The 143,035-nt window shown below is 34.9% G+C and overlaps 15 protein-coding genes across 18 annotated transcripts; 6 read left to right on the top strand and 9 right to left on the bottom strand.

Annotated features, from left to right (window-relative positions):
* The first annotated feature begins 1,053 nt into the window (after positions 1 to 1,053).
* Positions 1,054 to 2,594, top strand: LOC110711770 (protein MIZU-KUSSEI 1-like). The gene has a single exon (XM_021890188.1). The coding sequence runs from the start codon at positions 1,328 to 1,330 to the stop codon at positions 2,126 to 2,128; it is 801 nt and encodes a 266-aa protein (XP_021745880.1). The 5' UTR covers positions 1,054 to 1,327; the 3' UTR covers positions 2,129 to 2,594.
* A 9,053-nt stretch (positions 2,595 to 11,647) lies between these two features.
* LOC110711513 (omega-6 fatty acid desaturase, chloroplastic) lies at positions 11,648 to 16,893 on the top strand. The gene is made up of 9 exons (XM_021889920.1): positions 11,648 to 11,881; positions 13,814 to 14,076; positions 14,158 to 14,301; positions 14,419 to 14,570; positions 14,890 to 15,012; positions 15,109 to 15,286; positions 15,452 to 15,570; positions 15,669 to 15,783; positions 16,409 to 16,893. Exons 1-9 carry the CDS (start codon positions 11,794 to 11,796, stop codon positions 16,568 to 16,570), a joined length of 1,344 nt encoding a protein of 447 aa, XP_021745612.1. The 5' UTR covers positions 11,648 to 11,793; the 3' UTR covers positions 16,571 to 16,893.
* A 726-nt stretch (positions 16,894 to 17,619) lies between these two features.
* Positions 17,620 to 36,053, bottom strand: LOC110711632 (protein PHOTOPERIOD-INDEPENDENT EARLY FLOWERING 1-like). Of its 4 annotated transcripts, none has more exons than XM_021890051.1 (22): positions 35,823 to 36,053; positions 35,141 to 35,228; positions 33,867 to 33,947; positions 33,627 to 33,734; positions 33,301 to 33,381; positions 33,115 to 33,203; positions 32,840 to 32,988; positions 32,676 to 32,755; positions 31,787 to 31,922; positions 31,613 to 31,642; positions 31,372 to 31,437; positions 31,166 to 31,239; positions 30,973 to 31,086; positions 29,981 to 30,019; positions 27,224 to 27,292; positions 27,029 to 27,091; positions 23,857 to 26,938; positions 22,133 to 22,197; positions 21,956 to 22,026; positions 21,039 to 21,831; positions 18,949 to 19,484; positions 17,620 to 18,618 (listed from the first exon to the last, which is right to left on the bottom strand). In XM_021890051.1, exons 2-22 carry the CDS (start codon positions 35,198 to 35,200, stop codon positions 18,183 to 18,185), a joined length of 6,222 nt encoding a protein of 2,073 aa, XP_021745743.1. In that variant the 5' UTR covers positions 35,201 to 35,228; positions 35,823 to 36,053; the 3' UTR covers positions 17,620 to 18,182. The 4 variants fall into 4 exon arrangements, with proteins under 4 accessions (XP_021745743.1, XP_021745742.1, XP_021745741.1 ...); XM_021890050.1 differs by having other exon boundaries at positions 31,613 to 31,675; XM_021890049.1 differs by having other exon boundaries at positions 31,613 to 31,684.
* A 654-nt stretch (positions 36,054 to 36,707) lies between these two features.
* Positions 36,708 to 39,724, bottom strand: LOC110711580. Its single transcript, XM_021889989.1, has 3 exons — positions 39,653 to 39,724; positions 37,090 to 39,430; positions 36,708 to 36,820 (listed from the first exon to the last, which is right to left on the bottom strand). Exons 1-3 carry the CDS (start codon positions 39,722 to 39,724, stop codon positions 36,708 to 36,710), a joined length of 2,526 nt encoding a protein of 841 aa, XP_021745681.1.
* A 2,082-nt stretch (positions 39,725 to 41,806) lies between these two features.
* Positions 41,807 to 44,185, top strand: LOC110711685 (oil body-associated protein 1A-like). Its single transcript, XM_021890100.1, has 3 exons — positions 41,807 to 42,034; positions 42,883 to 43,286; positions 43,735 to 44,185. Exons 1-3 carry the CDS (start codon positions 41,913 to 41,915, stop codon positions 43,917 to 43,919), a joined length of 711 nt encoding a protein of 236 aa, XP_021745792.1. The 5' UTR covers positions 41,807 to 41,912; the 3' UTR covers positions 43,920 to 44,185.
* A 3,914-nt stretch (positions 44,186 to 48,099) lies between these two features.
* LOC110711749 (dCTP pyrophosphatase 1-like) lies at positions 48,100 to 49,788 on the top strand. The gene is made up of 2 exons (XM_021890165.1): positions 48,100 to 48,364; positions 49,209 to 49,788. The coding sequence occupies exons 1-2, from the start codon at positions 48,242 to 48,244 to the stop codon at positions 49,524 to 49,526; spliced, it is 441 nt and encodes a 146-aa protein (XP_021745857.1). The 5' UTR covers positions 48,100 to 48,241; the 3' UTR covers positions 49,527 to 49,788.
* A 2,378-nt stretch (positions 49,789 to 52,166) lies between these two features.
* LOC110711658 (30S ribosomal protein S1 homolog A-like) lies at positions 52,167 to 57,782 on the bottom strand. The gene is made up of 10 exons (XM_021890076.1): positions 56,732 to 57,782; positions 55,884 to 56,043; positions 55,269 to 55,330; positions 54,804 to 54,963; positions 54,596 to 54,716; positions 54,038 to 54,119; positions 53,834 to 53,934; positions 53,019 to 53,097; positions 52,876 to 52,926; positions 52,167 to 52,632 (listed from the first exon to the last, which is right to left on the bottom strand). Exons 1-10 carry the CDS (start codon positions 57,038 to 57,040, stop codon positions 52,549 to 52,551), a joined length of 1,209 nt encoding a protein of 402 aa, XP_021745768.1. The 5' UTR covers positions 57,041 to 57,782; the 3' UTR covers positions 52,167 to 52,548.
* A 1,938-nt stretch (positions 57,783 to 59,720) lies between these two features.
* LOC110711681 (ras-related protein RABA5d-like) lies at positions 59,721 to 62,681 on the top strand. Its single transcript, XM_021890099.1, has 2 exons — positions 59,721 to 60,303; positions 62,153 to 62,681. The coding sequence occupies exons 1-2, from the start codon at positions 59,973 to 59,975 to the stop codon at positions 62,464 to 62,466; spliced, it is 645 nt and encodes a 214-aa protein (XP_021745791.1). The 5' UTR covers positions 59,721 to 59,972; the 3' UTR covers positions 62,467 to 62,681.
* A 1,837-nt stretch (positions 62,682 to 64,518) lies between these two features.
* On the bottom strand, positions 64,519 to 79,349 carry LOC110711530 (DNA topoisomerase 3-beta-like). Its single transcript, XM_021889940.1, is given in 14 exon segments — positions 64,519 to 65,314; positions 65,831 to 66,010; positions 66,715 to 67,113; positions 68,714 to 68,882; positions 69,074 to 69,352; positions 72,536 to 72,615; positions 73,428 to 73,547; positions 73,666 to 73,828; positions 74,851 to 75,094; positions 75,399 to 75,498; positions 76,602 to 76,695; positions 77,033 to 77,136; positions 78,711 to 78,767; positions 78,852 to 79,349. Coding segments are annotated over 14 exon segments (2,643 nt in total). The 5' UTR covers positions 78,873 to 79,349; the 3' UTR covers positions 64,519 to 64,681.
* A 9,239-nt stretch (positions 79,350 to 88,588) lies between these two features.
* LOC110711493 (transcription factor bHLH62-like) lies at positions 88,589 to 91,770 on the top strand. Its single transcript, XM_021889891.1, has 8 exons — positions 88,589 to 89,695; positions 89,873 to 90,067; positions 90,177 to 90,242; positions 90,366 to 90,434; positions 90,547 to 90,618; positions 90,713 to 90,943; positions 91,065 to 91,146; positions 91,260 to 91,770. Exons 1-8 carry the CDS (start codon positions 88,958 to 88,960, stop codon positions 91,295 to 91,297), a joined length of 1,491 nt encoding a protein of 496 aa, XP_021745583.1. The 5' UTR covers positions 88,589 to 88,957; the 3' UTR covers positions 91,298 to 91,770.
* Positions 91,771 to 102,405: 10,635 nt separating this feature from the next.
* Positions 102,406 to 110,123, bottom strand: LOC110711535 (kinesin-like protein KIN-12B). The gene is made up of 15 exons (XM_021889946.1): positions 109,394 to 110,123; positions 108,671 to 108,808; positions 108,503 to 108,586; positions 108,282 to 108,407; positions 108,133 to 108,192; positions 107,905 to 108,051; positions 106,996 to 107,091; positions 106,274 to 106,419; positions 105,824 to 105,973; positions 105,600 to 105,732; positions 104,427 to 105,515; positions 104,249 to 104,347; positions 104,011 to 104,163; positions 103,093 to 103,911; positions 102,406 to 102,995 (listed from the first exon to the last, which is right to left on the bottom strand). Exons 1-15 carry the CDS (start codon positions 109,721 to 109,723, stop codon positions 102,603 to 102,605), a joined length of 3,963 nt encoding a protein of 1,320 aa, XP_021745638.1. The 5' UTR covers positions 109,724 to 110,123; the 3' UTR covers positions 102,406 to 102,602.
* A 1,221-nt stretch (positions 110,124 to 111,344) lies between these two features.
* LOC110711581 lies at positions 111,345 to 113,579 on the bottom strand. Its single transcript, XM_021889990.1, has 5 exons — positions 113,352 to 113,579; positions 113,209 to 113,282; positions 112,509 to 113,049; positions 112,091 to 112,358; positions 111,345 to 111,973 (listed from the first exon to the last, which is right to left on the bottom strand). The coding sequence occupies exons 1-5, from the start codon at positions 113,577 to 113,579 to the stop codon at positions 111,345 to 111,347; spliced, it is 1,740 nt and encodes a 579-aa protein (XP_021745682.1).
* A 2,099-nt stretch (positions 113,580 to 115,678) lies between these two features.
* On the bottom strand, positions 115,679 to 125,190 carry LOC110711631 (probable acyl-activating enzyme 16, chloroplastic). Its single transcript, XM_021890048.1, has 18 exons — positions 124,797 to 125,190; positions 123,402 to 123,593; positions 123,034 to 123,148; positions 122,485 to 122,572; positions 121,822 to 122,033; positions 120,875 to 120,993; positions 120,053 to 120,202; positions 119,867 to 119,934; positions 119,058 to 119,163; positions 118,568 to 118,720; positions 118,208 to 118,261; positions 118,043 to 118,123; positions 117,785 to 117,922; positions 116,976 to 117,135; positions 116,527 to 116,606; positions 116,284 to 116,429; positions 116,149 to 116,206; positions 115,679 to 116,067 (listed from the first exon to the last, which is right to left on the bottom strand). Exons 1-18 carry the CDS (start codon positions 124,995 to 124,997, stop codon positions 115,975 to 115,977), a joined length of 2,214 nt encoding a protein of 737 aa, XP_021745740.1. The 5' UTR covers positions 124,998 to 125,190; the 3' UTR covers positions 115,679 to 115,974.
* A 1,189-nt stretch (positions 125,191 to 126,379) lies between these two features.
* On the bottom strand, positions 126,380 to 128,528 carry LOC110711694 (probable glucan endo-1,3-beta-glucosidase A6). The gene is made up of 3 exons (XM_021890110.1): positions 128,386 to 128,528; positions 126,986 to 128,284; positions 126,380 to 126,807 (listed from the first exon to the last, which is right to left on the bottom strand). Exons 1-3 carry the CDS (start codon positions 128,468 to 128,470, stop codon positions 126,770 to 126,772), a joined length of 1,422 nt encoding a protein of 473 aa, XP_021745802.1. The 5' UTR covers positions 128,471 to 128,528; the 3' UTR covers positions 126,380 to 126,769.
* An 11,195-nt stretch (positions 128,529 to 139,723) lies between these two features.
* On the bottom strand, positions 139,724 to 140,656 carry LOC110711582 (crocetin glucosyltransferase, chloroplastic-like). Its single transcript, XM_021889991.1, has one exon. The coding sequence runs from the start codon at positions 140,654 to 140,656 to the stop codon at positions 139,724 to 139,726; it is 933 nt and encodes a 310-aa protein (XP_021745683.1).
* Positions 140,657 to 143,035: the final 2,379 nt, after the last annotated feature.

The raw sequence follows: 143,035 nt of genomic DNA on the forward strand, positions 1-143,035 counted from the left end.
CACACCCCTTTACCTTTCCTCCTCCTTCTCCAGCCAACTCTCAATCCTCCCCCCACCCCTCACCCACCTACTCTGTTGTAGGTTAGGTGACCAATTTGGTCTAATAAAAAAAAGGGGTATAAAGCTTGGGTTATTGTATAATTATCAATAGGTTAAATTATTTGTATGCGCATGAATAAGATTATTCATGAAATTACGCTTAAAGTACATAAAACCTTACAACTTGAGCATTGAAATTTTGCAATTAAAAAACAATTATATTTCAGAGGGCACGTGCATCCTTGACATCAATTAATATGTTTAGTAATATCACTGCACATTTGGTTAAACTGATTAGGAGTTTAGGACATAAGACAAAGAACACATTAAAAAAAAATCATCAACTTAAGATGGACAATAGTACTTGAAACTGGAATATATCAAGTCTAAAAAGCTTACCAAATTGCAAATGAATGAATGTAGACGTTCAAAGAAGTTAACGTCCTTTGCCGAGGGATGGTCTTCAATAGTAATAGGGGCATACATTAATATATAAGTATATAACAAGTAAAATATGAAGGAATTGAAGGTCCCATAAAAATTAAAAGTGGTCACTACCTCTGATCTAAATACGCACTGAGGGCACATGCATGGTCTGTTAGTTGAGTCTTGACTCTTGAGTGTTATTAATTGTGCTTTCTCATATTTCCATAAGGTTAGTTGTTATTCCCTCTGTTTTTATTTACGTGTTCCATTTTAATTGAACATGTATGTCGATTGATATAAAATTTTGACCCATAACGTCCTTATAAGTATAAATTATAAGAATTGAATATCACTAAATAATATAATAAACTATTCATTAAGGTAATTTCAACAATTACCCACCAGACTTGTTATGATGATCGATTGATAAGAGGGTGTTTTATATGGTGCTCAAATATTTAATTTTATAATAATTTTCATTCACTTTCTATCTAGAATTAGATACTCTATGTGGCCTATGTCTCTATTACGTTAAAAAAATTCAACAACAAAAAAAGAAAAAAAAAAGAAGAAACATTGTATGGCCAACTTTCTAGTTTTAACATGAACTCTAATTCAAGGGGAGGGTCCTCTCATTATCCAACTACAAAAAAATAAAAAAATCTCAATTAATATAAATGCACCTTCAATTATATATCCTTGGCACCATACCTCCCCCTTCTCCTACAAACAAACTTATAAATCATAAATGATACACAAATCTTAAACTTCATTATAATTAACAATTAGATAAATTCCCAATATTTATATACTTATTATTGCTATTGTTCCTTCCTCCATCATCAAAAAATCCAAAAAAAAAATGCCATCCATTTATTCAATTCCATTCAAAAAACTCCAAAATCCATCTTCCTTAATTTCACTTCTACGTAACACAAACCCTAATTATGAAACTTCTTCCAAAAAATCAACCTCCAAACCCTCCTCCTCTAAAGGCGGTCTTTTAAAGATGTTCAAGTTGTTCCCACTCCTTACATCCGGGTGTAAGGTGGTGGCACTACTCGCGAAGTCCCACCACCTTCGCCGTCCCATGATAACCGATCATGCAACCATCATCACCCTCTTTGGCACGAGGCGAGGTCGTATAACCCTAGCCATCCAAGAAAACCCTCATAGCATACCTTTCTTTATGATTGAGCTACCTATCCTTAGTTCAACTTTTTACAAAGAAATGTCATGTGACATTTTAAGGGTTGCCCTAGAAAGTGAGACTAAAACACACAAAAAAAAAGTTATGGAAGAATTTGTATGGGCTATTTATTGTAATGGTAGGAAAGTAGGGTACTCCATTAGAAGGACTCAAATGTCCGACGATGAAGTCCATGTTATGCAAATGCTTCACGGTGTGTCAATGGGTGCCGGAGTTTTACCTCCTTCACCTAGTGACCATCATTATCATCAACAAAGTCGTCGTGATCATCGCAACGATGGTGGTGGTGATGAGAAGGTTGAGAAAGATGATGGTGATCAATTTACTTATTTGAGAGCAAGATTTGAAAGAGTTGTAGGGTCTAAGGATTCTGAGGCATTGTATATGATTAATCCTGATTATTCTGAAGGGCCAGAGTTGAGTATTTTTTTTGTAAGAGGTTCATTTAAGTAGATTTTTTGTTTTAATGTTTGTGTATTTAATTATTTCAAATCATATAAATGTGATATTTTTAATTATTTGGTCAAGATAAGTTCGTTGATAGAGAGAAAAGGTGCAAATCTACACGAATATGTTAGAGATATGAGATATCGGAAATATAACACATATATTTTCCGATATTTTCCGATATCTCATATCTCTAACAGAATATTACAATATTGCTATTGAAAAAATGCAAGGATTTTATTGTTATTTTTTTCATTTATTTTTTTGTATTATGTCCACTAAAAACACATTATTGTAAATTATTAGGAAGTAAATTAAACATGTGAAATTGGATGAAGATCTAATTGCTTATTTTAAGTCCCTAACGAACTTAGTAAACAATTTGTCCTAACTTAGGATGCAGTAGGCAAAACCTTTAGTTCCCAGCCATGTTTTGTTTATTGTACTTGTCATAATTATTGAATACATACCATGCACGAAGTATATATTTCTTGTCTTGTGAAAAAGCCCAATAATTATACCACGTATTTAATAGCCGACATATCATACTCGTATATTATTCGTATGTCTACTATAAAAGACTTTATATCAATTTTTGTCTATATCTCTATCTTTAGTAGCTTAATACTAATTTATTATCGATTAGGTCTATATATATTTTAACATTGTATTATAAAATTTGCCAATAAGCGAACTTATAAAAAAAAAATTATATTTCACTTTGAATTTTGGGATCGATTGTAAAAATTGAAGGTGGAAAACTCCTAATTGCTTACTTCTTTTGTAACTTTCCAAGCTTTTGATTATCAATTTGAGAGATGTACAGCAAGTAATAGGGATATGGAAGAGAAGAATAGAGAACCCATGGAGGACCCACCCACAACACCTAATTACTTATAAATAGTGTAATGAAAATACGAAGTTACGATTATCATTTTGTTTTAACTGATTCAATGATAGTAGTTTCACTTAGAAAATAAAGTACATAACCTTTAAGTAAAAAGAATTTAAAACTTACTCAAATGAGAAAAAAAAAATGGCAACTACCCTTTTTTTTTGGTTAAAAATAAACAACAATTGTCACATATTCACTGTCTTATTTATCCTTTATTATAAACTATAAAATGTATGACTTTTAAGTGTAAAGAGAATTTGTGTCACCAAATAATCAAATGATGTAGACAGAATTTATTACTATCAAATTAAAGATAGACGATGATGAGTTGATGAAATAATATATAATAATGAGTCATGACATGCAAATTAAGATAGCAATAACCAAGCAATTGGATTATGTATCTTTGTGATGAAAATAATTGATGAGAAAAATTCGATCATAATTATGTCTTAACTCAAAATATAAGGGTATATAGTGTGTATGTGCCCAATAATTGGTTTAGGTGTGGTTTGAGTCAGCTCATCACAAGAAAAAAGTTAAGTGAGCCAGAAAATTTGGTATGAGGCCAAATCAATATACCTTTCTCTATCAATGAGGGCTGGCTTTTAGAAGGTATGACATGTTTATGACTGTTGATGAGGGCAAGATTGATAAAATACCTAATTAAAAAGGCAAATTATATATGATGATGATTTGTGTTGGATTTTGAGTGTGTGTGTGTTTTTTTTGTTTCAATTTTAAATTAATGTATTTAAAGAAACGTATGTAATTTTTTTAAAAAAAGATTATGTATTCCGGTCCTAATTACGAGTAAGTAGTTAATTTTAGGGCGAATATAGACCATTTAGAATAAATGGCAACATTCTAGTGACATAAACTGATGCAAGTGTTATATGATTTTTTTTTTAAGTTAAAATATAACTAGAATGTATGTAAGCGATAATTTATAATCTAGAACTTACAGTTATTATAACCAATACAATATTAGGCTCAAGATTTCATCATATGGTGTTATGTAGCTTGTTCTTGACAAAAAATTTACACTTTTTTTTATTATTATTTTAAAACCATTTTAATAATAAATAAAACACGCAAAAATTTCAATGCTTAGCTTACATTTATTAAAACAACAAAGAACATGGTTAGTATGGGAGCTAGATTCGTGTCACATAATTGGTTGAAAAAAGCATAGATATACCTGGTGTAAGCACTATTTAAATTTCTCATTTCAAGTTTATTGTTTCCCTAAGGGTTCCACCAACTTTTTCATGTGTTTCTTCGTTCCTTTTTCTTTATTCAGTGGGTTGTTGTTTTCAAAGAAAAATAAAAAGGGTTAGATGATTCACGAAAATAAGGTGCAAGGTATGTGTTTGGAATAACTAAAACTAACAAATGAACTCAGTGTTTGTTTTAAAATAACTTTGATTTGTAAACCTATACCTCTAACCATAAAGTTAAGGTTACAATAATAAACTCAAGGAGGGGATAGCTCATACCAAACCTGGGACCTGCCAAATTAAAGACAGTACTTATTTTTTAACAAAATCAAACACATGGCATTAAGAGTCAAGTTTAACAATTATATCAGCTCAATTTCATTCCTAATTCCAAAACTCATACCATCTTATCTTATAGATTAGCACAAGCGAATTTCAAACTGCTTTTCAATAATAAGCGAAGATCAAACATGGGGCCTTACTTAGAATAAGTGGTAATGTCAAGATAAGATCATATGAACAAGCATAAATATATAATAAAGGTATACATATGAAGTGGGAAAGGAGGAAATAATGAATTGAAAGGTCCTTAAAAAAAGATGGGATTAAAAGTGAACTGTTAATGTTGGGGAATTGCATGTGCTTCTCTGATCATCACATTGCATATCAACATCTCTTTGCTTTTTTTACACTTTACAATCCCATCATCTCTAAACCAAAACAAGAAAATGTGTGTTACTTCTTTGCATTTAGACTTGAGAGGTGATTTTGATGGAGGTCATTGTATCTTTTGTTATATATGGGCCATGACAAACTAATAAGTTGTGGTAGGACTTGTGTTTTAAGTTGTGGTTCCTTTTATATGAATGTGTTTATCGTAGTTTTGGACAACATATGTATATTTGGGCAACGCGTGTATAAGTAGGAATGTGTTAATATTAGGTACACTTGGGAGTAGAACATAATGATTTAGTTTCTTTATTGTAGTAAAAATAAATTAAAAAAAAAAAAAAAAAAAAAAAAAAAAAATTGATTATATAGATTTGATGCTCGGAGTTGAAGGGTTTTCATTTTACGATTTTACTTCCTTAACTCTATGGCCTCTAGCTAATATGAATACTATACGATTGATTATAAATTAGGATAATTATAGATTTCTTTGAAAGATTTTATGCATGATTTAATAATGAAAAAAAATAAATTAAAAGATTTGACTTTAATTTTTATATTTATTATCTGAACTTGTAATATGACAATTAAATATTAAAATAATATTTTAATAAGTTGATTCCTTAAAAAGAAAAAGTTATCAAAATCACATATAAAAGACATTGAATCTAGTTGCTCTTTTTTTTATTATTATTATTTATATATTAAATAAAAAGGAGATGTTAATAATCAATGTCATTCTCCACTTTTCCACCTTAGAAAAAGACCAGCCTTTTTGGCTTTTTTAAGGAGTGGTTAAAACATTGGAATAAAAAACATAAAGGTTTGAGAAAACTTTAGAATAGGAAACAATACATTTTATAAAACATTAGTGGACTAAAATACGAAAATAAATATAAAAATTATATATAATCACGACACGTCGTTGATGTGAATTTTCCCCCTCCACATCGCCCTATCCAACACCATATTTTCCTCAAGTCTCCAAAACACTAATGTCACTCTCAATCACCCTCTTCCAAGTTTTCTTAGGTCTTCCCCTATTGTTCGCAATCCCAACACTTTGCAATTCTTCAAGCCTCCTTATCAAAGCGTCACTTGATCTCGTTCTTACATAGCTAAACCACCTTAAGCTATTCTCCCTCATCTTAAACTCAATCGATGTAACCCCTACTTTCTTCCTTATTATCTCATTCCTCAACCAATCCTTTCTTGTGTGGCCACACATCCATTGCAACATACACATCTCCACCACATTCATCTCCGACCCTTTCATATATAGGTACTTTTTTAAGGAAAAATACACTTTAATAATCCCAACTATTGTTGACTTACTTCTAATATCCCAACTAAGGTTTATTTTTTAATAATCCTAACTATGCCCTAACTTTGCTAGCATATCTTAACTAAACCTTTTGCATGGGCTCGCCATGCACTTTTCTAGTCTGGAGAGACTTATTTGTCTTATTGATTAGGGGATTTTTTCCCCACCAATCACCATCTGACAAGTGGACCAATCAGGTTCCGCCATGTGTCCGTCACATGGGCCAATAGGAGTCTGCCACGTGTCAAGCAATGATCCGTCCACTATGGACCAATTACGACACGACACGTGTCCTTCCCATGACACTTGGGATAACCGGTCACCTAGGCCCAACTTCCGAGGGAAGCCCAATCAGCCCAAGGTTAACCTAAACCTAGATTGGCACGTTTCCCGAGGTTATAAATACCTCCCTTAATCCCCATTAAGGGAAAGAACACGCTAAAAACGCAGATTACACACATTAAACACTCTCACCTAGAGAGACCCAATCACTTTAATTTCCGCATTAATTACTCCTTAATCAAGTACTAACTTGACTGTCGGAGGCGGAGCTCCCACCACCAGGAGTCTCCGTTGTTTTGCAGGTACAGGCGTCCGGTTCCAGTCTCGGAATTGTAACTCTCCCGCATGACATCAGAAAACCCCGAAACACTTATAGTTTGGGTGCTTTATCTATCTTTGGTTTCATTGCTTGTTGCTTTGTCTGGTTTAATAATACTGCTTATCCTAATGAGTTTTACAAACCTACTAGACCAGAAGCTTCTCAAGCTCAAGCATATACCTTTTTAGTTAGAGATCAATGTCTCGAGGCTAAAGTAGGATCCGCTCAAGGACCTACAGGTTAAGGTAAAAATCTAATGCGTTCTCCGACTCATCTCCAGCCGCCACCATTCGGCCCCTCAAAAACCCCAATTTCACCTCGATATCATCGCGGGCTCGATGAGGCTGTGTGTGTTTTGGGGGTTGAGAGGGCTGGCTAGCCATTTTTGGGGGGTTAGGGAGGTGGCCAGTCAGTTTTCGGTTGGCTGTGGGTTGGCAGGGATTTCACGATTGGCTCCTGGATCGGTTTTTTTTTTTTTTTTAATATTAGGCCAATCATGTGCTGACATGTGGCGTTTAAAAAATAATAATTTACCCTTTCAGCAGGTAACATGTTTTTGGGACCATTGAAGGCAAAGTCAGGACATAGTTAGGATTTTTTTTTAAAAATAAACCTTAGTTGGGATTATTAGAAGTGAATTGGCAATACTTGGGATTATTAAAGTATATTTTTCCGTCCTATTTTTATAAAGAGGTTCAAATTTTTTTAAACTTATACAACCCAAAAAAGGGATATTATTTACGTTGTTGATATTATTAACGTTTCAATATTGCGTAATACTTTTACTTTTTGATTCATATTTAGTCTGTAAGTCTACATACATCCTCCGTTCATTTACAATGCAATATGGCCTGGTGGTAATTACGCTTCTCAATTCACAATTTAAGCCTTTTTTTAGAAATATCATAATTATATAAGTTAAACCTCTAGTTTTTATTTTTTAAGGAAATTAACTTTTCGGAATGGGAGAGCAAAAGCTAGATTATGAAATACATTTTTTTTTACTTACCTTGAATTTCATACATTTTTGCAAAAAGGATGCAAGTGCTCCCCTTCATAGCCCATATATATCCACCCATGCATACAGATTGCCTTTTCCTAGAAAAAAATATTAGTTGGGGGTCTGGTTTTAATTTTTAGTTTTGATTTTAGCCTTTGTATTTTGGATATAGGATAATCAATATTTAAATCCGCATCCAATATCCGCTTTTTCGGATCGGTTGTCTTATTCGGAATAAAAACTCGGATCGGATACCCAAAAATTCGGATTAGTTGCGGATCGGATTTTCGGATTCTTGAATAGTTTTGTATAGGCCTTGGTAGGCGGAGGCAAACCCGAATGGAGTCTCTATTCCCGGAGAGGAACTCTGTTCCTAACCGGAAACCTTTCTTTCATACTTTACGGGCTATACATACCTCTTGAGTCAGGGTCGTTGTTCCCAAGGAACCGATGCTGATGATTTTTGGGTATATTGGCAACAAATAATGTATAAAATAAACAGTTTTTTCACCAAATACCTCTGAGTAATTCGTTTTTTCACCATATACCCATGAAACTTTCCAAATACAACATATACTCCCGAGTTTAATAACAATGTCACCAAATGCCCAAATGACTAACGGACGTCAACTTCGTTAGTCATTAAGGGTTATATGTGCCACGTGGCAATTTCTAATTGTTTTCTTTTAAATTATGGAATTAATTAGAAAAGTTTTTAAAAAAAAATTAAAATAACCACCACCCCTTAGCCAAGCCACTTCCGGCCCTGCCCCCACAACCCCCTTCCCCCACGTCGCCACCACCGCCTACCGAAAATCACCCCCTCCCTTAGTGCCAACAAACCCTTCCCCCCCTTATGTCGCAGCGTCGCCCCTCCCCCCCCCCCCCCCTTCTCTATCCACCATACCCCCACCCTGACCTCCTACAAAACCCCCCACAAAAAACCCAAACTCCATCCATGAAACCTCCAAATTGCCCCTCCCTCAACCTCTCCCAAACCCCCTCCCCTACGTTGGCGAACTCATCGCCCCTTCCCCCGAAACAACACTTTGAAACCCTTTGGATCTTCAATTAGAGTCCAGTTTTAAGGTTGTTTAATACCAAATTACTCGAATGGAGCCCGGAATCGATGAAATTGATGGCAAATTGGTGTTTGGTAAATCGAAATAAGCTGCTACTCCTTATTGTTCTTAAAAACGCGGCATGCATGGCAGGGGAAAAGCTGGAGTGGCTAATTTATACGGTGGTGTGTGAGGTGGTTATTGGAGTTGGTTGTCGTGGAATTGGAAGATGCGTGGTGGTGTGTGATGTTTTTGTTTGTTGTTGTAGCAGGTTGGTAGCTGATTGGTTGCATGGGTAAATGCGGTGCGTGAAGTAAGGGGCAATAGGGCTGGTGCTGGTCACGGCGGAGCTGACGCTAGAAAACCTACTCCCCCGGCGCTGGTGCCGGCAGGCGGGGGGCCTTGGCTGGGTGGTGGGATTTTTTTAATAATTTATATAAAAAAATCTATTAATTAATTAATTAAATAATTTAAAAGAGCACCAATAACATGTTGCCACGCGGCATAATTAGCCAATGACTAACAGTGACAAACGGAGAGGTTAACGCCGTTAGTCATTAAGGGTATTTGGTGATATTTAGATAAACTCCGGCGTATATGGTGAATTTAATTAGAAAGTTTCATGGGTATATTGTGAATTAACGAATTACTCAAGTATATACGGTAAAAAAACCGTAAAATAAAATAATATAAAGTTAAAATAGCTGTGACACACGAGTCTCCGAGGAGTATGAAAAAGAGCTCGAAGATTCTCCGTTGATTGATAGTCAGCAAACCACTCACAAGGCACAACCTTGAGAACATTATTGGGTGGCTTCTCTTGATGCAAAACTGCAAGCAAGTAATATAAACACGGGTAATAAATTCTTTGTGTAATAGGGAGAGATAGATAAATACAAGGGGCAAACAAAACTAAGATGAAACTAATAAAATTCCATATTAGCCTCAAGCATCAACTTTCAAGAAACTTAAATCCCTAGTATCATTCATGCCTTGTTGAAACTTATGAAATTAAAGCCCTTTTAGTATATACAAGATAAAAAGGGAGAAATAAATAAATAAAAAAGGAGCATAATTAACTGATAATAATAGTTAAGCAAAAGAAGAAGCAATATAATTGTAGAGATAGGATTGTACTGGCTAAAATTCAGTATATAAGGAATTGCTTACATAATATTTTAAAACATGGACTTACATTGTTAAAAAAATAAAAATAAATAAATAAATAATAATAATAATAGTAATAGTAATAGTAATAGTAATAGTAATAGTAATAGTAATGTGAGTTGTTACTACTTCGTGCGTGTAATGGGTTTCAAAACTCTACTTTTCTATGCGCACTTGTCCTCCTCATCTTTTTGAAACGGCCCAGATTTCTTTTGATATGGCCCTTTAAGCTTCTTTGGAGCGCGTTATAACTGCTTCAGGGCCTGGTTTTGGTGATAGGCAATGGCGACTTGCCACCTTACCTTTTTCTTATGGTGGATTCAGTGTTTATTCAGCGGGTGATGTTCGGCATTATGCTTTCCTTGCGTCGCGTTTGTAGTCTTCTGGTCTTCGGGCTACACTTCTTCGCAATTCTGGTATTGTTAATCCAGAACTAGCCTTCGATGGTGCTCTTAGTCTTTTTAATAGGACTGTGGAAACTGACCTTATGCGTAACCCTAGTGAGATCGCTGCCCCCAAACTCATGAAGAAATTGGCAGATATATATTTCACGAAGGTCACTGCATCTGTAGAATCCACTTTCTCCTTATCTCCGCGTCAGGTTGCCTTATGGAAATCCCTGCAGGGGGATCACACTTCTGCCTGGTTGCGAGCGGTCCCAATATCAGGTTTGGGTCAGACTATGAATGGTAAGACTTACCGTTGTGTTCTTTGCTACCGGTTGGGTGTTCCCTTGTTCTCCATTTCGGCCCTGTGTTCTTCTTGCTCAAGGGTTTTTGTTAGGGATATTTATAGGGATCATGCGGTGTCTTATGCTGGGATGGTGGGTATTAAACATCGGCACAACGTTGTTCGTGATACCCTTGTTGATGTTTGTTTTCGCTTTGGGATTTCTGCAAGAAAGGAGGTTAACGTTGGGTTGACTGGAGGGAACGACGGGGCTCTTCGACCAGCAGATGTGTTGCTTTATTCCTGGGATAGAGGCCTTGATGTATGTGTTGACTTGATGGGGTCTTCTCCTTTGACGCAATCTGGGTTGTCTGACTTCGTTCCTAGTCGTGTTGTGTCGGTTGCGACTCAGCGGAAGTGAGACAAGTATGGGGCGCGTTGCAGGGATATTGGCTATGGTTTTCTTCCTTTCTCCTTTTCTTCAATAGGGGAATTAGAGAAGGATGATGTAGCGTTCCTGAAGCGACTTTAGGCGTTCGCAAGGACTTAAGATATAGGTGCTCGTGCTGCTGCTCACATCTTCAGCAGGATCGGGTTTGCTATAGCTAGAGGAGTGGGGGCCCATATTGTGTCTCGACTCCCTATTAATTTCTTGTAAATTGTTTGACTTTGTAGGTTTTTGATAATAATAATAATAATAATAATAATAATAATAATAATAATAATAATAATAATAATAATAACTCTGTTGTCGAAATCTGATCTATCTGCTCTGCTTTGTCCAAAAGCTCAAAGGAACGGGGCCTTAAGTCCAACTCCAAAATCCAAATCTTCCTTTTACAAGGACAGCCAAATTGACATTCTTGTGGCTATAATTCAGAATTTGAGAACCACTTGAATTGAATTGCTACAACTTGGATTTGGTTTGAGTCAGGGCCGCCACCAACCAAATAAAACAAAGTATTCACATTTTCCTCCTTTCGTTGTTCTCCCCTTCATCTCTCTTCTCACTCCTTAACATTTTAAGGTGAGAGAAGAGAGAATAACAGAGGAAGAAGAACAAGAATGGAGTCTGCAATTATTACCAGCAATCACATTTCTCTCGCGTTATCTATCTCCAGAAACCCCAGTTTATCGACTAAAAATGCTGCTGGTAACTCATTTCTTATCAATTTCTTTTTGGGTATTTTTTAAAAAATTTGTTCTTTTTTATAATTTGCTGCATTGTAAGGAAGTTGTATACTATATGAATTGAGTTGTAGGGTGTATAAATATATGAATTGGGATTAATTAAAGTTATGAACTTTGATGGTAGAATTGTGATTGTTGCTGTTTTGGAGTTAATTGAAGTGATTACTTTTAATATTGAATTGTTAATAATTATTATTGTTATTATTGTTGTGGGGTTGTAGAATTGATTGAAAACAAATATTTCTGGTAATTGATAGATAAGTAACATGATATTTCAACAGGAAATGTCATTTAGCTTCCTTTGAGAGACCCTAAGTAGATGGGTCAACTTCTATGGAAAGAATGTAAGTAAAATGCCTACAAATAATTTCCCTTTTAAGAAATCTAATAAAACCAAAAGTATGCCACCAAATTCGCCGTATAGGCCTGTATCATATTATGGATGGAGGAAGGTTAGGCATCTTTCTTGAATGGGAACAATTTGTTTAACTTTGTAAGGATAGCACATGAAAGGAACAATTTCTTGGATAGTTAGGTTCTTTGTTCATTTCGATTGCTTGTAACCCTCATCACCACACTAAGGTTGTTTATGCTGTTATTAGACTTCTAATGATTATCCACCAGTTATATCTCTATCTAGAAATACATTGCCCCGTTAAGGCGTTAACTGTTTGTACAGTGCTTTAATGGCTTGGTCGTGATGGAGTTGAAGTGTAGTTCTTGAGTAATGGGTAATATGGAGGCAATTAGACAATTAGGTGTTAAATGCTAAGACCATTGACATTATCACAGTAGAAGACACCTGCTGGAAAGTTATATACTTCATGTATGTTTTGGACTAAGAGAGTATATGATTTGGAACATGTTTTCATGAGAACGCCCTAGTCACTTATTTTTCATTCTTATTCTGAGAACAAAAGTTAAACCATTTTAATTTTGGTTTTTGATTTTTTATTGTTAGATAAAGGGATAGTCTTCTGGCTTATTGTTCTTGTGAATCTTATATATGAAATTATTAACGTTTATTGCTCTTACCATGATACTGGGTATCATAAATTGAATTTTATGTGTTTATGTTATGATTAGTACAACCAGTTTTATAATCCTAGGCAAGGAATATTGTGGATATGATTTCATCAAATATGAATTTCAGAATGCTGGGGGCAATTGTAGTGACATATTCAGTAGTTGGTTATGAATCGAAACTTGTTAATTGTTGAATGTAATGTTCTACAAATTATTCGAAAAAATATGTCCTAACCATAAATTGAAGATCTTGGATGCCCCAGACCGAATCATTTTAGAAAATACTCCCTCCGTTTTTAAATACTTGCTCCATTTCCTTGTTTGGAAAGCTTTTACGATATTTAATTCATTTCTCTCAACTAGTAGACCCAACATAAATCATATATTATTAATTTCATATTCTCTCTCCTCCAATTCTCTCAACTACTTTTGCTTTTTACAATTTTTTTTATTCTTTCACCTACCCCACTACCTCCATATTTATTACTTTCTCCAAAATCTCCTAAAACTCCATGCATGGAGAAATGGAGCAAGGTTTTAAGAACGGAGGGAGTACACGTGCAAGTTGTGTCCAGTGTTTGTAAAAGAGCGCTGAGATGCAGTACGTTAGGGGTCATTCGCCTTTTGTGATCTAGGCTTAGAGATTTCATTGAAGCGCAGCTGAGATGCACCTTAAAGCATATTGAGGCATACCAACAAATATTTTTATTGCTTATTATATGTACCTTACTTCAAAGAGGCACACTGGGCCACTAGCACTGGAGACTCCAAGCTGCCTTGATGCATCTTGAGCTTTTTTATACATTGGTTGTGTCACATGCCGGTGGAATAAAATTTGATTAATCCATGCTGCTCACTTTATTGGCAGGCATATCTTGCATAAAATGGCAGAAACCATGCCTAAGAAAGTTAAGCCATGTGAGACTCAACCAACAATGGAAGGGTACGAGAAGAAAGTCAGCCTTGGTGCAGGCTGTTGCTGTCCCTGTTGCACCACCCTCAGAACTTCCCCCTACCGATAACACGGAACACCTCAAACAGCTAGCAGAGAGCTATGGTTTCCAGCAAATTGGTGAACCACTTCCTGATGATGTGACTATGAGGGACATAATTACCTCCCTTCCTAAGAAGGTAAAGCTATTATTTGCTTCTGCAGTTTAAATCAAAGTTTCAACATGTAGACTCATTCCAGGGAATCCAATTTCTGCTTAGGTGTTTGAGATTAATGACATGAAAGCATGGGGAACAGTTCTAATAAGTGTGACTTCATATGCTTTGGGTATATATATGATTGCTAAAGCCCCTTGGTACTTGCTTCCTCTTGCCTGGGCGTGGACAGGCACTGCTATTACAGGGGTATGTTCCTTTTATTCAAGATCAGTATAAATTATCTTTCCATCTACAAACTCCTGCATTACTTTGCCAATTGTTTGCTCTTTTGACTTTGAATCCCTTTTTTCTTTTTGATTTCAGTTCTTTGTGATTGGACATGATTGTGCTCACAAATCCTTTTCAAAAAATAAGCTACTTGAAGATATTGTTGGGACTCTTGCATTTATGCCGCTTATATATCCTTATGAACCATGGCGCTTCAAGCATGATCAGCATCATGCCAAAACTAATATGTAAGCAGTCAACAGTAATCACTTAGCTTTGTATAGAGTGTTCCTCTAGAGTCTAGATCCCCCCCCCCCAACAGTATAGTTTACTGCAGTTGTTCCTTTCCTAATACTTGCATTATTTTCCGCTTCCTCTTAAGATTTCCGTTGGTGGTTCAATACTTATTAAATTATTACATGTATGCTTTAAGCAAGCCTTACAATCTGATAATGTAGGCCAGCTTAATGCTTCAGCATAGAGCTTAGACAAGCATGATGCCACTTGAGACATTAGCTTCTCATGTTTCACAAAGGGATTGACAGCCCATTCGGCTCTTTTAACCAGGTTGCGTGAAGATACAGCCTGGCTTCCTATCATGAAAGAAGATATAGAGGAATCCCCTGCCTTGCGTAAAGCTCTAATTTTAGGTTATGGCCCCCTTCGAACTTGGATGTCAGTAGCTCACTGGTATGACCTTAAAAAATTAATCAGCATCTGCTTTCCAAAGATCTTGTTCAAATCACTTGATGTTAATTCTATAGGTACGTCACTTCATGTGAGCAGGTTAAGGTTTCACTTTGATTTAAAGAAGTTCAGAAAGAGTGAAGTAAAGCGTGCCACAATAAGCATAGCTGCTGTTTCCGCATTTATGGTTATAGCTTGGCCCCTGATTATATATAAGACCGGAATAGTGGGATGGATCAAGTTCTGGCTAATGCCATGGTTGGGCTACCATTTTTGGGTAACAGAGCTCTTTCATTTTTTTTAACAACACTAAATTTTTGAGTGATGAGTATCATGTCTTTTGCATCATTAAACTGTCTTATAGTTTGCTGGATCTTCTTGAAGTTCTTTGCCTTCACTTCTATGTGGGCTCATTGTTATTCTCTTGTTCTTTGATTTATAGATGAGTACTTTCACAATAGTCCATCATACAGCGCCGCACATACCTTTTAAGGATTCAAAGGAGTGGAATGCAGCACAGGCCCAGCTTAATGGAACTGTACACTGTGACTATCCCCGTTGGTATTGTAATTTGTACCCATCTTTGCATTGAAAACTATATCTTGATTTGTAATAGTTCTAAACTTCTAATTGCTAACATCTTCCATTTTTACATCCAGGATAGAGGTCTTGTGCCATGATATCAATGTGCATATTCCTCATCATATCTCTCCTAAAATTCCAAGCTACAATTTGCGAGCAGCTAATCAATCCCTAAATGAGAACTGGGGAAAGGTATGTTTTCTCGTGTTTAATTTGTATGTATGGGAGTCCTTGTGTTTAATTAGTGTATTTGTCCTGGAGCTTTTGCAATGCAAAGAGTTGATTTATTTATTAAATTTTTTAATTTATTTTGGGGAATGGCCAGTTAGTCTCATAATTCTAATATGTTGGTCAGTTTTTCATTTAAAATTTGCTGATCGAGTTACATAAAGCTTCCAACTCGTAATATCTGTAGTTTATACATTATATTTTTGGATAGAATTAATAGTTGAAACTTAGTTAAAAGTTATTTTGAGCTTTAATAGCTTTGTTGGTATTTGTCGAAGACGGTTGATTAATGCCGTAAGTAAATATGTCTCACTTTTGCTAATCATGTTCATAACTCAAAATAATCCCATGCATTGTCTGAGTTTTATCAGGCTTGTTTATGCTGGGTTCCCTTTTCATCTAGTACTTATGAATCAGGACTTTGAGGGTCTTTAGCTGCCTCTGTGCTTTGCTAGGAGTAAAATTGCGTAAAATATATAATTTCAAAGGGTAGAGTATTTATATTATTTTACTTCTGGAGTTGGTCCTTTTGGTTGTTATGGCTGTGGTAGCTGTTATGAGTTATGACATTTTCCTTTGCTTATGGCAGTACCTAAACAAGGCTGTATGGAATTGGCGTTTGATGAGAACGATTATGACAACATGTCATATCTATGATAAAGAAGAAAATTATGTCTCATTTGAGAAAGCTGTTCCTGAAGAATCACAGCCGATTTCATTCCTTAAAAGAGTGATGCCTGATTATGCTTGATACATTGCACAAATATTGATTCGCAGCATGCTGGGTAAAAGTAGCATTATGCAATGAAATTTTTACTTTACTTGCCCATTGTAAATTGATGGGGTTACTGCCAGGGCCTCCATCATACTGTACTAGCAAGTGTAAGCTAGCACGACAAAACTATCATGTCCATGGAAGGAACCTGGCTGCGCTCTGCAGAACGTAGCATTAGCTATACAGATTAGATATTTGTATGAAACCTGAAAGTTTCTTACGATTTTTTTCTCCTTTCAGAATATATATATCTTCTTCTGGGTTGCTATCACAGGCCCGGCATTTAGCTTTTTCTTAAATCGTGTCTTCTTTATCTGTGGTGATCTCGTATGATTGGTAAAAAAAAAAAAAAAAGATAGATGGTTCACCTCATTCAACAAATGGAAATGAGCAGCTTTCTTTTTTTTGTCTGCTGAACTCAGAGAAGATAATAGAAGCTGGAAGTGCAACATACTAACATTGAATACTGTTGGGTTCTGTTCGTCCAATTATACCTTTATACGGAGTATTTGAAAATGGCATATGTACAAGTATTTGGCCTTTGAATGATGATACACTTTAAGATGGTAATATAGAGATACAATGTAACTATTTGCTCGCGTGCACACACACTAACACAAATATAAGCACTTGTAGGCACATAAATGTCCATATGAATGCACCCACACAAGCAAATTGATACACTTGGGAGTTAAGACCTAAGAACATGGGTATTATTAGAAAAAAATAGAGGCTGGAGTAAGCTCTTCCAGCTTCCAAGACTATCATAGCCCTTGCGGATATATTGAGTACCCGATAATCAGTCCAAAGCTAAGTTACAAAGTACAAAAGTCGAATGATAAAACAGTATGTGTATTAAATTTTGCACAATTCATAAACGTGAAAATCAAAGTGCTGTAACGTAAACCAAACAACTGAAGTATCTAAATCCTCTTGGAGACGGAGACCCTGCATGAGAAATAGTGAGTATATGTGCTGAGTTGCTCATTTAGCTTTGCAGACGGAATATACGCTTACTAGTGTTAAAAAAGCAACTAGTAATTAAATAAATAATTAAATTAAATTAGAAAAAGAGAGGTAGTACGCATTTTGAGTCTAAGTGACCATTGATTACACACTATAATCGAATTAGTATATTATATATACAAGAAGAGCTACATCTATTCATCAGGACTACTGATGCCTAACTACTTTACAAAATGGTGTACTCTGGAAGTTGTAGTCTCCAAAGAATGCTGCCGCTGAGCTAGTTTGCATACCTAAGCCTCATCAGGAAAAATGTGTCACCGACACAAAGCTCTTGTACTTTGCATATTCAGTGGCCTTCTAAAATTTGTCCGTGTGCACCACGATTCTCTGGAAGCTAGCCTTTAGGCCCTTGTGTTATCCTGTGTAACTGAGGGAAAATGCAGCTACCACAGCATGAAAGGGCAAGAACTGTGCAATTCAATAGTGTACCCGAACGCACAATCAGCTAGTCGCAAAACTGCCAGAGTGCCAGCATGGTAATTCTTCATGCTGGGGCTCAACTGCCAAGCTTAGCTAAAAACTAACCCAAATTCAACATATAACAAAGTTGGTTCCTAATTCACCCAATATCCGTATAGTCGGTCAATGAACAATCCTCAAGACCTGAAATGAAGCTGGGATTATAGCAATGGGGTATTATCTCAACATTCTCTGTACATGAAGGAATTTCTTCTGCAATGTAAGGAGGGTCAATTAAATGATCCTCTAAAGAACTATCTGAGATTCCGAAAGGATGCGAAACAGAAAGAGTACTTGGAGGGTTAGATATGGTGGGCAATAACTGGAGCAATGGTTCTGCGAATGGAATATGAGCCTCAGCAGCTTCTGCAACTTTTCTGACCTTTGATTTGGAAGGTCTACTGGTTTCAGCAGAAGCCAGCTTGTGCTTCCCTGATGAAGATGATTTTAGTGACGAGCGGTTACGAGATTCAATTATTGGAAAAGCAGAGGATGCCCAACCAAAAAAGCCATGAAGACATGCACTTGAAGAGGCCCTGCAAAAACAAATTTTGAATGAAATTTGTATTAAAATACAAGTGTTGTGTGGTTTGAAAAATATATCTTTTCTGACATTACCATAATCAGTCCATCCCTTGGGATCCAAAAATTAGTAATAATAAAGCACAAAGAACTATAGATAAACATTCTAAAGCTCGGTTTCCTCATCTCTTAAGTTTTAAGAAAATCCATTCAGTATGAAAATATGCTACAGAAACAAGTCGTATTACTATGTTTAATATGTTTCTTAACTCAACTAGAAGGTTGCCAAGGAGGCCACAAACCTACTGCTTTCAGCAACCAATTCCATGGAATAGAACACATACCTGAAACGACTCTCAGCCAGTTGTTGAGTTGACCTAAGTTGATTTTCTTTTGAAGGTGAGTTAACAGGTGGTAATGAATCCAAGCCAGGTATTGACAATGAAACCACAGACGGAAAACCAACAGTGGAGTCACCTATCTCATCTCTCTCTCTTCTGAACTCCACTGTGACATCTAACTTCTCCATAGTGGCCGGGTCCTCTTCCATCTGGCTGGATTGGGAGGTTTTGTCATTCCAGCTTACACTCTCCGCATCAAGCAGTGCTGCATGTATAAGTTTTCCACACTGACCCAAATCAAACTTTTTCTTAGATATCCCTTTGGTTGAATTTTGAGCATTTGGATTGACAGATGTACCAAACAACCTTATGCTTTGACTTGGATACAGGCTATTATGGGTATTTGAATGGCTTCTTTGCTGATCACGTGAGGATGTCATCCTCCATACCGAAGTGAGCACAGCAGTGAAATGCCTTTGAAGAAGTAACTCGGAATCTGGTTGTTCCATAGCAGCATCTAGCAGGACCCGAATGTGATCCTGCCAAAAAAATATAATCTGAGCAGTTGCAACAAGATGCAATGGTTGTTAAGAATCATAACTTAATTTAGGAAGGGAAGTTCAATCCCCAGTAAACTCTGAATGCCTTAGTTGGCCGTAAATTGTGACTACTGCAGCTGAGGTTGTCCCTACTTTTATGGTAAATCTATTTTTCTTATTAGAGTCAGTAGCCAGATCTCTTCTTTTGTCTTCTAGCAATCCTATTTTACTTTGCTAATATAGATCTTGACAAAACTGCCAAGGGAAGTAATAAGAAACACTCAATTGGTGGACTGATTCCACTTTTAGTCCATTTAGTCACAAATTTCGAAGTGGACTTAAAGACAGCTCTGTAGTCGGTACATCCAATACTCAATGAGAGGAATTACCATAGTGTAGCTTTGCAGAAAAACAGTTTCTTTAGAAAAAGATGGAATGTTGAAAAATAATTTGACAGCTTGTTTAAATCTGGATGTGTTCTCAAATTCAAATATAGGAACTAGAATCTGTTATAATGCAAGGCTAAGTGATTTATTAGGGATAAAAATTTCTGAATCTCTAATAGAGAGACTAAACTCTATAGCTAAATTCACTCTGGCATCAGGATCTCAAAGCTTAAGCTTCACTGGGTGTGTTCTCAAAATCGAATTTAAAAACTTAGAATCTGATATATGGTGAATGAGTTTCCTGCATCAGGATCTCAAAGCTTAATCTTAAAGCTAAACACACAAGATTAATCAACAATGTCCAACCCGCTAGTTAGGACATGAAGCTCTATATAATTATATATAGACTCAACTCAGGGTGCTTCCTACTCCAATGAAGATCAGAATACCTCTCCACAAGGTATTACTCTATATTCACTAAAGATTTAAACAGACAAGAACCATACATCCCATATGGCCATAATACAAAGTAATGAAGCTAACTGTTGAATTTAGTTAACATATTCAGCCGATGTGTACAGCCCACACTATTTGAAGGAAAACACCACAAATTCCAGCAGACCAGGATAAGATGGGGATTAGATAGACTGAAGTTTGAACATAACTGACCCAGGCTTAAGTTATAGTCTCACAAATAGCATAGAAGCCACCCCAAATCACATCTTAACATATACACCAAACATATAGAAATCTTTAAACACCAAAATTGAACATTATTTTTCCACACGTAACACTTTAAATATTCCACATGAATTACGATCCAGCAGTATAAAATCTCAAAATGGAAATCTGAAATAGAAACACCCCCACCTTCCACATGTCAGAAATTCTACATAATATTGTAGTCCATGGATCATAAATCAAAACACTGAAAAGGACAGCAGTTGCCAGATTTTTGCACTAGTTCCAGACAGTGAACATGTATGTGTGTGTGTGTGTGTGTGTGTGGAACTGTGAACATTAAATACATGAATAGAAAGTTGCCAGATTATTTGCACTAGTTCCAGACAGTGGACGTGTAAGTGCGGTGTGTATGTGTGTGTGTGTGCTGGGGATTTGGGGAAGGGGGTGGGGGGATTTGATGCAACTTCTTGTAAGAAATTATTACCTCAGTAACTCTCAGTAACCCCTTTGCAGGTCCAGCAGTGCTCGATTTTTCATTATTGAGAGAATCTGCGACACCATAAACATATTTTTGGACAAGTTCCCTGAATCTTTCACAACACAAAGTCGGATGTCGAAATCTTCCCCTGTAAAAACCACCAGCTGACATTCCATAGAGAGTGTCACTAACCAAGCTCCAATTTGGGCCATACTCATGTACAAGAGCACATAACACTGCATCCTCTTGTGGCAACCAAGAATCAGGAGAAGGGAAACAGTCACTTGACCACAAGTTCCCCTTTTTCTTCAACTTTTCGGGCTTTATAGTATATATCCTCTTCATTGGCATAGTTGTAATTGAAATTCTCCCTCCCATTTTACCCCTGCTAGCAGGCTTCAGCTCTAAATCAAGAGTACAATCCTCACATGATTTTGAGTCTTTTGATTCTTCATTGAACATGCTTAACAAGTTTGGTTCCATCGATGGCAATGTGGGTACTAGAGCAGTCTTCTTGGCCTTTTTGGGCTTGATCTTTGTGGATGTCTCTTCTTCAGTAGCAGCAGTTTTGTTCTTTTTTCGTTTCTTTTTTAACATGATAAAAGTTGGGCTTACATCTGCACAATCAACTGCTTCATGAGAATTATCTTCATAATCAGATGACAGATGTTCTACTACGTCATCCTCTTTAAGAGCTTTGGATGTGGAGGACAGAGAGTGCTTCTTCAGAGATTTGAACTTTGCTTTCTTTGGTTTCTTTTTCTTTGGCTTAGATTTACCACCACCAGATGCTTCGTTCCTGCGTCCCAAGTATTTTGACAAAACAGGATTATAACCAAAGTAAATAAATTCATAATTTTCATTGCATGACTGAAAGTTTTGCATTTAAGGAAAGACAGGTAAACGTCAGAGTGCTCTCGTACTTGATGAAATCACCATTCATATCCTCGCCGTTTTCCTTCTCCTTGGTCTTGCTTTCTAGTTCTTCCATCAACTACAGTAAAGGTATAATGTTAAATCAGCAACAGGACAAAATATTACGAGCAAATAACTTTAGACCTTTCAGCCACTTTGTTTCTAATATGAAGTTGAGCACTGACCTGATGTTGAGCTAAAGCCTCAACTTGCTGGTGATAAGCTTGGGTAGCAAATTCAGCGTCCCATTCTGATAAAAAGGAGTTCAAATAAAAAAGTTTAAAATGAAAGATGAAAGCTGGAGCCCAAATCAAAGTAAATATTAACTGTTCATAGACTATGTAAACTACCAGATGTAACAAATGCACTTCAGGCCACTACAGGGCCTATCGCACAATAAAGCACAGAAGTATACCAGATCCATGAAAATTTTGATTTAACAAGAATTAACATGCAAAGGCCAGCAATCATATTGTATTTTCAGCTTTTAGTGTCAAATTCTTGCCTTAATATCTATTGGTCTATGTCCTAATTCCTTTTCAAAACCATGCAGCCTCTTTCTAAAACATGGGAAACAAAGATGAAACACGAATAATAAATAATTAAATGCCATCTTTATCCATTTTTGGGGGTGATGGGCACCATGAAAACATTCAAATAATTTCCCTATTTGATTTTTCATATCAAAGCTTATACTTCCTCAGTTCCTTTTTAATTGCAACGTAAATCTTTTTGGTAATTCGTAAAATAAGTGCAACTTTATTCGGACAATGATTCTCACTATCTCTCCACATGAATCTTCTGCTTTTTACTCTCTATCTCTCTCCTCTCTTGTAAAATAACTGCAACTTTATTTGGACAATAGAGGAAGTACTAATTACAAATTTCACTTTATTTGGCAACTAACATAACAAATATTTAACGTAGTGCATAACTAAACAAAGGACTAAAATCTGAGAGAATAATCTTTCAAAAAAAGCTGAGAGAATAAGTGCACTCCTCAGGTCCTGATTTGTACTAATGGCTCTGATCTTAGAGACAGAGCATACAGTGAAATTCATAGAACACACTAAACAAAATTAGGCTACCTCTTTCCTAGATACATTATCCACGTTCTAGTCAGGTATGTCTAACTTTGTTGTTTTCTTAGGTTGACAAATGTATATTCATCCAAGCAACTTTCTCTATCCCCAATAAACTAAAATACAACTTCTGCACCCCTAATTGTTTGTCCCATTGTATAAATTGGGGTCAAACTTTAGAAACTTTTACCACATAATCTCACTAATCAATAAGAAATTGTAAAGTCAAGTGGGATCTTGTTAGATGTGTGTACTTTAAGAATATCAAATTTTTATAATTTTTCTACTCACAGAATTAAAGATTTTCATGTTTCAAGGCATATCTCGGATACCGTGAAAAGTCAAATGGAGCAAACAATTAGGGATAGAGGGAGTATAAGATAATAATAATTACTCATTAGTTGTTTCCCTACTGATTGCAATATGGAAAAGGTCATATGTGCAATTTCATTTGGAAGAATCACTAGAAAAGAGAGTTTTTAATCTTTGATCTATTGATTTAGTAACTTTCCAATATTGGATAACATGTAAGAGATTTATCGAGAACCCAGTATACAATCAAGTTTAACACACCATTTGAATAAGTTATTCCCAGCAAAGTCTAAGGAGTAAAAAATTGATCCTACTTTTAATTATAACAATAAATGTAAATTTTTTTGCCAATATGAAGTCGGCCAGGAGTCATTCTTTCCTTCAAATTAGTTAATTAGTAACCAAGCTCAGCAAATTCTATTACTTCTAAAGAAAAATGCAGAGATCAGTGGACAAAATATGATGGAAAAGAGCAGAAAACTGCTTAAAACTCATTATGATTTGGAAAAACTTACTCTCATACACAAGAGGCTCATCATCATCATCAAGCTCTGCTTCCATATCCTCCTTTAACTTCTCGATACGCTCCAGCTCCCACTCCTTTTCCTCTAACTGAACTTGATAATTTATTGCATCCTTATTTATTATGGGATCCCAAACCTCCAGGAAACGCATTGCATACCTATCAATAGGACGTAATTGATTTTCAAAGGATAAAACTTCTTGTCCAGCAGCTGCAGCTGCAGCTGCCATTTGTTTGACATCAGCGATCATGTCAACATCATCTTCATTGCATGCTAAAGTGAGAGCATTCTCCCCACTCAAATCATTCCCATTTGCAACAGCAATGTCCTCTACATTTGAAACAGTAACCAATGCATTCTGGTCTGCAGCTTCATCAGCTTTAATAACATCCTCATTTCCCAGGTCCTCATCTTCCAACTTCCCAATTGCTTCCTCAGTAAATTCCTGGTTATCTACAGCCTCTTCCTCTTCAACCTTCTTCAGTGCCATGTAATCTGCCTCATCTTCAGCATTTTTCAAAGCAGCCTCTATGTCAGCACTAGAAACAGGAACCTCAACCCCATTATCCGAATTATTCTCTTTTCCTATTCCTTTAATGGGAACTATTCTGTGACCTGAGAACAACTCCATTGGGTCAAGCTTCTTGAAAAACTCAGTATTGTAGCCACCGCTTTGTATTACTAGGTTATCAAGAGCTCGTTTCTGATTTGCTTTCTTTAAGATGTTCTCTTCAATGGTGCTCTCGCTTATTAAACGGTAGATGTTGACTTCACGGGTCTGTCCAATGCGATGACAACGATCTTGAGCTTGTTGATCCATAGCAGGGTTCCAATCACTGTCGTAAAATATCACCGTATCTGCTCCAACAAGATTTATTCCGACACCTCCACTGCGTGTTGACAAGATAAACAAAAATATCTTGGGATTTGTATTAAATCTCTGCATCAAAGTTTGCCTCTCCTCCGGTTGAGTTGATCCATCCAAACGCATGTAAGTATATCCATACAAATTTATAAAAGCTTCCAAGATATCAAGCATTTTTGTCATTTGAGTGAAGATTAATGCTCTATGACCCTCTGTTTTCAATCTCCTTAACAAAGTAGCAAGCTGCTGGAGCTTTCCACAATCAAATTGTATCAAACGCCTGTCGGGGAAATACAACTGCCTTCGAACAAGAGCAGGACGTATTGGAGTCAAAAGGGGCAGCAATTTTTGAGAGCATTTTTCCTTGTAGCTTGGATCAATAAAAACAGATGTCTCAGATTTATTGCACCAACAAACAGGTGGCGGAGCTCGTGCAGCTGGAATAACAAACATGAAAGATTCAACCTGATCTATCATCTTCTGGAATCGCTCCACAGGTGACAAAACAATGTCTGCAAGCATTGAGGAATAGTCATGAGATACAGGGTTTGCCTTGTGGCACTGTATGTCGTAGACAGGATGCTTTATTGTCAAAAGCTCACGTAGAGTTGTTGAGTATACAGGCTTCCTCTGACACCTTAATGAATTCCACCATGCAATGGCAGCAGCCCGCTGTTCTGCTTCTTTTAATCTTACATTAAGAATTTCCTTTTGAATCTTTTCAAAAATGTTAGTCCCACAACCTTTCTTCCCGTATTTAAATCTAGGCCTAACAATTTCTAGATTACTATAACTAACACGATGCTTAATCAAACTAGGAGGAGTAGCAATAGATTGAACTTCATCAAACTCCCAAGATGTCATTCCGAAATCTAGATGTGTAAATAAGAGCCCCAAGCCAGAAAGATTTGTGGAAGAAAATAGACCAGGTGAAAGCATTGAGCAAACAGTTGAGCTCAATTGCATCTCAATCCCCTCCATGTCAAAAGAACTTGTAATAGAGCGGCCCTCAAATAAATCAGGATGATTGCAAACTTTACGTAGCTGCATTATAACATTTAGCATACCAATGAAGTTGGCACTAGCCAGAGTGCTTTGGGTTTCTGAACTAGCAATGAAATCTTCATACAAATTCCTCTGCCTCTTCGAGAGTCTGCAGTATATGACATGCTCATGTTTCATAGGTAGCTGCTTTTCAACATCTCTTTTCAAACGACGCAGAATAAATGGCCGCAATACATTATGAAGACGATCGATCACTTCTTTGTTCACCTTTTCTTGTCCTTCCACCATGCCTGAAATAGGATTGCAAAACCAGTCCTTAAATTCCTGGTGAGATTGAAAGATATGGGGCATCAAAAAATGCATTAGAGACCACAACTCCATCAGATCATTCTGCAATGGTGTACCCGTCAACAAGATGCGTCGCTTTGAATTGAAGTTTAAAAGAGTTTGCCAACGCTGAGATTTCCAATTCTTTATCAAATGAGCTTCATCTAAAATCAAATACTTCCACTTCTTGCGTTTGAAAATTTTTGAATCTTGGATAACAAGTCTGTAAGTAGTGATGCACACATGAAAAGAGTTGGGTTTCATCCAACCTTGCCTCTTATATTTGCGCTCTTTTGCACTCCCAAAGTAAGTTAAGATCTTAAATGCAGGGCACCACTTCATAAATTCAGTTTCCCAGTTAAGCATGACACTGGTTGGTACCACAATGAGATGAGGCCCCCATATCCCCTTCTCACAAGCCAGGTGGGCAAGCAATGCAATCGTCATAATTGTCTTTCCTAGACCCATCTCATCAGCAAGAATACCATTGAGTCTTTTCTCATACATGGTAACAAGCCAGTCAAGCCCAATATGCTGATACTCACGAAGAGGGTGTTTAATAAGAAAGGGGAACTTTGTCAGTACACTAGTTGTGGAGAAAGTATTTCCTGTTGGTTGTGCAGACCTGGCAGCGGCGGCTGCATCAGCAATTCTAGCTTCTCTTTGACTCTCCTCTTCAGAATTCATCACATGACCAGCAACAACTTCTTCATCAGGGACAGGTGAAATTGTTTTAATCTCCCCAGAGTCATCTTCAGCTACAGATATATCTTGGGCTTCCTTGTCAGACACTTCCACAGCTGGATGACTATCTATGTCAGAGTGAGCAGAACAATAATCCGATTCACTGTCAGCAGAGCCAGCCTCGGACGAATTCTGATAGACGAAGCACAATGATTCAAAGATAAATATAACATGTGTACCATGTCACTGGAGTGAGAAAAGCACATAGGATATCTAACCAACCATTTTATATCTTGCAAACAATTCTTCCAAGGAAATCTCGCTTTCTTTCTGCAATAATGCAATCTGCCCAACACCAACACACACACCAAGAAAACATTAACATAAAAAAGCTTCATAGACAACAATTACAAAAAAAAAAAAAAAAAAAAAAAAAAAAAAAAAAAAAAACCTAAGCTTGCAATCAATTGGGCATACCTCATCTTCAGGCGTTTTAAGCTCTGCTTTTGCCAACTCCTCCTCCTCAACCAAGGTTGTCTCATCATCCTAGCAATACAAATCAGTATTATAGCCACATACAAGCAGAAGAACTGCATAATATCTAAGGTTATTTATAACACGTGGCAACCAGGACAAGAGCATAGATATAGAAGTGATATCTCTTGAGGAATATGCCATAAGACATCAAAACTTAAATAGACAAGCTATGTCGGAGACTTAAGGGGTACCTTGATCAAGGGATGGAGGAGCAAAATAATCAAAGGAGTAAGAAACTCTGGAAATATTTAAGGGTGGATTGACCAATTGAGGGTAATAAATTGAACAAACAGGTGATCTACTCCCCCACATATAAGGATAATCAATATTTTCTAAGTATTTTAACAGCCCCATCCCCAAGGATCTCCTTACCACCCCCTCCTTGCCGCAATTTCAACCATTGATAACATCAACTTAATAGCTCAAGTCATTTTCCAACACCTACATAAGGCTCATTGTCCCTAAGACACCGGTAACCACCCCATTTCCTCTTCCTTTCCCTCACCCTAAACAGGGCTTCTATTAGAGCTAGTCACTCAAATCTATTTTCAGCATAAAAATAAGAGGTCAGTGATGCAAGCAATCACCATGGACAATAAGCAATGACAGCTTAAGGAAAGTTATGGAGGTGATCTGCAAACTTTAGGGTGGTGGCAGCTGGGTGAACCTACAGGTGAGAGTATGTCAGATCTGTCTACCTATCTCATTCCTCTCTTTCCCCATTATCCAATTACCACATCCAGAGAGGACATGTGAATCAATGATACCTTCACTGGCCATTATAAGTGGGAAGATACATAGAATGGATAAATATGATCAATTCCAAACCCACCAAAAAGAATAATAGATACACTAGGAACATTTACCCCTTTACATGTAACTCCCTAAATTTTTCAATAAGTCCATCACTTCCTACGTAAATGCATTGGATATCATTACAATAAAATTTGTCATTTTGTTGTTTCGAGGCTACCAGTAACGTGAACCATAACAATACATGAACACTATGCCATTTTGATGATATTCTTCATCACCAGCAGCTATTTAAGGCAGTGGCTTTAATATAGGTGTGTTATTGAACAAATTATAGCACATCCATTTTTCTCTATTCACACCACACTAACCACTTATATAGCAGTCCTTTACTCCTGTCATATGTAGACAAGTCTCCTCAGAAAACTAGAAGAGAAGCTAGTAAAGTCGATCCAAAAACTTTAGATTAGATCAATAAGCATAGTCACAAATCACAAAAGGACAGGGTAATCCTATTTGAACAACACTAAACCAATATACAGATGACACCCATATATAAACAGTAATAACAACTTAGTTAAGAGAGAAATCCATAACTACCATCAAACTAAAGCACCGTAATCTAAAAGATAAAAGAGCCACTGCATTTTACGAATTAAAATTGAAACAAATCAATTCACCCCCTACCCCCCACAATAAAAAAAAAATAAAAAAAAAACAAACACACCTCCTTCTCCCTCTACCAGCTGTACCCCACCCCACCCCCCCACCCCCCCTTTTTTATTCTCTTGTCTCCAAAGAAAACGGCAGAAGTGAGTTTCTCCAACAAATTATCATCTCCTCCATCCTCAATCAAACAAAAAGCACACAGCAGCAGACATGTCTTCATTATAACCTTTCTAATTATGAAAAGGAGATATATCCAAAACATACCAGCAGGGTGTCACCCATTTACAAAAGGAAGGTTAACAACTTAGAAAACTTACGCCCTTGACCTATCTGTTTATCAAGAAGTAATTAGGTACAAATCAAGATACATCAATATCGCCCAGAACTTAATACCTTGACCTATCTGTCTATCAAGAAATAAATCAAGTAATTACAACCTAAAAAACCTTTAAGTTCTTCCTTTCAAAGGGTACCACCAAATCCTCCCTAATCATCATCTTGTGGTTATACACATCCTAGCCTCCCTATACTTGTAACTTTGTAAGCAGGAGTGGTCAGATCCTTGGCAATTATTATGGTTGCAACTGACAAAATAGATGGATATAGTAGCTCTTAACTCATTTCTTTAAGTTTATTTCCTCATCAAATTCATCAAATTGGTAATTTGGTAACTTTCAGCTATTAAATATGAATTAAATTTTTCACTGCCCCAATTCAAAAATCACTCCCTCTACTTTCCTGATTTAGACTCTTTCCATTCCATTCTCTCTTCAACAATCAAAAATCACCACAATTCATGGAAACTGCAACCAAGTTCCTTTGTTGAAGCATACAATCAAAACTTGTCTAAAAGATTCTACCAGAAAAATGACAACCCAAAGATTTACTCATTCATTCATTTTAGACTAGAACCTATCACGCCAGAGCCAGTCCAGATTGTTTTACATGTATGCAAATCAAAATACTGAATTAGAGCCAAAAATGAATTTAAAAAGGGGGGTAAAAAAAAATAAAGCTGATTAGGGATTTAGAAATAAAGTACATTATGAGATCAGTGAAAGAGCATTGAGTATTGGAACATAGTTTTCCATATTACTTGTAAATAACTTTTGTTGCATATGAAGACGGTGCAAACTAATCCATGTTCAATCGCAAAGATTCCAACATAAAACTAAATAGCATATTTCCAGTTGACAAAGCCAAATGTGAAGTAAACATGGACCAGCTTACAACGCCTTACTTGTCACACATTAGCAAAGTTACATAGAGCAATACCTTCTCTTCTCCAGTGGCAATGATAAACTCGTCATCTGCCTGGACAGTGCAGAACACATCAGCAAAGCTTCATGAACAAGGGAAATAAGGTAAAAGAAAGCAGCAGAATATATGCAAACAAACATTAAGCATCTGATCTAAACCACCAATATGAGTAGTTTATCCGACAAAAACTACCCAAACACTCAAAGTCAATCAGAAGACGCGCAATAGATGCAGCTATCTTCAGACTACAAAAGCCCCATTTCACATGACTTCTTACATCATAGAGGCAACTGGACAAGGCTTCGTACATCCGGAGTTCATTATACTCTACTTCTCCTGGACTACTTGACACTGGGTGGTTGTTATTCTTTTGTATGGCATAGTACATTTTTCACATTATTCTAAGCTAACTAAATTCAGAATTTTAACAAGATAGGCATTCAATCTATTTTTCAATCTTTCCCTTTTTTGTTTATTTATGGGAGAGGATTCTTATACTTCCTGCTCCAGTTCCATAAGCTACTGGTCAATACTCCCACCCCTAAACCCTTGTTAATATATCTAGCCTGCAACTTCTGTCTATTGTTCAGCTCGATCTTGTGAATCATTAAAACATACATCAGCTTTCCTGGACAAACACAATTCGATGTAAATTCAATCAGTCTTATAATTCCTGATCCATCTCCACAAGCCTATTGGCTGGCACTCTAACCCCTAATCCTTTGCAAATTCAACCAGCCTGCAAATTCCCATCTCTCTTTCAGCTCCACCTGGTGAGTCTTTAAAACATACAACTTTCCTGGCCAACTAGCACAATACTAATGTAAGTGTGTCCCTTAGATGAATACATGTTTCTTATTTTGTTAATACAAACAACATATATTGAGCAAATATTCAAACCAACAAGATTGGAACATAGAACAAAATCAACTATGTAAGTCGCCAATTTCACTCATCCAAAGGAATAAAAGAAGATACAAGTCAACTACATCTAAGAATCTACATACCAGGTCATCATCAGAATCATACTCCCTATCTACAAAATCAGAAGTAGTTGTGCCATCAGGTGAATTTTTGGGCGAACAGACCTCAACTTCAGATACATGGCCATTGCGTTTTTCCTGGAAACAAAAATTTTGGATCACACAGGTCTCTAAACCTTCATAACAAAAGAACAACATAAAAACACATACAACTTACACAACGACAACTAGTGAACTCTGATGAGCAGTCAGCATCTACCTTAGCTTCAGCAAGAAAATCAGTTCCATCACCTGTAGCAAGTCAAAAACCAAATATCAAAGGCTTTACAGATTACTCATAAACTCCAAGAGCTTTCTCTTGTTGAGAATTAGTAACATCCAAAACTAAGAGAAACATGGTCAGTTCACGGATCACACTCTTACCTGGACCAGCCTCGTCAGGGCTTTCAACAGAAACTTGACGTCCATCTGGATAATGTTCTCCATTGACTAAAATCAAGCAAACCATGGAAGATGCACAAACAAACAAAATAAAAGAAATTAATGATGTAGGTAACTGGGGGGGAAAAAGTGATAGAAATGAAGGGAGCCTAAACATAAATATTTTTTAAGGAAAATTCAGTATTTTAGTATGAAATGCATACAAGACGAGATGTTAACTTACCCTGAGCAGGGCCAACCTCATCATTGTTCCCTGTTACAATAGGAGAGACCTCAGCACTACTTTCTTCATTAGCTAAAACAAGGGATAGCATCAACAATAGTTCACTCTAATAATGCAGACACAACAAAATTGAGAATGCCCAAACAAGACATCACAACTTTTACAGTAGATTACCTTCACTCACTGAATAGCGTTTGAGTAGCTCCTCAAGTGGCAAGTCTACTTCATTCTGTAGGGCAACCAACTCTTCTAATCTCTCTTCCTCGGTTATCAGAGCTTCATCTTCCTCAATAGTCTGCTCGTCATCTTCCTAGATCACATCATGGAAGATAAGTACATGACCACAAACAAGGGAGAGGCATTGCTTGAAAAAATTTGAAGATACGAGTACAATGGACATGCCATCAACATGGGGATAATTCATAATTAAAGTAAATAGCCAAGTGGGATCAGACCACCTCTGTGACTATGGAAATAGATTAGGCCCTAGGCCCAAAAGACTGAGAGGAAGGAGGAATATCAGAAGCAAGCTGAAGGCTAGCAAAAAACCGAAGGATCTAGTCACGCACATAATTAATCACATTAATTAAGATAAGAGCAAGTGTTGCACAGGATTAAATCTAATAAGAACAAAATTCAGCTGAACAACTCACAATAAAGTTTTGGAGCTACATTCACTTTCCTAACTGAAACACAAGAGCTTATTTTTCCTTCTGGTCCGCTAAGCCTGCTCAATTTTGAGATTAAGTTTTACCACTCAATTCTAAACTACATACACTATTTCATCTTGTTACACATCTAACATTCAATAGCAATAAAAAGCGTCTAATCCAGGTTAAGTCACTACCAAGTGCATAAACTCTACTTATTATGTAGCACAGGGAGCAAGACCTCTTAGGGCTCTTACTAATAAAGATACCCTCTCGAAGAACATTAAATTTCCAACTAAGATTGATAACAGCACATTGATTCTCATCAATTCAATTTTGATGACAGGATCTCCAAAACAATGAAAACCTTAAGAAAACTATATCAGGCAACAGTCGAAGAGTTGTAAACTCACCGCTTCATCCTCAGATGACACATCATAATCATCATCAGCATCCATTGCATCCACTTTAATCTCTGTATCTGATTTAGCCTCTGAAGAAAATGAATCATCACCAATATATTAAGGCATTCTTCTTTGCAAGTAAAACAAGCAAAATATGCCACATTGCCACTTACCAGCAAGCAATTCCATAGATCCTTCATCCACTTTTTCTTCATCATTCTCTTTCTGCTGAGAGTAACTAGTATTCTCCTGAATTGATGTCTGTCCTGAAGGACAGGTGTTTGACGTGCCCAAGAGATTCTCTGCCAGCATAGTTGAATACCTGTGAATTCCACCAAGTTGTTCATTCCTCATCATTCCACATGCTCAACTGTAACACCATATAATCTTTACATATGGAGACCAAAAAAAGACAACAAAGGTCATGCAAAGGTCATTTCGAGACCACCTTTCAGTCTGATCTAAAAGATACTCCAACTGCTTGTCAAGTGCCGCCTTCTTTTTACAATCTAGCTCTAACTGATGCTTATAGTGCACCTGCACAAGTGATTTTCAGAGCAGATGTGAATTTAGAGAGCTTCATACATCAACTATCCCAAGAGAAAATACCAATTCAACATATTTTATAACTTGCCAGCTTCTCTATTTTAGTCCAGAATTTTTTGACATCCTTTGATATATTGAGTGCAACTTTTCTCATTCGCTGCTCTTCTTCCTGTTTCAGTAACAATGACCAGCATAAAAGAGAAAATCAAGAAAGAAAATAAATAAAGAATATTGGCAGATATGTACAACAGAATGCGCCAACAGGAAAGATCGTCTTAATTGGCATAAGGTAGTAGAGTAAATTGTTTCACTTAGTGTCACGCAACAACAAATATATTCAAACAATTTACATTCGTGCTTGTGCATGTGGATAATAATCTTTTGTCAACTACATAGAAAGTTGATGAGCTAAACCTTCATTCTCTTTTCTTCCCTTGTAACCGGATCCAGCATGCCCCTGCTTGCTCGTAAAGCTACTTTTTTTGCCTGTGCTAACTTCCATTTCCGCTCTGCCTCAAAGTCCTGCCATAATGGTATCAATAAAAAGCAGTCATCATTAAATTTGGGTTGGCTTGACACACTGTCTCTAAATTTTCAAAGCTGAAGAACACTTCAAAACAAAAGCAATTACAGCACACAAAGACAGCTGCTGACCTTTGATAGCCAAATCATCTCCTCCAAAACATGATCCCAATGTGTTTTTGGGCGGCGAGGTTCTCTAGGTGCTTCAAGTGCCTGCACGAAATAGTAGCAGCATAGCAAGTAATGTTACAAAGCATATTATAGCAGAAGATTAAAGGTAATGCCATATATTGATGAGTCTGGAACTAGTTTTATCCGATGGCAAGGCACACTTAAGCAACAAAATCACACATAACCCATGGTTTAGCTGACATTTAGCATGGTTTGCGGGAGACAAGGATAATGTATTCTAAAGTTATGATACTCTTGATTTAATTAGTAATGAAGGCACAGCTAATAATTCCTTTTAGCATGGTATCAATGCAGTAACATTATAAGAAAATAATTAATCTTATTATATAGCTGGAATTAAAGCCTAGTCTGTAATAGACTAATTAATTAAAACTAAAATAACTATCACATGCTAAGTGAAAAAAGACTAATTAATTAATTAATTAATTAATTAAAACTAAAATAACTATCACATGCTAAGTGAAACAATTTTTAAAATCATATGGTGCCTCCATGGAATTATTGAAGAATGTTGTAAATACAAATTATCGAGCAATATGTCATGGCAGCTCTATGGAACATATTGTAAACGACTAAACGTTAAGTATCCTCTTGCTAAATAATAAAGAGCTTTATTCAGTCAAACACTTCAGGTGTCTTAGCTAGCCAGAATGACTTCCAGTAATGGAACTAACTTTTACAGTTAAGCAATCCCCAAGTACCTCCCTTGTATTACTCCCCTATGTTAGCAGGAAAGCAGTTGGATTATGATCAGTATGTATCAAGCTCAGACTATCCTATCTTATTAGCACATTTTGTAATACTTCATGCATGCAACAACCAGCAGATCAGTATCTACAAGTGGAATTTGAACTTGCCTTCTACAAACATAGGTTATTATGCACATATTAGCACATTTTGTAATACTTTCATGCGTGTAACAACCAGCAGATCAGTATCTAGAAGTGGAATTTGAACTTGCCTTCTTCAAATATAGGTTATTTTGCACATGTAACTGTAAATAAAGTTCATCAAATGATAGATCCTAAAAATCAAATAAATGGAGCGTAATTCGTGCATGTTTTCCGTTATAGTTCCAATATACAACAACTACTCCAAAGTTATGTTTATAAAATAAAACCTAATATAGATTATCTGCATCTACAAGTATTGCAACATAAGACTTTAATTAACAGAAACTCTTGAAACTGAACAACGAATAAAAATTATCTAACCTTTTGACGTCGAGCTCTTGACTCGTGATCAAGTTTAGACCTTGGACCTTTGGAAGCCATAGTTGCCAAAACTACCGCGAATCTCTAACTGAATCAACAATAACAACAAAAATAAAACACCCTCATTTTAAAAAAAACATCCAACGATCTAGCCAATTCAAATCATGCATGCCCATCCCTGAACCAGGCCATGAGGGGCGGGCACGCAACACTAAGTAATCCAAGCCAACCCACCGGACCACTGAAAAAAGGCCCCGGACATTAGGCTCGGCTCGAGCTTAATCGGATTTAGCCTTGAGCTCAACAAGCCTCAAAACCCAAGCTTGGCAGGGGCTCTAATAGACTCAAGAAGGCTCGGCTCTTAGACTCGATTCGCCTCGAAAAATGCAACACATTAGCAACGTAAATTTGACTCAATTTCAAATTAGACTCGAATCACATAAAAAACATCTTCTCGTTCAAGAATTCAACGTAAATTTGCACACAGCAAAATTCAAGCAACAAAATCACTCGTTATAATCCTTCAAAACTTCAGTAACTGTAATCAGAAGTTTAATAATCCACCTTAGAAGAACCCTAAATTGATTTTACTGACAAAAAATATCAACGACAGTACGAAACTAAACCCTAGATTGTGAAATTGATATTCGATGATAAAATTAAAATGGAAAAAACATCTAACCTCAGAAACTGCATCAATGGAGGAGAGAAAGCTCAGAAACCGCTTCAATGGAGAACTCGGAGTACGCTTCAATGGAGGAGAGAGAGAGGTGCAGCGTAAAAGTGAACTGCTCCAGAGGAGAGGGTGAAGAAATGAAAACATAGAAGGAAGATCGATGACACGTCAGATCTAGATTATACCGACGGTTAGAATTCATTCGTAATTAAGTTTTGTTCTCACCTAAAAAGACAATTTTAAATTCTTATACTTTCATATGATCTTCTTTGATTTCTCGGTGATTTATAGGTTTATACTTTATACAATTTATACGAGTACTCGTTAGCATAAGGGGTGGTTACGAGAGGTATGTTGGTGAGTCATGGGTCGTGCATGGACATCATTTTTAAAGTTTAGTACACTATATTCGTACCTAATTTTTGGACTTGGACAACGTTTTGAGAGGTTAAGTTTTGTAAATTTTTCCCAGGAAAATATGCTCATACTTCATATGATCTTTTTGTTTGTGTGATTTACTAATTTGTACTTGTAACTAGGAACGTTTTACCAAATTGAGCTTTAAACGGAAACTATTGACAAAAATGGTAGCGTGGCAAAACTATTTACCAAACTAAGCTTCCAGGGTAAATCGCTGTCTCGGACAGCGTTTTACCTTCTGTATTTTTTTAAATTCAGTAGGGCATAAAACGCTGTCTCGGACAGCGTTTTATCCTTGGGTTTTTTTAAAAAAAAAAATTCAACTACAACTATTTTATATGTTCAACATAAAGCGCTGTCTCAGACAGCGCTTTATGCTTGAACATAAAACGTTGTCTCAGACAGCGCGTTATGCTTGAACATAAAACGCTGTCTCAGACAGCGCGTTATGCTTGAACATAAAGCGCTGTCTCAGACAGCGCTTTTCTGCTGGAAACAGCAACCAGCATCCAGGCAGAAAACAAGCTTCAGCAAACAGCTTGCATGCTGCAGTCCTCCAACAGCTTCAGCAAACAGCTTGCATGCTGCAATCCCAACAGAGTTAACGCATTAGCAATTAACCAAAATGTTAACGATCAAATGTTCCAAATGTTATTAAATCAAAATGTTCCAAATGTTATTAAATCAAAATTTTCTATTACAAAATAATTCCTCCATCTACGATTACAACGAATTTCAGTTAATAGTCATGGGTCCTCTGAGGGTCTCGATGGACACGTTGCCCGGTTATGGCCCTGAACGTGACAACGACTACATTTGCTCGCGGGCCGGTTAGTCTCATCCATTTCATTACGTATGCGCTTTGACCTTGGTCGCCCTATTCCACGCAACATGCTCCCGTCGGGAATGATTCTGGGACCGTTATAGGGCGTCCAGGTTGTCTCGCAAGGGATTGGCCAGAATTGCGGCGCGTATGTGCTCGTGTATGCCTCCGATTGCAGCACCGGGTCAACCCACGGCCGCTCTGATAGTGAGTACGTTGCACATACGGCTAGAACGTGAGAACATGGGAGGTGAAATATCGTAGGTTTGTTGCAGGTACACGTTCTTAACTGAAAGTTAACAGTATGTTTATGGCCTCCTTTACTACCAAGTCGGTCTCCCCTTTCTGTTGTAACTTGGTAAATATGCAATCGACGGTTATACGCATCCACTCTGTGATATCTGGCTTTTGCGGTGTTCTTCTCTAGAATGGCAGTGACCTTGGGGGGGTATGCAAGTCCCTGTTCAAATCTTGCCTCAGAAGACTCCCTTCTCAAAGTGAAATATTTGTTAACTCTATGAAAAGTTAACTCGACTAGGGACATGATCGGTAGAAACCGTGCTCCCTTCAACACGTTGTTGAATGTCTCAGAGAAGTTAGTAGTGCAAATCCCGTATCTACGTCCAGCGTCGTGAAAGAGGGACCACATGGTGAACGGAATTTGAACAATGTACTCAATTGCCTTGTTACACGCCTCACTAATGAAACACAGATCGCCGTGTAGTTTTCTTTCCTGCCTTTGGTACGCCGTAGCCTTGAACATATCTCTCATGTCGTTTCGTCGCACGTGAGTCTTCAAGTCAGAAGCTATGTGGCGAACACAAAATCTGTGATAGGCTCGCGGCTCGGTAAATCCAACGTTCGGATCAGTCATTGCTGCAATGATCCCAGGATGTCGGTCAGATATAACACAAAGGCCATCTCGTTGAGTGACATGAACCCGAATGCAACCCAGGAACCAAGACCAGCTGGAGGTGTTTTCCCCCTCAACCAACGCAAATGCTAGAGGAAATACTTGGAAGTTTGCATCAACACTTGTAGCAACCAACAGTGTTCCTTTGTACTTCCCGTACAAGTGCGTCCCATCGATACAGATAACTGACATACAATGTTTAAAACCGTCGATACAAGGGCCAAACGCCCAAAACACTCTTTCAAACACTTCCATGTTGCTGTAGTAAACACCGTCAACCAACGCTTTGTACTTCCACACAACACACGTTCCCGGGTTTGACTGTTGGAGGGCTTGCATGAAGTGCGGAAGTCTGCCGTAAGAACTCTCCCAATCACCGTAAATATCAGCTATTGCTTTCCCCTTTGCATACCATGCCCTCCGGTACGGGACATCGAAATGAAATTGCTTGGAGATGAGTTCTTGTATGAATTCAACTTTCAAAGACGGATCTTTCCGAACAAAGGACTTCACAAAATCTGATATTAACGACGAATCCAAATGCGGGTGATCAGTGGACAATACTTCCGTGACACAGTTCTCCCGGTGCGGGCCTTTGTATGTGACTAGGGCAAAGCCACGCGAGTGCTTACTAGATTTGGTACCCCGTAGCATCCAACCACATTTTTTCTTGCACCGCAAATGAAGCACACTCTCATTCGATGTAATTGTGGTGTAGAACTGATTCCTCTGTATGGAATACATCTTCACCATTTCTTGGAGCACTTTCTTACTTTCGAACCACATCCCCTTCTCAAATTCCCCCCCCGGAACAAACGACGTATGACTACCCGATTCGGCCCAATCCTGATCAACTTCGTAGTTCTCGTTCACCTGACTGAACCAAGGAATGGGAGTTCTAACCAGGGGCTCGCCCACTTCCATCCGAGCAGGTTCTACATCCATGTTCTGAAGTCCATCTTCCTCCTCTCCGCTATCGGCCTCATCATTTGTGTACACATCATACACAGAAAGTTCGTTATTCACAATATCTTCAAGATGATTCGGCGCATGCTGAGACGGTGAAGCCTGACCATCATCTTGCGTAGGCGAATAACTATGCAATTGTTCTGGCCGAGTACTTTGTTGGGTACATATAGGCACCGTTTCCACATATATTTCAGTGGGAACACCCTTCATTGCAACAACGTTCCTTAGAGCTGTCACATGCTTATTCGTAGAAACCGGTAACACTTGAACCCCATTGCCGGTCTCAAACCTCATTTTAATGTGTACGTCAACGGTCATCGGGTCTGAACCAATACTACTATGAACCTCATTCATCAAATCATTCATAGTCATGTTCGGTTCTAGTGTTAGTGGTTCCATATTTCCCCCACTATACTCGACCCGGGGTCCATCAAACAGAATTTCTCCTCCCCACCGGCATAACAAAACTACATTTTGTGACGCCATATTCTACATAACCAAAACACATTTTAGGATTATCGAAATCTAGAGCGAGGTAAATTATCAACACTGAAATAAGACTCTTCTCACCTATAACAACTTCACTTTCAACAACTTCACCAATTTCAACAATTTCATGAACAATTTGAATTATTTCAACAATTTCAACCTAAACTATTTCAATAATTTCAACAATTTCATCTCTTCTCACCAATTTCAACCATTAACAACTTCAACATTTTCACCATCATCAACTTCACCAATGTCATGAACAATTTCAATAACAATGTACCACATCACCATCAATAATTATCAACAATGTACCACATTTTCATTAATAATTAGCAACAATTACATGCAATTGACATGAATTAACAACAAGTAAGAGCAATTACATACAATTCACAATAATTAACCACAATAACTATGCAATTACACTAAATTCAGTTTAGGGCTAACCACGAAATTGAGTGAGTGAGTGTGAGAGGGAGGAGGGCAGCAGCAAGGTGGCGGCAGCAGCGGTGGCGCAAGGGTGGGCGGCGGCGGCAATGCGGGTGTTTGAGTACGGTCGTGGTTTAGTGTGAGAGGGAGGAGGGAAAGCGTTGAGGTTGAGGTTGAGTTCTTGCGCATTCTGCTGAAGTGAACATGCTGATATATGGCCATGAAACGCTGTCCCGGACAGCGTTTCATTTAAAAAAAAAAACAGGGAATAAAACGCTGTCTCGGACAGCGTTTTACCCATTGAATTTTTTTTAAAAAAAACCCAAGGATAAAACGCTGTCCGAGACAGCGTTTTATGCCCTACTGAATTTAAAAAAATACAGAAGGTAAAACGCTGTCTGGGACAGCGTTTACCAGTTGAATTTTTTTTTTAAAAAAATACAGAAGGTAAAACGCTGTCCGAGACAGCGATTTACCCTGGAAGCTTAGTTTGGTAAATAGTTTTTCCACGCTACCATTTTTGTCAATAGTTTCCGTTTAAAGCTCAATTTGGTAAAACGTTCTGTAACTAGTTTTTGGTCTTGAATAATACATTAAGTGTTGTTTCCTAGTATGGAATACTTTCATTTACATATGACTTGGTAGAGATGAGAGTCGTAGAACTCCATGTATCTACTGCTCAACTTATACTATTTACTCGTATATAATTTCCTCTAACTTAAAAGTCAATAAATTAAATTACAACACCAATTTTCATTAAATCTTATGCACCTAAAGTTGTTGCTACTAGGGGTGAGCAAAAATTCCAGTTACCCTGAATTGGAACCAAAACCAATTTGAAACTTACGGGTAAAATATACAAAGTACAAGTTTGAAGAAAAGCTTGGAAGTGCTTTGAAAGATCTAAGTAGAGAAAGATCTCACTCTTTCTTCAGAATTCTTCTTCAAGGTTTTGTGTTGTTGTCCGATTTGTCTCCTATTGTACGTCATATTACTCCAGTATATTACGGTACCAACTACCAAGTACTCCGTACCTATTAAGTTTTACAGTGCTTGATGAAATGATAAGTGAGTTGGGTTGGGCCAGGCTAGTTGGTGTTACTTCAACAAAGTCCATAACTGGCCCAATAAATTGGGCTTCAAATCTCCAATTAAAGGCCCAACCAAAGGTAACATAATACGAAGTACATAGCTACTAACATTTTTTTTTATTTATGGTGGATTTTGTAGAAAAGTTTTCGTCTATTCTTAATTTAATTTTTTAGGATTTTCAAGAAATACATTTGATCGTTACTATCTTAAACTATATGATTTAACGCAGTATTTGGAGTATAGTTATAAAAAATATACTTCCTTTGTTCTGTTTTACTTGACCCGCTTTGACTTTTACACTATTTACCACTCTTTTGATCGTCTTTTATGAATAATACGTAAGAAAAAACAAATTCATGTTGGATCTTTTTGAATTCGTCTCAATAAGTACTATCATAATATATAACTTATATAATTTTTATTTATGGATAATTAAAGTTATTGATCGTTGAAATTTTGCATTGACAAGCGTGATAAAAGAAACAGGTCAAGTAAAAAAGAATAAAGTAGATCTTATGAAACTACATGCTCCTCCTACAATAAAACTAACAAGATCAATTGAAACATGTTTTCTTATAGATAATCAAAATATGTGGTCAAATATCAAAAAATTAAATAGCAAACATTAAAAGACGAAAAGAGTATATGCGATATTATTAATTCGAAACGGGTAAGCTTTGGCTAAGTCATAAGAGCATATGGGTGGCAGATCCTAAAGAAATGGCAAATTCCCAAAGACAAAAAACTTTAAATAAGGCAAAGCCACGTTATATCTAGATCTCCTCTTAAGCATGTACGTGTAATGTTGCATGAAAACCCAAGTGTTGAATACATCCTATTTTCCCAAAAATATAAACACCTTACTATAGTTTTGCCGTTGAACAAGAACTAACACGTACAATAATAAGTTGATCAAAAATATACAAGTGTGAGGAAATAAAAAATACAACCATACAAGATGGCAACTCATCCTCTAGTTCCCGGTGAGCCGACTAAGACCAGCACCACCATGCTCGAGACCGCCACTGCCGCGGTTCAGAAGTTTGGCCCTATAAACGCCATCCACCAGCATCTTTGCGCGTAATTTTTTCTCTAATCTATTATTTTTGTAATATTTTTATTTATTTTTGGATATTTTGTCAGATACTACCGATTAAAATCAAGATTTTGTGAAAAATTATCTAATAAAATAAATGTTGTAAGATACTACCTAATAAAAAGTAAAATGTTGCAAGATACTACCTAATAAAAAGTAAAATGTTGTAAAATAGGCCGGATTTTACTATTGACTTGAATTTTGTCGTTGACCCACCTCAAAACACCCTAACACTACTATCTCGTAGCTCGAAACTACTCCACCAACTCGGAATATCTCTCAACCACCCCGAAAATAGTCTTACCACCTTGAAAACCAACCTTTGTGTTGGTTTTGGGGGTGTTTTGAGGTGGATCAACGTCGAAAAATTAGGTCGACAGTGGAAATCCAGATTAGACATAGGTAGTATTTTACGACATTTACCTTTTATAGGTAGTTTCTTACCACATTTTTTTGATTAAGTTAGTTCTCACAAAATCTTGGTTTTAATAGATAGTTTTCGATTTTTGTTTAACATGGGACAATTTGAAGTTTAATGATTATAATTTTGATTGTGAATATCTTTACTTATCTTCAATTAAAAATTCTAAAAATTTGATATTTAGAACCCGAAATGAGTTTGACAAGATCGTCTCACGTTATTATATAATTTTCAGCTTCGAAATCAACATATGTGTTGATAATAAAGTATGAATAAACTTAAATTCATTAAACAACCTACAAATTAAAGTATTTATCAAAATCATGGATGTAAATTTTTTTTATAGATTTGATTTATTTGCATGCAAATTCTCACTTTTGAGCTTAATTAAATACATTGCCCTTTTCACAGGTTCCACTTCTACGGAAATGACATGACTCGTCAAGTAGAAGCGCACCACTTTTGCGGACACCAAAACGAAGAAATGCGTCAATGCTTAATCTATGACAGCCCCGAGGCCGATGCCCGCCTGATCGGTATCGAGTACATCGTATCGGAGGACCTCTTCATGACGCTGCCTGATGCCGAGAAGCGGCTCTGGCATTCTCATGAGTACGAGGTTAAAAGTGGGGTGCTCTTCTTACCCGGGGTTCCGGGTGCTATGCAGCGCCCGGACCTCGCTAAGGTGGCTCAAACTTATGGGAAGACTATCCATTTTTGGCAGGTTGACCGCGGGGATAATCTCCCCTTAGGACTACCCCAAATTATGATGGCTTTAACTCGTGACGGACAACTCTATACTCATCTTGCTTCAGGTAAAACTTACGGATTGGAGTTGTTGATTGCATGTTTCATAATCAATTCGTAATTTATTTTAGATGTATGGGTAATGATGTAGAAAATATTTGATGGTTGTCGGTTGACACATTTTTAAAACTTTAACCGATAATTAATTAAGCTAGCTGGTATCCACATAAATCATAAATAATTACTTCCTAATTTCCTATGCTTTTTTTTATGAAAATAATAAAGCACGTAGTTTAATGATTATTGAAAAGGAAAAATGTTGGTAGCTAGACGTTGGCCTATATATTATTAAAATGGTGGTCTTATGTCGTTATTTTGGGATTAAGGTTTTGATATTGTACATTGTTGATACTAAAATATTCTTGAGGAAAATATAATTTCCAAATAAGGATTTCAAACTAACTAAATGCAATACACTTGTTGAATTCTTGTGCTTAATTTTGCATTTCAACATAGATGTGGAGAAGAAGTACAATGTGAACTTTGAAAAAGAGAGAGAAAATCGAGCATACATGAAGGGGTTGGAGCACGGAATCCATCCCTTGGCGAATGCAGAAGGGAAAGGCCTAAGGACGGAGCTACGTGAGGTGGACTGCCATGGTGGTGCTGGAGCTCATTCTACTCCTAGAGTTTTTGTCTAAGCATAAAATGGTAGTGATGATCATACTATCATAGATAAAACCAACCTTTTTATGCGCATGTGTGTATGCTAGTGAACTTGGTATGTTCGGATATATCTTTTTTTCAGTGTGTTTTGCAATTTTATGTTTTCATCTTATAAATGTTTGCAAGTAGATTACGGTATCAATTTAGTGCTTTAATTTTGTGTGTGATAATGTGATGTTTGGACGGGTACGTACATAAAATTAAAGTATAATACTTGTGGTACGAACTCCTTGTTAGTTTTCATTGGCATCACTAATTTATGTTTGGCTACTACTCAAGCAATTAAGTGGGGAGAATTTCATGTGTCTATAACTTCTATTGATATGAACATGATATGGGTTTTACTCTAAAAAAAATCCATATGACCTCTTGAAAGTGGTCTGCTCTTAAATTTGGAGATAGGCCTAATGTAATGCTTAGTTTTGTTCTGTTCATCTTATTAAAATAAAATCTAGCGAATATAGTTTAAATTTGATAATAAGATAGGCCTAATGTAATGCTTAGTTTTGTTCTGTTCATCTTATTAAAATAAAATCTAGCGAACATAGTTTAAATTTGATAATAATTAGTTAATCTTATTAAAATAAAATCTAGCGAACATAGTTTAAATTTGATAATGTTAATCTTATTAAAATAATCTAGCGAACATAGTTTAAATTTGATAATAATTAGTTAAGTAAAAATAAGCTAATTTCAGCATAAAATAGTCCGATTAGTTATAGTACATCTACTGTTATTGCCGTGAACTATATGTAATGTGTACGTCCACTACAATTGTCGTGCACTATATGTAATGTGTTGCCGTGTTGACAAGTCCTCCTCTAATCGATAAGTAGTACGCATTGTTATATATATGCCTCTTTCTTTCCAATTTGTCAAGTTAGATTGTGAACTAGAAATATGCCAAATAGGAATTTTTGAGGATACTTTCTTATCGTGTAGGAGAACTTCCACACCTTTGTTCTTCCTCCTCCTTTACTTTGTCAAATATCACAATGCGTGCCGCTACTTTTCAATTTTTCACGTATTTGAATTCACTGAACTTTTTGATTCTTAGTGGAATTTTTTTAAGCTATCAATTGAACCTTACTCTTAATAAACTTTATCATATGAATTTGTCTGAACTATTTTAATTAAAACTTATTAACCATTGTTTGGACTTAAGCTAATTTGAACTTATTAAATCCATTTTATATTTTTCACAATATGACTAACTAATTGTTTAAATAATAAATAAATAAATACAATGAAGTTGCCATTGCATTCAACTATAAATTGGTAATCACTAACTTCTTTCAAAAAAATAAAAAAAATAAAAAAATAATAACTTGGTATTCACTGAGATTTTGATGTGATATAATAACAATAAACGATGGTCAAAGTTGATAATAAAGTCAAGTGTCCTAATTATTCTGGACCGAAGGAAGTACTTGCTAGGAAGTTCTCGTATTCCATATGTTTATACACATTCATACAATATTTTTTCCTCAAGAGAACTTTTATACAATCTAATATCATATCACTAATAATTAAAGTCGGTCTCGCAGTCAGGCCACAAGACAACGACACTTGACATTCTAGTTTTTCGTCAAGTGGCGAGCCACGTAGGCGACAAATAGATATTATTGTGATTAAATTGGGTAAATTTGTTTAAGATAAAAAAGTATACATAAAATAATTTAAAATTTTTTTAAAATTTTTTTTATCTTTTTATTGACAATATAATTTTATTTATAGCAACACACCACATATTATAATTAATATGAATATCCAATTCACAATAGAATTTTACTTCTATACGAATAACAACGTAATTTTAATTAAAAATATGACCATGTATCATTGATTTTTTTTTTCTACTATTGATTTACCATCAAAGCTTTTTAATAAGGTATTCTTCAAATTTAGTTGTAATATTTGTGTATGTTTGTGGTTTAGTTAATGAAATCAAAGAAGTCAAAAACTACTAAAATTAGGACACAACAAAAACTGTATAATACAAGATAAACTTGAAATGAATTCAAATCAATGTTAGCAAGGTCTTTTTTTTTACAGGTTTTACAAAGCCTCCATAGCCCATTTACTAGCCATATATTATTACAAATGGTCCAATTTGGCCAATAATAAAAATATATAATCTGTTGATTTTACGTGTTAAAAAAAATTACTTTTAACTTCTTATTTATTTTATTTTTTTACCAACGCACTCTTCTTTTCACAAAATTATACCCCCTCTATTATTTTAGCGTCCCATTGAAATTTAACACATATGTCGACATAAAACTTTGAAAACAATATATATATATATATATATATATATATATATATATATATATATATATATATATATATATATATATATATATATATATATATATATATATATATCTGTGTGTGTGTGTATAATTCACAACCATTGGTTGTAGTAGACCAAGTGAATATAGTGCAACTTATAAAAACAGAAAATGATAACAAACGTGAAAAAAAATATTAGATAGTATTTCTACTCTCATTTTATATCTAATATTTAAAAAAAAATTAAATACTAATAATAATAAGGAAAAATTGACAGGAATATTATGACCTTTGACCGGTCCGCCATAAATAAAACCACCTTTTGATAATCCTCTAATAAAACAACCTTTGCATATGATCTTCCAAAAATAGGATAAAAACTGGCAACCTGTTCAAAGGTTGGACACGTGTCATGTTGTGATTGATTAGGATTTTTTATTTTTAAATTTAACATATTTCCTTTTAAAAATTAAAATGAAATTTTAAAAAACTTAACTAAAAAAAGAAAAAAAAACCCCTCCCTCCCCTTCTCTGATCTCAGCCTGTTCAACACCCCCTCCTTCCCCTGCCACGGTGCAATCTGGTCAGCCACCTCCTTCCCTTCATAACACCGCCGCGCAACCCAGCCCCCTCCCCTTCATTCCCGTAACGCAACAACCCAACCCCCTCCCCTTCACTCCCACAACACAACAACCCAACCCCTCCTTTTCATTCCCTTAGCGCAACCGCGCAACCAATCAACCCCAATCTTGAGGTACCCAACCCTTGCTAGACCGTTAGACATCCTCGCCCAACCTACGCCTATGCTAAATCGAGGGGTTTCGAGCTATGAGAATCTTGAAGTAGTTGGAGTTTCACCACCTTCCCCTCCCAAATCCAACAACCCCACATTCCCCTCCAAAAGCCGAAGGTGGTGGTGGTGAGGAGAGAGAAAGTGAGTTGTGCGGAAGGTGGTGGGGGTGAGTGGAGAGTGTGGCGGAGGGAGGAGAAAGAATGTGCTAGTGACGGTGACTAACGGCGTGGAGGATTTCGTCTGATTTCTTATCGGCGGTGGTTGGCGTCGGTGATTCGTGGGGATAAGATGGGGAGTTTCACGGGGTAGGGGACGTGGGGGTGATTTTTTTTTAAAAAAAATTATTTTTTATTATTTTTTTTTTTCAATAAGAAAATTGTTAAAAAAAAAAAAAGAAAAGAAAAAAAAGGCAATTAACCTTACAAAGGGACACGTGTCATATTAACCCATTAAACAGGTTACCAACCGGTTTCGCCCCATTTTTGGAAGATTGTGTGCAAAGGTTGTTTTATTGGGGGATTATCAAAAGGTGGTTTTATTTATGGCAAACCGGGCAAATGTCATAATATTCATGTCAATTTTTAATTATTGTTATTATTATACTTATAATAATAATAATACAAAATATGCCCACAAATAAGTTCACTCTTTAAATTGGGGTATTCGGGGCAACGCCCGAGGCACGTACTAGTATATATATAAAGGAGAGTTTTTTTCCGAGTTTTTAGAGAGGCACGTAGGAAAAAAATTTCTTAACGTGCCATGTAGAATAAGAAATTTTAGTGATAGCCAATCAAATAAGAGATTTACAAATTCTTTTAGAATTAAATAAATCAAATGCCAAATAAGCAAAATTGGCGAATGAAATTTTAAAGTTTAAATTAATTATATTTAATATATTATATTTTAAAATTAAGAATTTTATCTAAATATATAACAAATGAATGGAAATTCACAAATTTTATAAATACACAAAAAGTTATTTACAAAAATACAAATAAATTGTGAATTGCACAGACTTCATCTATTAAATGTAGCCAAATAAAAGAAATTGGCCATTGACTAGAAAGTTAGTAAGTCTACTCACTCCACAAAAAGCCCAAAACCAACATATTGAAAAGGTTCAAACAAAAACAATACTTGTACAAAGATTTGCACAACCAAAACAAAAATCTCAAAACTCAAAACTCCAACCGTAGAGAGAGAAAGATGGAAGGAAGTGAGGAGAAAAACAGTGTCAGTCTCGAAGATTTGAAGTTAAAAATGGCGGATTTTGCTAAGGAAAGAGATTGGGATCAATTTCATAGCCCAAGAAATCTCCTTTTAGCTTTGGTAATTTTCTTAAACCCCATTTTATTTTATGTTAAACCCTAGAAATTTCTACCAATTAAACCATTTTATATGTTTTCTCTTATTTTTTTGGTTGTATTGTGATATTTGTTTCTTGCTTTGTTAATAAATTATTCAATGTAGAATTATAATTTGCTTTTGTATAAGCATCAATTTTTTGTATTTTTAAGGGGAGCTTTCAGCAAAGTTTGTTACTTTTGCAATTTTTTGGGAAACCCAAAAACTTTTTCTAGTCACAATAATTATTGGGTTTTTGAGTTTTTCTTTGCACTTTTAAAAATAGAACCTTTTTTTTGAGAAATAATAATTTCATTAGTATTTCAAGGATTTTTTGAATGCCTATTTGAGTTTGAATTATTGGTTTTCTGGGTTTTAGATTCTTAAGATGAAAGGTGGAAAATTGAAGTAAAATACAAATAACTCCGAAAATGGCTAAATCTTGTGGTCCTTGTACCATAGCAAACATGTTAGCTAGGAGGATTAAAATGCTTCAATTTTTCAAGAAAATATGATTATCATGTTTGTGATCCTAACATCTAGTAAATTGATAAACTTATACCTTATTCAAGTCAAGGAACAATTGATTGATGTGGGGCTCGTTCAATCGAAGAAAAGTCTTAGCTACATTGTGGGAAGATTAAAATGCTTTTAACTTCAAGAAAAGATGTTAATCATGTTTGCTATTTAAATCTAACACCTAATAAATCAACAAAATTGTCCGTCAAACAAGTAACATTAGACTTGTTTGTTCGATAAAATGATAGCTAACATGTTAGCTATTTCGCCTTACTCTTATTGATCAATTTTGACATTGATTTTCTTACAGGTTGGGGAAGTAGGAGAACTATCTGAGATATTTCAATGGAAAGGGGAGGTGCCAAGAGGATTACCAGGTTGGAAGGAAGAAGAGAAGCAACATTTAGGAGAAGAGCTATCTGATGTGCTACTATACCTTGTAAGACTCTCTGATATTTGTGGGGTTGATCTTGGTAAAGCTGCCCTTAGAAAGCTTGAGCTTAATGCCCTTAAATACCCAATTAATCTCTCTAAGGGCTCTTCGAAGAAGCTTAATTACAACAACAACAACAACAACAACACAACAACCCTGTTGATAAAAAGCTTAAGCTTAATGAATCATAATTAAGCTTATTTGACTAGGTCACCTTATATCATCTGTCATTTTCAGTTATATACCCTTTTAATTTTTAGATTTTAGACTGACCCCCCCCCCCCCCCCCCAAATTATGTGTTCCCCTTTTGATCTTTTTGGGGTGGATGGACCTGCCTTTTGGGGTTTTTAGATCCTACTATGAATCTTGTGTATAAATTCTATGATCTAATTGTAATTCAACGATTGCTTTATGAGTAATTATTCTCATGGTTATCCTTTTTAGCATTTTGAGCTATTTATTTGTGTAGTGTGATTAGTGCCTTAGCGGTAACTTGCTCGTCAGTTACTTTAGTTTGATCCTTATCAAGGTTTGACTTGAATGGGTTTGCCCTGAACTTGAACTTTACTTGGTATAACAGGTCTGTCTAACAAACAAAATTGTGCTTGGCTCAAAAGGGCATTCCAACTTTTGTTTATTGCATCTTCTATTATCCTTGTATTTCAACATTAAGCAAATTGTCGTAGTGAAAATCTCCTAAATGTTTGTAGAGGAATTACAAATTAAGTACTGTATTATTATACATTTAGCATTAGGAATTGCAAGCAAAGCTAATACTATTTCTTAGGCAGAAACTTGCAAATTGCTTGTAATTACTTCACTTGAGTTAGGCTGGAGCTCAAATCTTGTTGCAAGCTGAATTGAGCAAGGTGTTTCAAGCTTGAGCTTGCGTCATAGTTTTTCCAGTCGATCCAACTAGCCAAGTCTAGCTCGAGTATCGCTTGGTTCATTGTGATCCCTAGCAAACACTTGAATGGCCCTGGGTTGTAATTCAAGTAAATGAACCCATGTACTAATGACAAAATATATTGGTACCACCCCGCCAAATCAGATCTACAGTGCAATTAACATACACTTGACCCAAATTATCATATTTTGACAAAAGTGTGTTTAATCTGTGCATGAACACAATCTGGAGTGGCGTGTGATAAAATCCTTCACACTCTCTCTTTATCAACGCACAGTAACAATCTCAAATTAGAGATTTGGTTACTTTTTAGGCTTTTCTAACTTTATGTCCTCAATCTGATGCATTGTAACTTTCTTCCGCTGATCTGAAGTACCCCTTTTTTTTTTACATTTGATGTAACTTTCTCTTGAGAAGGTCATTCAGGTCATTTATTGACTGACATTGAACCTCATTTAATTCCATCAGTTTCTTAAAGTTTGTACCGTCTACATTTTGATCAACCACGTATGCATGCAGAGATAGAGATATGCTTTTGATCATTAATATCACTAATAATATGTTAGTAAAAAAATAAAAAATTAATATTACGAAATTATATATTGTGACCAATTCAACAACATATTATACAAGTACTTAAAATCTTTTAATATATTAGTGAAAGAGTCAAGTTAAAGCCATTACGTGAAGAGGGAAGAAAAGTCAAAGTACAATACTAAATAAAATGGAGGGAGTAGAAAGAGTTGTGTTGAGTCGACATGTTGTAGGTTTATTTTAGCATGGGGGATTGTGACTTGTGAGACCAAATCTTTCGAGGGATCGACATATAGATACTCAAATATATATATTGATCATGCTCTCGATCTTTCAAGGGGTTGACATATAAAGTTAGCCTCCCATTATTACCGGTGTTTTTACTCACGATTGTTGTCAACCTAAGGTGGTGAAAGTATTCCTTTGTAGTAGAATGACGATTCATGATGGAAATTTTGAAAGGACCGTTTTAGTTTGGAATTGCAGGTGCCTCCATGTGACTATGGATGTTCGTCGAGCTTCCATAGCAGTATTATTATGGACAATGGTGGCATGAACGGAAAGATAAAAAACAAAAATCTAGGAGTGAAGACATTGTAGAAATGCTGGGGGGGGGGGGGTTGATGATAGATTAATTTATGTCTTTTTGGTGGTAAAATAGCACTATAATACTCATACTCATTCAATCGAGTGTTCGAGTGGCACGTTCAAATGATCGAGTCATATCCAGGAGGGAACATACCGAAGATGAGTAATGGACTAATGGATCATATGGGTTAAGCACATGATGAAGAAGCACATGATGAAGAATATCTTCGTACTAATGTTCTTTCTCTTACATAATAGTAAACAATAAATAGGTTAGTGTGCTACCGTTGTGGGTCAATTCAATCCAATCCGTTGATCCAAATCAACAACTCTACCCAATAACAACAATTACAACATTTTAAGTCATGTAAATTCTTAAAAGGCCAAAAAAACTTTAGTTTAGCCATCTATTCTCTCACCTTGTGCTGCCTATTGTGTGAGTTGCATGTTGGGTTTGGCTAATACGGAGTAGCATGTTAGAAGGCTAAGTAAGAGCTATAAAGTTCCAATACTATCCCTAGACTATATACTGTGGTTTTCGTGTATTTTTTTTTTTAATCCATCTTGACTTTAGACTCTAATAATCAACGACTCATAATTGAATGGCTCTTGGGCTTATATCTAAAGTTCGCGTTAATTTTATGAGAATTACCCAAGCAGCATCATTTTTTCTAAACCAAATGCTACGTAGGTTACACGAGCATAGGTTGCATATACCTTAGCCATTAGCAAAGAGTACAATAATACATGAATGAAGTAACCTGTAACCTTACGAATTTATAACACGAGCCATGATAACACAATCTTAAAGACGGACAAAATCATTTCATTTTATAGGTTTTTCTTCCCAAAGACGCCCTTTTATAATTAGACAAGATTTGCATGGAAAGCTAACAGTATAAAAAAAAAACAAAATAAAAAAAAAATTAATAAAAAAAAAAAAAAAAAAAAAACTTTGTTGATGTTATAGTATATGAATTACAATCTCTCTTTCTCCCTTTTGGCTTTCCTTCATTTTCTGGCATGACATAGCACACCGCCTATACCAATTAACCATATAGGATCAATGAATACACTGAGTAACATATTTGGGAAGGATCTATAGGTGCAAAAACTATTAAATTTGTTGCTCATATCTGTACTGTACACTGGTAGAGACATAGCGAGGAAATTGTCAACATTTGAAATCATGGAACACGTTCAAGAACCCGCTGTAATGCTTTTTTGATACCTTCCTGATCAAGAGATGTAGTCATCTGTATTTCCTGAACCTATAAAAGAAAAGAAAAAAGCTATAACATACAATTGCGCAGTGATCAGATGAGAAGTATTGCACTAGTGGAGTGACCGGGTGGGAAGAAGTGACACAGATAGTCTGATAGGCCATGCACGGTGCAAGTTTTTAAAGTTCTATGGAAAATTTAGGGGTATGGGAGTATATTGTCTGGACTCCAAATTATATATTGCTGGGATATACCCATTTGGGAAGGAGATGAAGATGTGAAACCACGTACCTGTCTTCCAGCACGAGCAAGTAAGATGTACTGGTTGTCAATTGCTGGTGCCTGTCAAATGACATTGAGAAGTTCAAGGCTCAGGCAATGGCATGAAAGACGGCAGCTAAGTACTTAGATTAGTTGACAGAAAAGACACTAACATTAGAAAGCCAGAACTGGAGATCTTGTGAAACAACCCGTTTCTCAAAGCCTTGCCGTCTGATTCTGACCTCACTTATACTGCACAAAAAAGTAATCCTTTAAGGATAGTAACATAATAGTCGCAAATTCAGCTGAATAAAATCATGATGTGCAAAGACAATAGACACCCAAGTAAATTTGAAAAATTTAAAACAACAAATGCAGGTCCTACCAATCAAAGCCTTAAACTAGTGAAAGCTTGAGAGTTAAGAGTATATTGTATTTGTATGTTTATAAATCAAATTAACAGCTGATCTTTGCATTCCATATGAACCAAAGAAAGCCAGCTCATGTAAATGACTGGAAGACCAATTAACCAGTGATTATTAAGTACCAGTATAAAGCGGGTAAGAGACTTTCACTATCTAAATTAAGGGGAAAAAATGAACAATATACTAAGGAATTATGATACTTGGTGGATAGTCAGTGTCTACTCAAGTCAGAGTGTCAAGACACGTACATATTCATTTATCAAACTTGGCAACTCAAGCAAAGTTTCCTTAATTTCGGCCCAAAATGAAGTGCCGATATACTCATTGCCATAAGGTTCAGGATTCAACACGGGTAATTGAGGTAAAATGAAAAGTCTTAACATAGCAGTGATAAGTGAAATGTTTGCACGTTATAGAAAATAGACAGGGTGGCCGCAGGAGGGGGGGAGGGGGGATGTTGGCTCACACATTATCAAATTAGTAGATAATAAGAATTAACACTTTTTGAGAAAAAAAAAAAAAAAAGAAAAAAAAAAACACACACTAGGATTGGAAAACAATACCCTTCTTCCTCTAGCAACTCCTTAAATATTTCTTCAAGCCCTGGAAGTGGCTGAATATCAAAGCTTTCACTTGTGCCTGTAGAGTCAGGACTTGTACCGTCCTGTTTCAATATACGGATTGAACTTTTTACTTAAAAATCAGAAGGGGGCAAACTTGATCCTTAAATGAATGAAATAATGATTTGAAGTGATCATAACTCGTACCTGAGGAATTACTTTGTCCAAGGTCTCGAACAATGGATCTTCCTCAAGTTGTCTAATTGATAATGTAATCCTTGATTTCTCCCTGCATTAACCTTCTATGAGAACGGAGCCATATAGTGGATTTGCTTGAAAATAATGCAAACAAAAGAGAAAATAACAAAACTTTCATTCAACATGAACAATCACTACCACCCAAGGAAGATTTAATTAATTGTCGGAGTCTAGGGAGGTCCAGAATTAGGCAATAATACTAATGACAAGTCAAGACTCCAGACTAGTAGGTAGGGGTGTTCAAAAAAATCCGATCTGAAATTTCGATGATCTGACCTGAAATAATGAGGTTCACAGACAAGTTTTGTCATAGCAACCTAACCAATATCAAACATAAGTCTTCTCCTCCAGATATTCAACAAGCAAAGAAGTTGAATAATCAGATAAGCAGCCACAAAACATGGAGATGTCAAATAATTATTTACTACCAAGATTATCAATTTCTAGCAAGCCACTGTCCAAGCTCCCTAGGTGACAATATTAGCAGATACTTGTAGTAATTTTTACCTGTCAATGTTGACAATTTTTACTCTTACAACATCACCCACTCTTAATACATCCCTGACATCTTGAACATAATCCCATGAAACTTCCGAAACATGTACTAAGCCAGTAAGATGGTATTTGCCTGCGTAATGTAAGTTGTATACATCAGGGTGCCAAAAAAACCATGAAAAAACAATCACAGTAACTAAAGGTTCAAGCTTAAAAATACCATCAGGAAAGCGCAGATTAAGGAAGGCCCCATAGTCCTCAACCACACCAACTCTTGCCTCAAAGATATCCCCTTCTTTGATTTTTTCAGAGTACTTTGACCAGGTGGCCTCCTTCTCAGAGAATATCAATTTCTTGCTACCTTCATCTACCTCAATCACCTATTCCAACAATGGCAAATAAAAGTCCGATAACATATCCTAAGAGGGTTTGAAAACAAAATACATTCTTACATGACAAAATAAGCCAGCTCAAAACATTATGATAGAAACAATCCATAAGTTTGGCAGGCACTGCAGACATTAAGAAGGCTTAACTTGCACCTCTACAAGATTCAAGTTTTGAGGATCAATCTTTACTCCAGTATTTTATGTGACCAGAGATGCACCCAAACTTTACTCATGGCTTAAAAGGACAAGATCAGAAAACACAAAGGTTTCCAGAATGAAATGCTTATATTGGTTACCTTCATGTAGATGACAGATCCAATAAGTCCTCTTGCAATCTGTTGTATCGTCTTATTTGGTTCTGCATCAAATGTCAGCAGTCAGCAATATAATTACTAAACGTAACCATACTTGTGACAAGTCCATCAGGGCAACCAAATATTCATGCTTTTTAATAAAGTGAAAGCATTTGAGTAAACAACGGAGTGACAAACTAATAAAGTGAAAGCATTTGAGTAAACAACTGAGTGACAAACTGACAACAATAAGTTACTATAGACCATTTTATTACTTCATTCATGGCTTCCCTGCAACATTGGTGGAACGGAGTAACTATAGACCATTTTATTATTTCAGATGTAACAGATACTGTTGTTATGAACAAAGGAGAAATTTTCACCAGTTACATAATAAAATTGATAACAAGCACAATATAATAGTGAAAGGCTGATAAAATTCTACAGTATGAGTAGCCAACAAAAGAGAAATACCAGACTGAAAGTTATCCAAACTATGATAAATCAACAAAAAATTCAATCACTTCATAATTATAAGCAAAATTGATTAATGAATGTGTCAACACCCCATGTACAGAACAAAGAACAAAGTCATACAGAACAAAGAAAGTGAAGTACCTTCACTAGAATATGATGGACTCAACTGTGGAAAAGGAAGAAATCCGACAAGCGAATAGAAACGAACTAGCAAGCCACCATTATTGAAGCCTTCAACTCTTCCCTCGTAGATAGATCCAGTTTCTTTATATTTCTTAGCTGCTTCCCAGTCAGCAGGCCTCTATTTCTTCATAGCAATAGATGCATTAGCATATAGAAACAAAACAAGCATCCAACTCCAGATTAATTAATCACTCAAGAGGGGTTAAAAGAAGCTTTAACATTAACATTCCTCAAAATAGACTCCAAGGCCAAGGGTAGTGATGTTGCTACTTTACCATTAACAAAGTTTTTAATACTCCATAACTCTTCTAAATATATACCATCACAAGCAAAAAGCCAAAGAATATTAAATATTTGAACTTCATTGAGCATGAACAGTCAAAACTAAAAATCAACTAACATGAATAACTTTAAATGCCATGTAAAGTTCATCAATTCACACAACTCAAGTACAACAATCTACATTCTAAAACTCTTACAGCTCATTTTTTTATTTGCTCTCAATAATCAAACCATAGCACCAACTTAAACAAACCATAATTCTACATATCATCTATAAGATATCTTGGGCATCCAATCAGACTAATAATTATTGATCATTATACAATAAGAGAATGCCAATTAGCTAAGTTAAACAAAAGTGAAAGTGGGTACAAACTGAAATTGAAACTTTAATTAGCAAATTCATTGTAAAATTCAAAAACCCCACAAAAATAAAATTAAAAAGTTGCAATCTTTTCTATCAAATATCCAAAACAAATGCAAAAATTAGAACATAAATTGAGAAAAGCTGCAATAAAACTCACCCGAATTGGACGAGGGGGTTCAAGAGACAAAGTAGAATCATCCAAATTTTCATCAATTTGAGCTTCAGAAGAAGCATTAGTTGGAGCAGCTTGAATTGGGTATCTGTTAATTCCAGATTTACGGTACAAATTCAAGAGATTTATATTATTATTATTATTATTATTATTATTAATATATGGTGTGTAATTATATGAAACATAAGATAAGGAACAAGAACTTGTAATTGAATCATTGGCTATATTTTGTGAATGAAAGCAAAGGTTTGTTAATGAGCCTACTCCTAAAGATGATACATTTAAAATTGGCATTTCTTGATTTTTTTTTTTTTTTTCGGTTTTTCGGGTTGGGAAAATTATAGATTTTCTGGGCTTAGTGGGTTTGTGCCATTAGAGTGAGCTTGAATAGGGTCTATTTTGCCTTTTCTTTTCTTTTTTTTTTTTGGTGGTGATGAATAAAAAGATTAATGTTATAAAGCTATGTGTCTTTTTTGTGCCCACAAAAAATGGTGGTATCTTAGATATGGACTCATTATTTCTGTAATTCTGTGACATCCATTTTACGTTTTTAGTGGATATTAAGATTAATATTGGGTTACCCAAATTTCTTGGATGTAAAGCCAATACAAGACTTCTCTACTTCATATGGTTATAAGAACTATATTCAAAGTACTTCAATATATACATATGGTTATATGAACATATCCTAGATTGGCCGAGTGGGTACATATTTGATCAATCGGACAACTCTTTTTACAAAGTATTTGAACTGAATATATTTACTTAATTGAAATAATAAACACTTTGTAATTTTCTAGTAGAAACAATATTATATTAAGTGTCTATTGTCCAAGTGACTCATTTAGAACCCTATAAGTAGAGATCACGAATGGAATGAGGTGTTAGCTTTTAATAGCACTACTAATAGGATTCGACATATGGTTCATTTTTTTTTTTTTTTTACCTAATCCGTCAGCTCAAAGTTATACTTCCTCTGTTATTTTTTACTTGACTTCTTTCTTTTATGACGCTTGTCAATGCAAAATTTTAGCAATCAATAACTTTAATTCTCCTCAAGCAAAAATTTTAAAAGTTATATACTACGGTATTATGATAGTACTTATTGAGACGAATTCAAAAGGATCCCACATGAATATGTTTTTCCTTAATTCACAAAAGCGGTCAAAGGAGGGGTGGTGATTAGTGTAAAAGTCAAAGCGGGTTAAGTAAAAAAGTTCGGAAGAAGTAGAACATTTACAATAAAAAAATCAAAATTTAATAATTAGATATTATACAGAATTAGATAGAAGACCCTTTAAGAATTTGATTATTATACAATACCATAAGATGTTGATTGAATGTAGTGACCTTGATCAATAAATCTCAAAAGGTTGATGACTACTCTTGAGTATAAATTTAACATTAATCCATTTGGCATAGTGATAGTTATGAAATAAATGATGTAGCCGAGATTTGATTTCAGGTCTTGAATATCACCCTTTAAGATTTTAATCAATTAAACTAGTTAAAGTTCGACATATTATATAGGAGCATGTTTTTTTTTTTTTTTTTTTTAAAGATAACTAAAGTAGTATGCTGACGAGGATGGTCGTGCAGGTCATCACTCATCAACAGCCCAGTGACGAGAGATGGGTCAAACTCAAACATTAAAATCCCCCTTTTTCATATTTTATTTTGCAACCCCATTTAATTTAAATACAGATATTGCAGTAGAAGAAGAATTAAAGACAGTCAAGTGTGACACCATTTATAACAGTTACATATACTTTTATCTCTTGAAGAATAGAAGAAACTCAAGTGTGACTCCATCAATAACAGAGTACATGTACTCTAATCACTTGCTTATGTCTCACGCGCCTCTATCATTTACTCCATTTTAAAGGTTACATCGTTATTTTAATTTTTCGACCAGTATTATTAATGTATTTAGGGGTACATAGTCGGATAAAATATTTTTTATTTTTTATTATTTTTTTTATAATACTCTTTCCGTGTTTAAATAAATGAAATATTTTGACTTTTTGCACTATTTATCTAATTCACTTTGACTAATGTTTGTTATTTATACATACGAATAAATATAGTCTTATAGGTACTTGTTGGAATCATATAATTTATTTATATTCAATTGTTATAATTTTTACTTGTTGATAATTAAAGATATTATCAATTAAAGCATAGCATTACAAGAAAAACGTTTCATTTATTTAAACACGAAGGGAGTATAGTTTAATCTTATAAGATTATAAATAGTTAAAATAATTTATATAAATCACGATGTTTTTCATAGAAATATATTTCAAATAAACATAAGAGAATATTTCAAAGTATTGGTATGTCTTTAACAATGATGTTTCTCGATGTCTTCCCTAATTAAGGCTTTAAGAAAGTGCTTTAGCCCGGAGAGAGAACAACGGGAGGTTCAGTCAAAAACATTTACCGACGTGTAGGCGAGCCACAACCAAGCTGTTAGAGCTAAGTATTATGCCTCGATTTTCAAAAGGACGGTCCAAGGCTCCAAGCATGGCCCGAAACCACACATCCATTAAATCAAGTTTAGGTCGATATGCTTAGCCAACATTTTACTTATTTGTTGAGTTTTGTACATGGTCTTAGGCTTTTTCGACACGCCTTTTTTTATTAGTAGATGTCAACTATAACTAGGTTAACGTCTTGTGGTGGTATTCAAAATCAAAGATTTACATTATTATCTTTTGTGACTCTCTCCACACCAAAATATCTCTATGCGATAGCAGAATAAAATCAATATGCTTACTAAGGATTTAGGACACTAACAAAGTTATAAGTTGAGACTACCAGAAAAGATTTTAGTACATTAACATTATTTTAGAAATTTCCCATAAACTATAGGGTTATATCACAAAAACACATGAGGATTAAAGAATGGAAGAATGATTAATCCCTCCCTAATGTGACCGGGGTTCGATCCTCAACCTTTCCCTCCAGGCCTCAACTTCAACAGTTGAACTCCCCCTCAAAAGCACCTCTTTCTTACATAAACAACGCTCTCAAAAAAGGTCCACTCTCCTGTTTTCTCTCTTCTCTTTCCTCTTTCATTTCTCCTTCTTTCCAAAATCTAACACAAACCCACTTCCCAAAATCTCTCCTTTTCCAATACCCAATTCCCCAAAATCTCCATATTTTCTCCATAAATCAAATCTAACCCCACTTAATCCCTAATTTCCCCTGTTTTTAAGCCACAATGTCTTCAGATGATGAAGCAGAAGAATACCTCTTCAAGATTGTTATAATTGGTGATTCAGCTGTTGGTAAATCTAATTTATTATCTAGATATGCAAGAAATGAGTTTAATATGCATTCAAAAGCAACAATTGGTGTGGAATTTCAAACACAAAGTATGGAAATTGAGGGAAAAGAAGTAAAAGCTCAGATTTGGGATACTGCTGGTCAAGAAAGATTTAGAGCTGTTACTTCTGCTTATTATAGAGGTGCTGTTGGTGCTCTTCTTGTTTATGATATTTCTCGCAGAACTACTTTTGATAGTATTGGTCGCTGGCTTGATGAACTTACCAGTAAGTTGTTCAATTTTAATTTATTTTTAATTTTTCTGAATTTTTTTGGTTGATGGGTTGCTTTTATGGTGTGTTTATTGATCTGGGTTGTTGATAATTTTGTGTTTTTTGGTGGATTTTGTGTGGGTTTATGTGGTTATTATATCAGATTTGGTGAAATTTAGGTGTTTATATGATTTTTTGGGTTAGCATTGGATATTATTTTGCTGAATTTAGTTCAAAGTTGACATCTTTTTTGTTGATTGATCTGAATTTATATTTTGTTGTTAAAAAAGTTGTGTTATTTTGGAGATTTGCTTGAATTTTTCTGGGTTTGCTCATTTGTTTGGCTAATTGATCTGGGATTTAAGAAAGTTTAGTCTTTTATGTTTTGTTGAAGGCATTGTTAAGCATATCAGGGATTGAAAAAAACAAGTACCTGAATATTAAATTTGGGATTCTTGTAAATGATATTAATTAGCAAAATGTAAGTAGTTGGGGTAGCTGGCTTTTACTGCTTTTAATTTATGTATTGCATTTGTTTTCTTGCAATGGTTGTTGAATTTGAATTTGCTGAGATTAGATTGGAATATCATTTGAAGATTCGGCTTTTACTTTATGTGTGATGATTAGGATTGATGATCTCATTGTGTTTCAATGGGAGAAACTAATTGAGCAACATGAATATTGAAAAGCCATCATGTTTTGTACAGACACCACCTTTATGAATTATGATAAGCAATCACTTAATTTGTATTCCCTTGGACATAAATATAGGAAATTTTTATGGACTGCTTAGAAAATTCGTCTGTGGCGATTCGGGACTTACAAATGAGTAGTAAGTAAGTAACAGATTCTGCTTTTGAATTCTCTAATTCTTCAAGATGAGCTTGATTGTTGGTACATCTGTGAATCTGTGATAACTTAATCCACCAAACTTAACATCAATTTAGTTCTACTTTCTCCTTAGATTGGTGTTACCGCCGTTATGTGTTCCATCATCCTTTTCATGTGACCTTTACCTAGTATCGAGGAACAGCTAGAGTGGTAAGGATCAATGTGGTCACTTTAAAGCTTGCAATTCCTAGGTTCTGCTATTTGTGCAGTTTATTGGCATTTTCATCATTGATTGTCTACTCCAGATCAAAACTTTAGTAGATCTGGTATTCATCAACATTCTTGGTTGCTCTCAACTCTCAAGTAGCTTAGCTAGTGTCTTCAGAGACCGTAGGATTTTGCAAAAAACTGTGAACTTGGCACTGTGAGCATACATTGGTCTTTCTCCTTCTCTCCCAGCCACCCACCATCCGACAAAAGGGAAACAATCAACAGCTGATAGAGGATATTTCACCTAAGACTTTGAACCATCTTATAGACGGGGCTCACTCAACTCTTAGCCAAAGGTTCCATTAACACTAGTACTTTGAACTCTAGTCTTCTGATCTCACCCAATGGTTAAAGCTATCTGACATTGGAGGATGTTGCGTACTTGGTCTTCTAAATAAAAATGAATTTCTCTAATGTTGGTTGACAAAGACGTGGGTAATTCTTCTTCTCATTGGTGGTTGTTGCATACTTAAGTCTCCTATGTAAGTTAAGTAGTTGTAAAGGACTTCCTGTGTTCATTCAATCAAACAACTTCTGGCAATGTAAATTCACGAGAATTACAACCTGAAAAGTGGTACGGAGTACATCCTACATCCAACCAATGGACTACTATCAAATTATACTGACATTAGTTTCGAAGTTTTTGCAACTGATACAATTTCTTCCTAGATGTGTGTTTTAGCTTAGTTTAGCTATCATTTCCTATCTACAGAACCATTCTAATTTTTGTCTCAAAACTTGACCAATGTGGATTCCTGTGCAGCTCATTCTGATACAACAGTAGCACGAATGCTTGTGGGAAATAAAAGTGACTTGGACAACATAAGGTCAGTAAGCATCGAAGAAGGCAAGAACCTTGCTGAAGAGCACGGACTTTTCTTCATGGAGACATCTGCTAAAGATTCGACCAATGTAAGGATGGCTTTTGAGATGGTGATCAAGGAGATATACAACAGTGTGAGCAGGAGAGTTCTCAATTCAGACTCTTATAAAGCTCAGTTATCTCTTAATAGGGTAAGCATTGTTAATGATGAAAAGACGCAAAACCAAGGGTTTACTTCCTGTTGTTCTAGGTGAATTTTCGCGGGCACAAAATTGTCTGCACTCGGAAATACACTGAATTGTTTTTTCCTACAGTCAGTGCTTTTTATCCTTAATTATTATTTTTTTAAAAATCTATATCAATATCAAATTTTTGTACTTGAAACATTATAATTTCCAAATCATATTTGAGTGGTATAGTAAAAGATGCATGACATCCCTCAGCCCAAAATTAAGGTGCTGATTCTCAACTTTGTTCTTGCCCCATTTGAGGGATCATATTATTGTATATGATCAATTTTTAATTCTTATTATCTATTTTTTCATATTACAAACAGCTAAGAAATGTGAGGTAACCACGTTTTTGTTGGAAATTATTGTCAGGTTGATCTCTTTCATTGTCCTGACTTGCATGTTGAATGTTTGTGCAGCCTGTTACCTCTTCTTTTTCTTTTTTAATGGCTAAATGTTAGTGTTTTTAGTAGTATATAATTTGTATTAAAGCTGTCATTTATGTGCCTTCTTGCATTATTGAAATCAAGAGCATGATCAAGGCAAAGTCACGATACATATTGGCTACTCGGATTTGCGTTCTAAAAATACATCGTTTTCAAGCATTAAAATTCCTAAGCACCCTTATATACACTGAGAACACAAAAATAGGCCGCTGAGATTGGACTGTTTGGCTCGTTTTTGAGATGTATATATCATCCCTATTATTTTTTCAAATCTCGAAATCTCTTTATTAAGACATTATTTACCTGAAATACTTAATCACCCCAAAACCCTGTTTATATCAGGCGTGCATACATGTCTTGGTTAACTGAAACACTACATCATGAATTGCTTTTGCGAAACTAATTAGCATCTTTGTTAATCGCATGCGTTGTAAACTAATTTGCTAATTCTCAAAGGTGCACTTTACATTATCCATTTTTTTTAAGCATTATCAACTTATTAACAATTATTAACTTTTGATGGAAAAATCTAAATAAGTCTCCGAGTCCCTTCCATAATTGTTTGGTGCTCATAATGGTAATCTAGAATAGCATAATGCATAAATTGAAATCATTTCGTTTAAGCATGTTTTGAAAGCACTAATTAATGCTCATAGGCCCATGCGGGGCTAGAAGAACATTGTTACATCACAATGTACATAGTATATTATGTTAGCGTTTATAGGGTAATTCACAAATTATTTTATGCACTCGGGAGTACTGATTATGTTGCTCTGCCAACGCATTCCAAGCACGCGTAGTACATAAAGTCGGAGGAACATTTGCATCCACTGACATGAGAGCAACATTTCCAATATTCATAAAATAATCCACAAATTATTTTAATTCAGGAGTATTGAGAATGGTGCTTTGCTAGCGCATTCTAAGTACGTGTAGTGTATGAACTGAAGGAGCACTCGTATCCACCGACAGGAGCACTTCCAATTTTCATAAGATATCCACAAATTATTATATGCATCCGGGTGCACCAAGAACGGTGGTTTATTAGGAGATTCTAAGCATGTGTAGTACAAGGAGCAGCAGGGAAAACGAGCATCCAATTACACCAGCATTGCCTATGTTCTTGGATGCACGGTATACGGACCGTTGTTTATCTAATCGGCATCAGTTATATTATTGATGGTGCATATCAAAGATTAATTGCTCCAGACACAGGCCACATGCCTTGTGAACGTGTGTAATCAACATCGTCTAAACATTACTTTTCTTGCTATCCTAATCAAACACCAAATCAAGCCATTTAAACATCTACATTTAATAATACTGGCATTTTCTTTCTTTAATTTTCACATTTTAATGCGTAGTTTCCTTTTTGATCTTTCCCCTTTTAGTGTCACATACGCTTTCCAAGATTATTTTTATTTCACACCAGCGTGGGCGGTGTACAAGAGAACTGTCGGCCTTAATATTTTCTGTTCTTTATGCTCCACATTCTAAGTCAGCAATAGCTCACACACAAGCATTAAACTACGCCTCAATTTGTAGTTCGACATTAGGATGCACATTTCTTAGTATTTGCCTCCTGAAAGGACAAGGAAAGTTATACCAGACTCATATCAATTCTGATTCATGAACAGTCTGAAAAAGATTAACAAAATTTGATCAAAAAGAGAAATGCATTACAAATTACAAATAACCTTCTTGCTGATTAAGGAGATTAAATTCTGTAAGTCAAAACCAACTAGCGATAGGGAAAAAGAGTGTAGATGTAAATTACAAGAGGTTAATATGTCTCAGAAATCCCGGAAACTCATTTTGGGATCAATATCTTTCCTTCCGCCTCGTCCTCTTCCTCTTCCCCTTCCCCTTCCCCTCCCTCTTCCTCCAAAACGCCTGAAAGAAGATTTTCCGTGCTTCATTTCGATCAGTGAATGAAGGAGCTCATCACAAAGAATGCATCCTGCATGCAAGGTAGCTCCATCTGCCAAAGGTGAGTTATTCTTATTAAAGTCAACTTCTATGATAGTAGAATTGCAGTCATGGCACCGCTCTTTGGTTGTTGAGATCCGGTGAGCGCCTTGAGGTAGAAAGACAAGGCAGTTGCACATGTTACAGTAAAGCCGCCACTTAGGAGCACTGACAGGATCTAAGACAAGTGTACCACTGCACTCCGGGCATGCACAAACACCTTGAGCTATCAGAGAATGCGGACATGTAGGATGGGGGCAGAGGAAGCAAGGCATCCCAGACCCTTTTCCCAATTTGCCAGGACCAGTTTTGGGTGCACCAAAGAGTTTGTCTACACCTTCGAATGGAGGGTTGTTGTAGCAATAAGGGCATAGGGGAAATGATTTGCCTTCTGGACCAGGCATGGAAAAGAGCAAGAGCTCAAAATTGTCCAAAGGGCAAACAATTTCCTTGTACAGCTACAAAGCAAACAGCACAGAAACAGAAATAAGATACGAAGTAACAAAGGAAAGGAATATTTACTGGCTCAAACAAGTAATGAAAAAAAAGAAATTGACTTAAGATATGAGTACTTAACAATAGTTCCATCCATGATGCACAAACAAAACAATAGCAGAAAAGAGAGGAAAGCTTAATAGACTAACTCATCCACCCTAGCTTTCTAGAGGGAAGTGCGGAGTTTGTGACCTTTGCCACTTCATATTTTGATCGTTTGTAAAATTGGTTGGACACTTTGGCTACCCCTAACACACCCTTGGGAATACCATATTTTGTGTAGGTTGGACTCTTTACCCCCCCTCCCCCCCCCCCCCCTCTTCACCTTCTTTAAAACCTCTGTTGACACCAAACCTTGCCCAAATCTAACTTGAAAGGGTTAGGGATCTCACTAACTACCCTAAGAAAAAGAGAGCAGGGAAAGGTAAGAGAGTTTGCAACAAATTTAGTACACTGCAAAAGGGAATTAGAAATAAAACCTTAATTGTGCCTTTTTGAGGAAGATAGTACACGTCCTCACAAGTATTGCAATAAAGACGCTGTGGTTGTGGAGAAATGTACTTCATGTACCTTGCGCATTTTCCACATTTACTCAACGCACGCCCTGATTCTGAAAGCGGAGAGAATTGGGCTTCAAATAGTGCATCCATATGTTCAATCTACATCAGGTTACAAAAAACTAAGATATTTATCACAAGTCACTAAGCTGATTTCAAAAAAAAAAAAAAAAAAAGACAGGATTAGCATATATTCCTGACATGGTTAAATCTGGAATTCTAATCCGACACATAAAACCCACCTAGATCTGAACTACATGCAAAACTAGACAGTCTGAACAAATATAGATCAATTCTAATACTGATTGTTATTTCATGATAAATTAACTAAAAAGTAAAAACAGAACTGACTTGAACAGAAGTTCAGCCCAAATGATTCATCACCCAAAAATGACCAAAAACAAAACCAGATTAGAACTACCTGATTACACTTTTGTACATGGTCCCTACATGAAGCAACAAAGATGCAGAAATTGCATGAATAGTACCCACTCAAGCGCCCTATAGAAATCTTATTTTATAGAGATCAGGTTCACCACCTTCATAGAAAAAAGTAGAATGGTGGTTGCCTTTCTACCTTTTCTAAAGCTTGGCAGGGGAACAAAGATAGGCACCATGACTACTAGTTAGTGTGTATGTGGCTATTCTGTTTATATGAGTTATAACCCCTCCAGCTTTATTACATACAATTTAAAGTGTGCCCCTAAATCTTAATCAGATTTTCCCTGTCTAGATGAAGATTCTCTATTCTTGGTTCCATCCCTCCAAAATCAAAGGTGATAGGATGGAAAGAAAAGAACACTCACCTGCTTGACAAAATAGACAAACTTCTGCGTGAATTGTTCAATAACATGCTTCACAACAAGTGAATGATCTGCTTGCCCCTTCGCTATTAGAGTAATCTGATGTTCGATAAAGCTCCGAATGTCTGGCAGACAAAGATCTGGATCAGTGCACTGGTAACCTCCGTCCACTTTGCACCTAGATTTTGAAGCATATAACGGAATAGAAATGATTAATGTATCAATTACAGTGCATAATAATTATCAAAGAGATTCACAGGGAGTGATATTGACCTGTACATAGTTTCGCTCACATATGTTATTGATGTGTACAGGAATGGATGCATCTGTACCAATCCCATGCTTTTCCATGAGGGAAATGACCTCACTTTCAGTAAGGTAATCAGGAGGCGTAGTGTTCCCCTACAATATACAAAAGCCTACAAATCAATTTACTAAACTTTTATCCAAGCTTTGAAGCTTTTCCTAGCACAAAATCTAACCTAATTATAGAAGCAAACAGTCCCAAAGACCTTATCATAAAGCAATACAGAAGAGGAGATTCTTTGTGCAACCTTTACATCATGGGGCTAAGTCCCTAGTTGAGCTTCCAAAACTGCTTTTCCAATCACCTTGTCTCTTACAAGTCTTATTCACCTTTTGATATCACTTATTAAACATAGCACCGAGAAGCACTACTTATTAAACCATTACAAATACTTGCAGTCAATTACTAAATAATACCATCCAAAGCATAAATTGGTGTCCAACAACAAATTGCTGTACCATCATCTATTCAAGTGTTTTGCACCAATTACTAAGATTGGGTAGGACATATCAAAGTAGCATGACCTTTTATTGTGTGCCTAATATCAAAATTTAGATCAATGTTGACTTCCGAAAGATTTAATTTCTGGACTATTACTTTTATTTATATAACTTACTTTTCTAAATACTTTAATATAAACTCCGAATCTACCAATTAGCAATACTTTTTCCATTCATCAATAATACCTAATGAAATTAGCAATATTGACTTATGAAAGATTTAATTGCTAGCTAATTACTTTTATATCAAAAAGTACATAAATTTCAACTCGGAATCTACCAATCAACAAAAGTTTTTCCATTTAATCTATACTATTTAATGAAATTAACAATGGCTTTACAGAGCTGTAGCTAAATCCCCAGGATGCACACTGTCATCACATGCTGCAGTTATTGAACAAAATACTTCACAAAAACAAAAACCAATTAAAATTTACCAATGAATACTGTTATTAACAATTACGACTCTGGTCACCTCAACTTATTTTGAATTATTTCAGAAAAAATAAGTTCAGATACACTCAAAATATAATATTTACTCAATATCAGTAAAGTTCAGACATGTCAACATAAACAAACGAGAGCACTCCCTAAGTTAAGTTCAGCAAACATACCAATGCACAATAAACAGACCGTGATGGTTGACAAACATAATTCCCTCGAATTTTAAACAAAAAGCCACCTTTAAGTTGTTTCTAATATTAAAAAGCACCCTAACTAAATAAAATCAATTGAAGACACCACTATGCCATTGCATAGCTTATATCACCCCTTGGCATCATATATTTAAATAAATCTAAACTACCATGAAGTAACACTAATTATCCAAGACAAGCACAGTTTAAGACAACCCAGTCAGGATGAAAATTCTTTCTTACTTGGTTCCATCCTTCCAAAATCAAAGTCTTTAGTGTGAAATGTTAATTGAATAATCGTGAGGAGCTTTGGGTTGTAATCAAATGGATTGTTTTTACAGGGTGCATTATGGTAAAAATATCCTACATAAACCTATGTCTGGAGCCTTGAATTTAGTTTTTACAGGCATATTATAACCCACCAGCATGCATTATCAAATATTAATCCTGAAATCCTTTCCAGCTTCATGGACTCAAAAGTCAAGAGTAAAAGCCTAATTCCTAATTTGCTTTAGAGCAGAAATTATGTATATCATAAACCTTTAGATCTTGAGGATTACCTCATATAGTTCAACTTTTGATATTTTAATTCTTTCACCTTTTGCAAAGTCGGGAAGCTTTTTCTCACTTATAGCCAACGAAGGCATGATGGAGGTGAATCCTTCAGCAGTGACATACTGTCCTGTAAAACTAAATGATTCCCCGCCACATGAAAATTCAACTTTTGTCCTGAAATGAAAGTACCTCATTAAATGAAAGGCAACCAGAACAGCACATACTTTACAACAAGACAACTTACGACCTTTCTACTTGCTGTCATACCAAGTCACAGTGTTATACCATGCTATAATAGCAATTACAAGTATGATTATAAGATTCTACGAGTGCGACAAAAGAATACAAAACAAGAGAGATTGTACCTGATATATTTGCAGTCTGGAGACACGGTGCCGATAAAGTGCTGACAAATATACTGATACAACTTCCAAGCATCATAACCTAGCATCTCTTCAGTAGCTGAGCGCATTGGGGTAATGGGTGGATGATCGCCTACATCAGTTCCTGAACGAGGTTTATGATAACCATCAGCCAGTAAGGTCTGTACATAACCACCCCATAAGGGATTACTCTGTTGAGTAACAAGTGCACCTCGGAAGTCAAACGAAGAAGGGTAGGCAGTACTTTCTGTGCGAGGATAACTGAAAGGGCACCATAACTCGTTCATCAGGACAAAGACATTAACAGTCCAGAACTGAAGGGATCAATTATCATTTTTACTTTCATGCAATATTCAGGGTCAGGCATGCGTGAGCAACGCCAATTGCCCTTAAAAAATTCTCTGTACTTGAGGTTTTACAGCCAGGAAGTTGGTCATTGTTTACATGATAGTAATAAGAAATAGAAGATCATTTATCCTGTTACTATAACTCGTACTAAATGTCATCCAGAAGAAATAGCATAAATGCATACATATTAGCATATATCAGTCTCGTCTTATCCAGATCCAAGCCTAAGACATTCAGAAAATTAAGGTCCTTTTTTGCAGGTAATTTAAAGCAAAGTTGATGGCTACGACAGGCTACCCCATTCCTCACCTCATCTCACCAATGAAAAGAAAAAAATTGGCATGCAAAATTTCATGGACAAGTGCATGATGTATACAGGATCTGCCAACATATCCCCCCACCTTCTATCAATACCATACCTTCTTTCAGTCACTCATGTCATAGGAATTTAGGTTGTAAAGGGAACACATCACCAGCCAAACACTTGACTAACGTATGCTTACTGCTTAGCACCAAACTACCCCCTGAATGCCTTTTGTTGAGGTCTGCCAATCTGATGATCTCCACACAGATTCTCATATCACAAGACAATATACTCATCATCCATAGACCAGAAGAACACACTTTAAATCCACTCTACTTCCTGTCTGATCTCAATCTCAAAATCCCAAGTAACATAAATGAATGCTGACACAAACAACAGCCATTTAGGTTATTTGCACCAGAGGGGGGTGGGGGGGGGGGTGTTGAATATATAAAGGACATACAAGGAAACCCCCACAGTTCCACATGTTTGGCCACTGCATTTCCTCAAGACTCCTTTGTCTCGTCCCCACACAACTTCAGCCTTCAGCGTTGCAATACCACAACTACTATCATTGTTGCATATAAAAAATTAAAATGTGAAAGCCACCACCTCTGCAATAAACAACGTTGTCGCCACCTTCAGCTGCTCCATTTCTACAACTGCCATGCAACAGCATGGGAAAAAGACTGTTGGAGGTAGAAATTAACTATCAAAACTTTGCTTACAACTCATGGAAATCAGGTGTGGCTCTCAGGCTTAAGGGTGAGGTAGCAAACTAAGGTGAGAGCAAGAGACGCTCTAACCTGAAACTGAGAATGACGAAAATGGACAATTCAAGATCAAGAAAGTAAATCAAGCTCCCTAGGGTAGGATTTGCATATGCAGTGAGCTTGAAATTTCTCATAACAGTCACGCCTTGAAGTATAGCACTGTTCAAAAGTGGAATCAACAACAAAACTTGATGACAGGTAAGGTATAGAGTAATCAACAGGCACTAGAAAGATGATGGAAGGAAGCAACTAAATCATATGTAAAGAACTAGGAATCAAAGAAAAAGAGCACAAATGATTAAGGATATGGAGTTGGTAAAACCAGACACGGTAAGTTGTATGCCTGCTAAGAGCCTAATAAAATAACACAACGTGACACAATGAGATAACAATCTTATTATTTCAGAATTTGCCTCACCTCTCAACTCTCACAGCAAAGTTAACATGCATTTGAACCTTCATAAACTCATCAACACCAAATTTTAAAATGATCTAACTTTACATCCGAGACAATCTTTTCACTTTACACCTTTCAATTTTCCATCTTTAAACTTGACCTTACAAGAATTCCTACCATTACTATACATCATTGGTATCCCAAACAAATTAAATTTTCCATCTTTAACTTAACCTTCCAAGTTTTTTTTTTTTTTTTTTTTTTTTTGACGAGAACCTTCCAAGTTATCTAACCACATTAGGTTCTTAAAATATTAAATTTTCAATATGTATCTCAAAGAACACAAACCTCTTCCTAGATTCAAATCATATTTGTATCCCATATACCAAACATCTAGCAGTCCATGTATTAGTATGTTTCAGTCTCTAAGTTCATTTAATCTTCCTATATACTCCCTCCATCCCATAATGAAGTTAATGTTCTACCTTTTGCAAGGAGATTAAGGCTCTGTTATATACTTTTATTCACCTTATCTTCATTTATATCAGGTTTGGTAAGTTCAGATCAGTGCATAAAAAGGCTCAAGGCGCACCAAGGCATTTCAGAATTCCCTGCACCTATGGACTATAATATAAGGGCTAATACGTTCAGATAATATAATATAAGGGTTAATAAGTTAAGATAAGATAAGGGATAATAACTTCTAATAAGGTCTAGTAGCACCTTATATAAAGTCTAATAAGGTTTGATGAGTTCAGATAAAATAATACTCTATATAAGATAAGGGTTATATAAGATAATATAAAGGCTAATAAATTCAGATAAGATAAGTTATGGACTAATATGATATGATAATAGAAATATAAGGTGAATGAAATGCAGATGAAGAGAACAGTACCTAAGAAGAGTAAAAGGTAGAGGAAAAAAGTGGTAGAGTGCTGGTTCCAATGGTAAGGACTAGGGAAAAGATGTAGAGGGAAATGTACCAAAAGTAGATGGTTTATTGAAGAACATCCTAAAATGAAAGGTGTGATTTGGTGTGCACTTAAAATACAAGACAAATCCAACAGAAGAAGTACATATTTAGTGCCATATTAACACCAAGAGTACCATTATACGGCATGAAAAAATTCAGTTCATGTATCACCAATTCAGCATACATATACTCTTACAAAGAATATATAAGATCATACTATTTTAAGAAAATCATGTCATTCACTGCTCTGTTACGCACAAAAATAGCACAGGGCTGCAATTAAGCCAAAAAAAAAAAAAAAAAAAAAAAAAAAAAAAAAAAGAAATTATGGCTAAAATTGAAATCTTTATGATATCCTTTACTTAGTAATAGTATCAAACATGATAACTTGCTAAGCAGCATAAACTTGAATAACCACTACATGTCAAACAATGTTTAATGCTCAAACTCTTTTAAATACTTCTTGAATTTCCATACATCAACAATGGAAACTTGAAGGCCGACCCCACTTATGGGATTAAGGCTTTGATTGATTGATTGATTGAACAATGGAAACTAAACAGGTTTTCCAAAAAATATAAAATGAACAAGTCTTTGACATACGCAACCATGATTTAAACAATTTTTGAGACAAGGTAGTATTAACCTGATAAAACCTTGAGTGTACAATCTTTCTGCTATCTGCATAGCCATCTGTGGCCCAAAGCCCAATGAACTTGAGGCAACCTTAAAGATTATAACAATGAGGTAAGTTTTTGTCCCACAAATGTACTATAAAGTGTACTCTGAAAGTCTAAATCACAGTTCAACATAATGAACTGTGCAATACAGACCCTAATTCAAGCATAGGCAAATAACAATAGACACCATCAATAAAAGAGCACAAACTTCTTTTGACACAATATATTAGCAAATATTTTCAGTATTATTACTATTATACTCCTTTTTGACACAAAATATACTATCAAGTGTACTTGAAAGTTTAAATTCCAGTTCAACATAATTAACCATGCTATAGACACCCTATTTTCTAGCATAGGCAAATAACAGTGAACAGTTACACAAACTTCCTTTTGACACAATCAGACAATACATTAGCAAAACATCTTCAGTACAATATTTCTACAAATAGAGAATCAAACTTCTCACTTTTCCAAAATAGATGATGAAAATTCTAGAAAAACTGCTATTCAAAATATTCTTAAAATTTTTCACCAAATTCAAATTATATTGAACTTTGGATCACAATTATACATAGCAAGGCATGTAAGAAAAGGAAACAATGCAGTAATTATGTCTTCTTCTTTTTGTCCACTCCAAAAGTCAATAAAAAATTTTAAATGAAGAGGTTTTATAGATTAAGACATATAAAGATTGACACTAAAAACACTAATAGATCCTTCCAGTTAGATCATGAAATTTACTATCAATAAAAAGAACAAGCCCAGGAATGGAAAGGGAACACTTCTCTGAGATACAAGAAATATAATGTAATCTCAACTTCAGACGCAACTCATGCAAGGAGTGGGGGCAGAAACCTTAAGAAGATTGACTGTGTTCAAACCGGCGGGCCTACTCTTGTGCTCCTGCTTCTTAAATACATTGATTATTTCAACAGTACCATCTTCCATCACCAATTTTTGAAACATCAAGGAGACCTGGAGGAAAATTCCCATTGTTATTATTCAATGCCTTAATTACCTATCGAAAAGATACTGAGAAATTTAAATTCACAACTAGCCAGTTCAGTATAGATTATAGCAGGATGATGCTCACGTCTAGGTCGAACAACTTTTCACGGTCCCAATCCAGTTTTAGTTCATAGCCCTTGTGAGCAATGAAAGGCTGCACAGCCCAGTATTTCTGTGGCTTAAAAGTGTTGATATTCAAATAGCGTTGTACACAAAACCCAAGAGTTGGAGTTTGACATGGCCCATAACTGCAAGGATGAAGGCCATAGTAATCAAGCTCCAAAGCAAAGTCAGAAATGATATTAATTCAATTCTAGCCCTATTCAGCACATTCTACTGCAATATCAACTATGTAAAAACGTAAATCTAAAATCCTTTGCATTTCAACCAATTAACTCATGAGCCACTCATAACTATCACAGCTTCTTAATATCAACATAATCACATCACCATTAAGGAGAGAAGGGGGGTGGGGGGGAGTAATACATATTTCTAGCCTAAATGTGACAAAAACATATTAGAAAAAAATCCTCCAAACAAAAAAATAAGTGGGATGCCAAGTTCAAAACATACCAAGAACAATTTGTTTTTGTGTCCTAGCCCTAAGAAACAATGAGGCATAAAAGCTTATTTTCGCCCTTTATTTCAATATTAAGCTCCACACTTCTGTTTTGGGATGCCACAAAATAAGCCCCATTTTCTTTTTCAAAGTTGAATAACTCATATTCTAGATTTGCCCCCTGAAATAATTGATTAATTAGAATTCTACTTTTTTTTATAGGAAGTACATGTATAAAGTAAAATTACCCTAGTAAAAAAGGGTAATTCTTACATTTTTACCAAAAGGCACAGATGTTATTGGCAACAAGATGCATACTTACCACCCCCCCCCCCCCCAAAACAAATTTTTACCACAAGGAAAAATAATTATATACACGATAGAAACATTAAGATGAAACGATCAATCATGCACATAATCAAACGATTAAAGATAAATGGCATCCAAATTCCAAAGAGGACAAACAGGGAAGCTGAAGCTGAACAGACATAACTAAAGGTTACCCATGAAAACTGGAGATAAATAATACTAACACATGGAATATAACAAAGAGTAGAAACCTACGAGATAACTCAAAAAGTCCAAATTTCCATATAAATGGCATCCAAAGAGGACAAAGGGGAAGCTGAACAGACATAACTAAAGGTTACCCATGAAAACTGGGGATAAATAATACTAACACATAGAATACAACAAAGAGTAGAAACCTACGAGATTACTCGAGAGTCCAAATTTCCATATTTGCCCTGAAAGTAGCCAGTCTGAAAGCGGGTAAAAGCAACTCCAACTTTCAAGTCTATCTCTTGACGAGCATCCACAGCCAAAGCCTCATTTCTGTTTGGTTCAACAAGATTGTCCATTGCCTTTGCAATGTCTTTCTCGGTAACAGAGGAAAATCGAGCGCGATAAACTCTTGCTTCCCCATCTTTGAAATGAAAACCAGTGCACTCAATAACTGAAGTGCAGAGCAACCTTACATTATTGTCTGACTGAAACAAGTTCTAAAATTCAGGCAGCAAATAGACACAGAGCTATAAGTAAAGAGCTCCATTTTTATATTAATAAAGAAAAGAATTTCATTAAACAATTAAAATCTAATGCAAAGTGTGATAGTTCGAATGTTAAAACAATCAATAATGCGGCACACTTGCCTTTTGGCAGGCAAGGTCAGAACCTGTGGCAGACTGGGTTTTCTGCATGCATAGATTGAGGATTTTACCGATTACTTGTGAACCTAAATGATGATTGAGGATGTGTACCTTCAAAGCAAATATTTTCCCCTTCTCGGTCACAATCAAGCCACAATACAAGATGGCTACAACCTCGAGCTTCTTGACTCAGATGCCTCCGGATATGGGCCTGAGCATAAAAGAGGCAAAAGGCAAAAAAAAAAAAAAAAAAAAAGATAATCAAAGCGACAACCAAGATTCACCTAATGCCATCTACATTCCAAAATTTAACCAAGCACACCTTCCAGAACAAAAAAATGCAAAACAGACTTCAACTATTGATACTTAAAGAGAGAAAATTACCTTCAAGTATTTAACAATCATTAAAAAGTTTCTCATTGTATGCAAACTTTTTCAACAGACTCAACCACAAAGAAAAGTTTTGGCTTTAACCTTAAAGCTCAAACACTAAGCTCAAAATGATCACAAAATGGTCCGGAAGTTTATACAAAAGGGTAGGCTAAAGCCAAAAAATATTTTTTTCAGAAAATATTACTTTAATAGTTTCATTGAAATTTAAAATCATAACAAGTTTGATACTTCCTCTATTTCTTATAGTTGCAACACTTCTATTTTCACGCTTGCCAATGCATTTCATTAAAATCCTTGATTCTATATAAGTAAAATTATATATATTTGATGTATTGAAAATATACATTGAGGCAAACATAACATGATCCCACATGAGTGTGTTTTTACTTGAACATAAATCATCATACATAGTCAAAGTAGAGTATTTGAATAGGTAAAAATTCTAAGTGTAGCAAGTATTAAGAAACGGAGGAAGTATAGAGCATAGTTAGTGCTATTGCCATTTTGATTAGTGATCCAATATTATGGAATGTAAAGCTTATATAACCATAGGAATGTAAAATCAGCTCCAATTCACCAAAAAGAAGACTTTTTTTTGAGAGGGTAAATTGATATTTACAGGCTAGATTTTATACAAAAGGTATCTTTGTTGAACCACATTACCAATCACAATATACCTTTTCAATATAATCTCTTTATTAAAAATGTTTTGAATTCCTTCTCTAACTTAGTTGGCATTGTCAATATGCAATCCATCAATACTTCAATGACATACACATAAAGGTTATACATCAGAAGTTATCATAAACAACTTGATTATAAAAAATAAAAAAATAAAAAGTTTATCTCCATTCAAAATCACTAATAAACCATAAACTGAATGTGATGAAAATAACAGATATAACACTTAGCAATCCGCACCTTTGGATTAGATTCAGATTTAAGAGTGGGAGCTTGGAAAAGATCCAGAGGATCTGTTGTGTTCCAGTCTTGATATGCTGGAGGAAAATCTACACTAAAAACACAAAGATGATCATCAGTCCTAATATATGAATTTTATATAGCTCAAGCTACTGAGACTATGTGAGTCAAATCATAGCATTACAGGCCAGTCAAACAATTAAGTGCACCCAAAATTACACTTATGATCATGAGAATATCAATAAACTGGAAATTTCAATTAAAGTGCTCATCATCAGTTCATCATAAATTATAAAAGTTTGCACAATACCATGAAGTAATTTCCGTAACTGTAAAACAGATTTAAGGAAGCAAAATGATGGAAAGATACATACATCAATAGCAAAGGGAACAAAAGCCATAACTCAGAAGATAGGAATAGAGAGCCTAACCTAAAAACATGCCCGATCACTGAAGTAACTTTATAATAACTGTGAAGACCCAAAAACTTCCCATCAAATTCATGCACCTCAGTACTTCCCCTCCTGGTTGACATCTGAAAAGGTACAAAAAGGATTTGCAGAGTTAAGAATGTGTACCCAGTAGCAGGACACAAACACTTGAAACAAAGACAATAGAGAAACATGGCAGTTTCAGCATTTTTGTATAAACACAAGACAAACATGAAAATGAGTCTGTTGCTATGTCATGAGATCAACTTGAGGAATATATAATTTCCAAAAAAAGTGTAATCTTATGTGAAGTAATGTCACTTTGTCAAATATACTTTGTATATGATATTATTGTGAAGCAAAACAAGTTTTATGTGAAGATACAAGTCTTAGATCCTGGATTTTAAAAGACTTGTTTTTGTTTCTGAGGTATATTCTGCTGAAATGAGGGGCACTGACCCATGTATCAGAATAGCTAGTTCTACTTCCAGAATTTATGTATTTTTGACAATACTCCCAGATTAAGCAAAAACACTTCTCATAATCATCAAAAGTAGATTAAAAAATATCCTTAAACAGCTTCGTAAGCCCACTATCAAACCTTCTATTCTTAATATTGGTCAATAGTAATACGCAACATATCAGCTGATATGTACAGTTTTTCCAACTCAACGAAGTAAACAGACGAAAACTTTTTGAATTGTGAAGGAATATTACATATCAACTGATATAACATTATTAAAAGGTGGTTTTGGGAGTATGATATGCCGACATGCAGATACAATTGGATATTGGATATAAAATATGTAATGCATCAACCACACCCTCTACAGACACCACAATATTGTGATTCTTAAGTCCTAATTACTACTTAAAACCCTCAAGTCTTTGTAGAAACCTCAAACAGTGATATATAATAAAGAGGGACACTGCATAAGAAAGGAATAGCCAAGGATATTACAAATCCCTAGATAAACTCTTTATTACACACCTAATCTATTCTATACACAAGGGGCCAAGATGACGTAGATAGAAGAAAAACTAGATGATTAGGCAGCCAGCTACTCAAAACCATGTTTGAAAAGGCAAAAAAAAACCTAGAATGTATCTCAAACATTACAAACCAACTATACGTTCACTACCTAAAGTAGTTAAAACCTTAGATCCACAAGAAAGTTCATAAGTTTGTGAAGAGTAGAATGATCACATTCTCAAACGTTATTTCATCATCAAAAAAGGAATAAAATAATGTCATAACAATGTGATCCTATCGTTAAAAGACAAAAGGCATGGAAGTATAGAACCCCTCCCCTTAACCTTTTTCTACTACAAAATTGATCAAACTTCCTTCAAATTAAGAGAATCAAAGTTAACACTGTACGTTGCCACAACCGGGTTTTCTTCAATCCATGCTTTAAAATCATCAAAACTCACACTAAACCTGGCTAATTTGTGAAGTGTGAACTACCATATTCCCCTCTCTCTCATACCTTAAAACCCTTCTCCATAAAATATTCCATTTTTCAAATTATACCTCCAACTTAAAGTGTGTGATCACATTCAACTAAGCCATTCTTCCCAATAAAAATAATACAAGAAAATTAATATATAATGAAAATGCAACAAATAATCAATAAATTAGGTGAAAATGTAGCTCAAAATGACAGAAAAAACTCACTTTACCACCGGAAAGAACCGTTGCAATCGAGAGCGCGATGCTCGGCTTCTCCGCAACCTGCAAACCAATCATCATCAATACATAATCATCAAATTTGCCCCAAAAAAATCAATTAAAAATCAAAAAATTTGAAATGCTGACCATGAGAACTTTCGGAGCCATGGCAAAATTAGGAGAGAGAAATGAGTTAAAGAAGTTTCAAATTGAAGATGAAGTGAAGTGGAATAGCTAATTTCTTCAGTTTTACTGGAATTTAGAGAGAGAATCATATGAAATTGGTATGGAAATTGAGGGTTTAGGGTTGATTGATTAATTTGGCGGGGGAATTTAGGGGAAGGATTGAAGATGAAGAAGCATGGTTGATTGGTTGGGCCAAATTCTATAAAAATAGTATTGGGTCGTAATACTACTACCATTTTGTTTTGGTAAATTTTGGTCCATCAACTGTTATTATTATTATTTTTTTTTTTTTTGTGTTTAGAGAGCCACAAGGGCGGGGTGAGAATCGATCTTCTGAAATTAGGAGGGAAGTTCCAACCACTTGAGCTATCCATATTAAGGCTTTGTTCACTTCAATATATATATATATAATAAAAAATAATTTTTATTCAATGAAAATAATTTCAATTCAGTAAAACTAATTTCAGTTTAGCAAAAATGAGTTTTGATAAAATAATTTTAATTTATAAAAAATTGGTAACTTTAGAGAAGAAATATAATAGAGAATCAGTTAAAAAATATTCAGTTATATAAAAATAATTTCAGTTCAGAAAAAAATAAAGTGAAGTGAATAGGGCCTAAGTCTTTTGACATACGAAAGTATATCATCTATAAAATTGCAATATTTTACATCTTACGCCCAATGTATTTATAGATTTAATCACAATATTGATCCATTATCGTTTCCTCAAAAAAATATTACTCGTTTGATCTTATTGAATGTATAAATGGATATATGGAGTCGAATCTAACAAGGCCACGTACAGGTTTATAATTTCTTTAATCGTAAGAGTGTGTTTGGATTGAAGAAAATAGAAGGATATAGTATCTTTCATTTGGATAACAAATGAGGGATGAAGGGAATTGGAGGGGGAGAGAAATAAAGGGATTAAATTGTAAGAAATTAATCTCTCTAACAATGGAGAGATTTGGAAAGAAAACTCATTATTATTCTCTCCCTTTCCCTTCTCTCCTCTTCCCCTCCCTCCCCTTCTTTTCCTTCCCCTTTCATTACCCAAAACACACTGTAAACCATAGTCAAAGTTGGTCAAAACAGAATTTGTTAATAGTGCATAAGTCAGTGTTGCAATTTTCGTGTAAACAGAAGAAGTATAAGGGAGGGTTGAATTGGAATGGTAGTTTGGTAGTGCATATGAATTTACACTTTAATTTGTTGTATAACTTTTATTATTAAGTCCATCTTTTCCTATTTTATGGAAATAAGACTTTTATTGTGAATTTTTTTTATGTGTTTACCAACAACCTATTTCCAATGTTTCTAATTCTTGGAAATTGTATGTCTTGTGTAATGGAATGACTACCAAACAACCATTTAAATTTGACAATGCATAAAACCGTCTTCCATCCCCACAAATAAATATATGATAAATGAATAAATAAAGCTATTGAAGAAGGTCATCCTATGGGGTTTGGACTTTGGGTTTGTTATAATATCTTAGCTAGTTGATGTCATCAAATAAAAGAAAGTTGGTGATTAATGTAGTCATGTAAGAATTAAGGTTGTGTTTATAAAAATCATCCAATTCAAGTGTTTGATAAGTTGTATTACTTGCATTCCTTATAAAACACCTAAATCAATAACAAAAGTCTAATTTATGTAATATGTTTGTAATAAAGGAGAAAATAATAAGATTTTGTTATAATTCCAATTGACAATAGGAAGTTTCATTCACCAACTATAATTATTTATTGACAATTCTTCTGCTTAGCATACAACGCGTGTGAAGTTCACACTTACACTTATAAAACACTAACACGGCTAAATCAATTTGCTATTTTCATAACTACTTATGATGGAAAAAAAAAGTTCTAACAATATATGTTTAACGTTCACCCTAATAATTTTGAAAATTTTCAAAAAGGACAATTGTCTTCTTAAATCATTGGGCCCAAGGATTATTGAGTGCAAGATATATTAAAATTGTTAGGCAAAATGATTGAATTTTAAGATTTACCATAATGTACTAAATTTAATGCTTGTGAATTGCATGACCCCTCAACTAACTTGTTCCCGAAGTTATTTCTATCAAAAATTTAGGAAAAAGAAAAAAAAAAAAAAAGAGAAAAAAGAAAAAACTTGTCCCTAAAGTTTTTGACCCTTTCCTTAATATTGACTTCGCCGACAGTTAAAAAAAATATACTATATAATAAAATCAAAATCAAACCATAAAATTTCTCAACTTGACACAGAAGCAAATCATATGATGGTTGAAAATGAAGAATAATGCACCAATACACAACTATCATAAAATTAAATAAATTAATTTCTGACAAACATTTCTGACATACTAATTAAATTTAATGCAATGACAAATAAGATAAAATTAATCATGTAATTAAAAAAATTTAAGCATAGTCTAATCATTATTTTCCCTAACATCTTATGATATATTCCACTTAACCTTTGATTAGAGGATACTTCCTTTTGTTTGATTATAGGAGCATATTAGTAGTAACAAAATTAAACAAATATCAAATGATTAAACTGCAAAGGTCGGTTAAATTAGTGCATTATAACAATAATGATTCTTTAACCTCGGGTTCTGTGCCCTCTAGCCAAGCATGTATCGCCACGTAGCCGTATTAAAACTTTAATTAGTAATTAAATTTATTTTAGTCAATTTGCTTTAATCTGTGTGCTCTAAATGATTGATGATCACGTTAGATCATAGGCTCAAGTAAAGACTTTTGATTGATTTCATAATTTATTTGTTTTGGTTGAAGAGGGTATAAAGTCGCTTGAATGTAGAAATAGAGTAATTATAATCGTATTTTTAATGTTTCGATCTCTTTAAATTTATAAAGCATTATATTCAACCGAAAAGTTAAGTTTTTACAACAAATTTTTTTGTTTTATCCTTCTTTTCTCAACAATTGTATTGATATTGAAATTATGAATGAGATTTAATGTTGGAGGTTGGACCAATATAATAGAGCTATATATACGGATAAATAAAGGAATTGTCCTAAATGGGGTAGTCTATTGATTAATAAAGCCATAAACATATTTCATTATCTTCCCTAATCACTTGGTAAGTTAAAAAGACTCGGCCTCTTAAAATCATATTACAAATTGAATGAACCTTCAACCAACTACACCAACTCTCGATTTATTCTACAATCCTATATATAGTTGTAATACGATGTGTTTTCTTATATGATAGATTAGCGTATGTATTGTAATGTATATGCCGACAAGGTGAAGCATATTCAAGTTGATGGATTAAAAAAACGTTGAAGATAGGAGAGAAGTTGGGCGGTGATGAGTAGTAAGTCAAGCAAAGGAGAGGTGTTATGAGGGGTGGTTGGATCTTGACAATAATATTATATTCTGATCTTCTTCGTTATTTGATTTTGCATGAAAATTGAAAATGCATTGCATTTTAACTGCTTCTCATTAACTTGTTGGTTTCTAACTCTAACCAATTGTCCAATTGTGTGTGTAATAGACTAATAGGAGCAACTAGTATGTAAATTATTATTCTATGTAGGGGTTTGGATTTTTTTTGGTCAAATGTAAACACAATCTTTTTATAGTATTACATATGTATTTGAGCATCATAGCTAGGTTATTTCATAGGGAATATCAAGTAGATAGCTTAGGCTTGGAGGTTACATTACTTTTATTGATTAAAGCTGGTTTTTTGGAATTTCATTTTACAACATATCAATATATAACTCCCTTGTTGGAAATGAAAGGAAAACACAATAATATGAAAGAGGGTATATACAAGTATAAATGAGTAGTGTTCAATATGCAACGACCGTAGATTTTGTTGAAAGCTAAGGAAATTTTTATATGCTTAAATTAGTATGTATTTATCAGCTAGATTATATGTTATAGTTGTTGAATGATTTTTTTTATCAATAATAAATCAATCTAATTGCTAAATAAAGAACATATTCAAATTTGAGGTTACATCATAATAGTGTATTTACTTGTACTTTCATAAATAAGTCTTAAATGGAGATAATTTGAATCTTATAGAAGAAAATTTAAATAAATTGATATGGAAAATTTTAACTTTTTATTTCTTCTTCCATATTGACCTGTCGCATTAAATCCAAAGATTAGGCTCTTCTAAAGTTAATTAAGTTTGATTTAGTAAGAAAATACATAGCACTAATTCAATATGCGCATTCATGCTTGTCACCCGGCCCCTAATTATGCTAGTTGACATATACTTGTACAAGATATATGGTTTCTGCTTAGGCTTAAAACACAAACATTTTACAACTACACAAGTTCAATGTAAAAAATCTACAATACAAAACTTGAAAATGATGAAATAATCATGCTAATATTTGATGACATTTACTATCGTTTATATGGATCATATCTCGATCAAATTAATGCAATGAATACTAACTTACATAGAGTATAACGTTGGATTTTATAAATCATAAATTCATAATACATAGTACATAGTTGGATTTGATATCGTACCTAAAAATTGACTTAGAAATGAAAATAATAAATAAGAAAAAAAAAATAATTCAAAATGAATGGACGAAGAAGAAGAAAACACAGATTAAATTTTTAGGTGCAGAGAAAAAGAAGAAAAAACAGATGAAAAAGGCTGGCAATCATAGTTAGAGTTAGTCACCACCAAAACCCAGATTTGGAATTGTACGATAATTAATCTAAGGACAAAAGCACCACACGCTTTGCCAGCCTTTTGCATTTCTTCTTTTTCCTTTCTCACTTTTCTTAATTACATTTCATTAATTTATTAAGTACCATTTTTATTTATTGTAACAAATAAAATATAATATAAAAAGGTACATATGGAGTAGCATTTTATTTGTTACCTAGCTAATTCGGAGTATAAAATATGGAGTAGGTTAGGTTAATAAATTAATTGGTATGTAATTAAGATGTTTTCCTCGATATGATTATATAATGCTTATTAACTTAGATAGTTAAAGTTTAAGGTGTTATACCTATTATCTAACACATGAGATCAATTCTCGATTATGGTTATACTTGTATAATTTACTATGTGGCTTTCTTCACACCAATGTGTGTAGTGTATTATGGTGTAATATCAAACTATGGAAATTCAAGTCAGAATTGATAGGTAAGAGTTGAAATCATTGATCACCATGACTAAATTACTATGCTCCTTTAAACTTTTGATTGAGTAGATTTAGTGTACATATATAGGGTTTCGGTTGGAGGGTGGAGAGTATCAGTTGTGTTATTTATTTATTTATTTATTGAACAATTGTGTTATTTTATTAGATGAAAAGCAATGTGTCTTTCTAATTACACACATCAAAATTATAGGAATTTATTACATGTATATCATACTTATGAAATTATTGTGCTTTGTGAAATTTATATATGTAGATAATTGTCTTTGAAAGCCATCTAGTAATAATTGACAACAATAATAATCAGCTAAATGATTTATGAACTATAGATGAGGTTTTGAATAATCACAAAGCACTAAACTTTTGCCTAATAAATCACTTGAAAACCTTACAAAAGAATAATTCACACCTACTCAAAGGTGCAACTACTATTACTAATTGTTTAACAAAACGATTAATTTAGTACATATATAAACTATAAAAATAGCAAAACAATAAGTACATACGTACATTAATATGGCATTATGTTATACAACGTATGATCGTTATACAAACTTTTATAAACAAACCACAATTTTTAATGTTTATTAACCTTATATTAGCAAATAAGTCATCGTAAAAGTACATTTAGTGGCAATAACTTATTCCATGATTGTTCACACCCTATGATTCACACATATCCCAACTTGTCCAAATCATATTGATGATAAATTTATATTTTTTAATTAGTTCATTATTACTACTATTATACAATATGTAGATTTTAAAGCAACAAAAAAATGATATATGAATGTATGTCGACACAAGCTAAAAAAAGAAGTAAGAAAGTTGACCCTGAACGGCTGAACGGTCCTCAATCCACACATACAGTAAAGTTTTATATATCTTTTATTGAATTAGTTCAATATTCGCGGATCAAACACTTAGAAATAGAAGGCACCGGTAAGGGCATACACCTCCAAGCACCCTCAATTAGTAAAAACTTAAATTTAAGATAAGAGTTTTATCAAGTAAGTCAAACTATAGATACACATATAAATAAACGAATCTCGCGTTGTATACATAACATCTTCGTGGCTCTTCTTCATACACACACACCAAAAAAAAAAAAAAATTAAAGAATCATGCAATATAAAATCCACTTTAAAAAAATGGTCAAAATAAACTATAAGCTAGATGACTGATCATAAAAGAAAAGGGAATTAAGATTGAAATTAATTAAAAAGATTAAAATTGAAGCCACGCTATCTACAACCTTATTTCCTGCTGTTATGTCCCTTAATTCCATACCATATATTAATAATTAAACTAAACGAACCAAATAGTCAAATATATACATTAACTTAAACTACAAATTAAATAATAAATCCATAATTAAATGGTACTTAATTAATTAATTATAGTATAATTAATAAATTTTACAAATAAAAATGAAGTTTCCTACTCCATGACAAACACAACCAATATCGTCCTGCGCCAGTTAAGGCCAACTTCACCCCTACCACACAACTTTAGCTTCGTACCTCTTTCTCTCAGACATTCCTCTTTTCATCTTCCTCATCTCATCATCTACTATTTTTTTTGTTTTACTTATTTATTTAATTATTAATTTATTTGTTTTTATTTAATTATTGATTAATTTAATTTTATTATTATTATTATTATTATTATTATTATTATTATTATTATTATTATTATTATTTATGTAGACTCAATTTTCCAAGTACTAGTTTAAGCCAAGAAGTTTCTCCTCTTGTTTTAGAGTCATTATTTGTAGACTTCTTTATTGTTATTTTGTACTAATATGTTTATTAGTCCCTTAGATTTTAGTCCTTTTTTCAAAAAGTAAAGATATTTATGTTAGTTCACCCTTATCGATTGTCAATTATTTATCGTATAACTGTATAAGCAAGCTAAGTCTTGGTAAGTTACTCGAAATCTAGCTAAGGTTAAATGATATCTCATCTAAATTGTTGTAGTTCTAACTCTTTAAGTCTCTGTATACACAAGCTCGACAAATTTAAGCCTTTTATAAGGTACTCCGTAGTACTGTATATAGTAATTAAGTTAGGTACAATTAGAGAAAGTGTTGTGGCTTGGTTGACCTTCAATTACATAGACGAGTCTAGCTAAGCTAGGGGGTGTAGTCAAGGCACTTTGTGCTTGTGTCGACCTTGGTTTGAGCTCAATTTAATCTCAAAAATTGTTGGCTTGGTTTGACTGAATTGGATATTACAATTTAAAATAAAACCAACCTTTGTTGATTAAAATAATATATTGGTCAAAATGATTTCAATGAACAACCAACTATACGATTACATCAAAAATTTTGTGAAAGTGGAATAGTAAGCTATGGCTTACACAATGACGATTGTACATAAATGTCATGGAATTACCACATTATTTTAGTCGAGCTAGGTATCTTGTTGCGAATTCCAATTACATTTATAGTAGAGTCATGAATGCGAATAATACCTTAACTAGCCTTTCTTAATAAAAACTCCCAAAAATAAATCCTCAATGAACATTTCTAAGCAATCTATAATGAATGATGATAGATAGATATTGATTTTGGGTGCTTAATTACTCATTTGTACAATTTTCTTTTCATGATTTTACCCTTGATTGAAAGCAAAAAATTACCCAATTACTTTTTTTTTTTCTTTTTTTTCTTTTTTTTTTGAAGGCAATTACCCAATTACTTAAATTTAAAGGAAGCCTAAAAAGATAATTATATGGTATAATGACATTGACTTTGTAAAATTTTACTGTTAACTATGTTAAGTGTGTTGGAATCTCAAATCAACTAGAAAGGCTGCAAAACACAAAAAAGAAGAGTTGGTTTGACGTTAAAGGCCCGGTATTTACCCCACCGTCTATTACGGCGTTTTGGCCTTTAACGTTATCTATTTTTTAATTTTATTTTTCTTTTTATTTAACCTCCCAACACAAATTTAGAAAGGAGGGAAAAAAAACCAACATCAAAACTAACACCATTCTTTTCTTTGTTTTCATATGGTATTTGGGAGTTTGGTTTTCTTGAAGTATGCGGGTCCTAAACTTTGATGCATAGATGTATGTTAAATGTAGTTCTTACTATTTTTAAATATACTTACTGTGTTTTTAACACAGTGTTTACATCATACTCCCTCTATCCCTTTATTTTTGCCCCATTATCATTTTTTGGGTCAAACTTTGAAAACTTTGACCATAATTTACCGTTAATCTATAAAAGATAATATAGTCATGAGTGATCTTGTTAGATTCGTCTCATTGTATATATTTATTAATATCATGTTTTTATAATTTTTACGTATATGAAAATAAAGATATAGACGTTTTAAAATGCGTCTTGAAAATCGCGCACAGTCAAATAAAACAAAAAATTAGGGACAGAGGGAATATATGTTGCGTATTACGGATGCCTGTCATTCATGTATATATTTGATACATCATCTTTTGTGCATTTGGATTATGATATAAGTGTTGAATATAGGTTGTGGCTTTTTAATTAAGCTGATGTAACTAATGTCATGTTTTAGAAGTCATGAGGAGAGTCACTGTAGTGGCTTAATATACTTACTTAACACTATTTTTAGTTAATTTTGAATAATTTTAATAGTAATTGTTGGTTGATAAGTGAATAAAGTTTAAAAAGAAATGTTTAATAATGTATAAATACAAGGTAAAAAAATAAAAATAAATAAATAAATAAAATTTATGCTCTATTTCAATGTTGTTGGATAGATATTATGAAGTATGATTTAAAGCTCAATTTATAAGTTATGTCATATGTTGCATTTAATAATAAAACAATATTAACAAAATTATAGTGATGACATATAGAATTTTTGTATCAAGTACTCTTTTGTACAAGTGTAACTCATGATGTAGATGATTAGGTTTGTTTCCCATCTGCAACATAACTAAAGTTACGCGTTGTTATGAGCACAACACGAGAAGAAAGCTAAACTTGAAAAAAAAAAAACAGCTAAGATAAAGGGAGGAGAATAGTAATTCCGAAAAGTACCACCAATAAAAACAAATCATCTCAACACGACCAAACTATAGACATATTTCTTCCACCTAATGAACACTTTATTTAACATTCTCTTTAGAAGTTGAATCGACTTGATCCAATATTAGCGACTTTGACATAATTTTTCGACCTAATGACTATAGACTTGATCAAAGTTGGCCCAGTTCAAAAAAATGTTGGATTTGAGCAAATGTTTTGGGATCGAATTTCAAGCCTAGCTCAACTTTTTTATTAAAAATATTGGGTTTTGGGCAACCCAAAATTACATTTCTAGTTAAAGATTAAGTCCGCCTCCGATTTTGATCCAAAAACCCGTTTTTTTTTGCCCAAAACACCGAGTTTGAATAAAGTTAAAAATTAAATCCGACCTTTTAGATCATCTCTAGTTTAACCCCTTCACCCAAAACGAACAAACTCTTGAATAGAAAACACCTGACTCAACTCACAACCACCACCACCACCACACCACCACTACCACTATTGAGTATTGACACCTATGAATAAAACAATATTACAATAAAATAAATCAATGTCTAAACTTTTCTACTTCCATTGCATACATAAAAGATGAAAAGTAAAACCATTAATCAATGTCTAAACAAGAAAATAATTAATTAAAAAAGAAAAAATTAAAAAAAAAAAAAAGTTGAGAAAATCTGGAGTATTTCTTTGTTCCAACTCTCTTTGCTTCCATTTCACTTTCCTCATTTTCCAATTTCCACCACCTCTTTTCTCTCTCTACTTTCTCTCTCTTCCATCACTTTCCATCTCTTCCCCATCTCTTTATCAATTGAGTGAACTACAAGTGCTTCACTCTTTCTCTCTCCTAAATCCCTTAAACTAAAAACTCACAAATTCAACCCAAAATTCAATGGAAAAAGAACTAAATTGCTCAAATTTGATGGAAATTTCAGGCGAACAGCTCTCAAATTGCTATTTCCACCCTAATTGGGAGAACTCAATTGACCAAAATGACCCTTTCGAGTCCGCCCTCAGTTCCATTGTATCTTCCCCTACAACGGCGGGTGTAGCTTCAAAAAATGGTCCTGGCGAGGGTACGATGATCAGGGAATTGATCGGACGGCTAGGAAGTATATGTGATTCTGCTGGTGAGGTCTCACCACAACAATCCTGCATTGCTGCTACTGGAAATTATAATAATAATAGTAATAATAATTCTTGTTATAGTACACCCTTAAATTCTCCTCCTTCAAAATTCAATCTTTCTTCTTTAATGATGATCATGGGTAATAATAATAATTACCCAATTCAATCTAATTTGGGATCTTTTAATGCTGACCCTGGATTTGTTGAAAGAGCTGCTAAATTATCCTGTTTTGGAAATGGGTTTGATGATTTTGTGGGTGTTAACTCTAATACTAATCATAGATTGGTTGCGAAATTGGAATCTGGGAAATTATCTAGGGTTAATTCTGATAAGAAATTGGGTGAAAATGGTGAATTGGGTGATTCAAGAGAAGGTTCTTCAGTTTCTGAGCAAAACCCAGGTGTTGAAATTGCGGTTAAACCTCAAATTGATCCAATTTCAAGGAAAAGGAAGTCTGCTTCCAAGGCTAAAGTCAAGGATACAACTCCCAAAGATGACAAGGTAAATTTAAATATTTTTTTTACTATTCGGGATTAATTAATTGTCGCGTTGATAATGTAATTTGAATAGACTAGTACAGTACTCATAGTAATAATAATAATAATGTGACAACTAAATCGGGATAGTGTTTTATGACAGGAATACTCATTTATTGTGTTGAATTTTGGTTTTGGTTAGGTTGAGGAGGTAGAAAATGAGGAATCAAATGCCAAAAGAAGTAAATTAGATGAAAAAGATGGTAAAAAGGAAAATACAGAGCAAAATGCAGGGGAGTCAAATAAGGAAGTAACAAAGCCTGAGCCTCCGAAGGACTACATTCATGTCAGAGCTAGGAGAGGCCAAGCTACTGATAGCCACAGTCTTGCTGAAAGGGTAATATTTTCGTGCAGTTTTATATTAATTGCAACATTTTTTTAACACGTATATTAAGGTTGTGGATTTTTATTGGTGGTCTTATTTGTTTGTTTATATGGATGTACAGGTTAGAAGAGAAAAAATTAGTGAAAGAATGAAGTTTCTTCAAGATCTTGTTCCTGGTTGTAACAAGGTACTTTTTTTTTTGGATTGCTCAATTTTATAGATTTGTACAACTTTTATTATCATATTTTGGGTTGATTTTTATATAAATGATCATGAAATTGAATGTAAATTTCCTATTTTTGGCTCATAGGTTACAGGAAAAGCAACTGTTCTTGATGAAATCATAAATTATGTGCAATCATTGCAACGCCAAGTTGAGGTATATTATTTTGATTTATATTATAAAGTTAATAATTAGTTGTTGCTCAATAATTGTTGCTTGAATGTGAAATTAGTTAAAATTGATTGTAATAATTTTTTTTCCCCTGCAGTTCCTTTCCATGAAATTAGCTACTGTGAATCCTAGAATGGAGTTTAACATGGAAGCTCTTCTCTCCAAGGATGTAAGTTCTTTTGGCTTGAATTCGAGTTTTCGAGTGGGATATGTTCTTTTGTCAAATTTTCTGATCAATTTTTGTTAAATTTTGGTTATTTTAGATGTTTCAATCTAGAGGATCATCAGTACCTCAAACAATGTACCAAATAGATCAGAATTCAGCAGCACAAGCATTTCCCTATGGTTACCAATCTAACCAGCAAATGTCACTACCTTTGCCAAATGGTGTTGAGAATCCCTTCCCAGCTAACCCAATGAATGTTTCCGGAATCCGGAGAAATCCGAGCATTCCGATGTCCTCGATCGAGGGATTCATTGACTCCATCACTCAGGTACATTGCTAATGTCTTTAAGAAAAACTATCACTTTTACTCAATGATGATTAGCATATGGGAGCTGTTATCTTGAACATAGTTCTGATTTGGATTGTTTGATTTTTCTTGGTTGTCTTAGCTACCAAATCTTTGGGAAGATGATCTCCAAAGTCTTGTTCAAATGGGAATTGCCCAAAATCAAACACAAAACGTACCTGCAGGTGAGATTAATCTTCGAAAAATTCATGTAAAATTGTTCATATGGTTAAAATTTGTTGGATGCAAATTCTTTTTGACTGTTTTCTAATACAGCAAATTGGTAATTGATCTATAGGTACATTGCCAAATGGTCAAATGAAAGTTGAGCTATGACCCTTATAAACTTCAACCACTTTGGCCTTACATTTCAACAAGGCCAAACATGTATATACCGAAATTGTTCATTTGGACAGACGATTCTACGAGCAAGACCAAGATTCAATCCACCACCATGACTCGATATTTCTCTCCCCATTCAGGAGATTGCCTCTAAGCCGATTCATTTTTTTCTTTTCGAGAATCATTAGAAGATAACTCTCGAAAATTTGTATAATCTAGAAACTAATTGCTATCCTAGAGATGGGAAAATTCTGTATTATCAAATGTAATAGATGTAGCATAAGTTGTAGCAGTAGAGACATATAGGGATTGGAGTTCAACAAGGTTTCAACCGGCTTTTGACACGTAAAGCATTCATTCCCAACACTATCTTGTAATATGAACTTACTACATTGCTTATCCATTTTGTTTGTGGCTCTAATTCTCAAACTTAATGAAGATATATATATTGCCATTTCCTTTACAAAGCTTAGTTCTTGTTAGAAATTGAAAGAGGCTTGAAATGGTGATGATTTATAGATATATCTCTTAGCTTGTAGATCACCATAACCTTGGTGATTTTGTGAATTTCATTGTTTTTTCTTCCATCAGGTGTTCCTTAAAGCTTTTAACACTCTGGGGGATTTCTTTTTCCAACTCCGGGATAAATTTTTTGACTGTATGAAAATTTTCTAACTAAAAAGGAAGATGAATTTGTGATTAAAATTCCAATCATAGAGACCTAAGACGTTTAAGAGATGTTCATGCTCCGATGAGATTGATCTCACAATATCGTAGTGAAGATCATTGGGATAGACTATTCATCTTCAATAATTAGATAATGTTTTGAACTCAATAACAATGTGCTTGATGTATTGAGGAGGAAATTACTGATATGTTCTACCCTTTCTCTCTTAGTGTTGTGCACTACACCAAAAGCAAAACACCATCTTGCATAGTAATTCAATATCTTTAGCCTTCACCTTCTTGTCCAATGACAATTCACTAAGTCGATAAAAAAAAGTTTTTTCCGGGCAAAATTGATGAGCAACTCATGAGTTCATATACTTTATATAAATCTAAAAAAAACACCCCGATATTTTTAGATAAAGACCATCCATGTGAATATAACATGAACGTGACAAAAAATTAATTGAAACGATAGATAAACCTAGCTAGTGTGAAGTGTCTAGGTGAACTCCAAAAATTCATTTCCCTTGAACCCTTTTTTCACATCAACAAAACCATAACAGTTGCAATGATAATGATATATCCTATTACTGGTGTCATAATCAAGATATTAAAAGCAAAATTCAAAAGTCTTCATTAATTGGCTAAGGATAATATTGAGTGATGTTAATAAGATTACATGAAATGACCTTAGAAATATTAATATTCACGTAACAATATTCTTTACTGCTAACCAGCTGTTTAGTGGGGACAATTTTAACCCCTAAAGTCCAAATTTGATGCAGTTTTTTTTTAATTTGGATATTATGAGTTGGAATCCAAAGAAACAACTCCCCTTTTTATTTAGTTTTATTTTTATTTTTACTTTGAGAATTAAAAAGACAGCAAAGTTTAAACTTTAATTTTATTTTTTTAATTTTTTTGGAGGGTTTAATTTCTTCTAATCATCTTGCATAGAATATTATGTACCAAAAAAAGACCAGGTTGGCAGTCGTGATTTCTGACTTGGCTAGAGGAATCAATGCACAACTTTTTTTATTAAAAATAATTAAAACTTTTATTTTTTTATTGCAAATTTTTTTGTAGTAATCGTAATATTGGTAATATACTTTGAACAATTGAACACAATTAATTGGCTAGGAATATTATTATTGTGAATTTGTTTGGTGGTGAATCCTAGCTTGCATGACTGCATGTAGGGGTGTACAAAAACTGGACCGGACCTGAAACCGGACCTGAACCGACCTGATCCGGACCGGACCTGACCCGGACCTGTTGATTCAGGTCCGGTCCCGGTCCTTAAAAATCAAGGTTCCCGGTTCCGGTCCGGACCCGGTCTAAACCCGGGGTTTTCAGGTCCGGACCTGAAACCCGGAAAAATTGTATTTTTTAAAAAAAAAAAAAAAAAAAAAAAAATTCAAAAATCAAAATTACGCTGCAAGTTGCAACCCTAACAAACAGGCACAACTATCTGACTATCTCCATTCTCCATTTCTCCAAGACTCCATTTCTCCAAGACTCCAATCTCCAATCTCCGCCGACACCTCCTGCCTTCCTCACTCTCTCAGGCGAAGCCCCTTGCCCTCCCCCTCGAAACCCCTAACATTCACTCCTCCCTTGAAAACCCCTAACATTCACGCAATCACGCCGACACCATTTCTCCAAGACTCCATTTCTCCAAGACTCCAATCTCCAATCTCCGCCGACACCTCCTGCCTTCCTCACTCTCTCAGGCGAAGCCCCTTGCCCTCCCCCTCGAAACCCCTAACATTCACTCCTCCCTTGAAAACCCCTAACATTCACGCAATCACGCCGATAAATTATTTTTGGGGTTTTTGGTGGTGAGATTCTAGAGCTTATCTTGAGATCTTGCTGGGCAACAAAAAAAGGAGAACTTTTTGAGCAGCAGAATAGCGAAGAACACCGAAGGAGGCTTGGTTGGGTTGTTCTCTGGGCTAGCGAAGCTGCTGCAAAGTAGCAGAGCAGCGGCGGTAAAGCAGTGCAGCAGCGGTGAAGCGAAGCAGCGGACGGAGAAGTCGAGGTGACTTAGCTGTGTTCTGTAATCCTTCATTTTCTACGGGAATTCAGAGGCTCTGCTTTGATTTTTCTGGGCTGGCAGAACAACGGATCTGTGAAGAAAACCACCTAAGTGAAACAGCAGCAGCGGTGAAGCCGTTTAGTTGGAGTGTCGTTCGTGGTTGCTCTTTCATTGATTTGGTATTCTGAATTTAATTGATTATTTACAACTTTTGCATGTAGAATTTCAATTAATGAGTACTTTGCTAAATTATCTAATTATGTTTGGGTATTTTGTATTCGAAATAATGAATTAAGGTTTTTTATTAAAAAAAAAAAAAAACGAAAAAATCACAAAACAGGTCCATTCAGGTCCAAACCTGGACCGGACCTGATTTTTCAGGTCTAGCCCGGAACCGGACCTGTTAATTCAGGTCCGGTCCCCGGTCCTCATAATTACCCAATTCAGGTCCCCGGTCCAAACAGGTCCGGTCCAGGTCCGGTCCGGTTTTGGACCGGTGTACACCCCTAACTGCATGAGACACTGGTATCACGGTGTTACATGGGAAACTACAGTTACACACCTTACACGGTTACACCCTTTGATTCTGAATAGTTGAATATTTACAACGAGATCGTAAAGATTCAATCAAACACGATCAAATTAGACAAGATTTTAATGTACTTAGACAATAACATCTTATAGTAAAGAGAACACAAACTTAAATGTTATGTAATCCCATCTTATACTTATGATTCTATTGTATTAATAAAAAAAAGGTATTGATATATGTAGCCGTTACGGCTATGTATAAACATTAATATACTTTCTAAAATTAAAATAACCTAACCACAATTTTTATCTCTTAAAAGTCCGCGCAATTATTATGTCTCCTTGTTTAATTTTGTTTACATTATTTTCACTAATTTTAGAAAAAAATATATTTTGAAATGAATTTTTTTTCTTTGACAGGAATTTTTGATATGATTTAATAAGTTCAAATAAGACAATTTAGAATATAAGTTCGGGTCAGAGGTAATGGGTTGCCTAAATTCAACTTTTTTTTTTTGACGGCCTAAATTCAACTTAAAACTAAAATAAGTTACAATTATAAAGTCTAATAAGTTCAAATAAAATTATTAAACACACCTTTAACGTTTGAAATATTATGAGACAGAGAAAATACATATCTTATACTCTAAAAGTAATAAATTATGCGAATGACATTAATAATCATCTCGAGGCCCCAATCTTACCATACAATTGTCTCGCATACAAGTACAAGGAATTCTCTTGTATCTTTAATGTGTGGACAAGGCTAATTGATGAAAAATAAATTCACAATCTTTAATATAGTTAAAATAATTTTGAAATGATATTAAATACATTAGATAATTTTTAAAAATAAACTAGAGAATTAATTGGGAGGAAGAAGGAAAAGTAATGGGAAAGATTGAAAGTATAAGATTGTGAGATAGATACCCATACCCTGTCTAAAGATGGATAATATTACGAGCCATTAAAGTTTGTCAAGAAATCCAATTCCCAGACACCAAGAAGCCAACAAAAGAAAAATTCTGCATCATTCTATACCTGTTCCTATAAATTTTATAAACAGAAATAAAAATCTTTTTCTCTAGAATTATTCAATGAAAAATAAATATGCTTGGTTGAATTGGGTCATGTATATTTTTTTAATGTATTTTTTATAGATAAGCAATTGGGTATGTGTTTGTATGAGATAAACATTTGACACGATAATTGCTCGTAAAATTAAGGTATTGTGCAAGTTACACTCGAATTACAAGTCATATTGATTTGCATTGAATTTGACCAAATATGGGTGAAATTCATATTCACATCGTAAATTAGTCTTTTTACTTAGGATAATTTGAAAATAACCACCCAAAAATAGGTCCATTTTAAAAATAACCACCCATTTAAAATTTATTTGTATTTAACCACCCATTAAATTAATAAATCACACAGATAACCACCCAAATCTAATTTCCGATGAAAATTCCGTCAGTGGGCCCCATTTTTTTTAATTTTTTTCTTCTATTCTCTGGCTTTCTCACTCTCTCTCCCCGATTTTTTCACTCTCCTTCTTCCTTTCTTCTTCCCAACCACTACAGTACTACTACTCCCTTCTTTTTTTCTCCCTTGTACTGTGGTGGTGGTGGTGGTGGTTGGGAAGAAGAAAGGAAGAAGGAGAGTGAAAGAATCGGGGAGAGAGAGTGAGAAAGCCAGAGAATAGAAGAAAAAAAAGAAAAAAGTGGGGCCCACGGACAGAATTTTCACCGGAAATTAGATTTGGGTGGTCATCTGTGTGATTTATTAATTTAATGGGTGATTAAATACAAATAAATTTTAAATGGGTGGTTATTTTTAAAATGGACCTATTTTTAGGTGGTTATTTTCAAATTATCCTTTTATTTACACCAACCAATATTAATCGAATATTCAAATCATCTTAAGTTTGATGATTCGAGTTAGGTCAATCTCGAGAAGAGATTTTTAGGAAATTAAATTGTCAACAACTATAATATACCATGTAGAATTTTTTAATCATACCTGAATCGGAATATTCTCTATGAGTCGAAGTCTAACTCGAAGGATATGAAATATGTTACAATCTCTACAGTCCCCTCCACAATTCCTACCAAATAATTAAATCCCACTAGATTATGTAATGTGACATGCATATAAATTATAGTGATATTGATTCCATTGGATGCTACTAGTTGGGATTGGACTTAAATCCAGCAAATTAGAGAAAGAGAGAGAGATTGTTTAAATTGTATGAGTGGAAATGTACAGTTAATAAGTCATTTTCTAGTAGATGGGGTTTGTATATGTTAGTTATGATAAATAGTAGTCAAGCACAAGACAGATGTAAAAGATAAACCAAAAAATAAAAGATCTTAAAAAAGTCATACATATCCACTGTTTTAAAAGAGACCACCCACTAAAAATATATATTGGGGTTGATTCTTTGGGTTGATTTGCCCAACAAACAAATAGAACTCCCTAGTTGCGTTTTTATAGGGCAATAAACCACTTATATAACTTAAAAAAAAAAAACCTTTTTAGTACAAGTACCTTTTTTCATGAGTTTTAAATAAATTTTTTTAAAAAATCCACATTTTGATTTTCTGTTTTAATTCATTTAAGCTAATGTATTGCACATTTAATTTAAAAATAGTCATATTTGTGCGCATAAATATATATAATTCAATGATTGTATATTGGAACATGCGGCATAACTTTATATCAATACTCCCTATTTATGTTCCTATTTGTTCTTCCCATTGATCGAAGTTAAATATGATTAATATTTAGAATTAAATAAGTTTAATTTTACTAAAATTTTCAGTATATAAAAAAAAAATATCGAATTTTAAAAACTTAATTCTTAAATGAATGAGAAGAACAAATTATAGAAATGGATGGAGGGAGTGACATAAGACTAGAATATTATGATTTCTTCTGAAAAAAAATATTTATAAGCTTGAAACAATATAGGACTACAATTAACGTGGAAAATTCAAAGAAAGAACCATTAATTTATTTATAGGCCAGATAATGCTACATGATGGCATAAGACTAATTAACATGCATAATGGAAAATAAGTAGGTCAAACTTGGATTATTATAAAATATTAAATTACATTGATACTATATTATTATTATTACGTACAACAATAATTAGGAGATGGAAAAAATACAAAAAAGTCAACCAAAAAAACTGTTTTTGCATGGGAAGATCTGCCTTCTGTTAAGGGTGATATATTTTTGATTAGATTAGTGTAATCAGAAGATTTGATGACTTAAGACACCGTTTTTAAGAGATTGAAAATGGACCCTAATTATTAATTAACTTTTTTTCTTGCAACTTTTTTGAGAATCTCTATATATATCCTCTATCAATTTGATAGTGACATTTAAACTAACTATTTTGTGATACTACGAAGATACTAGCTTGGAAGAAGTATATTAATTTATATTTTCATACTTGTCTACATATGATTTTAATCATGCAAGTAATTAACCAACAAAACTATTATACTCCGTACTAATTAAATTATATAGGTAGAACTATAGAAACCGTAAAACGCAAATTATTTACCATGACGTATTTTAATTGATACACAATTATATACCACTAGATCAAGTAATATGCTTTTTAAACTTATATTATACTAATATACATTTGGTTTTAGATTCGATACTTGTCCTCATTATTACAATTGTTCACAAATTAAAAGTTATACATCAATAAAAATATAATAATAATGTTTTTTTTTTGACAAAAAATGTTACAAGCTAGACATACGACTTAATGATAAATGATGATAGAATGTTGAAAAAAATGAATAAGTGAGTAGTCAAGTGACATGAGTTTAGTGTTAGTTAGAAACTATCCTCTTCTTTCATAAAGCTAAAGAATGAGGCATTATTGTTGTAATTTATCACCACTGACTTCATTTCAATTAATTTGTTCACTTACTCGAATGTTCTTATCTTACACTATTCAACACTTAAAATAAAATATCACTTAAAATGATATTATTTTCTAATTTATCAATGTAATAGTTTAATACAAATAATTGACAAGCAAGCTTCTATATGTGCACCTTGGAAGTATATACGACTCAATGGACTCATGTGGCTGGTGGTGATAAATGATGGATATATAGTGAATTAATATGCAAATTTGTGAAGAAGTCTCATATATACGTATATATGTATCAATGTCGATGGTAATAAATTATTGAAATCTCAAACTCAAACATGCTATTTTTTTCATCTTGTAATAGATAATAATGGAATTTTAAAATCATTTATATTTAAAGAAAAAAAACCTCTTAACTTAGGATTTTAACCTCCAATTTAGCCTTCTGAATTCGTCTATATGACACAAAACATTATCATAGATAGTGTCATGATACTTTTATTTCTTAAATTTACTGGCTTAATGTCTACTCCCTCTGTCCCTTATTTTTTGCCCCATATGACTCGATATAAAGCTCTCACAAACAAGTAAATCATGGATCAAATAAAAAAGGGACTGAGGATTTACTACTATACAAAACAGGTGGTTGTTGCAGTTGTTTATTGATCTTCGACCTTGACCTTTAAAGGGACGACACGTAACCAAAAAAAAAAAAGGAGATTGAAGCAAGAAAGGACATCTATAAATGAAGCCAAAGTAGAGAAGCAAAGTATAAAAGTTCACGGCAATGAAGAAGAGCTCATAAATCACAATAATAATGGTACTACAAAGAAAACACAGAGTTTCCAATTGATCACACAACAAGTACATTACCTTATATGAAAGGAACATATCAATGTCTTTGGCTACTTAAGTTTACACAATTCAGCCATTTTTGGGTCCATTGTAGGGTGGTTGTTCAAAGGAAATGATTGACAAAGTTATAAAAAAAAAAAAAAGACTTTAATTATGTTTGATGTTTTTATTTATATATTTATTTATTTGTGGGTTTAATCTTTGCACGAAAAACCCTTCGCATCAGTAGTAGTAGTACTACTGTACTAGAGGTCCATTAACCAGGCTGTCACTCTTTCTTTGCCATTATATCACCTTCATTAACGTCTATTTCTTTCTTATCAAGGTGCCCCCCTCTTTAAATTAAAGCCTCGAATCGATTTGTTTTTCTTGCAAGGATACGTAAAGACAGTGAATTAAAGCTCCGGCGTGTATCAGAGTTTGTACATTTCAACTACAATCATCTAATCAAAGGATAAATCACATACTGTGTACAACCATTTGAATTATTAGCATGTAACGTGTCAAAGTACTACGACAATGTTTAGGGATTTACGTAATTATTTTTATAATGAATGAAATATGCTAAGCTAATAGGTGAGCCCTAATTAGCTTTAGCCCTTAAAAGAATTTTTTATGGTACAATATTATCTTTGAAGAATTATCATTTCATTCACCAAACTGGCCAACCAAAATCATTACATATGGTACATCAAACATTTTCAGTGAACTTCAATTTGGACAACAACCTTCAATTCAATTCCAAGAACAAGCTAGGAGGGTAAGTGAGTCTAGTGACAATATAATTTCTTGTATTACATAAAAAAAAAAGGATCAAAAAAGACGTTTTTTCATGATTAGCTGCATTTGCTGAAGTTTCTTAAGTACTCCGTAACACAAAACTTTTATCAAACGGTGTGTTACGTGTTTGATACCTAGGCAACTAATGACACCTTTCGGACACGTGGACACAAGCTATACCTAAAACGTTTTTAGTTCATGTCCATAGGCCATAGTTAGATATATTAAATGCCCAATTTTATGCCAACTTCTCTTTTGGTGTTTAGTTTCTATCTTCCTCTCGGCCTCATTAGGGTTGATATTCCTAAACCAGCTAATCACCAGATTAATAAAGCTAAAAAAGGTGAACCAAACACATGAAATCACTCTAATTATACTCTTCCAATTTAGTATAGTACTTCATTCAGTCACGTTTGTGCAGTTAAGACCACAAATCATTGTGTTAAAATCAGTTACACTGTATTAGTACAAATAAATCATCAGTATTACACCAAACACTACTTATATTATACATTCTTTAGTGGACACTTTCTAAGTTTCTAGTTCCTATTCCCTCTACCTCTTATCCTAATTTAAAGTATATTACATCTATAAGAACATTTAGGTGTTTCATATTAATACACTACTTCGTATTAATTACAATAATATACATAAAAATGACATAAGGTGAATAGAACGAAGCCTAATTTAAATTAACCTAAGCACGCAAGCACGACACAACAAAATGACATGTGGGCTTGGACCGACCTTTTGAAAATTTAGGCCGTGCACAACCATGTGCCGAGAGTAATTAAGCCTAATACACACGACCCCTATATGAGGCATAGTTTACAACCATTTGTACACCTACATTTTGTCTTTTCCTTTTTTTTTTCTTCTTTTTTTTTTTTTTTTTTTTTATTATTATTAGTTTATAATCGATTTCTTAGACGCACGACCCTTATATGAGGCACGCAAACGTCGAACATTCGAGCGAGCTAACGAAAGTACTCATTCCAAGGGAAAAAAGAAGTAGAAGGAGCCAATACCTTTCATTTCTTAGCTCTTATATCCTTCCTAATGGCAACATTGGACGTTATCTAGATGTTACTTTCATACCCATTATCTCTCATCTTAAATTCACATTGTATGATGTTTGTTGCTTGTCTTAAGATGTCTCTTGTTCATTCTCTTAAAAATGATAAGAATATTGAGTGGCTAGGGTGGTGGAGATGAACAATATTGGTCCCATTTTTGTAGGCCACAGGTTATATCACGGTTATAGACAAGGGCCACAACTCACTAGTTTTTTGGTCTCCTAACAAAAACATTTCTTCTGTACAATTTGGCTAAAACCTTATAATATAATATTATCATATACCATTCACCAATAGTAAAGAAGAAGAATAAGACATGAAAATTGAGATATTTTTATTGGGTAACAACTATAAACAAAGTTTATCAGATCACCCATTTATTTATTTCACCATGTCATAGTAGTGATGTGATAGTAATCACTTGTAATTGTTACTGATCCAATTATCCATTACATTTTAACTAGATGTTTTTTGTGCAAGAATCAAATATACTCTCTCTATAAGGCGAACATGTTACGTCCTACTTAAGTCTTTGTGAGTACTTGCCTAGAATATGGATTAAATTGTACCCAATAAACATTGATTAATCACACACGTTTTGCTATATAATTTTGCTACCACTTGATGGAATCTGTTAAAAGGCTTTACAAAGCGCACTTCCCATCGTTTTTTCCCTCCCCACGCACCTTTGACCTCCACCACCCTAGTCGCTGTTACCACCATTGCTCAAATATATTTGTCTTAATAAGAATAGAATACCTTAAAAATTTCGAAGAAAAATTTGTAGACCTTAATTAATTTCCTTCTTGTCTTACCAGTAACCACACAGCCAAAAAAAGCAAATGGACATGATCAACACATCCACTTGTAGATTGCCTGCCATCCTCTTGACACTGAAACCAACATAATTAAATAATTCTTCAAGGTTTTATTAAAAAAAAAAAAAATGAAGAATTAGTTTAAAACATCTTTCATTTGAGATCGTTTGTCCCATCTCTGCCCTATCCAAACCATTCAAACCAATGGGTGGACCATCCCAATCCAAATTGAACAATTTATTATCTCCTCTTGCCCATAATACATAATAAGAAATACATGTTGCTTGCACTTGGATACCCATGTCCAATATGGATACGTGTGCAAGTGTAGAAGATTTGACATGAGCACTTTGTGTAAAATGAATAGTCCAAAGTTATATACTTGTATATTGGATCCGACATGGGCACTATATGTAAAACATGGACAAAGCTACAGAAAAATTGAATTTTATAGCTGAGGCAACTCAATTTGAATACATTGGACTACAAAAGAGGTAATGAAAACATTGGGCCTCACAAATGGGGAGGATTTCTAACCTATGGAACTGAATCTTGGGTAAGCAATACAAATATATCACAAATCAACTGTTAGTAATTTTACATACAGAGAGGCCACTGAATTTTTTACCTATATGTTGCATCTGTCATAACCAGAGAACCATGAAGAAGGTTCTGCGAATTTAGATGATAGCTCATCATCTATTCCATTGTCATAGAATGCCTGAAACTCTTCTTTCCACCGCTCATCACCGCCACTTTGTCGCTCCTCTGTGTCAAATTTGACTCCACTGGGTGCATGATAGGAATCTTGTAAGGCCTCTTTTGGTATACTATGTCGCTCCTCAGTGTCAAATTTGATCACACTGGGTGCATGATAAGAATCTTGCAAGGCCTCTTTTGCTATATGGGAGTCAGCAATAACTTGATTCAATGACTCAATTTCAGTTTCGTGTTTTTTCTTTAGTTCATCAATTTGCTTGAGAGTCTTCTCAGTTTCTTCTTCTGCCACAGCAGCACGCTTCTGAAAAAATTTGGAGTGTCAAAATAAGCACAACCTCAATCTGAAACATTAGAAAACAGAAAGATGATAGACAGCACAAAAGACTATCTTTACTAACCTCGGCAGCAGCTACTGCTTCTTCACCTTCTTTCAGACGTACAAGTAATTCTCCAGCAGCCTGCAGAGCTTCTGCAGTGTCTCTTAGTTGAGACTGAAGCATTTTGTTTTCATCCCTGAAATACCGCCTCTCCCTCTCTCTTTCAACTTTTAATGCTGAAATCTCTGCTGCAAGAGCATTAATGAACTTTGATTCTGCCCCTCTGACCCCTGCTTTAGCAGCTGCTTTTTTAACATCCTCGATTCCGTCTTGCATCTGTCTACGCCTTGCAAGCATTTGCATATGTTTCTCTTCAAGGTCTGCATGCTGTTCAAGCATACGTGCTTGACCCTCCATTGCTAACTGAAGGGCTTCTTTTAGCTCCTCTGAGCACTTCTTTTCTGACTCAAGTTCTCGCTCTAGGTCTTCAGTATGATTACGACAAGATTCAAGTTCCAATTTCAATTCCTCGGCAAGAGATATCCATTGGCTTTCCACCTCGGTCCACCGAATCCTTTCCTGTTCGACAGCCCACTGAATCCTTTCCTGTTTGACAGCATTGTCCTCAGTTGATTCTGGTATTGTATTCAGTGGTTGAGACAAACTCTGTTCACAGGGGTAAGTCAACTTCAAAAGAGACTTTCGTTGCCTAGAAGCCTTGGGTGAACTATCTGTGTAGTATTGAAGCTGGCTCCTTAAATCATGAATTTCCTCCAATAGGACATCCTTCTCGTCCATATCAAAGAAGCTTCGCAATTTCTCCAACTCATCTTGTGCTCTCTTTAACTCAATTTTGGTCTCCAACACTTCAGGATGGTTTTCATATTTTTCCTTTAGAAGCTATAAATACCAGGCAAGTTTAATTCCAATAAAGGTCAGTCTGGCGCCAAACAAGGCTTATATAACAAATTTATAATAATAAACAAAGGTGTTATGTACCTCATGTTCTCTACGAACAGATATGAATTCTTCTTCCATGAAGTCCTCAGTAGGTAACACACCATCCATAAGGTGTTCAAGGCGAATTATTTTATCCTCCCGCATTTGACTAATAATTGCATTGCATTCCCTTTCATGTTTATATTGCTGAACCTGTTCAATAATGGACGACTTGTCAGAAATTTGCTGAAAATAAACAAGCCATAACTAGCAATGAGAGAATTCTAATTGAACTTGCCAGACGATTCAGTTGTGCAATCTCATAATTTTGCCGGGAGCAGAAGTCCTCAAGCGCCATTTCTCTCCTAATCGCTCCAGCCAGAACCTTCTCTACTGCCTGTTGTAGTTGTATCATATGCCATGTTCAATAGATGTTATAAGAGGAAAGACGAGACACATAAACGCAAGCTACATACCTTTGGAACCTGGTTCTTGGGCTTTTCAGCTGACACTGACCTATCCACAGGAACCAACTGAAGGTTTGAGGGGTCATTGGCTTCTTTCACATCTCCATTAAGAGACTTATTGCAATTACTACAAAGATAATTGATTCCATCTATTTCAGGCATCTCAATACTGTCTGGTAGAGTTTGAATACCTACATCAACTTTCTCAACAGGTAAAATTGGCTTCAACTCTGCAAGCTTGAATGACAACCGGAATGCAGACTTCCTGAAAGCAGAACTCATCCGCTGATTGTCGATGATCTCAAGACCACGATGAAGGCTAGCTGCCAAATGATCAGTAGAGCTACGTGCATTATTGCCAGACATAATAGTCAGAGCAAGCTGGGAGTTCCTTAGAGAAGACTTTGCCAAAGATGCATGAGCATCCTTCTTGCTTAATCCAAAGTTTTCTACGTCTTTCTGTGATGCAGTAAGCATTGATGATGTTCTTAGACTCTTTCTGCTACTGCTAACAATTCTTGGGGACACACTCTTAGGGGGAGATGGCAGAATAGGAGAAACATCACAAGGAATGACATTTACTTCAGGAACTAGTGTATCCAAGGGGCCATTTGAAGGACTATTTGTGGCCTCGGCATCTGCCATATTAGCTGGAGATGACAAGAATGCAGAACCATCCTCAATTAGCTTGCATTGCGATTCACTCACAGCTTTATTTTCTATTTTTACTGTGTCCTTCCCCTCGGCAGCCAGCAAATTCCCACCATCAACAATGATTTCATTATCATCTATTTCTGAAATTACCTCTTCCATACTAACATCTGATATTTCAGAGCTTGGCTTCTCAATACATTCATCCTTACATTGGCTATTTTCAAGGCCACCTGACTGTTGACGAACTACATTGCACAGTTTTTTAACAGCCTCCTCATCAATTTCCATCTCCTCGTCACCATCAGCATCTAAATGATGCAACACCATTGGATGGTTGAGACTCATCTTCAAGAGACTTAAGCTTCTACGTGCATTCCAACTGTTTGCGTATGCTGCCTTTGGATCACTTTGGTTTCTATTTGCCTTCATTCGAAGTAGTTCATCCTGTATCGTGTACCAAGCACAAGTTATTATCTAAGCACCAAAGCCTGATGACATGTTTACCACGAGTAATTTAAATAATCCTACCTTAAGTTGCCTTATCACTTCTCTTAAAAAGTTGACATCATCTTCTTGCATAACTTCATTGACAACAGCCTTGTTTTTAATGGCCTTTGCACGCTGTGCAAACCTCAATGTGCTAAATGTTTCACTCTTACAGCTGTAATATCAACAGACAACCATCAATTAACAATTCGGAAAGGGCAAAGAGTTCGGAAGTTTTGAAAGTGAAAAAGACTGCAGCATCACACCTTTGAGCTGGAGAAATAGCACAAATCATAGCCATTTTTGCATTACCGCCAAGAGATTCCTGAAGCAAAAATGTCAATCTGGAGTCTCTATATGGGATATGCCTTTGCTTTCCAGTTTGGGAGACTTCAGCGAGAATGTTAATCAGATTACTGCAATACACTTAGCATATGAGGAAGATGCACTCAAATTATACTTAGCAACTAGGATTGCCCATACAGCAACAACAGTTAAACATGGAACCATCGACCCCCTTGAGTAAACTATATTTATGCAACCTACCTACCTAACCCTATTTATACAACAATTGGAGTGTTTACTGTTTTTGAAAAGAACAGGTTTATTCATCAACTAGATAAATTATGTGCTACAACCTAATACACAGAAAATAGAGGAACAAAATAGCTCCTCAATATTACAAATTTCAATAGCAAAGCTAAGAGACAACATACCCCAACTGTGAAAGGGATCGATTGATATTGCCAGCTTCTTTCAGCCGCTCTCCAGCTGCACCAGTTAACTTTTGCCTTTCTGACCCAGCAAGATCAACTAAATTTATTTTACTAGTCTTCAAACTGCTCAGGCCATCAGACATGCTCTACAATATAAAAAAAAAAAACTTTAAATCAATATCAGTATGTCCAAGTAAGAGACTGCAAATAGCCCTGTGCTACATAATAAAAACACCACCACTTTTTCATTAAATCGATAATATCCTCGGCTTTCCCCCGAAACTTAAAGGATACGCAGCTGAGAAAGCCCAGCTAATTAACACTTCAATAGGGGTAAATACCTTGTTTATATTTTACTTTTGTATAGTGCTAGCTGCCAAAACCTCGTACGAGATAGTGAATTATTAGCTACCCTTAAGCCTTTCAGGACCTCCATTTCCTATTAAATGGTCTAAAAGGTCCATATTCCTCTTATGTGGAGTGGGAGAAAGCACAGCATTGACCCTATAGGAGGTAAGAAGAATGCGAGACTGGTCTTCCTGTGGCCTTTTCAAGAATGGTTGACCTATATCATTTCATTTATCTTGTTAACCAAGCACAGCATTTCAAATAACATGTCCAATATATCAGATACACAGATACCAGATCAACCCCCCCCCCCCTCTAGACTAGCGGTAAAGACTATGAACTCCCCTCCTCCCCCTTATAATTGGTAAAATTACCTTGCATTGTGATTCAATGGAACAAGTGAAAACACTATGTGAACGTGAACTTTCTGCATTTATACTTGTTGCACCTGTTCTGCGGTGTGACAGTCCCTGCACATTTGAGATAAATGGTTTTATACATGAGACACTGAAACTTGCAAATAACTTCAACCTAGTTGCAAACTATGATGAACACAATCAAAACATTTTGAGTTCATTATCAGATAATGTATAATGTGGAAGGTCCAACAGAAATCGAAACACATAGAAAAGGTTTTGGAAGGTCCAATGGCAGCAAATCAATTGCAAATAGAATATGTATTTAAACTGTACATCTTTTGATTCTATATTTTAAATAGAACTCTTAGACAAGATAATAAGAACCAAATATAAAAGGTATTATCCAGCGCTGGAATCAAATGCACATTTGAGACAGAACACTTAGAAAACAGCTTTTCCGCACAAATTCAGTGTTGGATAATCATAGGAGAAATTTTATTCGAGTAATGTCTATAGCAACATTTAAGCAGACTAGTTCAAATATTATTCCAAGTTCTGATTAATTGCCAGCAGAGAGAATGCACACTCTCCAGATAACAGAAGCTAAACATACTACAGACTATATAACAAATTGATCATTGACAAGTAAGAAGCTGAAAGGTTGATCTGTTGAATGAGAAAGCGCATACTTCGTATAAGAAAACTAAGCTAGAAATTTGTGTTGATTCTTTGAATACATTTAGTAATTTTCTAAGGCATTATGGAAGAGTTGCATGTTTTGTCATTAGATTAAAGTCTGCTAGTGTGTTACATGGACTACTTTAGAAATATAACTGATGCTAAAAAGAACAGAAATATGTTGCAGCAAACATCTTCTGTTACTTCAACAATGAAAACTATTTAAAAAGCAGAAGCCATTCATACCTTCAACAACAGCCGTATCACATCCTTGGCTGTTGATACATACTCCTCTGCCAGATTTTCCACATAAACACCCGATTTGACATCTTCCCTAATCTGAAGATTCTTCTGGCTTGGATCCAGCAGATCAGTAATTTGTTCATTGTAAATCTGCAATGCAGAAATAATATGAATTGCATTTAGTTACCTAATTAGAAAAATGGAAGAAAAAAAATAGACTCATTCCAGTACCTCAAGAAAAGAACAACGACACTGATATGTAAGCTGTTTGTCTGAATGCTTAATTTGTTCCTGGAACACCACAAAACAAAGAGTACAGATACTTTTTAATTATTATTTCCTCAAACTTTATAATATAAGGATAAGAGATAGATATTGACCTCATTTATCCGAGCAAAAAGCCGTTCAAACACACGAGGTGTTAATCCTTGTTGCTCATTTGCTAGGTTGTCTTCCAGCAAAGCATTGGAAGGTCCCCACATAGTATAGGTTTTTCCACTGCCCGTCTAATCAGACAAAATCAACACCATATGATTAGAACATAGGGAGCTATATTATACACAATAAAATGGTAATTAATGAGATTTAATTTTAAAATTACCTGTCCGTAAGCAAACACAGAGCTGTTGAAGCCAGCAATACAGTTCTCAACGAGAGGAGCTCCCACAAGCTGGAAAATGTCGAGCTGAAAGAGACAAATTCGACAAAAATTAGTTTTCCTTCACACATATTCAAATTAAAGGGGAAAGACGATATAACACAAACTTGCCTGGGTTGCCTCCATATCAGCCACAGAGTCAAAAGTGAAAGTATGGTCATTGATTGTCAAAGAATCATTTGAGACTTTCTTAACTATCATTTCCCCATCTCTCTCGTCCTTGTTCAATGGCCGCATCCGCACTACCACCTTATTTTAAACAAAAACAAAATACCAATTCAACACCCAGCAACAATAACTCAACCCGAACTTCCAATAAACAAACTTAAACTCTATAAAAGGAAATGAGGTAAGCTTGAATCATTTGTCTCGCACCAATTTCTTCTAAAAGCTAGCTGACCCCATACTAATCAATTGAATTGAGTAATCGAATTGGCGAAAATGATCCTTTAAACAAACATCTTGTATGACTCAATTTAAGAGTACAATTAAGAAATTCAGCAAATTAATATTAAAGAATGACTTTTAGATTCACGAATCAAGAACGGAAAGTTACACTTCATAAATTATTACCTTAAATATTGCCCCCAACAACTACACAAATAGCTCACATTTAAATCAAAGCTCGAAATTGATCAGAAATTTTCAAAAAACTGCATTTCATCAATTATATCAAATCGACAACTAAACAAAATCCAAGAAAAACAAAAAAATAAATTGAAAACACTCAAGATTACCCATCAATCGTTACACAATAGCTCAAATAAACAAAATCAACATTGTCATCCAAAAACCCTAAACTAAAAACCCAAAAAATTCAATCAAAGAGTTCACCTTAACGCCAGAGTCAATTAAAGACGAAGAACAAGGTCCAGCAACATCGAAAACGGCGTCGTTACTAAGCTTCCGCTTAAGAGGGTTAGCAGAAGGCGGCGGCCGCGGCGGAAGAGGGCTCTTCAACTTCCCCGCCGGCGAGGGTTTTCCGGCGATAACATCGCAAGGATCAGAGTTCTCCTTATCTCTAGGAGGGCATTTTTGCTTCCGATGATGCCCAGAAGATTTCGATTTCTGGGAATTAGGGTTAGAATTATTAGGGTTAGGGTTTGTAGGAGTGGAAAGCTCCGACAATGGAGAAATTGATTTGGGGAGCATGAAGTGCTTCATTGTTGAGTTCTGCAGATTTCTGGAGAGAGAAAGAAGAAGAAGATGATGAAGAAGATGTGAAGAGAGAGTTTGGAGGAGAGAGAAAGAGGGGAAAAGGGGGGAAAACGTGAAAACTAGCCGTTGAAGGGAGGATTTGAAATCATTGGAGAAAAAATAGAAATTAAAAAATGTTTTTGGATTTTATTGACTTTTTTTGAAAAGAGAATAGAGTATTGGATCTGAGGGAGCGTTTATATTTTTATTTTTGGGAGGTGACAACCGTTATAATTGGCCCGTTTTGTGTAATAGCGGCTATGCCAATTGGGCATTGACCCACATTGGCCACATACTACAATTCTATAAATGTTACTAGTAGTCGGTTTCATCTTTGTTTCAGATTAATTACAACATCAAACTTTTGCATTATTATATATTTTATATTTTCTTCAAAAAAAAAAAAAAAAAAAAATTTGTATGCTCCCTCTGTGTTTTAATAAGTGTCATAGTTTGACCGGCACATAGTTTTAGGCAATATAATTGACTTAAATAAAATAAAAGGTAAGTGGGTAGTTGAAGTATTAAAAAATTGTAAAAAAAAAATAGTGGGGTTAATAGTTTATTGAAAAGTAATGAATGTAAGAGGAAATAAATAATAAAAAAATAGTAGTGGTTTTGGGTGGGGACCATGAGAGGAGAGAGATATTAAATTTAACGGATTTTTCACCAAATATCACTGAGTTATTGCAAAATTCACCATATACCACACAAAATTTTCTAATTCACCATATAGCACAGAATGCCATTTTTTCTAACTGTCGTTAGAGGTAAATTACTAATTCACCATATACCATTGTTTTACTTATTTTTGCACGATATACCATTTTTTTTAAAAAATAGCCATTGAATAGTTATAACGGCTAGTATGTGTATATAAATGTAGCACTTGAGGGATTCACGTACCAAGTCACACCTCTAATAACATTTGCAAAGATGTCCACACACTCGAGATCTTCAACGTCATCGTCGTCTTTCGGTTCTTCGTATGTAAGGGTGCCAAACAAAGCCTGTTGTTGTGGTAGGAAGTTTGCAATAAGAAGCTCTGATTCGGCAAAAAATCCGCAAAGGTTGTACTATAAGTGTGATGTATGTGATACATTTAGATGGTGCAAGGGTAATGTGGATCAAAATGTCCCGTGGGGTAATGAAAATCAAAGCAGGGGAGGGATAGACACGCATGGAAGTGAGATCGTGTTGAAGCAAGAGTTGAAGGAGCTCAAGAAAAGAGTAGCAAAACAGCAAAAGATAGTAAATGCAGCAATAAAAATAGTTGTAATTATGTTTATGGTTATTGTATTTGTAGCCTTGAAATGAATAATGTAAAAAAAAAAAAAAATTCATTGCTTAAATAAGGTGCACTTGGATTGCTAACTTCGTTTGTCAAAAATTATGCCTACATAATTGTTCAGTACTTGTATTACATAGCTTGAAATTGTGAGAAACAAAAGAAGTGCCAAAATAACCAAGTAGTTAACATTGTGTTCAAATACAACATTGTGTTCAAATACAACCTGACACATAACACTTAAGATTTAAAAGTGTTCACCAAAAAATTACACATTAAGCCTATCTTCAAGGATGTTAATTACCAGCCTTTCTCTTCTTCCCCCTTCTGTTGCCTTGCTGTGAAGTGGATGCTGCATTTTCTGCCTTTTTTTACTGCTGCCTTACAGGTTAAGGCATTGTGTCCCACTTCTTTGCAAAGACTGCATTTGTTGTTCTTATGCCTCTTTCCTTTCTTTGCTTCATGAGGGGCTCTTCTTCTCTTCTTAGCTGGTCTGCCTGCACTTCTTTTGCCATGGGGTGGTGCAATTTCAGGCACATCAAGTGATGGCCAGTGGGTTGGATCAGCCATGGGGTGGATGTGGTCTGCATAAGTCAGTTTATGTGCAGCGCCCTTGAAGTATGGTGACACAAAATCCCTAGGTTCAAGTCTTTGGTTGTAAATGACCTTAAGACCATGCTTGCATGGTATCCCTGAGCCTTGCCATTTCCCACACCCATAGCTCATATTCCCAAGTGTGATAGGGAACTTAACATGGCCATCCCTGTCTTCAAATTTTCCACCACCAGCTGCTGTCACATGGCAAAACCTAGACTCATCAGTCCTTGTCTCCAACACCCCTTTAGCATACTCTGTCAGCTCATTAGGTTCCATATCAATTGCTTTATCGAACCTGGAACCCATCTTTTTCATGCACCAATTCCCGAGAGCTGATTTCCCAAAAAAAATTAAAAAAAAAAAATACAACACCAAGTACACAGACATAGCACAATTAATATCACAACATTGTATGCATTGAATTCAACAAATTAGGCAAAACAATTTACCTTCCAGTAATGTCAACGCAGGCATATCTCTGTTGGACTTGGTAATTACATTGAATGACTCAACAAAGTTTGTTGTGTTATGATCACAACAAACTGCTCTGTCAAACATGTGCACACTCCATTGCTCTTCAACCTTTGTCAGATAATCAAATGCTGCTGCATCATACTCTTTTATCTTGCACATTGCTTTTCCAAACACATACTCATTGTATGCATTTGCAGCAATCCAAAACAGCTTATGAAATGTTGTCCCACTCCATCCTGCAGTCTTGCAGTTTGAGTATAAATGCTAGCAGCATATTCTCCTGGTTGCTCTTGGGAACACCTCAAACAAAGCTGATTCAACCCCCTTCAAAAAACTGGACAAAGTTAGAAAATGAGCATTATCAACAAAAACATAAGAAAAGGAGAAACTTACCCTCATCCTGTCACTTATAAAAGTCCAGTCATCCTTCTCAGATCCATAGTGGGCAAATAAGCACCTTAAGTTTATGAAGAAATAAGTCCAGGAATCTATGCTCTCTGTGTCAACAATCCCATAGGCTAACACAAAAAATTCATTATTCCCATCAATTGAAACTGTAGTTAGCATAATCCCTTTGTAATATCCACTTAGATGTGCACCATCTATTCCTATGATAGGTCTGCAACCCCCTAAGAATCCTTTCACTTGAGCTGCAAAAGATATGAAACAGGCCTTGAATTTGAAACTCTGATCCCCATTAGTAGTCCATGTAACAAGAGCATATGACCCAAGATTTGTGACCTTTATCATCTTTGCATACTTTGGTAGAACTGCATAGGACTGAGCAAAACCACCATGTAATTGCTCCGTGCCTAAACTCTTCACTTTGTATAACAACCTCAACTTCACATGGATCCTGTACCTTTCCATGCACACCCTCTGCAATGAATCAATTGGAATCTCTAGGTTTGCCTCCAAGTCTTGTAACAAGTGTCTGCAAAGCCATGCTGAAGAGACCATAGGATTCTCTTCCAGCCTCCCACAAGTTGCATGTTCCCCTTCTAGCTTCTTTATAGCCTAACTGACTTTATCTTTCAGAACTGCTGCATGAATCCTCCAATTGCAATCCCTGATTAAACACCTTGCTATGTACCTTTGATTATCAGCATAGTTCACTGAAACAGAGAACCCTTCTTGTATGCAGTAATCTCTGAAAACCTCAAGAAACTATGTTTTGGTTTCAAAAATCAACCATGGTTCAAGTTCAACGGACCTAAATGGTAAGTGAGACCATACTTTACCATTTTTGTACATTTTGTCTAACACATGGGACCCATCTAAGTAATCCTCAAAGGTCTTCTCAGGGATATTATCAGCTAGATCTTCTTCTCTCACAATGTACTCATCCTCAATGTCCAAGTCCATATCAAAATCAGCCTCAACATCAGAAGCTTCATAATCATCATCTTCACTATCATCAGAAGGCCAAGCATTAGACTCAACATCACTATCCTCAACAGGCATAGGTTTTTTGCTCCTAGTGTTCACTTGCCTCCCTGCTGCATTTTTTTCCCAACCACATGACCATACTTAATTGCTGTGCTTTTAGGCACCCTCCACTCTTTGGGTTTAAGTCTGGTTTGTTCTTTAGTCTGAGTTGGTTGCCTTGGTGCTCTTGATGTTGGTTGTGGTGGTGGTGGGGGAGGTGGTGTAGGCTGCCTGGGTTGGTGTGTTGGTGTTTGTGGTGGGAAGGATGCTGTTGGGAAACATTTGGTGGTGGAGGTGTGGGCTGTCTTGGTTGAGAGGACTGTTTGGGGGGGGGGGGTTTCTTCTTTGGAGTTAGTTTTTTTCTTCTAGTGGGTTCCTTTGGCGGTGAAGGTGTGGGATGTTTTGTTTGGGAGGTTTGAGGTGGTGAATCCCCTGGAAATACCTCATCAGCTACTGGGGTAGCAAACACCCTTACATAGTCAATCCCATCATCATCTGCATCCACAACAGGGACCTCTACAGCCACAGTAAATGGCTGCTGGGCCAAAAGCTCCTCCTCAGCTTCTGCTTCCTCTGCTTTTCTCCTACTCTCTTCCTCCATTAGCCTAATTTTTTCAGCCCTGTTCTTCAAAGTTTTTGCCCAACTAGCTTCTACAGACTGAAACACAAGAGATGGTGTTTCTGTCTCTTTAATGAACACTTCTATTTCACTCTTCCCTTCATTCCACTCCCACATTTTCAACATTGCCCCATCATCAACTAACTCTAACTTACGATTAATTCTAGGTTTACTCACAAAAATGGTGAAGTATTTAGGGAGGAAAACATTTTGCTTCACTGAATCCTCAAACATATATTCAAACAACTCCATCAAATTCGTCTTACCAGTATCATCCACCCTCACATCAAAAGAACCACTTGGAGATCTAACTAACAACCACAATTCACTCATCCTAACAATGGATGATAAACAACAACATTTAGCAACAGCTTATTACATCACAATCCAAACAATAATTCGCATACAACACATCAAACTTCACTTTAACATAATTCAAATTCGTATACAACACATCATACTTAACTTTCATATAATTCACATTCGAATTTAATAGCAACCAAATTGACACAAATGATCATTTTCCACGAAACCCTAACCCTAACTCAATTTCACAAAAAAACAACAAAATCAGAACTCGAAATGCAAATCGATAAGGATAGTAATACCTTGCGTATGCTTAATCCACCCAAGGTGCGAACTTTGTGCGAAATTCAGTCACGAACACCACGCTGTCTCTGAAACCTTGTCAAACTGCTTCTTTGTTCAATCGTAAGTCCCAATTTGCTTTCATAGTTGCAATCCAATTTAGACCCTTCGACAGTTTGCAATTTTTTGATGGATTTTTAGGGTTGAAAGCAATGGAGACAAACAGAGAGTAGCTTCAATGGAAAAGAGAAATGGGGGGTCAAATTTATGAAGTGGAAACGTTGTGTTTGGGAGAGTCAACTCTAACAATGGCGCCAGTTGAATGTGTAAGGGCATATTAGTAATTTACCCCTAACGGCACACTAATGGCAGCTAGAAAAAATGGCATTATGTGTTAATGTACATCAACTCAGTGTTATATGGTGAATTAGAAAATTTTGTGTGGTATATGGTGAATTTTGCAATAACTCAGTGGTTTTTGGTGAAATATCCGTATATTTAAATGTAGTTTTTTGTCAAAAATGAAAGTGTAACACTTATTAAAATACAACCGCATTTAGTAAGTGTAACACTTATTAAAATACGGAGGAAATATTTTAATTTTGACTATTATTTTTATCTATATTTATATACTCTGTATTTCTTATTAAACATTGTTATAGACCTCATGGTCTAGGACGGATTTTGGGGCATGCCTGCCCACACCGTGGCCCAAAAATTTCTGGATTTGCTTGAATTTGATATTACCAATGAAATCTTGCTTGATGAGATAGGAGGCTAGACTAGTTGGCTAGTTCTCCGACTTCTAGGCATGAGTCTAAGGGTCAAATCTCACCAATTATATTCTAGGAAGTTTATAAACATTGTAATAGTTGTAAGTTTGTAAACAATAAAGCTCGTTAAAATCTTGATCATCAGGTAACTAAACTAAACGATAATTTGCCACAGCGAGCCACTGACATATTAACGGTTAATTGCCAAAGTAATACATCATTAACATTTACATGAGGGCAAAAGTGCCAGCTTTGTCATTTACAAGATGCATTGGTTTAACACCTTTACAATTATTTTCTACTTGTATTAACAAACTTTTCAGGCTTCAGCCCCAGAATAGGCAAAGAATGTTGTAAAGAAGAGAACAATATGGCTGTACGATCAATTGCTACACCTCTGAACCACCTCTGAATCACAGCTAACCTATATGAGCGTGTCTCTTTCGTATGTTCACTTGTATAAATTTGATATTTGATCTCTATATCTATCTGCAACTACATCTCTTCGTATCTTTAAGGTTGGGGTCAGTAGACCGCTCTCGATCTGCAATACAATAAAGTAAAAAGGCATTGAACGTGACCGTATTACCAATATTATAATTCTATGATGCTAAAATTCACATACCGTGAAGGGCTCATCCACAATTAGAATTGGACCAACTTGAAATGAGCATTTTGAAGTCCTGTGACGTGGAAGAAAATTGCTAAGAACAAAAATGAAAAGAGAGTCATAGGTTAAATTTATGAATACAAAACTGACCATTTCCTCAGCTCCTCCCGTAAAAGGCTAGTTAACCTTTCTTTCCCTAGTTCACTAGCATCTGCATCAATAAGAGACAATTTCTTTGCTGCCTGTAAAACCTCTTCTTTGTTCGGAACAATAATAGCTCCAAGGCGTCGCTGATCCTAAAATGGAAACCAGCTATAGCATTTAGTAAACCAAAACCAACAAAGAACAGCAGAAAAGGGATAGTGGCCTCAGCAAATGTAGAGAAAGGCCAACCTGGCCAACGACAACAATTTGTTCAATTAGACTACTTCTCATGGCAGTTTCTTCAATCTCTGAAGGCTCAACATTTTCACCTAATCAACATAAATATCAGCATCAAAATACAGATAGAAGTTTACGACTACATATAGAATTGGGAGCACATGAAAATCATAGTTAACAGGGAGAGAATCTGATAGAAGGAACTTTCTAATTGCATTAAGAAAGAAATCAATTACAAACAAAACAAAAGTTGAGTTCTGGGCATCATAATTAAGTGGCAAATGGGTCAGGAAACACAGCTTTTTATCACAATGTTCTTGCACTCATTTCACTGTTGACAGCTCAAACTGGAGTAAAAGCATCTTTCAGGCATATAATAGCATTTTTGTCCAATGAATCATGCTGGTCATACAATTTAAAGTAATGCATATTACATGATAGTGAAAATCGACTTAAGTCACCTGTCGAGAGAACTATAGTATCTTTAGCTCGTCCTTCAAGAACAAGAACACCTCCACAAAGCCGACTTCTCCCTGCTGAATGAGAAGGTGCTATCCAGCCTAAATCCCCAGTGGTCAGCCAACCATCATCATCCATAACTTGCCTCGTAGTAGATGGATTCTGCAAAGATGTCATAGGAACATTAACCAAATTCCCTTATGTGCTGTGATCAATTTATAGGAGCAGTAGCAATGAGTCTCCGAGGGGAAAACATCAAGCAACATGCCGGATTTTCATTACTCTTAAAGGCCCTACATAAGAATATAGCATTGTCAAGAAGAAGGTATCATGTTAATTTAGCATAAACACACATTCTAAAACTTTCCAAGCCTAGACATAGGTCATAGTTTTAAAACCAAATAGCTTGTTATGTTTCCTACTTGACAGAGACTTGGAAATTATAATAAAATAATAATAATTTAGTATAAATACAACTCCTGACATCTGAGAAATGTAGCATGAATGTACTTTGTAATATGCTAGTGACTTAGTGATTCAGCTGATGCAACTCAGGGTGAAGGTACATACAACTACAACATAGAAATCAGCACTTTCACTCTCTTACAATCATGGATGAACTTTTGACCTGCCTAAGAAGAAGCCCCTGAAATTTTGTTTGCGAAATTTAAGGTCCTTCCCCCACTTACACCATACTTCTCTTTTGTGAGGAAATAAGAAAATGTCAAACAGATGTGATTTCATATTACTTTTATCAAAAATATGAAGACCAAACTTCACTAATAGTTATAGTATGTAACACAATTTATACCTTGAAATAGCCTTTCATCACCTGCGGCCCCCTAACTTTGACAATGCCTTTTGAACCAGGAGATAGCACTTCATTAGTATCAGCATCTACAACTTTAATTTCTGTATGCTTAAGAGGATGACCAACTGATCCTAATACCTTCAAAAGTAAAACAAACCCAAGAGAATACACAATTAAGATGTATCAAGTGTGGAATTACTGCAAGGGAGATAATAAAAGTAAACTTAATGAAGAGAGAATATAAATTGAGCTACAAACATTATAGGCCGGTCTTCTAGCAGCGACCACAGGAGAAGCTTCAGTAAGACCATACCCATTCTGCACTATGATTCCGATTGCCTGCAAATGTAGCAAAGTCTTGATATAAGTATATAACAGTATATAATCCGGGATCTACAAAGCTATAAACAGCGAGTATGTTACCTCAAAAAACTTGTCAACATACATAGGTAGACTACCACCTCCACTAATGCCCGCCTGCACAGTTCAAAGAAACAAAAGAAGATTCACCTCAGAACTTCATTTGCAAAGTATACTACTTGAAATATTTTTCTAAAACAGAAGAAATCAAATTCATTTAAAAGCAGCTGTTTTGGCCTATTACTTGCGTGCGTCAATTGAAGTTTTCTGAGAATGATTTGAAATGATGAATTCTTCAGCATGTCGTAAGATGGAGGAAAAAAAAAACTATGGAGTACACTACTCAAGGTTTAACAGCCAAAGAAAAATAAGGAAACCGGTATATATATAAAACAATAGAAGAAAAGCAGAAGAGAAAAATACCTTTGATATCCCAATAGCAGATTTGATTTTACGATACAATAGTATCTTAGCCAAATTATGAATTGGCCACAAAATCGTTGCAGCCACTCTTGCCCACAGCCAGTCAACAAATGCAGTGAGGAAAGACTGTTGCTTCTTAGTTAGATATTTGCCCTACATCAAAAGGTTTCAAAAATCAATGTATAATTAACTGTTACTAACACAGAACTGAAAATTTTAATTGATTAATAAAACTTTTCATTCTTGTAAGTTGTAAGTTTCAAACTCTGAAGATCATTATTTAAGATCGGGCTATATGCCTATATGCATATTAATGCTATTTAGTTCCTTAGTCCAGCAAATAGGCCCTGTTTCATTGCTAATGTATGATCTAATGGTTGATGCAGACTATTAAAATCAAATGATGTCCCTGTAAATATGATTTACATGCACAGCTGCACAAGATATAAACATAAGGTATAATACAGCAGCAAATGCTCAAATTACAAACCTCATAAATCCTCTTAAGCTCCATGTATATCAAACTAATCTTTATGAGTGCAAGAGCAATGATTTTACGAACAACAGAGTTTGCAGAAATCTGCTTCTGAATTGCACTGCAAGAAGATTGCAAGGATTTGAAGGATACGCAGAGAGAACCCTAGATATAGTATTGCAAATAATAAATAATAGATAGGCAACTTATTCAGCAGAAGAAAAAAATTAGATTTTAATCTTTGTATACCCCAAAATTTCAACAATTCTCAAATGTATACATATCATCATCATTAGGTTTTGATATTCAATCTTTTTTACTTGCCATTTGATAGCATCATAAAAAAACTGAAAGGGCCAACTGCTGCAATGCTCAGGAAAGCTCTAATTATAAATAATATTATCATTAGCAGGACTTAATCATTGTACAAGCTTTCATCATCTCTCTATGTCTATTGTTTGGCAGACCAAGGAGTAAAATCTGTTGAAAGCAACTCCAAAATTTTTAGATTAGCAACTAACCAATAAATAATAATCTCTATTTTCTATAGAATAATTAGAGTGGGTAGAATGTCACCTTATTTACCAAACTAACCAATGTAATTAGAAACACAGCTAAAATAGCAGCCAGATACAAGACTTACACTGCAGAAGGCTTTTATGCCACACAAGCTCAGAATAGAGTCATATGCGGTATGCGCCAGAAATAGAAGCTACAGAATCTATTTAATCACAAAGATGCCGTATGGATAATGGTATATTTTGCATGCACGTCAAAAGCAGATCAATCAACGTGAATAATCGGTATTCTGTAAGATAACTAACCCGTAGAGTGTTTCATACACTAATGGAACAGAAATCAGGTACTCAGGTTGATATTTTTTCAAATCCTCCTGTTGTCACAAGAAGAACAAAAGTTTCATAGTGGAAAGGAAAGGAATACTTCGAATATGTTAAATTATTGCCAAACTGGCAGAGCAAGTCAGAATTGGATATAATCCATTTGTATACCTTCAAATTTTTCACAGTTGTGTACATTTGCTCTCCCCCACGTGAGAAGATGAAATACTCTGCTGCCCGTTCATAAGCATGCCAGGGAGGCAGCATGCTCAAAAATTTATCTCCAGCTTGAACAGGTGCAATATCCCACAAACTCTTGATCTAAAATAACAGGTAAAACAATTGTAAATCTCTCAATGCTCAGTATGACCATAGGTTTTTCTTGAATTTGCGTGGGGTGGGGTGTGGGGGTCGTTGATATACGCATAAATTCAGCTACTCTAAGGTGAGGTTTGTGAAGGTCAAGTTATACGCAATCTATTCTTAAAAACCTAAACAGTAGAGACTAGTAACAAGGCAATACATAACATAAAATCATAATAAAAATAAAAGACATAAAACTATTGTCTGGTGATGCATTCACCTGAATATGCAAGCCAACTTGTAATTGCTTAATGTGACTGGTTATAACTCCAGATACAACCCTTTAAATTAGTCTGGTTTGGATATAGGTGCACCATATTGACCAAAGTAGACTTGCAATGGCAAGATTAAACCAAATATTGTTGTCACTTGTTAAGCAACAATTTCAGATGAAACTAGATAGGTGATTAACATCGCACAGAACAATTCCAATTGTCACAATATGCTTCATTCATATTAACGAATATAAACATATAGCATCAAGTGGAGTAGAAAGCAATCGTTGGGACTTGAAGAGCAACTGCAATTTGTATAGCAGATTCCAAGTGCCAGAATCTGACCTCCAATGAGGAGAAAACAAAAGAACGGAAGGGATTTGGGAGAAGGGGTGCAGGGGTGCAGGGATTATACCTGATGCAGAAGATTCTGGTGTGTAATCATTACACCCTTTGGGTTGCCTGTGGTACCACTAGTATACATCAGTGTGGCAACGTCATTGGAGCATATGGGCTCATAAGTGAATAGTTTTCCTGAAATCATTTGAATCATGAATCTTGCTTGCTGGTCATTCATCAAAAAAAACATTGAAAAAAGCATTTGCAGTATGCCAGGTGCAATTTTGAACTAATAATGCTAAGAAAATTCATTCCAATATGTCTACAGAGTCAAATAAAGTGTTTGAAATCCTCTACGTCCCTTTCATAGTTTCATTTGGTCTGTGTCTAGAACACGTGCACAAACAGAAGAGGAAGAAGGAAAAAAGCACAGAACTACAGAAGCAAGGTATCTGACTAATGAGACAAAGCTGCTTTGAAAGATAAGGGAATGATCCATTAAGGCAGATAAGAAGCACAAGTCATCATTGAGAACTGCCATCAACAAAGTTCTCATTTTAAGGCTAGGGATGCTACTCAAAGAGGATGGGACTTCATTCTGAGATATTGAAAATGGAACTAGGTGCACTTTGAATTTGTTAGTTGAATAATTTCTTAGGATAGAGACACAGAATGTTAAATCCACCTTCTTTTAACAAATGTCAACACATAAAAATTAACAGAAGCATTTTTATGGTGCATCCTTGAATTTGTTAAGGTTTTAATAGAACCCAATTAGCTTTAGCAACCTGGAATTTAAGCACTAACATTTCCTCACTTTAGCCGATGGTTTTGATTCAACAATTTTGTTTTGCTCTAACTAGACTTAAAACATAAACTCAATTATTAGTATAGAATTTATTGTTCCAAGGAGAACAAGCACATAACAAGAAAACCTTCCAGTCACTACCCCCCCCCCCCCCTTTTTTCCCCCTTTCTAATATGCAAAAGTATTTATGATTATGTGAGAGAATCCCGCCTTACTAGCATCATAAGAATCAGCCAGATGTCTCCGACTTTCTTTTCCCATTGCTATGATCTCATTATAGTTGTAAACTAAAAGTCTATCAGACTCTCCAAAATTCAAGTCTGCTTTCTCTCCCCAAAGCAAAATCACAAATTTCATTGTTGCCCCGGCAACGAACAAGTCCGCCATTCTATCAAACAACTGAGGATTATCCACAAGGAGTGCAGAGCTGCAGAGAAATGTATAGTTTATCAAGATACCAGACATTACCTAGGAAGAAATGCAGGAGCAAGAAAAGGAGAAACTTCATGGAGAGATACATGGAGCATAAAACACTTTATACAAACTTAGCAAGAATCTGCTGTCAATTAAGCAACAACTTGTGAAAATTTTGTCTCAACCTTCCCCTCCACAAAACAAACTGTTCAACCATCAACGGTAGTCAATAGGAAGAGTTCAATATATTCCTAAATTTTCCACTAGTTTATACCCCTCATTAATTTGATATTTTGTACTGTGCACTTGTGCAGAGGAAACCTCAGGAACCTTTAAAGTCTAAAATCTTTATTCACAGAATGAAGTAAGGCAGATGACAGCTTTTAGATAATTATGTGAAAACTATGTAAACTAGAAGAAACTGAACCCCATAACTTTAATTCGGAAATTTATTTTGTGTTAACCTTTCAGAATGTTTGTATATTTGCAACAGTTCTTCTGTGGATGACCTTGAGCCCCTCACGACATTAATAGCTCCTGTTGCCATAATTCCTGCACCAAAGATGATACAATATTCCGTGGGTAAGCAAGAGTGATTATTAACATGAGCATGTAAACAGTCCCATTATTTTATCAATTAGCAGAGGCAGGCATGAGGTATAGAAAAAACAAGGAGAAGGGGGGGGGGGGGGGAGAGAGAGAGAGAGAGAGATCATCACAACCACCCAAGATATCATGCAAAGACTATGGGATATTGGGATGGAGGGAGTAAAATCAGTAGATAGACTTGGAAATTTGAATCTTTTCTCCATAAAGTGGTACTTCAATTCCTTGTGAAGACCAACTTATTTTATCCATCTCATTTGACGTATATGAAATTAGAAATTCAAGGCTATCCTTGAAAGAATTTAGCCACAGGATATCATGCAACTGTAAGTATAAGCTATAAGAACAGATCACAAGCTGTAAACCAGAGACTCAGCAAAGAACAACGATGGATGATGACAACATACCTTGGTCAGCAATTAACCACCGACATGAATTATCAGCAAAAAGGGCAACCTTTTCATCTGGCTTTACACCGACAACTCTTAAGCCTTCAGAGAAATCTAAAATCTCTTGCTCAAGCTGTGATTAGGACAAGCAAACCAATAAGAGTTAAACAATACAAGAAGAGCAAAGCCTCTAACCAAGACCTCAGAAGTTCAAATACACTAAAAAAACCTACCCCCCTACAAATCACAACGCTAGTATAAAGAATTCACAAGATGACTGTCTAATTGTCGTATAATAAATTTGTGGATGAAAAGAGAATTAGACTTTTTAAAAAAAATAAAAATATTGTTAAAAAGAGTATAAATGTATACAGCTAAGAATTTACCTGCTTATAAGTCAACTCTAAAGGAGGTTCATGGTATGGATCTATCAATGCAATACGATCAGCATACTTTTCTGCAGCTGTTCTCCAAATATCAGGAACTGCTTTCCAGTCGCTAGAGCCCAACAGTACCTTATTGTATAATATCTCATGTTCAAGTAAAGGTGCACACCTCCTATTTTGCAACTCCTCTGTCTGTGACAGAAATTTTTAGAACCAAATAGGTCAGCAGCTTCTCATGCAAGTGACAGCAAGATGTCTGCCTGTCAGTAGCAGAAAATCACTGATCTTAAAATGTCTGCTCAAATTTTATTTATTAACTTACATATTGAGGGCTAATGGTACCAAATTAGACATCCCTCATGAAAGAAAACTATCATGGCACGGAAGAATATATACCCTTCTAGTTGAAAAGGAAGAAAAAGTCCAATCTAACCTAGGCAACTGATGAGGATGAAGGGCACCAAAGTAGGAAGAGGGTCAAACAAATGACCATCTGTTTAAATGTTATAGCCCTCAACTTCTTCATTCCAAACCGACAACAACAGGATGCAAGCATTTATCCTAGGTAGCAGCAGGCAATAACATGATGAGAAACTTTTCTATGCCCCCCACCCCCCATATAAATTAAATATCAAAAAAAAAAAAAAAAATACTAGTCCGTAAATTGAACATCACTATTGCGAACGGCAATCTAAGGGAAAATTTTACAAGTAATGCAAAGATCATCATCTATCTGTCTCCCCATTACAGATAAGCCAAGCAAGAAAATCACAAGGATTGATCTCAGGATACGAGATTAAAAAGCTATGTAATTCCAATATAGAGAAAATAATCTCACATTACACACACCCATCTGTCACATTACACTAATTAAGACTTTGAGCATCAAAGGGATCCTTCAAAAGTTCATTCAAATCACTTATTGTTACTCTTACACACTAATTTCCTAAGTTCACACTCCATTATCAATTAATTATCAAAGCTCGCAGTCGCAAGGACCTTATTCGAGTTCAAGTGATAGTATTAGAGTTCACAACTTACCGGCAAAGAAGGTCAACCACAAACCTTCACAGTACTTCTCCCCACCCGAATTTCCTTAACAATTCAATCATTCCCTGTTGCTTGACAAACCCCGAATACTACATACGCGTGATTTTGTCATAAATTCTCAACTTAATACCATTTCGAGAAATGCATTAAATGGATATACGGTAAAAGAACACCAAAGAATTAAATCATCTGAACAGAATTCTAATAGAGCCTAATTTCAATTCTACCAAACAACTAAGAAATTCCATAACAAACTAACCAACAAAAAACATGATTAATCAAATTAAAAATCCAAGAACATAACCAACGACTAAAATTATCAAAATCATCAACTATTTAATATACCTGAGCAGTGTGACAGCAAACACAACCAAGCGTACGGCGAAACGACCCATTTTGTGTCCAAGAACGAAGAGTAAAATTGTTGAACACCCATTTGGAATTACAAGGAAAGAAATTAAGAGCAATTTTCCGATGATTAAAAGAGTTTAAAATCAACCCAGAATTCAACGAGATGTTGGTCATGTTACAGGTAGTATACGCCATTGAAATTGCAGATGATGATGTTGTAATTGGTGGGTTTGTCACAAATTTTACAAGCAATTTGAAGAGAGAGAAAGAAATAAGGTAAAAGAGTGTGAAGATGTTGTTACGCCTAATATAATGGAAGAGTGATGATGGTGGGAAAGAAAAGGACAAAGGAAACTTTGACGATGGGAGTGCAACTGCTGACTGACTATTTCTTGAAAATTTCAAGATAATTTGTGTAAGAACATGCTGGACAGTTTGAGCATTCCTGAAATTTGTCCTATCGAATTGGAACCTGCACGTGACCACGCGTCCTTACTCCTTAGTACTTCGGAATTAAGAAAATGATTCAAATGAACCCTCAACTTAAAAATTGGAAGTATAATCCTTAGTTCCTTACTATCATGTAATAAGCTTAGTTTGGTGTTAATGTTTACAATCTTTACTAGTATGACAGTTCGTAAATACATGTTCAACAAAATTAGTTATTTTGATGATTAATGGTTGTGAAATTAGAAATATATTATCAACCAATAGCTAATAAAGCGGTAAAATTAGATGTCAAGTAATTGTGTTAGTGAATATGTTTGACACACAGTTCACGCTATGACACTTAAAATTGTAAACTAATTATCTTCGTAAGTTAATTTGATAGTTTTTTGATATTTACTTATAATTGACATGCTCTTTTATGAACTAAGGATAATATTTTTCTCCCACACAATTCCACAATGTCATTTTTAGTCAAGTACATAGCACTTGCAACTTCCTAAGGAAACTATACGTCGTTCTCCATAATATTCACTGATGTTTGGTTATATGTGTAGGGTACTTGTAACCTTTGTACGTGTTGGTGAGTATAAAATTGTTACTTCAATTGTCCTAATGTGCAAAGAAAAGCCTTAAAAGGAATTTAGGTCTTAGGATCCATTGTGGGGCCTATCAAATACTTTTATCTTACAAGATGTGTCATCTTATTGAGTTTAAACTTAATTGTGGTATTGTGTCAACCTCTCTAATTTTTTTAAAAAAAATCATGATATTGTTATTGTACCACTATAATAGTTGTTTCTCGTCCTCTCTTTGCCATTTGTTTAAAGAAGGAATAATGTAAATTTGAAAATCTAGCCATAATTAATTTTGTAAGAAGTAATTTGAATGTGACGAATATTTAATTTTGTACGTTTAAAACAAATATACGATAATATTAACTAGTAAAAGACTATTGATAAAATGGATTAAGAGAAAGTTTATTCATTTCATTTGTGGGTATAAGATAGTATAACTTACTCCGGTTATCTGAAAATAACTTATAATACGGAGTAAAATATACGCCTCCCTTAATATGTTGACATGTCCGTAAAATAATTCATTGATGGAAAAAGAAAGAGAAGTGTAAATTTATTTGACTGTACTTAGTATAATATCTTCAAAATTTTAAATTATGGTTTGAATCCAATATACATTGTATATAAGTATTGGATAGATAATACATTGCTAAATATTCCATGCAGCCTTGCATGTTTTCATAGGGTATCGTATGAGTTACTTTATACCATAAAAGTAAGGTATAATTTAAGTAGACATGTATTACATTGGCTAACTTTACCTTCAATCAATGATCCTAATCTTAACACCACTACTCCCCAAACCTAAAAGGGAAAAAAAAATCATAAGCATTAATCAATGGATCAACTCTTAAATTTTCCATACTCCTAAAATTACTACAAAGCTTAATTGAATAAACAAGAATTATGTCCTAATTTCCATTTGCTGCTAGCTGGTGATCTTCAAAGTAAAACACTTGGGAAATGACAAGTACCATGACCTGCACAAGTAAATATTAATTATCATGAGGAAAAGGATTAAGCTAAAAAGTCAATATATTTAACCAAAAAAAAAGTATTTCTTCTGTCTCTAAATGTTTTTCCTGTTTGACTTATATTTTGGGCAGAATATATTGGATACACACGATGTAAACGAGTACGAGTATACGGAAAACTCACTTGGGTTACGAGTAGTGAGAGAGGCCAGCCCACCAAAGTAACAAGGTTCGCCACAATTTCTGAACTTAGCCCAATAAGCATTAAAAGCATAGCTTGCATGCCAAACAACAGAAACAGGCTCATAGCAATGTTTTCCAGGCCCAAGAGCTGATTCACAGGTCCCATTTAACAGGCTACAAGTGTTCCTTAATGCAGGCCCAAGTTGAGTTGTATTGGCCAATTTATCTACCACACACCATAACTTACCTTTGTAGCCATGATTGTTTGTGGGCTCTTTTAAGGGCCCAAAAACTGTTTGGTTTCCGGTCAGATCGATCGGGTAAACGGGTGTGCCATCGGGCTTTAAAAGGCCCCAATACCGCTCGGTTTTCGGCCCATCCTTGAGGTTCTCATTGAACAAAGAGAATAAGAATGTGGGTAATATGGTACCGGGTCGGGCCGGTGTGCCTATGGGTGGGTCTGCTACAATTTTTTTTATAAGGTTCCTGTTGTAGGTTGCTGCATTATACTCATTTGCACCAGGTTGGTCAAGATCACCTTGGTTAGGCCACCCGGTTTCGGCTATAAATATTGGTATGTTTGAAAATCCTAGTTTTGACATAGCAAAATACACCGAGTCTAACATTTGGTCTAGGAGATTAGTATAGGTTAAGTTACTTGTAGGATCAACATAGGTAATGTTTCCCTTAAATAAGGTGAAATTTAAATCTATAGTGTCTGGATTGGATGACCAAGGAAAGTAGGGATAAACGTCGAGAAAAAAGTAAGAACCAGTCCTATTAAGGAACTGTAAGAGAGGTACAATAGTTGTTAATGTATCAATACGAAATGTTCCGTTGGATGGTGGGAAAGTTGAGCCTAAAATGTCCATGGCTAAGGGTGTACCAACCTTAATGTTATGAATATCATGGGCATGTAACGTGTTCCTAATGTGTTGCATGACTAAGACTAGGCTATCCCATTGTTCAATATTGTGGTTACTATAGACTTCATTTCCAACCATGATGTACCGGATCATGGTTGTAGGGTAGTACGCGAAGACATTTTCATGAACCCATTGGTTAGCCAGGGTCTCATTGGCCGCGAGTGCAACAATATCCTCATTGCGAACCATGATTGATACATGGAGATCAGTTCCGACTAGTAATTTCAAGGTCTCAGGATCCGCGTCATAGAGCTTGACCATGCTAGCCTTCATAGACTTAATGAGCTCTATGGAGTGAAATGGTGTAGGCAAATTGCTGCCTAGCTTCCCATAATTGACACCAATGCGGTCTATAGGTGTAGAAGTTTGAGCACCTACAAAAAATGAAATAAACAAGTTAAAAATTTACAAGTTTATAGGCAACATACATAAGCATATAAAATGTAGAATTTGGTAACTATATAATAAAACTCACTTGAAATAGCAATGATAGTTGAGAAGAACAAAATAGCAGCAAGATTATTAGTCATCCTTGTAGCTTGAATCCTCGAAAGGGGCATCGATGATCGATCAATATACGTTCTACTAATATGATTCCAATCAACTATCCTAAGAGACTCATATAATGATATGATGCATGTTAGGTTATATATAAGGAAAAGATGGAAGTTTATCTAGTTAGAAACTGTTCAACTACAATGTATTTGATCTTTGTTAAATAAGAGGAACTTTAGGTGTGAGAAATAAAGTACCAAAACACAAAAATGGGATTGAAGATGTTATAATGGCTTTAACTTTTTAAGTTAATATTGTTCTTATAATAATCAATAAATATGATTTCTAAAGTTAAAATATATGATGACATACAAATTGAAACAAGCTAGAGTTGGTGGACATATATCCATGTATAAGTGTATGATATTTACCTACCCTTAGTATTAGTAAGTTAGTTAATGATAAGTAGTTTCAAACTTTCAAACCACGAAGAAAAAAGAGATTATATCTTATATTACCTTTGTCATAAGTAACATTTTTAATTCGGTCCATTTTAGACATCTCATGTCACATTAATAATTTACAAAGTATTTTAAAGCTGGTTGTCGAACATGCCCATGATACACTACATACGACCAAGGAATTTTTCCTGATCCTTTCAAAATGATTCTTGATATGAATATTGCTCGTTTTCTACGGAAGCACAATCACACTCCATACTTTCTTCTCCTTCAATATGAAAAGCAACCCATATGTTACAATGTTAGATCACATTTATAATTTGTTTAATTCATCGCGGTTTTCTTCCTTAGCATTTAGCAAATAGGGTTTTGTAGTTTTTTTGGAGTTTTCTCTTGACGATTAAGGTTCATTTTTTGGCTTTCCCAAATTTATTTTATATTCAATAGAGGGTTTAGTGAGTTTACTGTAACTCTTTTGTTTTTATTTAGATTTGAAATAATGGACGCTTGTACTTGGACTACTTTATCCTTATTACTTGATCCTTCTTAATAGTTTATCTAATGGCTAACTTCAACCATTATATCAAGCTCTAGTAGTTTTACTTACTCATTCTCGAGCCTTAATAATAATTTTTTTTAATTGGTTTCCATGGTATGATAATATAATTTAGCTAGTCCGTAATTATGTGTTGTTTAGTATTGTAAATGATATGAAGTACGTGAGTGTATAAGAGCCTTTTTCACTCAGTTTGTGGTCTAAAATTATTCAGATATAACGACTTTAAACATTTTTCCCCTGGCCCGAATTAATTTTGAATACTGGTACACACAAACTATTTTACAGGTCAACTCGATCTTCAAGATGACAATCTAAGTCAAAAGGTTGAATTCGGGTCAGAATGTCAGATTTCGAATTATGGTAAAAGAAAAAAAAACTATAAAAAGGTAGAAATTAATATCATTACAAAATAAGCGTATAATGTTTTTTTTTTTTTTTGACAAAATAAGTGTATAATGTTTGGGTTGATCAAGTTTGGTTCAAATTGAATTCGAGTTGAGTTATCGGGTTGGGTCTACCCTGGCCCCGATTAGCAAGCAAAACACGACTCTTAAGTCTTTTGACAAAATTGTCGTCGGAGTGATTTTTTTACCAGATTGTCGTTAAGGGTATTTTTTATTACCAATTTGGTCAATTGGCCCAAGTAATTCCCTAGCTTAATTTACCCGGCCCATGTTCACCTTTAGGTCCACCCAATTAACTAGTTTCATGTTTTTGAGATTGCTAAGGCTATAAAACGTTAAAACCCCACTCTTGTAAGACAAGTTCAGAAAGTATACAAAAATTCGACTTTCCCTCTCATTCCCACGCTTTCCTTCTCATTCAGTCATTCCCACTCTTTCCCTCTCATCTCTCTCTTCCTCCCCTCATATCAGTCATGGCGGCGCCGGTACCAGACCCATATTATTACCAATTGAAGACTGAAGTAGAAAATCTCGTCATTAAAACTTCGATTACGATGAACTTTTACTACATGTTTCTTCGTGAATTTCTTGACCCTGTGCAAAGGGGGTTTGATCAAGCATTTCTTGACGGTGTGGGAGTTGATACAATGGAAGAATACGATTCTGTTTACTTAATGAATCGACGATCGCAAAGCTCAATACGTCGTTTTTTTCAGGGTAATGGTTGGACTCAATTCTGTAATGACAGAAGCCTCGGAAGTTTGATTGGCTACGTTTCTCGCTGGTTGGACTCAATTTCTGTAAGAATTCAACCGAATATTCCAGCCATGGTTAACGTTCCCCTCTCATCTTTGAAGTTTCTTCAACTCTATTTCTCTCTCCTAAAATTGCTGATTTTGAAGATAAATTCTTCATAAAAATTGGAAAGAACACCATTTTTTATGAATATTAGATTATATTTGTATGATAAAAGTAAAGATTTGGGATTGATCAGTATGACTCAATCCACCATTGCCGAAAAATGGCGCGAGTTTTCACCGTTGGGTTTTTAAAATTGCTGGCTATTTATTTTGGGTTTTAATTTTGTTTGTGATTTTGGCCTGTAGCCACTCTCTTTGATACTTCCTCCGTCCTCTAATACAAAGCCGCATTTCCTTTTTTGGTAAACCAAAATACAACGCTTTTCCATTTAAAGGTTGTATTTTTTTATATTATTATCTTCTTTTTGATGAGTTGTCATCTTTTTTCTTTTACTTTTATGTACTTTTAACATCAATTTTCAACACTTTCTCTCTCTATCTCTTCAATTATTTTCGGCTATTTTTTCTTTCTCTCTATCTCTCTCTAACCCCACATACACATATGTACTTTTTAATCATTAGTTTTAAAGAATTTACAACTTTCTTAATTCCCACATAAAAACCAAAAGAGGCTTTTGTATTAGAGGACGGAGAGAGTAATAAATTAATAATACAACCTAATGCCACCCTGATAATCACTTTGATAAACAAGTTATTACAGGGCAAAGTCGTTATTTGAAGTGGTGGAAATGAAACCGCAATTTAGATTTAAAATCTAACGTGGTAGATATGAATATATAGTTATATGGTCTATGTTGAACATTTAAGTTAACCTCTACTATATATTTTTTATGGATTGAATCTATGGAGTAATCCTTTTGTTTCAATTTCCTTTAACAACAATATATTTTTTGTGCATTCAAGTATACAAATTTACTTACTCCGCAATTATAAATCAATGCAGGAGACTTATGTGCGTTGCACTTATGTATATTTCCTTGATTATTTGATCAGTGTGCGTTTCACTCTCCCCTTCACATAAGTCCGTTTCACTTATTTGAACCTTTATGTGCGCTTTCGCTCTCTCTCCTCAATTGAAGCGTGCACTTGAATTCTCCATTGAAGTAGCTTCTGAACTTACTGTTCTCCATTGAATCAGCTTCTGAGGTAAGATGTTTTCCTCCATTCTTATTAATCATCGACTATCAATTTTCACAATCTAGTGTTTGCTGTTAATTTAATTTTCAGTATTGTTAATTTAGGGTTCTTATAAGATGAAGTATTGAACTATTGCTAATAATTTCTCAAGTTATGAATGACTATACAGAATGATTATGAATTTTGCTATGCGCGCTCTACATCTATATTCTCAAGCCAGAATAATTATATGTAATTTTTGGAGCCTGAATTGATAATTGAGTCAAATTTGGTTGATATTATGAACTTTTTTTCTGTCATGAAAGTTTGTTGATTTAATTTTGATTAATTTACGAGTATTTTCTTCTACTAGGTTACTAAGTTTAATTTGATTGAGGATCAAGTTAAAAATATATTACATACTTTGATACCACCTGTAATTCAGGTTATGGATGTGAGAAAGGCTGTTTCCCAGACTTGAAGACCACGCAAATAAATGCATGGATCTCTTTTGCTACAACCCGTATTGGCCTTAAGGAACTTGATCTCCGAATTCATGTGAGGGAACCGGGTGAGCTGCCACCAGCTATATTCATGTGTGAAACATTGGAGGTGCTGAAACTTGATGTCAACCTTGGTCTTGATCACGCTTCCACTATGCCATCCTTTCGTCTTCCAAACTTGAAATTACTACACCTCTATGCCGCTCTCATTAACGAGGATGGCTTGCTGCCAAGGTTAGTTTCAAGCTTCCCTTTACTTGAAGAACTCATATTTGTAGGAACTTGGATTACTCATGTCAACTACATACATCTTTCTTCGCCTTCTCTTCGGAGGTTGCGTTTGAATATATCTAAACTTGATGATGTAATATATAGTAGCACGGATTTTGTGCTTATCGATACTCCTAATTTGGAGTACTTTTATTATCATGATAATCTACCAATACAACACTATTACAAACATGAGTCGGCTGGTAAAAGCAGAAATAGTCTTTGGAAATAACATAATAGACGAAGTTCCAACAACATTAGGTCAAGTTGAAGATCTTCTAGTATTGCTTAGCCTTATCAAAGTCTTCAATAATGTTCAGCATTTAATTTTGCGCGGCATTTGCACCAAGGTTTGTTTAAATTTCTAGTCTTGCTCCTTGATTTTTTTTTTTTTAATTTAATTATTTATATACTCTCTCCGTTTCTTTTTTATTGTCTCATTTGGAATCTTGCACAAGACCCCTCATGACTTTTAAAATTTTTATTTTTGAAAGTATTAAATTTCATTTGCAAAAGGAGGTAGTATATAATAACAATGTGTAGTATGTATTTTATACAGTTAACAACAACTCTAGCAATGATTCCTTCATGTTGCAGATCTCATCTTAAAAGAATTGTGATTGATCCGTGCTATGGGTTGGAGCAGGAAGTGAATGTTATCCGGTTTTTGTTGAGACATGCTTTTTGTGTTGGAGGAATTGATCACAAGGCAGGGATATCTTCTTGAAGAAGATAGTATGGCGCTCAAAAGTACATTGGAGAGTCTACCAAGGGCCTCAGCTACATGTTCAATTGTGTTCGATGGGTGCAAAATAATAAGATAACTTCACAGGCATTTAATCAAAAGGCAGAGAGTAGGATGGTAGTAGGGTGGGTCAAATAGGAGATCTGCCTCAAAATAGGTCCAGGTTTGGTGGGTAACCGGCTGTGGATGGAGAAATACCATATCTGCCATGGGTGATGGGGACGGGAATAGATGTACCCACCCCCTATCCATCCCGCCCTGCTTTATATCTAATAATATATATACTTATATGTATTCAAATAAATTAACTCAACTTTTTTTTGAGGCAAATTAACTCAACTTCTCCAGTGAAGACATATTTTGTATTTTTAATTTTTTGTATACATTCTACTTGTATTTATTACAGTTAAATTTTTAAGCTTAGATGATTGTGTATTGAGTCTTTTTTATTTTTTAATTATATTATAAGAAGTATTATAGTACTACTGTCATTTTATTAGGTCACTTCAGAAGTTTAGAAGCTGGTGTTGGTAGTAGTATCTTAGTGCTATTGTTTGTGTAATGCCTGATATTCTTATTGCCATACGTGAGGGTAATCACCGAGAACTTAAGATCATTGTTTGAGAGTTTAATCCCTTCGAACCGTGCAAGGTTGTTAAATTTGCTGGTATGGTACCAGTCAAATTGTTATCATTCAAGTATAACCTATGTTACATGGGCTCGGGAACGGGTGTCGGACACGGACACATGTCCAAGTGTCCGATCCGGCAAGTTCCAAAATATTAGAGCACGGGGCCTCTGTTCGATATTCGGATACAGGTACGGGAACACGTTAATATGTCACTTAAATTTATATAAATAAATTATAAATACAAAAGCTTTACATTTTTCATTATGTCTGCCCCTATATTTTTTATTATAATTTTTTCCTCGGTAAATTCTCCTAATAAATGGCAATCTTCTTCTCTATATTAATGGTGGTTTTCGAACAAGATATGTTTTTCTTTCATGTTTCTTCTCTTTTTTCCTCTCCTCTCTTAATGGAAGTGTCCGAGTGCATTGTGAAGGATCGGACATGTATCCCGTGTCCGAGACCGTGAAGTGTCGTGTCGACACGGACACTTTGCGATATTAGCCGTGTCCGATTAACATAGAGTATAACTCACTTATAGATGTCAAGCTTGCAAGAGCAGGATTCTTTGATAGCCTGGAAACATACCAAAATTGTACTTGAGCTGGGAAGACCCTGAGATGTGGTTCCATACTTTGGTCCTCACTTGTGGGAACTCCCGCAAAGCAGAGTGCCAATAAAAGATGTTCGACAACGTACTGTAGTCTTCGCCTATGCTTTGCTTGAAAGTCAAGTCCTGTTTTGCTCAAAATCTGTGAAGAAGTTGATGGTATGCCCACCGAGCAGCATTTTGAACCCAGAAACGCGTTGAGTCAAAAACAAGTGGGCTATCTTTTGAACAAGTTAGAGACTAGAACAATTGATAGCTTTGCCAAGCTAAAAACAAGCCTGGAAAAGAGATTCAAAACTGTTGTATTTGGTAATACTCAACTTTTTTCAGAAAGGATTGCGTTGGCTATTTGATAAATTGTGGGAATATATGCACCAAGAAGCTTTTCAATGTCTCAGAATCAGGAATTAAAAGTGCAGCTTGAGGGATTGATTTTTCTAGATTATATTTTACTTATGCTTTTTTTTTTTTTTTTTTTTGAAAGATACTTATGCTTTTCGTTGTTATATAAATAAGTCCCAATGTATCAGAAAAAAAAAAAAATTCTTATCCCTAAAAACCAAATCTTAATTATTACTTTGTATTTTACATAATGCATAAGAGAAATTAGAGGTAATCATTGGCCCGACACGCTAGTCCGGCCCGAAAATAGGGCGGGTTGGGCAAGCCTAAAAACGTATTTTTAGCTAAAAGTCCTAACCTAGTCCGAAAAAAGTCCAAAAAGCTCGTTACTTTTTTGCGGGTTTGGGCACGCAGTATCATGTTAAGGCCCGGTCCGACCCGATTTTTTGATCACCTCTAACAGAAATACGTAGTAAGACTTTTTAACTGGGGGCGAATGGAGTAACATAAGTCCAATATCAATAATAATGGGTAAAAACTAACATAAGTATGCAATAAAGAAATTCTTTGATAATAATAAAGAACATAAAAGTGAGAAATTAAATTAAAAAATTATTTACAACTTATCCAACGTATAGATGGATTTTAGTTAATAAAATGAAGATTCAAAACATTACAATGTTGTGATATTATTATATTAATCAATATTCATTCAATATTAAACACACACAGCCTGATCATCACCAATATAAACTACGGAGTAATATAAAAATGAATTGAGTAGCTAAAACTATCTACTACCTCCGTTTTATATTATTTGCAATGATTAGCCACTTTCTATTCACATTTTACGTTAAATTATTGCAAATAATATGAAACGGATGTAGTCATATGTAAATCATATACTTGAGCCTTTTTGATCCTCTCATATCTTAAATTATGAATAGAGGCAAGCTAATAAAATGGAGCATTTAGTTACAACTTATAAGTCACAAAAACGAGAAATCTAACAAGTAGTTTGGTCTCCCAAAGAGAATTGTAAAGTTTTGCATGCATTTAGGCACAAGGTACACTTGCAATAAAACTGGTTACAAACATCACTAATTTCTAGGGGTGGGACTTTTCAAACCGAACCGTGAAACCGCCCGTTACCGAACCGAACCATCACGAACCGATCCGTTTATAAACCGATAAATATAAACCGAAAACCGAACTGAACCGTTCAATATCAAACCGAAACCGAATTGAACCGCTCAATGTCAACCCGTTACGGACCGTAAACCGATAACAAACCAAACTGCGCAAATCCGAACCGAAACGAAACCGAACCGAATGGTTTATAAACCCGTTAATGACCCGAACCGTTTATAAACCGAAACCGTTTAAACCGAAAAAAAAACCGTTTAAACCGAACCATTTGTAACCTGCTAACCGTTTAAACCGACCCGTTTATGAACCGAAACCGTTTAAACTGCACGTATAAACCGAACCGTTATAATCCGCTAACCGTCTAAACTGAACTGCCATAACCCGTTAAACCGTTAAAATCGAACTGTTTTTGAATCGCAACCTGTTTAAACTGATCCGATTACAAACTGCTTAACTCAAATTGAATTATTTACAACCTAAATGGCTAAATAGTAAATACAATTAATGTTAATAAATGTAGATCTAATCAAACGACTTAGGTTTATACAAAGGTTTATATCACCTAGATCTAGGCCAACGACATTATTAATATCGTTTTAGATTACTTATTTATTTTAATTACAAGATATATCATTTGTATCATTTTCATTCCAGTAATAATGCTAGTCCACCCAAATTATCTTCATTGTTCCTTGATATTCATGATCATCCAATAACACTCAAAGCCTCAAAGGTAACATAAGATTGGAGATGTATGAGATTGCGTTACACAAGTGGCATAAGCATTAGAATATTACTGTACTAGTCAATAAGGCGTACAATCATTCACATTATCACTTTATAAAATCGAGCATAATAAACAACAAAACAGCACAAATCTACCATTTTCCTGTAAAAAACAAAAATACAATCAACAACAGATTTTAGGCATATTTCGACTATATTCAAGCAAGAACAACAACAATAATCAAATACAAAAACAGAAAAACTGTATTAAAAAAAACGAAAAGGAAAAAGTAATTACCTTTGACGGCTTGAAGGAGATTTGAAGATGGAGAACTGCCTGAACTGGAGATCAAAAGAAAAAAATCAAGAATGTAGATTATCAGAACTTGAAATAAAAAAAAAACCGAAACGAAAACGAAAAAAATCGAAAAAATTAACAAAAAAATTACCTTGAGGTTTGATGGCTTGAAGGAGAGGAAGATTTGAAAAAAAAAAACGAGAATGGAAAAGTTAGAAATCAGAACTTTGGATCCAAAACAAAAATGAAACGAAAACAAAAATCCTAAATAAAAAAAGTAAAAAACCGAAACGAAAACGAAAAAAATCAAAACGAAAACAACAAAAATCAACAAATAATTACCTTGAGGTTTGACGGCTTGAAGGAGAGGAAGATTTGGAAAAAAAAATGAGAATGGAAAAGTCAGAAATCAGAACTTAGATCCAAAACAAAAATGAAACGAAAACAAAAACCCTAAATAAACAAACCGAAACAAAAACGAAAAAAATCAAAACGAAAACAACAAAAATTAACAAAAAATTACCTTGAGTTTTGAACTTTTGACGGCTTGAAGCCTTCAAATTGAAGGAGAGGAAGATTTGAAAAAACAAAAAAACGAGAATGTAAAGCGAGAAATCAGAAATGTAGATCCAAAACACAAATGAAACGAAAACAAAAACCCTAATTAGGATTTTTAAAAGTTGAGAAGTTGAGCTTGAGATTCTTGAGAATTTCAGAACGAAAGAGTGAGAAACTGAGAAGTTAGAGAGAGAAACTATGAGTGAGTAAAACGGCTGAATGACTGATAGAGTGGGTTTTTTTTTTCTAGGTTTAGGTTTTACTTGTTCAGTTGATCTAACCGTCCATATTCAATCTCAACATCTAACCGTTCATTTTTTTTTTTGTAGATTCCAGAATATTCATCTAGATCTAACGGTCTAGATTTTTCTTTGTGCTTTTCTAAGTCTTTTTGACCGTTTTTTTAAATTATTTATTATTATTATTATTTTGAGGGATTATTATTATTATTATTATTGTTAGTATAATTATTTGTTAATATTATTATTATTACTAGTTTACTACTACTATTATTATAATATTATTATAATTATTATTATTAGTACTATTATTATTATTATTTATTATTATTATTATTATTACTATTATTATTATTATTAGTTTATTACTTATATGTTATAAATTGTAAGAAACGCAAATGTTTCAAAATTGAAATTGATTCAATACGACATAGTTAATGACTTAATGAGTTAATGCACATCAATATCTGACATCTCTATATGTATATTATATATATCTGTGAGTCTGTGACTGTATATCAGTATATATATAATAAACTAATAATAACTTAATAAGTAATACTAATAACTAATAAAGTAATGAAAATCTAACCATTGTTTTTCATGGGCATTCAATCTAACCGTTTTATATTTGACTATTCGTACATTAGTATTGCATAATGATTTCATCACCACTTTAATTAGTGATTTCGTGATTTCGTCCATTTAACTTATTAAGTTTTTTGAGTTAGTAATCTAAATAAAGTAACAAACTAAATAACGAATCCATTTAATCTCGTGTAAGTTATAATTTATAAGAAATGCAATGTTTGGAAATGAAATTGATTCAATACGATATTGTTAATGTATATGTAATTATAGATTAATTATTATGTATATCATATCGTACGAATGTACGGTTGGTATCATTATCATACTATCATAAGTATCATTGCCTCATTGAATTATTGGTATGTACTACAATCGATAAACATATTTACATATCTGATCATTAAAACTTAAAAGTTTAAAACACTTGTTGATCAATCTAATTGAATACTTGTACATTCTTAATTATCGATTTATCGTATTATAAGTATCAACTCATTAAATCATGGTCATGACGCGATCTTTAAAACAATCATGAATTCATGACCCAAACCGCTTATAAACCGAACCGACATGATCCAAACCGTTCATAAACCGAACCAATTGAACTGTGTAAACCCTCCACTAAACCGGCCCATTTCAAACTGAACCGACATGATTCGCACCGTTTATAAATCGAACCGATATTGACCCGGGTAAACCCGCCCCTAAACCGACCCATTTCAAACCAAACCGGCTTGATCCAAACCGTTTGTAAACCGAACTGACATTGACCCGGGTAAACCCGCCCCCTTAACCGACCCGTATCAAACCGAACCGACATAATCCGAATCGTTTATAAACCGACCCGCTTATGACCCAAACCGAATTTAAACCGCAAAGAAATAAACCGAAACCAAACCGAGCTGTGACTAACCCAAACCGAACCAAACCGACCCGCCAGCTAAACTAAACCGTTTCAATCCGAACCGCTTCAAACCAAAACCGACTCAAACCGAGGTCAAACCGAACCGCCAGACCGAAGTCCCACCCCTACTAATTTCACTAAAATCGGTTGCTCAAAGTGAATATAATCAACACAATTATCATCTATCGGTGAGTGTTTTTTTTTCTTTTCATTGTGACAAAACCCATAATCTCATGGTGGCCTAAAAACTAATATTAAAACGCATTTAAAAGTAAAAAAAAAAAAATATTATTCCTACTGGGAAAATTAGATTCCTATGAAAGCCTAATTCTTTAATTGAATCCCTTAATTAGAAACATCAATACATACCTAAATCCATGATTCATAACTTTCAAGCAATGTTTTCTTTACATAAAAGTTGATTATCCTTAGCTTTCCTATGATTTTCCTCTCCGAGGGAATCAATATTCTTCTCTTGCATGTGAAAAAGTTCCCCATTTCCTATTACCTTCTCCTCAAGTAGTAATTCTTTATCTTTAAAGGGCCCTTTAATACGGTGAATTACTTCCTCTTGTCGTTGTCTATTATGAAGGCCCTCTAAGAAACATTGAAGATTTTGGTTGGAAGAACCCCCCTCCATAATTGCTTCTAGGGCCAACTCCATCCACTTCATTGTGTTTCTCCTTATCTCTTGTCCATTCTCTTCATCTCCCATCACGGTCTCCACACACCGTTGGACCTCTTCTCGGTCCACAATAGTACCCTCTTCGTTATTCTTCTTTGCCCTGATTCCCACTCGCCATACCTCCTCCACCAACTTTGCGTTGGTAGGTTGATCCGATATTTGCGGGAGCCCCACCATTGGTACTCCCGTGACTAGTCCTTCTAATATCGAGTTCCACCCACAGTGTGTCACAAAACACCCTATTGTAGGGTGGCTTAGCACTTCCACTTGGGAGCACCAAGCCACAATCAACCCTTTTTCGTTCGGGTTACCACCAAATGGCCCAAGCCCGTTTTTAACTACATCGTCTATAACCACCTCATCTTCATCCCCCACAATCTTATTATGGGTCATGGGCCTAACCACCCACAAGTAAGGCCGACCCGTTAATTCAAGCCCATGTAATATTTCCCCAAATTGCTTTCTTTTTATTACGGCCATGCTCCCAAATGACGCGTATATAACTGACTTCTCTACTTTGTTCTCTAACCAAGTTAAGTACTCCCTAGACCTCTCAAACAAATCACAACCGTATGATGTATCGGACGGATCAATCATGTCCGAAAAGGCGGAAGGAATCAACGGTCCGATGGTGATCATCTTTACACGATGATCACGATCGTGATCAACGGCCTTGCTTTGTGACAAATTTGGAATTAGATTCAAGATGAAACATTATGCTTGATAGATGAGTACTATATGATGGTGGTGGAATATATAGCTGCCATATAGCCATAATATCTTAAATATATTTGTAAAACCCTAGAAATCCCTTTCCCTTAAAATACCTGTTTGTCTTTTTTTGAAATATGAAATAGGAAAATCTAAGACATTACCGCCACCGTAAAAACGGCTAAGGCAAATATCAAATACACACAGCGGAAGAGTTTCTTTAAAACCATTCAAAACAAGTCAATTTAAAAGTCAAGCCAGACGAAAGTAAAGTCAAACAAGGTAAAAAAGTCAAACAAAGTCAACCTACAACTCGGAACCATTGTAGGCCCTTAAAACCAAACAATGCTGAAAACCTTTACGTTAGTCTCGTGAGCATAATAAAATAAATAATATTCAAAGCAAATAAAACACATCATATTCTTATGGAAACTAAGCATGATTTGCTCTTCACTCATGCCCATCATGAAAATGCTTCATCACTAGAAAAACTTCTCTCTACTTGTCCCCACTACTCGCCATTAGAAATGGGTCGTCGTAGGGCCAATGTAAAGACAAGGCCAAACAAACATACAATACACAATCAACAATGCTGAGTACATAAGCGTAATAAAACACACTATCATGCTTTCATCCTATCATCACACAACTTACCTTGTTACACATGTAAACAAGCATACAAGACATTCAACACTTAACTAGACAAATACCAATGTCCATTTAATTTGATTACGCATCGAACGGGTTTCCCCCTAACCTGCCCCAATAAAGAGGTATTAACACGGGAGCTAACCGTGCCAGTATAAAAGAACCACTCGTAAGTGGCGAAATTCTTGCGCATAATAAAGAAGAGTATACAACGTCCTGTACTCCCAGTAGAAATTATGGTCAAATATAAAGTCGCATAACTCCTCCCATATGTTCATACTCAAGGTATATACGTTCCAAGAGTTTGGGTGCGTAATCTCTTTCACTTTACGTTGCTTTACATATATTATTATACTTGGTGATGACTCTCAAACCATAACACAATCAAACATTATAATTCATTCAAGAAATAAAACATACCAATTTAATTCTTGAATAATTAGTAACCACATAAATTTAAGTTGAATCCTTTTTAAACTACCTCGGTGTTAAATAACACCTTAAGCGCATAAAGCACGACAAATACTATCCTTCGGTGTTTAGAACACCTTAAGTGCATTTAGGCACCAAAATATAATTTAATCCTCGTGTCTTTCTCATGCTTATAGCATCAATAAAAATTATATAAACCACTGATAAGTCGTGTTTTGTGTATATTATTTAGCTTGTTTTTAGTTAGTTTTGTTAGTTTAGTTGAGTATTTGAGTCTGTTTTGGTGTAATTTGGTTTAGTTTCGATGATTCGATGCTTTTATGGGTAGTTTCGTTGTTTTTGATGTATTTCAGGATTAACGGAGCTAATTTGGAGATTTTACGAAGTCACGAAGCTATGCCGAGGCCCACGAATATTAAATCATGTGTTCGAGACGAACTTGAGTGAAAATGAAGCAAAACGTTGATGAAATACTTGACAAATATGACATCTGTTCACTATTATGCTCATAACTTTTGGTATACAAATGATAATGGAATGATTCAAATTGCATTGGAAAGTAGACTTGAAGACCTTTCCAACGATATATTACACGCCTCAAACGAAGCTCCGGATATGAAGTTATGACTGATTTAATATGAGTGATACGCGCAGCAGAGCAGGCACGTCCGTGCCCATCACCAGGCACGTCCGTGCCTGGAAGACAGACTCAGCGGCGTTTTTTATTTTTAGAGAGGCACGTCCGTGCCTCACACTAGGCATGTCCGTGCCTCCTGGGATTCTTGTGCGCCAAGGCTTGGCCGATTTTCTTATCTTTTTGGGCTTGTATATATATTCTTTAGCTTTGTTTTTCTTGGGGATTCATTAAGTTTATTTTATTTTTCAATTCCTATTATTAAGAACTAGTTCTCCACCTACTTTTCTAAGTTTTTGTAATTCAAGATTCAAGATTCAAGCTTTCTACTTTCAATTTTATTCAAGATTTGGTATTTATTTTTCATCCTTTGTTATTTAATTATGTTTTCATTATTTATTATTGTTTTTGTTTCTTTAATCATGTGTGAGTAGATTCTTTAATTCAAGATCTAGTGTAGCCTTTTTATTATTGATGCATGAATTAAATCTTTAAATTCTTTAATAACTTTAACAATTGAATTGCTAAATTGATTGTGATTATGCCAATGCTAGGTTAGACGTAACTATAGTATTGCGATTATTCCATTGTTT

This window comes from Chenopodium quinoa, unplaced genomic scaffold, assembly GCF_001683475.1.
Source record: "Chenopodium quinoa cultivar QQ74 unplaced genomic scaffold, ASM168347v1, whole genome shotgun sequence".
Classification (NCBI taxonomy): Eukaryota; Viridiplantae; Streptophyta; class Magnoliopsida; order Caryophyllales; family Amaranthaceae; genus Chenopodium; species Chenopodium quinoa.

Bases quoted from the DNA above. Each gene is read 5' to 3' on its own strand.
- LOC110711770 (XM_021890188.1), top strand. From the start codon at position 1,328: ATGCCATCCATTTATTCAATTCCATTCAAAAAACTCCAAAATCCATCT.
- LOC110711493 (XM_021889891.1), top strand. From the start codon at position 88,958: ATGGAAAAAGAACTAAATTGCTCAAATTTGATGGAAATTTCAGGCGAA. The intron at 90,243-90,365 runs GTACTTTTTTTT...TTTGGCTCATAG, and splicing joins TTGTTCCTGGTTGTAACAAG to GTTACAGGAAAAGCAACTGT. The intron at 91,147-91,259 runs GTGAGATTAATC...ATTGATCTATAG, and splicing joins AACACAAAACGTACCTGCAG to GTACATTGCCAAATGGTCAA.
- LOC110711582 (XM_021889991.1), bottom strand. From the start codon at position 140,656: ATGATCACCATCGGACCGTTGATTCCTTCCGCCTTTTCGGACATGATT.
- LOC110711513 (XM_021889920.1), top strand. From the start codon at position 11,794: ATGGAGTCTGCAATTATTACCAGCAATCACATTTCTCTCGCGTTATCT. The intron at 14,077-14,157 runs GTAAAGCTATTA...ATTTCTGCTTAG, and splicing joins TTACCTCCCTTCCTAAGAAG to GTGTTTGAGATTAATGACAT. The intron at 15,784-16,408 runs GTATGTTTTCTC...TGCTTATGGCAG, and splicing joins TAAATGAGAACTGGGGAAAG to TACCTAAACAAGGCTGTATG.
- LOC110711580 (XM_021889989.1), bottom strand. From the start codon at position 39,724: ATGGTGATGTGGTACATTGTTATTGAAATTGTTCATGACATTGGTGAA. The intron at 39,431-39,652 runs GTTGTTAATGGT...TTGGTTATGTAG, and splicing joins ATGATGGTGAAAATGTTGAA to AATATGGCGTCACAAAATGT. The intron at 36,821-37,089 runs GTAATGAAATGG...TTGGGATTGCAG, and splicing joins ACCAAGGTCAAAGCGCATAC to CATGCAAGCTGTTTGCTGAA.
- LOC110711632 (XM_021890049.1), bottom strand. From the start codon at position 35,200: ATGGCTTCCAAAGGTCCAAGGTCTAAACTTGATCACGAGTCAAGAGCT. The intron at 22,198-23,856 runs GTAAGTTTTTCC...CCTTTTTATCAG, and splicing joins TGAGCCTCTTGTGTATGAGA to AATGGGACGCTGAATTTGCT. The intron at 21,832-21,955 runs GTACGAGAGCAC...CTTGGGACGCAG, and splicing joins ATGAATGGTGATTTCATCAA to GAACGAAGCATCTGGTGGTG.
- LOC110711681 (XM_021890099.1), top strand. From the start codon at position 59,973: ATGTCTTCAGATGATGAAGCAGAAGAATACCTCTTCAAGATTGTTATA. The intron at 60,304-62,152 runs GTAAGTTGTTCA...ATTCCTGTGCAG, and splicing joins CTGGCTTGATGAACTTACCA to CTCATTCTGATACAACAGTA.
- LOC110711535 (XM_021889946.1), bottom strand. From the start codon at position 109,723: ATGAAGCACTTCATGCTCCCCAAATCAATTTCTCCATTGTCGGAGCTT. The intron at 105,974-106,273 runs GTATGTTGTCTC...AGTGTATTGCAG, and splicing joins CGATCCCTTTCACAGTTGGG to TAATCTGATTAACATTCTCG. The intron at 105,516-105,599 runs GTAGGATTATTT...TACACGATACAG, and splicing joins AAGTGATAAGGCAACTTAAG to GATGAACTACTTCGAATGAA.
- LOC110711658 (XM_021890076.1), bottom strand. From the start codon at position 57,040: ATGCCAATTTTAAATGTATCATCTTTAGGAGTAGGCTCATTAACAAAC. The intron at 55,331-55,883 runs GTACTTCACTTT...CATTTGATGCAG, and splicing joins TCCATCATATTCTAGTGAAG to AACCAAATAAGACGATACAA. The intron at 54,120-54,595 runs GTAAAAATTACT...AGGTTAATGCAG, and splicing joins AAAATTGTCAACATTGACAG to GGAGAAATCAAGGATTACAT.
- LOC110711581 (XM_021889990.1), bottom strand. From the start codon at position 113,579: ATGCCTGTTGAGGATAGTGATGTTGAGTCTAATGCTTGGCCTTCTGAT. The intron at 113,283-113,351 runs GTATGGTCTCAC...ACCAAAACATAG, and splicing joins AAATGTACAAAAATGGTAAA to TTTCTTGAGGTTTTCAGAGA. The intron at 113,050-113,208 runs GTACATAGCAAG...ATGGCTTTGCAG, and splicing joins AACTATGCTGATAATCAAAG to ACACTTGTTACAAGACTTGG.
- LOC110711694 (XM_021890110.1), bottom strand. From the start codon at position 128,470: ATGCCCCTTTCGAGGATTCAAGCTACAAGGATGACTAATAATCTTGCT. The intron at 128,285-128,385 runs GTGAGTTTTATT...CATTTTTTGTAG, and splicing joins AACTATCATTGCTATTTCAA to GTGCTCAAACTTCTACACCT. The intron at 126,808-126,985 runs GTGAGTTTTCCG...TTACTTGTGCAG, and splicing joins TCTCACTACTCGTAACCCAA to GTCATGGTACTTGTCATTTC.
- LOC110711631 (XM_021890048.1), bottom strand. From the start codon at position 124,997: ATGGCGTATACTACCTGTAACATGACCAACATCTCGTTGAATTCTGGG. The intron at 123,594-124,796 runs GTATATTAAATA...TTTCTGTCACAG, and splicing joins TTTGCTGTCACACTGCTCAG to ACAGAGGAGTTGCAAAATAG. The intron at 116,068-116,148 runs GTATGTGAATTT...ATTGTATTGCAG, and splicing joins TTGTGGATGAGCCCTTCACG to ATCGAGAGCGGTCTACTGAC.
- LOC110711685 (XM_021890100.1), top strand. From the start codon at position 41,913: ATGGCAACTCATCCTCTAGTTCCCGGTGAGCCGACTAAGACCAGCACC. The intron at 42,035-42,882 runs GTAATTTTTTCT...CCCTTTTCACAG, and splicing joins ATCCACCAGCATCTTTGCGC to GTTCCACTTCTACGGAAATG. The intron at 43,287-43,734 runs GTAAAACTTACG...ATTTCAACATAG, and splicing joins CTATACTCATCTTGCTTCAG to ATGTGGAGAAGAAGTACAAT.
- LOC110711749 (XM_021890165.1), top strand. From the start codon at position 48,242: ATGGAAGGAAGTGAGGAGAAAAACAGTGTCAGTCTCGAAGATTTGAAG. The intron at 48,365-49,208 runs GTAATTTTCTTA...ATTTTCTTACAG, and splicing joins GAAATCTCCTTTTAGCTTTG to GTTGGGGAAGTAGGAGAACT.